Source organism: Moschus berezovskii, chromosome 10 (genome assembly GCF_049115385.1).
Source record: "Moschus berezovskii isolate FMDL1 chromosome 10, NW_MosBer_1.0, whole genome shotgun sequence".
In the NCBI taxonomy this organism is placed as follows: domain Eukaryota; kingdom Metazoa; phylum Chordata; class Mammalia; order Artiodactyla; family Moschidae; genus Moschus; species Moschus berezovskii.
The window spans coordinates 77,282,226-77,426,404 of record NC_142469.1 but is presented as its reverse complement, the minus strand read 5'-3'; the positions used below and the strand labels follow the sequence as shown (position 1 = coordinate 77,426,404).

At 38.4% G+C, this 144,179-nt stretch overlaps 1 long non-coding RNA gene and 1 pseudogene across 1 annotated transcript; both read right to left on the bottom strand.

Annotated features, from left to right (window-relative positions):
- Positions 1 to 34,072: 34,072 nt before the first annotated feature.
- LOC148776337 (uncharacterized) lies at positions 34,073 to 143,748 on the bottom strand. Its single transcript, XR_016038439.1, has 3 exons — positions 143,473 to 143,748; positions 117,214 to 117,354; positions 34,073 to 35,449 (listed from the first exon to the last, which is right to left on the bottom strand). It is a non-coding gene; the product is annotated as an uncharacterized LOC148776337 (long non-coding RNA).
- On the bottom strand, positions 140,612 to 141,655 carry LOC148776338 (uncharacterized; annotated as a pseudogene).
- Positions 143,749 to 144,179: the final 431 nt, after the last annotated feature.

Below are 144,179 nucleotides of genomic sequence, written 5' to 3'. Positions count from 1 at the left end.
GATGTTCTCAAACATGAAAGAAGCCAAAATATCCAGTTTGAAATATACATTATAAAAGAAGCATGAAGTCCTTAACTCTGCCATTGGACCGTTCTCATTTCATGAGCCACAGTTTTTAACTGTGCGCTTACAGATTACCCATAATCATTAAGACCTATTTAATAGTAAGTTCCTAGTGTTATTTTTTCATGTGATTTTTTTTTATTCTCTCTTCTTTCTTTTCAGTTAAAGTCTGTCCGATATTTGTAAATGGATCAGATAACCAAACTATCATTAAAGAGTATAAGTAGAAAATTGTAAAGGACTTCATTCTTTTATAAATTTTCAAGACAATCATAAAATAATCTTGTTTAGGATTTAAATACAACAAAAATAATGCTTCCTGTTTAATCATGAGTCTATAAAGTGGCAGGAACAACAGAAATCCTGTTTACTACAAAATACCAAGGACCTAGCACAGTGTCTGGCATGCAAGTATTGCTAAACAAATACTTGTTGATGGGTTGGAACATAAGGAATATGTTCCAACCAAAAAGTCAGTACAGGGATGTATGTTTAGCCAAAAGGTACGTCAAGCACAAGCCGTGCTAACTAGAAGTGCCCTTCAAGGAAATGACCAAAAACACATACATAATTCACAGAAGTAAACACCTTCAAAATTTTTAGTACAGTTTTCTATGCCCAGCACCATTTGAAGAATTTTACAAATTAGAAATTGGTGGTTTGAATAAATCCAGAGCCTGAATAGCTATTTCCAACTTTTCAAATGTGCAAAACACATTTTTCCTCTCCAGCTTCCAGGAAAGACCTGAAGAATCATCTTCGTTTCAGGGATTGTATTCATGGCTTTACTCTCAAGGAACAGACTGAGAATCACATAATCACAAAAACAACCAAAAGCCAAACACATAAATAGAGCTTTCAGGTACAAAAGGCCAGGGTTGTGTGTAAACCAGTCCAAACAGAACAGTATTGGGTCACCCACTTCTATTCTTAGTTTAAGCCTTTTTTAAAAACTGTTATGTAATAAAATCAGGCACAGGTGAAAAATAATACTGGTGAAGTAGTCAAGGGCTGGAAGAGACATATGATATGCTTAAAATGTTGACTTTAACTTTAGAACAATGGTGATCCCTAGGGGTGAATATGTTAAGGCATGTTTTAAGGATTTTGAGCACAGGTATGGAGAGAACACTCACAGGACCCCTCTCCCTCAGTTAAAAATAGAGATTACCCATTACCTCAGAAGGCCTCTGAGAGCCATTCCAGAGAACTCACTCACCTTTCCTCCTAATGAGAGGTAACTACTGACCTGTATTTGTGTCTGCTGTTACTTGAATACGCACTGGGCCTTCTGAAAGTCTCAATCAATGTAGTACTATGCAGAAATGACTTGCGGACAAAGGTCTACATGTGTGTGTGTTACTCGTTCAGTCATGTCTGACTCTTCGCTACCCCATGGACTGTATAGCCTGCCAGGCTCCCCTGTCCATAGAATTCTCCAAGCAGGAACATTGGAGTAGGTTGCCATTTCCTTCTCCAGGGGATCTTCCTGACCCAGGGATCCAACCTGGGTCTCCTGTATTGCAGGCAGATTCTTTACCATCAGAGCCACCAGGGAAGCCCTAAGGTCTGTATAGTCAAAGCCATGGTTTTCCCAGTAGTCATGGATGGATGTGAAAGTTGGACCATAAAAAGACTGAGCACCAAAAAGCTGATACTTTTGAATTGTGGAGCTGAAGAAGACTCTTGAGAGCCCCTTGGACAGCAAGGAGGTCAAACCAGTCAATCCTAAAGAAAATCAACCTTGAATATTCATTAGAAGGACTGATGCTGAAGTTCCAATATTTTGGCCATCTGATGTGAAGACTGATGCTGAAGTTCCAATATTTTGGCCATCTGATGTGAAGGATTCATTGGAAAAGATCTTGATGCTGGGAAAGATTGAGGGCAGGAGGAGAAGGGAGTTACAGAGGATGAGATGGTTGGATGACATCACTGACTCAATGGACATGTGTTTGAACAAACTCCAGAAGATGGTGAAGAACAGGGAAGCCTGGTGTGCTGCAGTCCAAGGGGTCGCAAAGAGTCAGACACGACTGAGTGACTAAATAAGAACAATGCAGAAATGATGCTACATGAGTACTGAGTTCAGTTCAGTTCAGTTGCTCAGCCGTGTCCGACTCTTTTCGACTCCATGAACCGCAGCACGGGCCAGGTCTCCCTGTCCATCACCGACTCCCAGAGTTCACACAAACCCAAGTCCATTGAGTCAGTGATGCCATCCAACCATCTCATCCTCAGTTGTCCCCTTCTCCTCCTGCCTTCAATCTTTGCCAGCATCAGGGTCTTTTCAAATGAGTCAGCTCTTCGCATCAGGTGGCCAAAGTATTGGAGTTTCAGCTTCAGCATCAGTCCTTCCAATGAATATTCATGAACAGTATGATGAGTACTGAGGCTAGGTCTTTAAAAGGGTGAGTTTTCTCTCTGACTTTTTCTCTCAGAGTGTTTGCCTTGGGAACCTTATCTTCATTTGTGAAAGAGGCCATACATAGATGTTCTGGTTGAAGCTTCAGCTAAGCTACTGGCAGATGCCAGCAACAAGGCTAGGACATCAGTGAAAGAAGGTTCAAATAATTTCACTTCCAACTTCCAGTCTTCCAGCTGAGGCTCCCAGCATCATGGAATGGAGACAAGCTGTCTCTACTTTTCCTGTTGAAACTTATGACTGAACTGACAGAGACTGTGGGAGATAATACATGATTAGTTTTAAGTCATTGTTTTGGGATAATTTCACACTCAGTAGTAATAGATAACTGATGCCACCAGTCTATAGGTCCCATAGATTTTAAAGGGTCAACACTTTTAGTTTCTGCCAACTCATTTGCAAGATGAGATACAGATTTATTCTGAAACTTGAAACCATCATTCACTATGAAAAATTTTGTTTCAGTAGCTAATTCCAAACAGAAAGGTATTTCATGCTTTTGTTTTTTGTATTTCATGTGTTTAAGTGAATACTTACATTTCAGAAAAATGCCAGTATATGCACATACTAAAAATAGATTTGTATGCTATTATATATGTATATATATGTGTGTGTGTACTATAAATGGATGTGCTGTGCTGTGTCACTCAGTAATGTCCAAGTCTTTGCGACCCCATGGACTGTAGCCTGCCAGGTTCCTATGTCAATTCTCCAGGCAAGAATACTGGAGTGGGTAGCCTATCCCTTCTCCAGGGGATCTTCCTGGCCCAGGAATCCAACTGGGGTCTCCTGCATTGCAGGCAGATTCTTTACCAGCTGAGTTAGCAGGGAAGCCCCCTGTAAATGGATACACACACATTTATTTATCCCTGGTTTCATTAAAGTACACATCTTTACATTTTATAGTGATGAATGAAATCTGCCTTTGAATATACTGCCCATAAGATGTATCTGAAATGAGTTTGAAACTTTGTCGGGTAGCACAGTGAACATGCTGACTTGTGCACGTAATTATGCATGTGTGGCAAAATTTTATAAATACTTTCATACAATGGAGTGGTCAATGATTTCCCTTGTACACTAAGCTCAGCTACTGAACAAACTTCAGTCAAGACCTTTTGTTCTCTGAATTTGCTTTTGTAGCTCCTGTTGTGACATCATCATTAAGTTGAAAAACTTTTTTTTTTTTAACTTGCTAACTACTGATAAGAGACTTAATATGGGAAAAACTGAAAAGTACACTCAGGATGGAGGGCTAAATCTCTGTGAAATACTGTAATTGAAGAAGTCGTATAATTTTTGCTTCCCTGTTGTGTCAGTGGTCCTATGCTCACATTTCTTTCCATCAGGTGTTATATTTAAACTTAGAAAACAGAACAGGTCAGTGAAACAGTACCAGTTAGGGCCAGAAGATCCAATCAATGATTAGTGGATGTGTGGTGAGTAAAACCCACATTATTCCCTTGCTGGCTAGTTGATTCAGTGAAATGGCCAAAATAGCTCTTTCATGCCAGTTCATGCTTCAGAGATTCTGTATGCTGGGGACCACGCTAAATGGAGTAAAAACAAAAGATTTCCCTTTGGAGCCATAGTCAAACTCAAATCGCATCTCTTCCGGAAGATTTTCCCCGATTATCCTTGATCTCTGCTTTCACTCAGAGTTCTGTTGATGGGCACTGTGAGATTTGGCGCCTCATCCTTCTTTCTCTTCTCTGATTCACAAATACGTTGTCATACTTTCACTTCTGCCAGATTTCTGTGAGCAAGAACTGTCTGTCACTTCTTTTCTGTGCTTCAGGGTCCCAAGGTTAAGGCTTAGGACATATCAGGCCGTGAGAAAAATATAAAAATTTGCTTTTGGCTTATTAGTTTGAAAACATGTCCAACTAGAAATGCTTTTAGAATCATATGATTGTAATAATGATACTTCTATTGCAGACATTTAATAATGGATTTTTCTTTTCCCAAATTCAAAGTATTTTCTCACTGGTCTCATAATTTGTGTGCATCAGAATTAACAGTTACTTAGGCTTTTCAAAAGAAATGTTTGCACAAAGGTTGGGGAGTGGTAGACAAATTTATGAAACGATTAGGAAAATTTCATATAGTAAGAATTTCTTTGATGCTTAATTATGAATTATTCAGCCACAGCAAGGCATCTTTTATGTGGGAAGAGGGTTGAATTAGTTCATTCTTGAGATCTTTTCCAGCTCTTAACATTCTGATACTTCTTACCGAATAGCCAGGGCAAATCTCAGATCCTATGTGAGTACCATTAGATTAAATACATTTGTTTGGATTTCCAGGTATATAGATGCCATGTTCAATGGCAAGGTGGCATTAGAAATGGCATCTTTCCTCACTTTCCTGAACCTATCCATAGCAGCACTGGCAAAGGGAGGCTCCGGTATGTCTTCATTTTTCACTGATGAAAGACTGTCTGAAAGATGCTGTTTACAAAAACATTCTTTAGCTGATTGTCTGCATCCCCTGCAGGGTTCAAGTGAGGGGTCTAAGAATTTGGGGAGGGCTAAGGCAGTGATGGGTGAATGACTGCCTTTCTCTCCATTCTAGAGGTCATCCTCAATAAAGCCACTCTTCTGTGGGAGGTGGAGAGGAATCTGATGGTGCCTGTTTGTCTTGGCAGCCTGTGCCCTGAAGATGCACATATCCAGAGAGTGGCAGAGAGCTATTTTTCCAAGCCAAACCTAACTTGTCTTTCCATAACACTCTGGGGAGCTGCAAAGGCAAGCCACACAGGCTTGTCCCCAACTTGTGAGAACAGCTCTCTGCTTCCAGAGATACCATCCCTGAATCACCTTTCATCCACTAAAAAAATTCATTTTAAAAATTAGGGAAAGAAAATTTGAAGAGATTTCTTTTTATCCCTATGATGAAAGTTATCCAGGAGATAAAGACTTTCTTCATCATTATCGTCAACATCCACAAAAGCAGATGCAGCAAATGGCAGCTAAATATCCAGGGAACTTATGTCTCTTCATTAGAGTCTTTGCAATCCTTAGAATATCAATTTATCACTGCCCCTCACTCTCATAAACTGATTGTTTTGGATCTCAAAATCGGTTCTTTAGCTAAAAATAAGTTTTATTATGCTTTGTTAACATAAATCTCATAGTTTAGGTTTTTCACAAATCACCCTTTCAAACTCCAGATTCTCCGAATATAAGGTATCACGCTAGCTTATATCCAGAAGGCACAAGAAGCAAAGATGTTAAGGGCCTCTATGCTAAAAAGTGTGTAAAAGTCTTTCATACAGAATGTACAGCTGCCTATGAACCATGAGCACCATACCTTAAAATCAAAAAATGTCTATCCTGGAATAATGTGTCAACAATCCTTTATATTGTTCAATCCTCTTTATTTCTTTTTTTCATAGCATACATCCGTTCCATTCCGTTCAATTGCTCAGTTGTGTCCGACTCTGCGACCCCATGAATCACAGCATACCAGGCCTCCCTGTCCATCACCAGTTCCCAGATTTCACCCAAACTCATGTCCATCGAGGTGGTGATGCCATCCAGCCATCATATTCTCTGTCGTCCCCATCTCCTCCCGCCCCCAATCACTCCCAGCATCAGAGTCTTTTCCAGTGAGTCAACTCGTCTCATGAGGTGGCCAAAGTATTGGAGTTTTATTTTTATTTTAGGTAACTATTACTACTTGATCTTTAATGCATATCACCTATGTATTCACTGTTTAAATTAAATGGTTGATGAACATTTCTGACCTTTTGTTAAAGAGAACTCTCTTTCAAACTCTATTCATACTCCCATTAGTTTCAAATTAGTGATTGTGTGTCCTTGAGCAGAGATGGTCCCATTTACAGAGAGCTATACTAGTCATACAAAAAAGTTTTTTTTTCCCCTGGATGTAAAGGCTTTTTATCAGCACATTGACTATCATACCATTTCATGTGCACTAACTCATTTATGCTGGACTACAAATGTACAGGATAGGCACTGTGTTTATCTTCACTTTAAATGAGACAAAGGTTAAGTAATTTGCCCCATTGCAAAGGGAATGTATTTTGGAGATGAGATATATTTATATATAAACATAGAATAGTGAAATAATTATACTTTTTTGTGATGTCATATTTAGTGTTTTTATTTTCTTAAAACCCATGAAACACAATTGTTGATTATAGCAGTATGATGGACTAGATTTCCTGGCCAACTTCCTGCTGAAACCATGACAATATTGAGTAAGACAAATGCATCTATGATCTGGCAGTGAAAGAAAGGATAATTAGAAGCCAAATACTAGCCAAAACAGAGACCCGATGGGTTACTTGAATTTTGCTTTTATCCTAAAGATACTGAGTAATACCTGCTGGGTTTGAGTTTATTAAATGAAAAGACATGTAATTTATTGAAGCCAGGGTTACTTATATATATATATTTATCCATTTATAATATACACACATATATGAACATATATATAATAGCATCTTTATATATAGTGTACATACATATACACACAATTTTTCCTGAAATGTAAGCATTGATCTAAACACACGAAAGACCTTTTTGTTATAGCATTTCCCATGAGAGCAAATATGTTTTCATAAGTAAATAATGGTGGGGGTAAAAAAAACCTACTTTATTTTATTTTGTAAATTAGTTGGACAGGATCTAGAAGTGTATGTGCATCTGTTAGATATTTTATGACCTATAGGCCAAGTCTATGTAAGATATGCAAGTATATATCAATTAGGAGAAACAAGCAAAAGTTTTTTCTAGCCCTCATAAGGGTTTTTCATTATAATTATCTCTGTTAGCATAAAGAAACTTCTGATTTTTCTAGAGAGTTGCTCTACAAATTTATATATAAACAAATGCCATAAACATTTTGTATCTCTGAGAAGAATTTTGTTATAGGGTGTTGTTTTCCTGGATAGATCATAAACATTACATCTCCATAAAGAGTTTATAGACTTGTTTCCACTTGATCAGTGAGTTGAGTAATTAAAAAATCTGTCTGTGAGACCAGCAATGTTACCCAGGTCCAATTTTGGAAAAATCTCTCTCATAGATGAACATTTCTCCTTCAGGGAATAGTTTAGTCACCTGGTTCTTGTACCTTATATTATTCATCATTAACTATTTTAAAAATGATTTACCATCACTGCAAGAATTATTATTCAACAATAATTTTTGCTTTACTAGTCAACAGACACAAACTTATTATGAGATGCTTTCTCAAATCTCTGAGTTTTAAAAGTTAGAATATTGCAGCATCTTATTGAGGTCTTGATGATTTGAACTTCATAAATATTTGAAAGAATGCTATGCAGAGTCAGTATTCAGCTCATATTACAGATATTAACTCAGTTTTTTTTTTCATCAAAGAATTGAGAATTGTGATTTTTTAATGCATATTTTAAAGGAATACTTAAATGACTCATGAAAACTTTACACTAATTTCAAATATTTTGTTTAAAAATATTAGCTGTGTAAAATATAAGTAGCTGAAGAATACTCCTGGGTAATTTAGTGCTGGGGACACAGCAATAAGAAAAGACAGACAAAAACCTGCCATTTGTGGCATTTCCATTCTAAGAGGGAAAAGTAAGAACATTTATTATGGGTATATTTATGTAATGAAAACCATGGTCCTGTAATGAAGTTCTATACTTCCTTATTTCCCCCAAAGATAAAGAAACATAGAATAGGCATGATTTTAAATTGTTTAGAATTTTTCCAGCCATTCCAGAGAACCTAGTCAAGGAAACTTAAGGTCAAAGTTTTTTTTCCCCCATTAAAAACAAGAAGTTAATAAAAGAAATTATAGTAACTTCCTGCCTAGAAAAGATCCACCTCTTCTCCTTTGACCCCACAGTGGGGTCTGCCTTTGCTCTTATTAGCCCTATTATCATTATCTATAGTCTTCATTGAGATTAATTGTTTTGATTGACTTAACCCAGAATTATGTTAAATTTTCAAACAATTTATTGGTGATTTCTGAAATTATCCAATTACTTTGACTACTCTGTGAACCAATTAATCTCTTGCTTGTCAATTAGTACTCCTTGATCAGAACTCATCAATCTGGTAGTCTATGAGCAACTGATGTAACTGAACTGTGAGGCGTCATGATAAGGTTAGTCTTCACCAAATTACAGTTATTGACTGCTGTCCCATCTGTTAACAGGAGTGAAAGACTGTGGTTGCAGAGCTGGTCGACAATTAGCAGTCCCAGACCTGTTAGAGGCCAGTGTTCACACAAAATGAAGCCCCTCAATAGAAATGAACTATGCCTATGAATCTCTCTTTTATATCTGGAGTTAGTTGGGTGCTATGATCACTCCAGCTGCTAAAAAGAAAACATTCCAAGCTATGATATCACCCACTCCACATTCCCAGAGTTGATCATAGGCTTGTATTACAGTCTGATGTTCCTTTTTTGATTAGTTCTTAGAATAAGTCACCCAGGACATGTATTCTCCTAAGCCCTAGAAAATCTAACTTTTATGCCAATGCCAATCTAGATAAAAATTTCAAACTGCTTTTTCCTGATGTGCAGCATCTATCACGTAGACAAAGGTCTAGTTGTTTGTCTGCCTGTTGAAGGACATTTATAATATGAAGACTGGTTGCAAAGGCTGTAAATATTCTAGAGCTATGGAGATCCTCCTAGAACCATGTAAGTTCTCTCAAATGTCTTCACTAATTTGAAGAGTCTGGGATCAACCAAATATTTCCAGGTCTAGGACATGACCTATGACTTAGCCTTCTGTTTAGGTGTTAATTTAGTAGCTAAGAACCTGGGTAGCCCTGGATTAGTATCAACGCTCTGTCACTAGCTAGTTTTGTAAAATTTGGCAAGAAATTTGCCCCTCTATGCTCTTCATCTATGAAGTGTCTATATGCTTGTGATGGAGATTTTTTAGGATAATGAATAAATGAAAGAAGTGTTTAGTTCAGTTCTCAGTAAGAGTTGGCTGTTACTAATGGTTTTAGGTTCAATTTTATTTTGGGAGAAATATCAATAACCTTAGATATGCAGATGACACCACCCTATGGCAAAAAGTGAAGAGGAACTAAAAAGCCTCTTGATGAAAGTGAAAGAGGAGAGTGAAAAGGTTGGCTTGAAGCTCAACATTCAGAAAACAAAGATCATGGCATCTAGTCCCATTACTTCATGGGAAATAGATGGGAAAACAGTGGAAACAGTGTCAGATTTTATTTTCTTGGGCTCCAAAATCACTGCAGATGCTGATTGCAGCCATGAAATTAAAAGACGCTTACTCTTTGGAAGGAAAGTTATGACCAACCTAGATAGCATATTAAAAAGCAGAGACATTACTTTGCCAACCAAGGTCCGTCCAGTCAAGGCTATGGTTTTTCCCGTTGTCATGTATGGATGTGAGAGTTGGACTGTGAGGAAAGCTGATCACCGAAGAATTGATGTTTTTGAACTGTGGTGCTGGAGAAGATTCTTGAGAGTCCCTTGGACTGCACGGAGATCCAACCAGTCCATTCTAAAGGAGATCAATCCTGGGTGTTCATTGGAAGGACTGATGCTAAAGCTGAAACTCCAATACTTTGGCCACCTCATGCGATGAGTTGACTCACTGGAAAACATTCTGATGCTGGGAAGGATTGGGGGAGGGAGGAGAAGGGGACGACAGAGAATGAGATGGCTGGATGGCATCACCGACTCTGTGGACATGAGTTTGAGTGAACCCCGGGAGTTGGTGATAGACACGGAGGCCTGGCGTGCTGTGATTCATGGGGTCGCAAAGAGTCGGACATGACTGAGTGACTGAACTGAACTGAACCAGACTTTCATTAGATAATTTATTTAAAGCTATGTATTACAGATTATTGCTCATGACACATACATGGGTAATGAAAACAAACAAATAATTCACATGAATAAAGTAGAATAAACAGATTATTTTGAAGAGCACCATATAAAATAAGAATAAGTATACTATACAACATGGTGGCCATATTTAACAATACCAAATTGTAGACTTTAAAAATGTGTTAAAAGGGTAAATCTCAAATTAAATATTCTTAGCACAATAGAGAGAAACAGTGAATATGACAAAATAAAAAAGAGATTTAAATAAGAATGAGTATTCTTTCATGAAAATTTGGGTCAGGTTACATGTGGGTTCTGGGGTGAGATATACTTCTTAATGTGAGTTGAAATCCAAAAGTTAGAAAAACACTGATCTAAGGCCCATTCTGTTAATTTAATTTGCTTTGTCTGATAAAAGTGAACCTCTCTTGTTGGTGGAAAGTAGGAGAAGTCCAACATGCAAAATATCAAGTAGCCCAGCCATTTTCATTTTGATGTATTGAATTATATTTGCCAGGAACAGAGTGATTAAAAAAGTGTAAGAGGTTGTGTGTAGAAATTATATTTTGTGACTTAACTTTCCATAAGCCAATGGTTTCACAGATTGGCTCAGGGTCTACGATTTCATTGTGCAAAACTGGGTATTTTATGCCAAATATATCCTGTCCAAGAAAAAAGTATTAAGACGTAAATCACAGATTCAATGAATTTGTAGCAAAGCTGTTTTGTTGAAATAATGGTGCTGATATATAGTTAGAGAATTTTAAATAATGAAGTCAATTCTTCTTCTTCTACATCTTTATCTTTCCTCACAAATGAATTTTATATAATAGTATGGCTTCTTAAAATTAGCTTCAACTGATTTGTGTTAACTGTACCAAGTGGGGATTTCTGATGAAGTGGTTAAAATCAATTGCATAAACATTCTTGGTAACTAATGAAAACAGTCCAAGAGTATAGGGACCTGATTCTTTCACCTTTCCCAGCTCCAGGGAATTAAAGTCTCACATAACATGGGTTTCTTCCAGTGTTTTTCACTTCAACAGAAGTTTTCTTTGTAAGACTCCTGCAAGTAGCATACCAATGGGGCTAAAGGAATGACTTGTTAAAAATCTGTTCTGTTTTTTCCCCAGATTTTTCAAATATATTAACTTTGGTTTCAGCTCATCTTTCCCACAGAAAAAGCGGGGGCAAATGTGCTTGTTTTCATCTGGCTTGGGCTGTGATGTTTTCCTTCAGGACAGAGAAAAGTTGAGAGGGCATGTGTCTGGGTCACAAAGACAGATCTCAGCTGTGTTTTTCAATGTGCAGGTAGGTGGTCTCAATCCTCCTGGCAGAACATGGTAGTCATGTAATGAAAATGACTCCAGGGACAAAGTACCTTTGTCAACCTTCCATCAAAGACAGGAATTCCTCTTCTCCTAATGCGACAAGGCTGTTCTCTTTAACACGGCAACCCTAAACCCTGCAAAGTGAGGCATTCCAAATGAGTCCCTCCTTAAAGAAAAGAAACCAACAACAAGTGAAAACAAAAATTCTTTAAGACACGTGCAGACCCCATCAGTGATACCTTGAATCTCATCCAAGTTGCAGAAATATCACGTAAACCACACAAGAGCCACATCCATGACCCATAACTATGGCACCACAGGCTGTTGAGAGAATCACACACCAGTTACTTAAAATATAAAAACATAAAAACAGCAGAACTACAGAAGTTAGGCTGTATTTGGCAACCGATAAGAAGTACAATTCTCCCAATCACTGCATTTGTAGGAATGAAGCCATAATAGCCTGTGACCAATAAAATTAGATGCACCATACTCTTTTACAGAAATATTTTACTTGACTTATATGTGTAGAGATTATGAGAACTGTGGTTTATAAACTGTTAATGGCTTGGTTAAGGTACTTAGCAGCCTTAACCAGTTTGAAATGGAATAACCAACTTATTAGTGTATTTGTACAATAATATGTTTCTTTCATCCTGTTTACTTCTGCTCCATTTTCATGCATTATTTTCATATACGGCAAAAAGAAGCAAATAAAACAGGTACTGAAATCTCAGCTGCTAAGACATTGCATGTATTAATGCTCATTAAAAGATTCAATAGAGCAAAGTTGGAATTTGGGAAAATTCCAAATATAATATAATATAATACATAAAGATAAAATATAAAAAGAAATGACCTTTCTCCACAATTTAGAGGGAAAAACAGATTTAAAAAATGACACAAATAACATTTTAAGGTGCTTATTTAGGGGTATGCCTAATGCATATATTTCTTATGGATGTCTCTATAGCCTACTTAAAAGAAATATACAAACAAAGTAGACATTTCCGAGTTAAATAACTCCAAGGGTATAAAATATTATCTGCTATTTAGAAGTGTGGGATCACTATTCAAATACGGCATAGTTATTGGACATTATGTCTGTATTTTTACCATCATATTTTTACTTGCACAAAATATGGTGATTTTAATCATTTTATGACTAAACTTTGCAATAACAATTATTCAAATTTAAGTACCACTCACGTGTCTTAAATACTACTTTTAATACTTACACTAGTTTATTAAAAGGTAATTAATTCCATATTGCAAGGCAGGAATAAAATGCAGTTTGAAGAATTTGTTGTTCAGTCATTCAGTCTTGTCCGACTCTTTGTGACTCCATGGACTGCAACACACCAGGCTTCCCTGTCAACACCATCTCCTGGAGTTTGCTCAAACTCATGTCCATTGAGTCAGTGATACCATCCGACTGTCTCGTCCTCTGTCATCTTCTTCTCTTCCTGCCTTCAATCTTTCCCAGGATCAGGGTTTTTTCCAATGAGTCGGTTTTTCACATCAGGTGGCCAAAGTATTGGAGCTTCATCCTCATCATTAGTTCTTCCACTGAATGTTCAGGATTGATTTCCTCTAGGATCAACTGGTTTGATTTCCTTGCAGTCCAATGGACTCTCAAAAGTCTTCTCCAAAACCACAGTTTGAAAGCACCAATTCTTCTGTGCTCAGGCTTCACTATGGCTTCTATTCTTTATGGACCATAAAGAAGACCACAAAGAATGAAGAATGGTGGCACTAGTGGTAAAGAACACACCTACCAATGCAGGAGACACAGGAGATGTGGATTTGACCCCTGAATTGGGAAGATCCCTTGAAGAAAGGCATGGCAACCCATTCCAATATTCTCACTTGGAGAATGCCATGGACAGAAGAGCTTGATGAGCTACAATCCATAGGGTCGCAAAGAGTCAGACACAACTGAAACGACTTATCATGAAAAGAATGAAGAATAGTTTTTGAGTTCAATCTTTGGTAACCTATTTTTTTTCCAAGGCCACAGAAACCAGCCTTATTCCAGCCAGTTCTCTGATAAATGAAGATTCTTAACCCACCTTGGTGGCTCAGACAGTAAAGAATCTGCCTGCAGCGCGGGAGACCAGGGTTCGATCCCTGGGTGGGGAAGATTTCCTGAAGAAGGGAATGGCAATCCACTCCAGTATTCTTGCCTGAAGAATTTCATGGACAGTTGAGCCTGACGCTGCAGTCCATGGGGTTGCAAAGAGTCATACATGATTGAGCAACTAACCAATTCATTTTTCATTTCACCCTGCTGCAGATTAGATAGAGACTCAAGATAGAGTTCCTCCACCAGTGAGAGCACACTATTGAAATCCTAGGATATGGAGACAGAGGGTTACAAATAAAAACCATTTCATCCTGTTATCAACAATCGAATAAAGCAGAAATACTGAACCAAAAACACACGGGCAAAGTATGCCTACATAACTTATAATTGAAGAAATGCCTTTAAATAGCCAACAAAAATGCAAGTATTACATGAATCTCCAAGAATTTTAGTATTTAGAGGTAAGAAGGAGGTTTGCTCTTCCTTCGTGTAATAATGCATGATTGCTATTTTTAGTGTTTGGTGTTTGTTCCAGTGTGTTTCTCAAAGGTGACAGTGATAAGCTTTTCTTTACGGGATTCCATGATCTGAGAGATTGCATCAATAGGAAGTTTATCCCAATGTGGTTCTGATGTTTTTAACCAGACATTTTTGAGGTCTTGATGTAGTTCAACTATTTCTGTGTGGACCACATAAATTTTATGGGAGTCATTCCATTTATTTTTATTTAGGGAGGAACCTGTCAGGAATGTCTTTTACCACAGAGCAGATACTTTTCTTGTGTGATTACTCTTTGTGCTTTGTAAAATGGTGATGGAGGTCTTGATGTGTGAAGTCCAACAAAGCTGACAATGTGAAGGTCACAGAAGAGAATGTGAAGTTTTATACAGAAGAGAAAACAAAGTCTAGTTTGGCAGTTGAAACAATAAAAATGATGAGTTTGGGTCTCATGAGTCAATGCTGTTTACACAGATACTTTGATTATTTCAACTCTGCTGATTGGCAAATATGGTAAAAAAAAAAAAAGGAATCAATTCAGTGAAAAATTATTCATACTGGTGGTTTAATCCCTCAGAATCAAACAGTCATTTGGTTGAAATTCTTTTAACGCTTTTCTATCATTTGTCTTGATATTTAGAGATAAGAATTAACCTACAGTGGTGAGGGGAAGTCAAGTCTAAATGGAAAGCAACTTAATTGCATTTTTATTAGTTTATTAAACATAGAGGCTAAAATATAAAGACTTTAGGGAAGGAAATATCATTGACAGCTCTCTGTTTAGAAGATAGTATAAAGGATATTACTCATATCATTTAATCCTAAGGGGTAAATGGCAAGGAGGGAAAGGAGAATTAAAAATTTTCTTTTATCAGGTTTAATCTTCAGTATTAAAGTTATATGAGTTTATCAGGATTAAACTCATATAACTTCTCTCTCATCATATTCATCTCCTCACTGACCTGCAAATGTCCTTTTTATGTTTCTTTATCCCTGGGTTTTTTGTTCTCTCTGTCAAATATGCTTTCCCTTTCCTCTCTGTTGGTCAACATCCAACCCACACTTCAAGTCCTCATCATTCATAATACCTTTCCTCAGTCTTTTATGCTATGAACCAAAATTCTCCCAAATAGAGGAATCAAATTAATTGCTTAAGACTTGAACAGATTGGAAGTATCCTGTGATCTAGGCTTTCGTTATCTCATAATACTCACTACTTCTAAGAGGTATTTAAAAAAAAGATTGATGTAATAAAAATGCAAGAAAAGACAATGACATGAAGGAAAAGACAAAGCGCAAAAAGGTGCTGGCAATGAAAAAAGAAATGAAACCCGTAGATCAAGTGAAAATATAAAAGAGACAGAAACACAGCATGTGAAGCAAACAAAAAAATTAGGAGACATGCAAAGGAACTGGAAGTAATGTAATACAAAATCAAAAGAAGAATTAGTCAATAAAAGAAGAGCCACAGTTATCATAGGTATTGGAATTATCAGACAGTTCAGTTCAGTTGCTCAGTCGTGTCCGACTCTTTGTGACCCCATGAACCGCACCACGCCAGGCCTCCCTGTCCATCACCAACTCCCGGAGTCCACCCAAACCCATGTCCATTGTGTTGCTGATGCCATCCAACCATCTCATCCTCTGTCATCCCCTTTTCCTCCTGCCCTCAATCTTTCCCAGCATCAGGGTCTTTTCAAATGAGTCAGTTCTCCGCATTAGGTGGCCAAAGTATTGGAGTTTCAGCTTCAACATCAGTGCCTCCAATGAATACCCAGGACTAATGGTCATGAATGGATGTGAGAGTTGGACTGTGAAGAAAGCTGATCACTGAAGAATTGGTGCTTTTGAATTGTGGTGTTGGAGAAGACTCTTGAGAGTCCCTTGGACTGCAAGGAGATCCAACCAGTCCATTCTAAAGGAGATCACTACTGGGTGTTCATTGGAAGGACTGATGCTAAAGCTGAAGCTCCAATACTTTGGCCACCTCATGCGAAGAGTTGACTCACTGGAAAAGACTCTGATGCTGGGAGGGATTGGGGGCAGGAGGAGAAGGGGACAACAGAGAATGAGATGGCTGGATGACATCACCAACTCGATGGAGGTGGGTTTGAGTGAACTCTGGGAGTTGGTGATAGACAGGAAGGCCTGGTGTGCTGTGATTCATGGGGTCGCAAAGAGTCGGACATGACTGAGTGACTGAACTGAACTGAACTGAATCTCCTTTAGGATGGACTGGTTGGATCTCCTTGCAGTCCAAAGGACTCTCAAGATCTTCTCCAGCACCATAGTTCAAAAGCATCAATTCTTCTGTGCTCAGCTTTCTTTATAGTTCAACTCTCACATCCATACATGACTACTGGAAAAACCATATCCTTGACTAGATGGACCTTTGTTGGCAAAGTAATGTCTGCTTTTTAATATGCTGCCTAGGTTGGTCGTAACTTTCCTTCCAAGGACCAAGCGTCTTTTAATTTCATGGCTCCAATCACAAACCGCAGTGATTTTGGAGCCCAGAAAAATAAAGTCAGACACTGTTTCCCCATCTATTTGCCATGAAGTGATGGGACCAGATGCCATGATCTTAGTTTTCTGAATGTTGAGCTCTAAGCCAACTTTTTCACTCTCTTCTTTCACTTTCATCAAGAGGCTCTTTAGTTCCTCTTCACTTTCTGCCATAAGGGTGGTGTCATCTGCATATCTGAGGTTATTGATATTTCTCCTGACAATCTTGATTCCAATTTGTGCTTCCTCTAGCCCAGCATTTCTCACGATGCACTCTGCATATAAGTTAAATAAGCAGGATGACAATATATAGCCTTGACATACTCCTTGGAATAATAATTGGAATTATCAGACAAGAGGGAAATAAATGGGAATTATAGAGCTAAAAATATAAGAAATACAGAAACACAAATATTTCTACATTCGTATATAGAAATACATTTATTTGTGGGCTTGATGGTGGACTGGACACTGCTGAGAAAGGATTAGTCACTTGAACTTAAAGACTGATCAATAAAATTTATCCAGAAGAAGTATAAAGGAAAAAGAAAGAGAAAAGAAAGGAAATAAAAAACAAACCAAGAATTGATCAGTGTCTGAAGATTTGTGGTACTTAACAGATTTGAGTTTATTAAATTCCAAGCAAGATTAATATAATGGGAAAGCAAATTAAACACATCATAGTCAAATGGCTGAATGCTAATGGTAAAGTGATTTTGACAGATTACATTCAAGGAAATATCAAAGCTTGTGGAGAATGCTTTTCCATGAATAACAGCACATAAGTAAGTTTTCAAATAAAAACCTCCTAGGTCCAACCATGAGAATTGGCTACATGAACTACTGGAAGGAGTTTCCAAGGATCCCATTTGAGAATGCAAAATCACTTATCTAGACATATTGGCTATTTTCAAATTGGTCCCCCATGAACCAATCTCAGCTTCCAAGCAGAATGATCTTTTAGTCTGACTCTCAATCAACTTCCACCTATGTTCCTCCATAAACTAATCTCAATGTATTAGCACCCAGAAAAAGCCTTGGAAAACTAGATGGTGATAATTCCATTAAAAAACCAAAGCCTTACCAAAGCTTACAAGGTTCTGTACATGTGACCCTCATCACCTCTCTTAAGCTCTCTCCATCCTCCCCACAGTTCAAATGCCTGAGTTTGTTGGCTGTTCCTCAAACAAACCAAGCGTTCCCCTGCATTAGAGCATTTATTCTAGCTGTTCTCTCTGAAATTTTCTTCTCGCACGTAATGTCAATGCTGGTGACTTCTCTGAAGTCATCTTTTTTTAAAAATTCGCCTTCTCAGTGAGGCCTTCCCTAACAAATTTTTTGTGTTGCTCTTGCACTCTGACACTCCATATTCCCCTTTCCTGCTTTTTTACTACCTAGCATTTAACGCTATCTACAGTGTACTGCAAGGAGATCCAACCAGTCCATTCTAAAGGAGATCAATCCTGGGTGTTCATTGGAAGGACTGATGCTCAAGCTGAAACTCCAATACTTTGGCCACCTCATGCGACGAGTTGACTCACTGGAAAAGACTCTAATGCTGGGAAAGGTTGGGGGCGGGAGGAGAAGGGGATGACAGAGAATGAGATGGCTGGATGGCATCACCGACTCTGTGGACATGAGTTTGAGTGAACTCCGGGAGTTGGTGATAGACAGGGAGGCCTGGCGTGCTGTGATTCATGGGGTCGCGGAGAGTCGGACAAGACTGAGCGACTGAACTGAACTGAACTGAACAGTGTGTAGACACAGTGTATATTGCACTTAATTGTTTCTTTACTGTCTGTCTCCCTTTATTAGATTGTACTCTATGCTTACTTTACTTCTGTATTCTCTGTGATATTCTGAATAGTACTTGGCATAAAATATGTAATCCATAAATATGTGTTGAACACATCAGTGAAATAAAAGATGGTATAATTGTTGCATAAGGAGAAGAGATTTTATGAACAGATTTGTGAGTGACTCAGTAGAAATTTCTGCTGGAGGAGAATTTTTAAAAATCTATCTTTCCCTTAAAATTCTTAAAAAAAAAAACTTTTATAAGTCTCAAATTCTCTATCCATAAATTAAGAGTTGTAAAATACACGTGTTATGGGGATGTTGTGAAGACCAAATAAGATAAAAGAATATGAAGCACCAAATACAATGCTTGTCTTGTCTTCACATGGAGAAAGGTGTCTTCAACACATCTTGTTCCCCATTCCACTTTTACTTACCACCATCCAAGGAAATCCTCCAATTATATCAAGAAACACACATGGGATGGTACTAACAGGAAAAAAAGCCCACTTAATCCACACATCAACAAGTCAAACAAAAAAATCATTAAGACAGAATCTGAGGCTTGCTTTATGCTTTTTATAAACTGTTTGTTTTCATTCTAATTTTGAGAAATCAGATGATTTTATCCAAATTCTAAAAAAATAATTTATGAAATTATTTACATGTATTGAACTTATACGTTAATATTTGTATTCCATTTCTAAACTTATCCCTACAATGTAACTATTTCCAGTTATGCACTAGAGATGCTCACCCAAAAGTAATTTGCTGGATTTCTTAAATACGAAGGCCAAATCGGTAACATAGTTACCCAAGATTTTGTGAAGTTTCTGATTATTTTGGAGAGTGGAAAAGAATTGCAGAAAGTGTAAATATTATGTTAACTATCCTAATAGGATCCTAGAGTCATACTCTGATGTCAACAAGGCAGGGATGAACTGGTTTGGATTCTTAACAGTCAACCTAAACGAATTAATCTTTGATTTGTAAGATTTGTGCTCTATTTCTATGTATGGAGATATTTTTTATCTTTTAGGGCCCTCTGAACCTTGACATTTTCAGTTCCATATTCAGATTTGGTCCTGGGAAGAGTTTTCAACAGAGTTATCATATTCTATGGAATAGGAGAGGTTCACTGTCATGAATTTTAAAGCAGATTTTAGCATTTCAGTCCCATTAAAAGCCCTAAACCAAGATTACAGAAGCATATGAGTCTTTCCCTCTTTTCTAAGTTCACATCTGAGGAAGAAACAAGCTTAATGTGATCATCTTCTTTTTCCCCTGAAGATGTTTTTTGATCAGCTTCTCTGAGCTCAATAAGAACATATCTTTAGTGGCTTGACAAAGGGGCTGAGGAAAACCAATGTTGTTCTCAAGCACATGGAATATTTGGTTTGTCCATAGATGCATACTTACTCTTTTGTGTAGGGCCTGCTGGCTACCATTTTGTTTATCTGATACTTGAGTTCAGAGAGCTGTTTAAAATGTTATATAGAGTGAACATAATAAAAACACAACCTTAGGAATGGGCTGCTGTTAATATTTGGCATAAGAAACCAATTAAAACTTTATTTTTAAAATCAATATTATGCCTTATACAAGTTATCTGTTGGCACTATAAAAAAAACTCCCTAATGGCTAAAACTTGACCAAATGGAGGAGGCATGATCAGTAGAGTAAGAGCAAGAGCAGGGAGATATGCTGAGTGAAGTTCAGACAGTTTTTCTTTGGTGTGACCTTTCTCAAATAATTGTTCATCTTATTCCCTTAAAGAGCTCTCTTCCTTTGCTTTTCATTGTCCCTTCCCACTTGGCCTTTTCCTCTATATTTATCTGGCTATCTAAAAGATTGCTTTGTCATTCTCATTTTATTTTCACTGAAAGAAGAGAATGAACAACTCTCTCCTAAATCAGTTCTCTAGAATAATTTTGTTTCAACTGAATTTTTTTCTCTTGTAGGAAGTCAGAATACTGTATTTGATCAAGAGAGATACAAATTGGGAAAATTCTGTCCATTCTTGGCTGTTTTTATTTGGAAATACATCTTATTTAATTCTGTGTCACTTAGAAAACAAATCAAATCTTTTGGGAAGTAGTTTGTCTCCATTCATTGTAGTTAGTTATTTGGGACACAGAATTTATAAAGCATTCTGCCTGCTTTTCAGGGGAATTTTACTTTCTATGAGTTCAGAAGTTTGAGAATCTGGGTCTCAGTGAGAAACAAGTTAAATGTCAAGTGAATATGGAATAAATTAGTAGGTAATTCCTTTTCTGTTATAATCCAAGCAATTTAGTTAAACTTTCTAGGCCTTTCCTTTAAAACAAGGAGTTTTGATTATACGTGTAAAGTCATGCTGAGATGTAATGTATGTAATTCTGATGTGGAGAAATAGAATTATAGAAGAAAAGGGCTTTGATTTATTACGTCATGCTTTTGTAATGCATTCTTTTCTAATTTGTGACATGTAACCACTCAAGTGTATCTCAGTTTTTTATCTTGGGAAAACCTAGAATACTAGTATTGACTTCAGAGAGATTTTCCCTCCAGTGTGTACTCTAAAGTTTAAATAATAAAACACGCAAATGACAATCAATACCTTAAAGGCAAATACAAAAGGAAACTATGATACAGAAATAACATACATTACATTTTACAGTATATCAGAAAAAAAACTATTGTCACATTGGTCCAATTCTTATACTGTACTGTTCTTTAATAGGAAATGCTTGGTAAGGAATCTATGGTAGAAAAAATTGAGCTCTAAGCGGGATGTCAGTGAACTGGAATTTCATTTTCTAAAGACTGCCTCAGAGAAAGCAGTGAGGGGGGCTGCCACCTGTGGCGAAGCTGTAACACCATTCATCCCTGAGTACCACTCAAACTCAAAATGATAGACGAGCACTGAGCGAGGTCTTAGAGGACCTTACAGGAACTTATAAACCACCACCAAAGGGTTGAGAGGAATTTTCAGAGCTCCTGTCTGTGACAGCCGGGGTCAAGCACTTGGGACTACCTTTGGCCTTTTTCTCAGTGATTCTTCAGTCAAGGTCAGATGCTTGGGGAACATGTTTCCCTTTTCAGATGGCTCTAGGAACTCGCCAAGTGATGTAATAGGGAGGGTCATCCTATTGTGTGTGTATGTGTGTTTCACCTTCTCCAATTTCTTACTCATTTCATAAAAATCCCTTCCCATTACATCTTTTGGGTCATTTGGCCTCAATTCACTGCCTTACATGACATCTGCATCTTGTAAAATTTTCCTAGGTGTATATTTTCAGTTTAAACATGTTCGTGACAGTTTTACTGTCACCAAATGGACTTGTTTGTGCTAGCGTTTGCCAGTTCACAGATGTCTAATTTATTGGATACAAGAGGACATTTTCTTCATTTAGAATACACAGATTATGAACCTTCACAGTCTTAATTCCTTATCTACAAAAAACTAAGAGAATACCATAATTCAAGATTAATCAAGCTGGATTGGTCAAAATCCAGAACAGTAGAGATCAGTGAATATTTCGAAAAGAAATTCTCACTGCCCAGATTTATATGTATTTTAATAATTTAGGTGGCTAAGTAACTTGTGCAATGCATGTTAAACTTTGTTGAGATATATTTACATGACTACCTTTATGGAAGCTTATTATCAAATAACGTAACAGGCAATGGGCTTCTTCTCAATCTAGCAAGAGGTTAGTATTTAGCCGCACAATAAATTCATTTATTGATCTAGTTGGTCATGATTATTTATTGCCTTCTATATTTATCGTGCACTGTGGTGTTCTGAAGGTATGATAATCAATTCAGACGTGATTTTTACTTTCCCTAATCACACACAATAAACAGATAATTATAACACATATGAAAATTGAATTATGGGACAGCACCTAGAAGGGGATGCCCTAAGCCCCCATCAGATTATGGGGCTTCCCAAAATGTGTGAAATCTATATTGAGATCTGGAAAGTGAATAGATGGAAACTAAGTTTTCTTGCTATCTACTGCCGTGTAGAAATCAGCCCCAAAGCTTAGTAGTGTAAAGCAACCATTTCATTACTTACTATATTATATTCTAACTTCAAGGGTTTGATTGGGAGATTATTGTGTTCCATGTGTTACGTTTTAAGTCCTATTAACTGGAGCATTATTATTTTCATAGTTGTTCAAGGCTCACAGAAAGTGCTCCAAGATGCTAAGATAAAAACAGTAGGACATTCTCTGATCAAAGCTCAGACATCATACAGCATCCTTTCTTCAGCATTCTGCTGTTTCCAAATGAATCATAGGGAATACCCAGATCCAAGGGAAAGAGATACACAAGGCTGTGAACAAAAGGAGGCAAAGACACTTGTGGATACTAGCTCTTTCAGTAAGTGATGGAAACAAGGAGGGAACTGACTCTCAAGCAAGGAGAAATCTTAGCTGATCAACAATCTGTGGCATGAAACACATTTCATCTGGTTCCTTTTCTCTCTCTCCTTTCATATGAACATATGAATTATACTTGTCCTTTGGGAGTTACTGTTTTTAACACTTTTCTCAATACACCTAGCCATTTTCCTCCTAAGAATCCTTCACAGCTTTCCCAGAGGAAGGAAGAAATCACAGAAATTTTAAGCCATAATCCATTGACATTTGACTCTTGTCCTGCTGCTGTTGCTGCTAAGACGCTTCAGTCGTGTCCGACTCTGCGCGACCCCATAGACGGCAGCCCTCCGGCCTCCCCCGTCCCTGGGATTCTCCAGGCAAGAACACTGGAGTGGGTTGCCACTTCCTTCTCCAATGCATGAAAGTGAAAAGTGAAAGTGAAGTAGCTCAGTCGTGTCCGACTCTTCGCGACCCCATGGACTGCAGCCTACCAGGCTCCTCCATCCATGGGATTTTTCAGGCAAGAGTACTGGAGTGGGGTGCCATTGCCTTCTCCCTGACTCTTGTCCTAGTGGCTCAGAAATCTTTATTTAAATCCAGTATGTCAAGTCAAATTTAGCCTATAGAACAAACACTTTCTCTTATGACATGAAAGGACTGTACTGTTTGTATATGACACCCTTCCCAAGATAATGAGCTAATATGACCTGGGCTCTGTTATCAGTCCATACTATATTATTTCTTTGTACACTGTGAAGTCCTTTCTTAATTAGAGGAAAGCCTCTCATCTTATCCCTTTATTCTCCTGATTAATCTCCTGTCTACTCCTCCTGGTAATCAGAGCCAGGAAAAACTGGCCAAAGATCCGAGGAGGCTGAGGGGGATATATTCCAAACACCACAATTTTTAGAAATAAGTCAAACCTAACCTGGAATAATTCATCTGAGATCACCTATTTTTATTGCTAAAGAAAGTGAAGGCAGGATGTTGCTTTCATTTCTAATATACTGAATTTTAAATTTAGCTATAAAAATCTCCTGTGCCACAGATTTTATGGCTTTTGGCAAGCAATTTCTAGGTTACAAAATAAGACTATATCCAATTTTGTTTGGTGCTATAAATGGCCTAATCAAAAACAAAGGCAATTTTTCTTCTCTTCCTGTTCTGGATAGACCTCTCTCCTGAGCTGTTTGTACATTAAATCTATAGTTCATATAAGAAATAACTTCTCACCTGATGAACCAAGCATTTTTATATTGGGGAGTCTTTGAAAGTATAAAGAGATTATATAGTTTTTCTCTCTAGAGACCATCCTTACTCTCCTGTGTGTCAACAATACAGTTTTCTTGTGAAACTGTGTATCTGAACATACATTTCTTTTTACCTATGTAAAAAAATATTGCTTGCATTTCTTTACTAAGGAAGGCAACCTATTAATTACCATAAGACTTGGTGTGAGTCTAAGGAGCAGGTAGAGAGAGGGGGCCATTGTAAATTTCCCATTGGAGGAGTGACCGAAGAACACCTTTGGAACTCAGTTACCTAATGTTCAAGTTGAAGTTTCAATGTGGTGTGGTTTAGTCGCCAAGTCATGTCCGACTCTTGCGATCCCATGGACTGTAGGCCTGCTAAGCTTCTCTGTCCATGGGGTTTTCCAGGCAGCAGTACTGGAGTGGTTTGCCATTTCCTTCTCCAAGAAGTTTGAATAGATATATCTAAATTTCTCCTTTTATTTTTCCTTTTCTTCAGCAACATTTATGACATTAACACAAGCTGGGGTTGAACGGGTAACGTTTTGGAATTGAGAATAGATCTAGGTTTTGTGTTTGGGTAGCCATATTACAGATCAGAAATGCATTTCACGAATGCAAGAGCTCAGAGATGGAGATTGTTTTCAGAATGTGGGCCCTTTGGACATTTGCATAAATCTTGGGGAAGGACTTTGAGCCTCGAAAGACATGAATTGACCTATTAGTTTGGTGAAAAAGTAATTGCGGTTTCAAACTGTGAATTTTAAATCATAATGCTGTTGCTCAGTCACTAAGTCCTGTCCAACTCTTTGCATCCCATGAACTGTAGCACGCCAGGCTTCCCTGTCCTTCACTATTAATCAAAATAAGAACCATTACAATCAACAAATTTTTGCCAACGAGAAATAAATTTGCTTATTCCTATAGCATAAAAATCCACAGGATTTGATTAATTTTTGGAAAGCATTTTCCTCCTCCTGTTGGTTGTGGAAGCATCTTCCCCGCAAAATGTTGTTGAGATGCCTGAAGAAGTGATAAATCGTTGGCAAGAGGTCAGGTGAATACGGTAGATGAGGCAAAAGTTTGTAGCCCAATTCGTTCAACTGTTGAAGCATGGTTGTGCCACATGCGGTCGGGCACTGTCATGAAGTAGGATTGGACCCTTTCTGTTGACCAATGCCAGCTGTAGGCTTTTCAGTTTTCAGGGCATCTCCTCAATTTGCTGAGCATACTTCTCAGATGTAATGGCTTTGCTGGGCTTCAGAAAGCTGCAGTGAGTCATGCCAACAGTGACTCTGACCTTTTTTTGGTGCAAGTTTGGCTTTGGGAAGTGCTTTGGAGCTTTTTCTTGGTCCAACCACTGAGCTGGTCATCACTGGTTGTCATAGAAAATCCACATTTTGTAGCACATCAACATCCAAGCCAGAAATGGTTCGTTTTGTTGCATAGAATAACAGAAGATGACACTTCAAAACAATGATATTTTTGATTTTCAGTCAGCTCATGAGGAACCCACTTATCAAGCTTTTTTCACCTTTCCAATTTACTTCAAATGCCAAATGACCATAGAATGGTTGACACTGAGTTCTTTGGCAACTTCTCATGCAGTTGTACAAGGGTCAGCTTTGACAATCCTCTCAATTGGTTGCTGTCAGTTTCGGATGGCATGCCTTTGTGCTTCTCATCTTGAAGGCTCTTGTCTCCTTTGCAAAATTTCCTGAACCACCACTGCGCTGTTTGTTCATTAGCAGTTCCTGGGCCAAATGTGTTGTTGATGTTGCTAGTTGTCTCTGCTGCTTTACCACCCACTTTGAACTTGAATAAGAAAATCACTCAAATTTACTTTTTGTCTAGTTTCATTTCCCTAGTCTAAAATAAACAGCAAGTAGTAAGTCATTAGCAAAAAAAAAAAAATAAAGTGAGAAATGTGCATTAAAATGATGTTTAACATAGCCACAATAAGAATGTATTCCAATATCAAAGAGCAAAAGTCAACAATTGAAAACCACAATTAATTTTGCACCAACCTAAAACAAAAACCAGTCTTACTAAGGTCTTAATGAGGCAGGAGATTCACCTAATATGTTTGTTAAATAAAAATGGGGGTAACAATACAAACTGTATGAGACCTTTTGTAAGTTGTGACATCCTCAAAAAAAGTGGTGCTACTTTTATAATACAATTTTAATAAATATGTTATTTTTATTCTTATCCCTAATCTTTTATCTCTAATGAGCTTACAGAAAAAGAGGTAAAAGAAAAAAAATTAAATCATTATAAAGAATAGCACATTGTTACAAAGAAAATGCTAGGTATGATGAAGATACCCATTAGGAATTAGTTTCTTTCTTTGGTGGGTAATATTTTAAAATTAAATAGATACACTTTTCTTTCTGTTAGTTAAAAGCAGCCCTAAACACTGTCATCTCCCTCTAGTATATATTGATGAGTATTACTTTACATGTAGGTATCAAAATTAAATGCCTGATATGAGAATGAAAGAAAAACTTTTAATTTATCTCTCTGTATCAAGGTGAGTAAGGTACCTTAGTGAATTATGAAATTATATTTTATAAGAAAAAATTCTTTTTTGGGGGGTAGCAGAGAAATAGCTTCATGGAATTTTGGACAATATAGTCAAGCCATATATTTCAATATACCTATTTTAAGATTATGTATCTTCTATCTGATTATTTACTTGTCAAGTTTGATAAATATGATTAGAAAATAACAGTAGTATCTTGGTTAGAGTCATTTTTCCCAACAATTAAGAAAACAAAATGCTTATAATGTTTTGATTTTGGAATCATAGTATTAGTACAATACACTGACCACTAGATGGAGACAAGTTCTCCTAGCTTCACCCATGATAATTTTTTTTACTGTGAGTAGAAACCCACAACAAAAGAGTTAGGTTAATGCAGTACTGGATGTTCAGAACCATAACAAATATGTGTGTAAGGTTTCATTTATCCTCAGCATCTCAGTTATTAGGATCTGTCTAATCTGAGGAATGCAGCAAGTGTTTACACAAAAAATCTTCCATTATCATTGAGGGTAATTTCCAAATTAAATAATGATGTAATAAAGGAAGGTCTTTTTTTTCCCTAAGTAATTTAGCAATATCTTCAGAATACCTAAATTTTGTTTGTTTTTTTGAAGTTTTGTTAAATAGTTTTCAATGAAACATCAGAAGGAGTTGCTCTATCACTATATCATTAAGAGGATATTTATTGTTCAAATGTCAAGCAAACCATTTGCTTTGACATAAGCATAAAGCAAATATCTAGGAAAAACCAAAGAATTCATCAGTGAGATGTAATTTTGGAGTTCTTGCAGGAGAAGATGAGTGCACATCCTTTTACTCTGCCATCTTAGTCTGGATTTAAGAAGAGGTGGCAAGAATACACAGAAGAACTATACAAAAAATATCTCCATAACCCAGATAACCACGATGGTGTGATCACTCACCTAGAGCCACCTGGAATGTGAAGTCAAGTGGACCACAGGAAACAGTGCTACGAACAAAGCTAGTGGAGGTGAATTCCAGTTGAGCTATTCCAAATCCTGACAGATGATGCTGTGAAAGTGCTACACTCAATATGTCAGCAAATTTGGACAACTCAGCAGTGGCCACGGGACTGGAAAAGGTCAGTTTTCATTCCAATCCCAAAGAAAAGCAATGTCAAAGAATGTTCAAACTACCACACAATTGCACTCATCTCATACTCTAGCAAAGTAATGCTCAAAATTCTCCAAGTTAGGCTTCAACGGTATGTGAACCATGAACTTCCAGATGTTCAAGCTGGTTTTAGAAAAGGCAGAGGAACCAGAGATCAAATTGCAAACATCCTTCAGATCATTGACAAAGCAAGAGAGTTCCAGAAAAAGATCTACTTCTTCTTTATTGACTACGCCAAAGCCTTTGACTATTTGGATCACGACAAACTGTGGAAAATTCTTAAAGAGACGGGAATACTAGATCACCTGACCTGCCTCCTGAGAAATCTGTGTGCAGGTCAAGAAGCAACAGTTAGAACTGGACATGGAACAGCAGACTGATTCCAAATCGGGAAAGGAATATGTCAAGGCTGTATATTGTCACCCTGCTTATTTAACTTATATGTAGAGTACATCATGCAAAATGCCGGATGGAGTACAAGCTGGAATCAAGATTGCGGGGAGAAATATCAATAACAGATATGCAGATGATACCACCCTTATGGCAGAAAGTGAAGAACTAAAGAGCCTCTTGATGACAGTGAAAGAGGAGAGTGAAAAAGTTGGCTTAAAGCTCAACATTCAGAAAACTAAGATCATGGCATTTAGTCCCATCACTTCAAGGCAAATAGATGGGTAAACAATGGAAACAGTGAGATACTTTATTTTTTAGCTCTAAAATCACTGCAGATGGTGAATTCAGCCATGAAATTAAAAGGCACTTGCTTCTTGGAAGAAAAGCTATGATCAACCTAGAAAGCATGTTAAAAAGCAGAGACATTACTTTGCCAACAAAGGTCCGTCTAGTCAAAGCTATGATTTTTTCCAGTGGTCATGTATGGATGTGAGAGTTGGACTATAAAGAAGGCTGAGTACTGAAGAATTGATGCTTTTGAACTGTGATGTTAGAGAAGACTCTTGAGAGTCCCTTGGACTGCAAGGAGATTCAACCAATCTATATACTAAAGGAAATCAGTCCTGAATATTCACTGGAAGGACTGATACTGAAGCTGAAACTCCAATACTTTGGCCACCTGATGGAAAGAACTGACTCATTTGAAAAGACCCTGATGCTGGGAAATATTGAAGGTGGGAGGAGAAGGGGACGACAGAGGATGAGATGATTGGATGGCATCACTAACTCGATGAACATGAGTTGGAGTAAGCTCCAGGAGTTAGTGATGGACAGGGAAGCCTGGTGTGCTGCAGTCCATGGGGTCACAGAGTCGCACACAACTTCGTGACAGAACTGAACTGAACTTCAATTCATACTCAGGTCCTTAAGTAATATTTCATCATATAACTTAATCAGATTTAATACCATTCAGATTCTAGGCACTAAGATTCAGAACTTGTGTGTTCTATCCAGTGTCCTCAAATCTGCTCACATGTGCTCTCTTGTAGATTTTAAAGAAGACATCTACATTTTTAATCATTTCTGAAGAGTGAGATTTCTAGTATATTGTAAAAAATTCATAAAATAAGATTTTAGAATTCTATCACTCTTTTTTAATATTCCAGTAGAATATAAGGTTGTAGCTATAGAATCCTTACCATCATCTATTTTAAAAAATGCTTAATCAAACTCTTTAATCTTCCTTTTTTTTTTCTTAAACTTGATTTTTCCATACAGAATATTGCTCTAATATATTTTATGCTTAAAACACCCTATCATAGTCTTCTGGCATAAAAATATGTATCTCTGTCATTTTATTTTATATGCACTTGCTGGTTGGTTTTTCTTCGAACTCTACCTACTAGAATACAAATTCCGTATGAGTAGAAATTTTTTTTCAGTTTGGTCACCTCTGAATTCCAAGGACTTGAGACAGGATCTGACATAAAGTAGATACTGGCTAAACATTTTTGGAATGAATAAAAGTGAAACTTAAAAGTTTTCAACTTTTCTATGACTACAAAGCTTTATGTATTAAATGTTTTGCTTTTATGATTGAGTTGTTATGACAATTATTATTAACAAATAATTAAAAAAATATAGAGTATATTAAAATGTTGCTAATTATTAAGACCAAAAGTAAAATATTAGGAATGTAGTTCTTAGTGAGATGATTGGGCTTTCCTTATTTTCATTGTCACATATCCCTGTGGGAATATTACTTAGTGCTACAATGAGATAGAACTCAGTATCAATTCTGTTTCATTTTTAAATATTCATATATGTAAACACTAAAAAAAACCATGTGAATAAAAATGTGAAGGTGATTTTACAGCACTAACACAGTTCTTTGACTTACTCTTGACTTAGTGCCAAATATCACAGAGTTGTCCATCAGTGAAGGAATTTTAATAATTCATCAGCTAATATATTGATTAGATTCTTTTGCAATGTTGTTGAAAGTTGAATATTAAAACTACCTGAGTGGAATATGACATTACCCCAAAACACCATTGTTTCAAAATGTTCTTTGGTTTGATATCCTTGAAGTATGTACCCCTCTGGATGTGTTTTTATAAGGGAGTGTGTTTTTCCCCTTTTATAAGGGGAAAGTGGGCAATCATAAAAAAAGGATAGTAGGGGGAGGACAAGAGGGAAAATGGGGGTCTTGCTTCCATAACGACCCTGTCATGGATCCTTAGCCAGATCATTTTGAGGAAAGAGCATAAATGGAAATAAAGACCTGGGAAAGTATTGTCTTAAAACAGTGTTTTAATAAATAAATAGTATCTTTTGCATATACATAGGTTATCCTAATCTTAGGGTCACTGTCCTAGGCAACCATTTAATTCTGCTGTGACAACCTGACTGCCACTACTTTAGGCTGATACAGCTTAAGCAGGATAACGCCCCATCTGACAGTATAGTTGTTTGCTCACTCAGTTGTGTCCAGCTCTTTGTGACACCATGGATTGTATTCCACCAGGCTCCTCTGTCCATGGAATTTTCCAGGCAAGATTACTGGAGAGGGTTGCCATTTCCTTCTTCAGACAATATAGTAGTCCTCCTTTATCCTCGGGGAATACGTTCCAAGACCCCCAGTGGATGACTGAAACCATGAACAGTACTAACCCTATATATACTCTTTTTTTCTATACCTATGATAAAGTTTAATTTATAAATTTATATAAATTTATAGATTAGGCACAATGAGGGACTAACAACAATAACTGATAATAAATTAGAATAATTATGGCAATATACTGTAATAAAAATTATGTGAATGTGGTCTCTGTCTCAAAATATCTTATTGTATAAACTTAATGCCTTTTCTGTCTTAATGAAGCTTGTATCATGCCCAGTGGGAATAACTTTAAGAATTTCTCATGGATAGAACTAGATGGCGGAGGAGTAGGTGGACGTGGAGTACATCTCTCTCCATGGATACATCAAGAATACACCCTCAGACACAGAATTGCATGCAGAATACCAGCTGAGAGCAGACAGGAGTACCTGACCAGCAGAAAAGAAAATATAGAACCATGCAAAACTCAGTAGGACAAAGGAACTATGGGGAAAAACAGGAGGGTTAGTAGGATTGCACCTGCCCTTGGTGGATGGGGGAACTGAAGCAGGGGTCTTATCCCCATAGCAGGGCAATTGTCTGAGTCAGAGGAGAAACATTTAAGGGTGAGAGTGAAACAGCTGATTTGTGGCAGCCTAAATGGGATGAGAATCAGACAGCCCTTCCCGCAGCCATACATGCCCTGGACAGGGTTGCAGATCCCCTGGAAGGCACAGTGGCTGGGAGCTGGAGTTCAGGGATTGTGGAGAAATCACTGGGTGAGGGCTGCTGTTGACTATGGAAAGCGGGATTAAGGGGATGTGAGAGAGGAGACTATGGCAGGAAATGCCTGTGGAGGAAAACCGGGCAGCCATGGAAGCAAGGCAATACTGATGAGTCATGCGTGCATAGGGGTGAAGCCATCACCATAGCCTCTTTCACCCCACACGCCAGCATGGAAGCTGAACAATGAGAAGCTGGCCCATCAAATGCCTGATGCACTGAACTACAGAGTAGGACCCCATTCAGGGTGCCCCTTTAAGTGCCTGACATGCCGATCTACAGAGTAGGACCCCAGCCAGGGGGGTGTCTCTATGTGCCTCATGTTCTGAACAACAGAGAAAGATCCCAGGCAGGGGAGCCCTCTAAATGCCTGAATGGGCGGAGCTATGGAGAAAGACTGGCCAAAGAGACCTTCTGATCGCCAGCTACGAGAGGCTTGGAAAAAGACTGATAGGGGCATAACTCCTGCAGCAGAGGCAGTCAGTGTCCCTGCACACTTGGCACTGCCAGGGTCCCCAGTGTGCCACCTTCACGCTCAACTCTCACTGGGGCAGAGCTGCCACAGGCAAAAAAAGTCTTGCATCTATGTGCACAGGGTCTCTTTGGTCATGTCCAACTCTTTGCAGCCCTGTAGACTATGGCCTGCCAGGCTTCTGTGTCAGGGGGGTTCTCCAGGCAAGAATAATGGAGTGTATTGGCCAATATTGGTTGCCATACCCTTCTAGAGCACTATAGTTCCTGCTGCCCTAGCTGCAAACTCCCCTGAGTACCTGGTGCTGCCAGAACCCCTGCAACCTAAGTCATTTTGAAAATGACTATACTACCAAATGCAATCTACAGATTCAATGCAATCCCTATCAAATTACCAATGACATTTTTCACAGAACTAGAACAAAAAATTTCACAATTCATATGGAAACACAAAAGACCCCGAATAGCCAAAGCAGTCTTGAGAAAGAAGAATGGAGCTGGAGGAATCAACACCCCTGAGTTCAGATTATGCTACAAAGCTACAGTCATCAAAACAGTATGGTACAGAAATACTGTAATATAAAAACAGAAATATAGACCAATGGAACAAGATAGAAAGCCTAGAAATAAATCCATGCACCTATGAGTACCTTATTTTTGACAAAGGAGGTAAGAATATACAATGGGGCAAAGACAGCCTCTTCAATAAATGGTACTGGGAAAACTGGACAGCTACATGTAAAAGCTACATGTTACTTCCTACAGCTACATGTTACTTCCTAACACCATACACAAAGATAAACTCAAAATGGATTAAAGACCTAAATGCAAGACCAGAAACTATAAAACTCTTAGAGGAAAACATAGGCAGAACACTCAGTGACATAAAACAAAGCAAGATCCTCCGTGACCCACCTCCTAGAGTGGTGGAAATAAAAACAAAAGTAAACAAGTGGGACCTGATTAAACTTAAAAGCTTTTGACAGCAAAGGAAACTATAGTAAGGTGAAAGACAACCCTCAGAATGAGAGAAAATAATAGCAAATGACACAACTGATAAAAGATTAATTATCAAATTATACAAGCAGCTCATACAATTCAATACCAGAAAAACAAACAACCCAATCAAAAAGTGGGAAAAAGACCTAAACAGACATTTCTCCGAACAATATATACAGATGGCTAACAAACACATAAAAAGATGCTCAACATCACTCATTATTAGAGAAATCCAAATCAAAACTACCATGAGATATCACCTCACACCAGTCAGAAAAGCCATCATCAAAAAGTCCACAAACAATAAATGCTGGAGAGGGTATGGAGAAAAGGGAAGGCTCTTGCACTGTTGGTGGGAATATAAATTGATACAGCCACTATTGAAGACAGTATGGAGATTCCTTAAAAAATAAGGAATAAAACCACCATATGACCCAGCAATCCCACTCCTAGGCATATTCCCTGAGGAAACCAAAATTGAAAAATATACATGTATCCCATTGTTCAATAAATAAATTTAAATTAAAGAAAATTCTCAATTAAAACAATAATGAGTTAAAATTTTTTCTTTTTTCTTTCTTCACAATTTCATGAACAGAAGATTTATTCTTACTGTAGATCACAGCAAATTTAGAATACTATTTTTTTCTTCCCTTGTTGAAAACTTTCACCTTTTCATCTAAAGGAAACATTTTATGTCTTCTCAAATTGCCAGCAGCACCATTCTTGCATCTGGGGGATGTTATTAAGTAAAATAAGGGTGACTTGAACACAGTACTGCAATAATGGAGACAACTAGATGACTAATGATTAGTACCCACTGGATAAAGGCCTAATTCATGTCCTGGGCAGGATGGAGCGAGATGGCAGAGATTTCAATATGCTACTCAGACAGTTTGCAGTTTAAAACATATGAAATGCTTATTTTTCTGGAAATGTTTATTTCCTTTTAATATTTTCAGACCACAATTGACCCATGAATTGATAACTGAAATGACAAAGAAAAAGCACAGATAAGGGAGAGACTTCTGTAATGGAAACTGTAGCAGTCTGAAATATTCCACAACAATAATATGCAAGCACTTCCTGTTGGGTCAATAAATGAACTATTACACTGAACATTAACTGATAATGTACTTATCTGACAGTACATTTTTCCACCTGGTAAGCCTGGCTGGCCACAAGCCAAGTCAAGGACAGTTGTGTTTTCCAAAAGATATTTTAGTCATTTGAGCCAAAACAGGATAATTATTAATGAAAAACCTTCATGATAGTGCAATTAAGCATATTATTACTAGTCTTCATGGCAATATAACTTGGTGATATAGGTATTGTTTTATCTCCATCTGCTAATGAGAAAAAGGAGGTTGAAAGCTGTTGAGTAACTTATCCAGGGTCACTGGGCACAAAGGCCACATAAAGAGCATAGGTGGCAATGTTCACTTAAATGGCAACAATAACAATAGTAATAACAAGTAAAGTTTATTAAGCATTATCCACAGCATTCCAGCTGGTGAGCATCAAGGATGCAGTACCAGAAAGCCTTGTTCTTTTACTATTTGAGGTCATATCAACAATATCAAAAACAAACCAGCTTTAACCTGGAACGTATCAGAATGCCAGGTATGTTAAAGCACTCTTGCTTGAATCTAGAAGCCATTCATAATTGTCTCCTATTTTTGATACAGTTCTTCAAAATCTTATGTGCTTGCCCAGAATGTATCGAACATTTTTTTCAGGTTTTGTTTGGAAAGGGTGTGTTTCTGACAATGGATCTTCCTTGCTTGGCAAGTTTAATAAAACTATATTTTAGAATCATACTACACTCTGAACCAAATATTGTTATTAGCATTTTAGATGCCAATATATTTAATCCTCATAGCAGCTTCATGGATCATTTTGATTTCCATCTTACATTTGAGGCAATTGAAGGACAGAGAGGTTAATAAACTTACTGAAGGCTACACAGGAGATGGTAGAGCCAAAATTCAACCCAGGTAGTCTGAATACAGAGCCCATACTCTTAAAATTTTTTTTGGCTGTGCCGGGTCTCCATTGCTTTGAGTGGGCTTTCTCTAGTTGTGGTGATCAGGGGTTACTCTTTGTTGCTGCATGCAGGCTTCTCAATGCAGTGGCTTCTCTTGTTGTGGAGCATAGGCACTAGGCATGTGGGTTTCAGAAGTTGCAGCCCTTGGGCTCAGTAGTTACGGTGCACAGGCTTAGGCTTTCTGCACTATGTGGAATCTTCCCAGACGAGGGATCAAACCAGGGCCCCTTGCATGGGCAGATTGATTCTTACTCACTGCACCATCAGGGAAGTCCTGGAGTCCACATTCTTAATCAAGTGTCATATGGTACCTACAAAATAAAAAATTAATTCAGAACTATACTAGAAAAATAGAAAGGAAACATTTCATTGACTGGAAACCATGGGAAATAATTGAATGATGAAAGGTACACAGTAGTAGAGCAACATGAGGCAGATAATGTGGGCGGAAGTTGGAGGGTGTAAATAGAGAGGAAACAGAGGCAGAGGTAACTCTTGGGGGAATTATTTGGTATAGTAGCAAGGTGTTCCCGGAGAAGGCAATGGCAAGCCACTCCAGTACTCTTGCCTAGAAAATCCCATGGATGGAGGAGCCTGGTAGGCTGCAGTCCATGGGGTCGCTACAAGTCAGACATGACTGAGCAACTTCACTTTCACTTTTCACTTTCACACATTGGAGAAGGAAATGGCAACCGACTCCAGTGTTCTTGCCTGGAGAATCCCAGGGACGGGGCAGCCTGGTGGGCTGCCATCTATGGGGTTGCACAGAGTCGGACACGACTGAAGTGACTTAGCAGCAGCAGCAGCAAAGTGTTCTGGGAGGTCAAACTCCTGGTTCATTATTTCTTAACTATTCAGAATATCTGCATCCTAGAGGCATCAGTATGTGGGAGCTTGGGTTTAAGAAAAAGAGGCAGAACTCCAGGTGGTTGGCAAGACCTAGAAGGATGTGTCCCCACACCCAGAAGACCAGCTACTAATGTACTTTGTCTCCCTGGACACATTCTGCTTCTTCTAGGACATCTCTTCAAACAGGCTGCTGCACAAATTCCAGCACCTTATTACAAACCTTAATTCTCTTTGGATTGTGCTAAATACATACAACAGATAATATAATCAAAATTTCAGCCACAAAATTGAGCACACAATCAGAATCATCAAAAATTTAAGAATACGGCAGACGCGAGAGACGCCCGGCTCCGGCGCAACCAACCACGTGCAGAGTCGTGGCTGAGAGGAGCTACCCCGCGCCCAGGGTTAGGGCGGTGGCCGAGAGGAACTGTGCCACGTCCAGGAGGCGGTGGCTGCTTGGGTACCGGAGGGCCGAGAGGAGCTGATCCACATTCGGAGCAGGAGGGGCGACCTTGAGGAGATACCCCTCGTCCAAGGTAAGGTACAGCGGCTGCACCTTGCTGGAGCAGCTGGGAAGAGATACTCCACGACCAAGTGAAATATAAGAATCCAGTGTTCTGGGGAGGAAGGAACAAGATGGCGGAGGGATAAGACGGCGAGACCACTTTCTTCCCTACAAATTCATCAAAAGAACACTTGAACACGGAGTAAAGTCCACAAAACAACTTCTGAATACTGGCAGAGGACATCAGGCTCCCAGAAAAGCAGCCCATTGCCTTCTAAAGGAGAGAGAAGAAATCCAGCTCCACCCACCAGAACACCGACACATGCTTCCCTAACCAGGGAACCCGGACAAGTCACCCGTCCAACCCTACACACAGTGAAGAAACTACATAATAAAGAGAACTCCACAAACTGCAAGAAGAGGGAAAGGCCACCCCAAGCAAAGCAATATAAGCAAGATGAAGAGGCAGAGAAATACCCAGCAAGTAAAGGAACAAGATAATTGCCCACCAACACAAACAAAAGAAGAAGATATAGGGAATTTACCTGATAAAGAATTTCAAATTTTGATGGTGAAAATGATTCAAAATCTTGAAAGCAAAATGGAGTTACAGATAAATAACCTGGAGAAAAGGATTGAGAAGATGGAAGAAAGATTTAATAAGGACTTAGAAGAAATAAAAAAGAGTCAATATACAATGAATAATGCGATAGACGAGATCAGAAACACTCTGGAGGGAACAAACAGTAGAATAACAGAGGCAGAAGACAGGATAAGCGAACTAGAAGATAGAATTGTAGAAATAAATGAAACAGAGAGGAAAAAAGAAAAACGAATTAAAAGAAATGAGGACAATATTAGAGACCTCTGGGACAATGTTAAACGCTCCAACATTCGAATCATAGGAGTCCCAGAAGAAGAAGACAAAAAGAAAGACCATGAGAGAATATTTGAGGGGATAATAGTTGAAAACTTCCCTAAAATAGGGAAAAATAATCACCCAAGTCCAAGAAACCCAGAGAGTCCCCAACAGGATAAACCCAAGGCGAAATACTCCAAGACACATATTAATCAAATTAACAAAGATCAAACACAAAGAACAAATATTAAAAGCAGCAAGGGAAAAGCAGCAAATAACACATAAGGGGATTCCCATAAGGATAACAGCTGATCTTTCAACAGAAACTCTTCAGGCCAGAAGGGAGTGGCAAGACATACTTAAAGTGATGAAAGAAAATACCCTACAGCCCAGATTACTATACCCAGCAAGGATCTCATTCAAATATGAAGGAGAAATCAAAAGCTTTACAGACAAGCAAAAGCTGAGGGAATTCAGCATCACCAAACCAGCTCTCCAACAAATGCTAAAGGATCTTCTCTAGACAGGAAACACAGAAAGAGTGTATAAACTTGAACCCAAAGCAATAAAGAAAATGGCTACAGGATCGTACTTATCAATAATTACCTTAAAAGTAAATGGGTTGAAATTTTCAAAAAGTCTAGGAAACAATTCTCATAGCCATCAATAGTTCAGTGTTGAGTTCATGAATAGTTTTTAAAGTTTGGGACAAACTGTAGTATTTGCTATTTGAAGTACTATTTGTAATTGGCATATTATGATGTAACATTGGTCTTCATTTCCAACTTAAAACACCTAAAAATGCCTAACAGGTTTTTAGATTTGTGAATTTTAGTTGAAATGTATTTTATGATGTTACTAAACCTGCAGAAATATTGAAATATTTCAGAGAACTTATTCACTGTACATTTAATTTATTTTATTTATAAAAGTTATGAACTGTAGAAAGTTTTACTTGTTGGGTCAAATGCTTGTTGCTTCAAATGCTTGTTGCATTTGAAGTGCTAGTTACAAGAAAATCAAATACCTTCAATGTATAAATGCTATTAAGTTTTTAAAGGACTCTGGAGTATAAGCAAGTTTGTTTAAAGAAATTTAGTCTGTTCAACTTGAATCAGCTCTGTCAAACATTAATTAAAAGCCTCATTTAAAAAAATAAATAAATAAATAATGGTGGTGGGAGGGAGGGTTGGGAAGCTGGCTGGAGGGGGAGGTGGTGAAATTTATAAATCTAATTAAAAATGAAGTTGCATTTCCATTTTCCAAAACCACCCATCCACCAGCGTACTGTGTCACTAGACATTATGTACGATTTTACTTTGCGACAGAAACCATTACATTTAAAAATTCATTACAGCAAGGTTAGTTAGACACATGATGGAGGCAGCTTTAATCCTGCCATATATTATTACAGTTAAAATGTAAATGATGAAAAATATTTGTGCTTATCAGCATTTATGTGGAAATGTGTTTTACAGTGATATATGGTGTTATATTTCTATTATTGTGATGAAAAAGAAAGCAATACAAAAAGACGAAGTGTTTATTAAAACATGAAAGAAAAAAAAAAGAAATAAATGGTTTTGCAGCACTGAAGAGATTATAGAAAGTAAATAAGCTGGATCAGACCTGTTTTATGTAGTAATTTTCTGGTTTATTTTAATTATTTCAGTTGTAAAATATTGTTATACTGTTAATTAGTTCTGATTGTTCATATTAAACAATTGAAATGTAAAAATAAATAAATAAATTTTGAAAAAAAAAAAATTTAAGAATACAACGAAAGGGAGACCATAGATTTAAGTAACCAAGTAAACTGTACCTGAAAACTCAGAATGATACAAGTAAAAACTTAACTTACTAAAAATAATTAAATATATCATGAAATTAAAAATCTTACCATAGAAATTAAAATTCAAGAGAATGCTGATAGATGAAACAAAGCTGGTTGTGTTTTAGTAACAGTTGGCACCCCACTCCAGTACTCTTGCCTGGAAAATCCCATGGACAGAGGAGCCTGGTAGGCTGCAGTCCATGGGGTCGCTAAGAGTTGGACATGACTGAATGACTTCCCTTTCACTTTTCACTTTCATACATTGGAGAAGGAAATGGCAACCCACTCCAGTGTTCTTGCCTGGAGAATCCCAGGGATGGCAGAGCCTGGTGGGTTGCCGTCTATGGGGTCGCACAGAGTCGAATACCTGGATAAATAAACTACCAGAAACACCAAAAATATCTTGTGTAGATACCACAAAGTGAAATTTATGACTACCTCAGTCAAGTGACAGAGACAGAATTCAAAAGTGGTCAAATTGCATCACACAAAAAGCTAGGTTTGTATTTTTTTCTTGTAAGGCTATTGCAAAAATTTATTCTGAAACATTGGTTCCAAACTTAGGAAAAGTACCATAAAAACCTGTAAATAAAAGAGACTAAAGTAATTTGAAGTTCAAGAATATGAAGCATTAAAATTTCTATGAAAAGTCAAAAAATCACTTGCATTTAAATTCTTCATAGTATGTTTTTTGTAATGTTTCTAAGTGAGTTTCAAAAATAAAATACATGCTATTTCTGACATTATTAACACAAACATCTTCTTCACGTCCGTTTTTCTGGTTATACATATTATTTTCTGTTTTTCTATAGGTCTCTTTTGAATAGATATAACCCAAAGAATTATGCTCAAATATAAACATTATTTGCTAAAATAAGCTTTATTTCCTCATTCATATGCATTATGACTGAAAGATTGTTATAGCTTAACTAGACAATGCATTCATTGTTAGAGACCATGGGTTTTTCTTTTTTTTCATTTTGCAGTGGCAAGTGTCTAGAGATAGTACCTGATTATTTTTTATTGCAGTAGATTCTAGCCCTAGGCTTTCTCTTCTCTGGCCAGCGATCCCAGCCAAGTGGTCAATTATCAACACATATATACAAAACATTGAAAAGCATAACAGCAATCATTAAGTTATTTTGTCATTTCCCCTCAAATTCTTTTTCTTACATGTGAAGGTTTTTGTGTATCAGTTTTTCATAAGACAGGAAATAAAGAGTAATTTTCTTAACCTTTTGAGTACTATTATTAGTGATTTGTCAGAAAGATAAATATGTGTAATTTAAAATTTTTACTCTAGGCTTGATCACCCTAGAATTGGACTATCCCTACCCCTGGGAAAAGAATCTAAAAAAAAAAAAGCAATGTGTCACCTGTAGAGGCAAACTGTCACTAAGAGACAAAAGTGAAAAAACAGGAAGGAGGAGGGAAAACAAAAGCAAAATCCTCCCCGCAAAATGAGTCTGAATAAAATTAAGGAGAGATCTTTAAAGGGAAAGTTAGATTTTCGAATGCATTTATCAGAAAATGAGTGCGTACAAAATAGATAAACATAGCTTTTACACAAAGCATAGAAAAAGAGTGGGGAAAAAACCTAAGAAAGAAGAAATGATGTTACATATAGAAAAGCAGGAACTCAAAATGAGAACAAAGAAACCTTTAGATCAACAATATGGTTTTTAAAATGGATAATGATAGGAAGAATATTTTACATAACAGATAAAGTGGAAAAAAGACATGCAAAAGTAACATAAATAGGACATTAATATTGGAGGAGGAAATGGCAACCCACTCCAGCATTCCTGCCTGGAAAATCCCATGGACAGAGGAGCCTGGTGGGCTAAAGTTTATAGGGTTACAAAGAGTTGAACACAACTGAGCATGCATGCACAGGACATTACTAAAGTCCAATGTAACTTTCTTTGCAGTGGCCACAGGACTGGAAAAGGTCAGTTTGCACTTCAATCCCAAAGAAAGGCAATGCCAAAGAATGCTCAGACTACCGCTCAATTGTACTCATCTCACATGCTGAGCGACTTCACTTTCACTTTTCACTTTCATGCATTGGAGAAGGAAATGGCAACCCACTCCAGTGTTCTTGCCCGGAGAATCCCAGGGACGGGGAAGCCTGGTGGGCTGCCATCTATGGGGTCACACAGAGTCGGACACAACTGAAGCAACTTAGCAGCAGCGGTAGCACACGCTGGCAAAGTAATACTCAAAATTCTCCAAGTTAGGCTTCAACAGCACATGAACCAAGAACTTCCAGATGTTCAAGCTGGGTTTAGAAAAGGCAGAGGAATCAGAGATCAAATTGCCAATATCCGCTGGATCATCAAAAAAACAAGAGAATACCAGAAAAACATCTACTTCTGCTTTATTGATTATGCTAAAGCCTTTGACTGTTTGGATCACAACAAACTGTGGAAAATTCTTCAAGAGATGGGAATACCAGACCACCTTGCCTGCCTCATGAGAAATCTGTATGCTGGTCAAGAAGCAACAGTTAAAATTGGACATGTAATAACAGACTGGTTCCAAATATGGAAAGGAGTACATCAAGGCTGTATATTGTCACCCTGCTTATTTAACTTATATGCAGAGTACATCATGCAAAATGCCAGGCTGGATGAAGCACTAGCTTGAATCAAGACTGCCGGGAGAAATATCAATAACCTCAGATATGCAGATGACACCACTGTTATGGCAGAAAGTGAAGAAGAACTAAAGAGCCTCTTGATGAAAGTGAACAAGGAGAGTGAAAAAGCTGGCTTAAAACTCATAAAACTAAGATCATGGCATCCGGTCCCATCACTTCAGGGCAAATAGATGGGGAAACAATGGAAACAGTGATAGACTTTATTTTGGGGGCTCCAAAATCACTGCAGCCATGGAATTAAAAGACTCTTGCTCCTTGGAAGAAAAGCTATGAAAAACCTAGATAGCTTATTAAAAAGCAGAGACATTACTTTGCCGAAGGTTTGTCTAGTCAAAGTTATGGTTTTTCCAGTAGTCATGTAAGGTGGTGAGAGTTGGACTATAAGGAAAGCTGAGTGCCAAAGAATTGATGCTTTTGAACTGTGGTGTTGGAGAAGACTCTTGAGAGTCCCTTGGACTGCAAGGAGATCCAACTAGTCTATACTAAAGGAAATCAATCCTGAATATTCATTGTAAAGACTGATGCTGAAGCTGAAACTCCAACACTTTGGCCACCTGATGCGAAGAACTGACTCCTTGGAAAAGACCTTGATGCTGGGTAAGATTGAAGGCAGGAGAAGAAGGAGATGACCGAGGATGAGACGGTTGGATGGCATCACTGACTCGATGGACGTGAGTTTTAGCAAGCTCCGGGAATTGGTGAAGGACAGGGAACCCTGGCATGCTGTAGTCCATGGGGTCGCAAAGAGTCAGACATAAGTGAACGACTGAACTCAACTGAATGCAACTTTAAAAATAATTCATGATTTTTAACAGTTTTATTCCTAAATTTTGTCTAAAGGTAAATATTTAGATAAAAACCATAATTTTTATAGAAGAATTTCCAATAATTGTATTGGAATAGAAAATAAAAAAGACAATAACTATTGAACCTTGACACAATCAAAACAACTATTTTAGTATTCTAGGGGGTTCCCAACCTCTCTCTCCAAAAAAGGCCTGGGAAATTTTTTATAAAACTTTCAGGGAACAAGCAATCTATGCTATGTGTCAACAGTAAAAGGAATGAAATTTGTCAACTAATTCTGTTAGATTAATATATGTTGATACAAAAGCCAAACAAATACAGTAAAAATAACATCAGTTATATAAACAAACTTTGTTGTGAATTTAAAGGTGAAAATTTCAATGAGGTACTAAGAAATTAATATAACATTTATTTAGGACATATCCTAGTAGGTTGAAAAAATGATGTTATATGATCAACAATATTATTAAAAGAAAATTTAAGAGAATATATTTATGACCTTCAAACAGGGAATAATTTCACTATGGATAAATTGAGATATATTAATTTAAAAATTTTTTGTTCATCCAGAAAAACGAACACCCATGAACAAATTTTTAAAAAAATCTACAATTTGGAATAGGTATTTATAACTGCTATATCTTACAAAAGATAATTATGCAGAAATAATAACTCCTATAAATACAGTAAACCCATGCAATGTATTAGAATAGACACTGAAATCTAATAAACATTATGGAAAGAGTGCTAATAAAAAGGCGAGTTTAAATTTGAAACATACACTTCAGATTAATAAAATTTACATTGTTGGCAATATCTAGTGTTGCTTAGGATTTGGAGTCTAGTGAAAATGTAAATCGCTGTATCATTCTGAAGAGTATTTTGACAATATTAAAGTTAAAAATCTAGAGACTGTGTTGTACATGTACTCAAAAAACCATGTACAAAAGTGTTCATAGCATCATGAGTAACAGTAAAAAAATTAAAACTTTGGATAGGTAAATTGTAAGGTATCTTGCAATAGATATGGTACAGCAGGGAAAATGAATGGACTACAACTGCACGTATCAACTTGATTAAATCTTGAATACAGTATTAAGAAAGAACTTTACTGAAGGATGCATACAGTATGATACCAGTTATGTAAAACTGAAAGGTATGCCAAGCAACTCCAGATACTATGTTGCAATAGTGTAAAAATGCATGAGAATGACAGCCAAATTTAGATTAATGATTTTCTCTGGAAAGGCTAAGAAGGAGGAGGAAACTCACATCAAATATAAGAGAGGCAGTCAAAAAATATCAGTTATATTTGCAATGAACTATTTCTTAAAAAAAAAATTTAAAGCTGAAGCAAGTATAGCCAACTTTTAGAACTTGAAGGAGCTTGGTAGCTGGATTTTGGCTTAAGACACTTGCTATGGTGAAGTTTTACTTCATTTGAAATATTTCATGATATCCAAGGTAAATTCATTTAAAATATAGAAGCTGAAAAACATTTATTTAAAAAAATGTTTTGATAAGGGCTGTAAATTGGAGTTGGATTAAAATATTCAACTTCCTACTCTAAAGTCTGGGACCCTCATTTGAAGGAAAGCACGTCCTTATCTTAACCTCAATCTTCTGGCCAGAAGTTTAGGCCTGTTTTCCCAACTTTCTGAATTTTTCCAAATGGGATCTTTCAACAGTAATGATTTAGAGTTCTTATGGTGGCACAGTCTTTAGACAATGTGATCACTAAGAGGTAAAACAAAAAAGTCAGAAGAAAAAGGTTTTGTGGGATTCAAATTGATGTTTGGATATATACTAAGGAATAAATAAGCCATCTTATGTATATTTTATGTGATGGAAGAGTTTTTAGTGTTTCCTTTTTTCAGTTGTTTCCAGAGAAAAAGATCTCTTTATAGTCTCTTTTGAGCATTTTGTTTTCTTCTTTTCTGGGCAGGTTAACAAATTAAAGAGCCTATTTCCTCTCTGCAGCTGTGCGTCATTGCCTTAGGGAGTATTATGGGAACACATTCTAAAGAAGTTTGTTCTGCTGTCTAACAGCAAGAGTTCTTAACATAAACAAGCTTGCAACCTCCCTGAGGACTGAGCAGATGTCTGTGATCATTCCTGCTGGCTACTTTAACTGTCCTGCCGGCTGACCAGTGTGATTCCCTGATAGCAGATCCCTGACCTATCAAGTAATGTTGCCCTGAAGATATTTGACCCAAAAGACAGGTCTGAAGTAAATTCAGTGAATTTGCTTCTTTATGTGATCCATAGAGGTCATGGCTACAACAGGAGTAACCAATGACTGTTCAAATAGACTGCATTTAAGTCTATAGATATTTGATAGTCTATAGGTTTTTATCATTTATCATTTTCATGAAAATGGGAAACTCTAAGGCCCTTTGGCAAGCAGGTATTTTCCTGTAGGGAAAAATGCATGCTTTAAAGTTATGAATTCTTAAATAGCTAAAATGGGCATGTTTCTACTGAAAATGCATCCATGAAATGAGAGTTTTATAAAGATTTTTCAAAATTAACAATATGATGATAAACCTGTTGCTTTCTTTAGTGTACTAAAAAAATGTAATGTACTTACTTTAATGTACTAAAGTAACAAGTTTGACTTCAAATATTTAAATCATTTTGTTTGCTAGACAACCTCACTTTATCAGAAAACAATTTACTTAACAAGACTTTTTTTGAGAATTGAGCAAGTGAGATTTTGGGAAATGGAATAAGGGTAGGGGCAATATAATTTTCTATAATGTTAACTATTTATCTCCTTCAAAACAAAGGAAATGATGTGGGTACTTCAATGTATCTGAGGTGATTCCAGCTTGCTGAGAATGAACTTGATTGTGTATAAAAATAATAAATCATAGACTCCTGTCTTAAAACAATAAAAGGATGTTGGTAAGTGGCTTTGGAATACGGTGATCTCAAACTGCGATCAGTGATCTCACAGTCTTGGACTTTCAGTTGGAAGAGTTTTTAATATCAATATGAAACTGTGGTTCAGGCAGGTTAATGGACTTGGATGAGGCCACACATCACGATGGTCTAGACATCTTTTTTTTAAAAAAAGACTTTATTTCTTTTTAGGGCAGTGTTAGAGTCACAGAAAAATTGAATTTCTTCTTCCCCTCTGCTCCCTGCCCCAATATGTGCATAGTCTCCCTCACTGTCAACATCTCCCTTCAGAGTGGTACATTCATTACAGTTGATCAACCTACATTGACACTTCATAATCATCCAAAGAGCATAGTTTACTTTAGGGTTCCTTCTTGGTTTAGACTAACGATAAGTTTTTAGTGACCCTTAAATGCTCTGTGTTGTGCCTGTTCATCCTTCCCTCACCCCAACCTCAGGCAACTATTGATCTCTCTTTTGTATTTACAGTTTTACCATTTCCAGAATGTCATTTAGTTTGAATTATTTATTAAGTAGCCTTTCCATATTGGCTTCTTTCACTTAGTCTTTTCATGGCTTGATAGCATAAAGAGTTAAATAGTACTCCATTGCCTGGACTGCTGCCGCTTATTTACACATTCACTTACTGAAGGACATCTTGGTTGCTTCCAAGTTTTGAAAATTAAGAATAAAATTGCTATAAATACCATGTGTAGGTTTTAGTGTGAATGTAAGTTTTCAACTATGGGTAAATGTCAAGGGGTGCAACTGCTTGATCGTATAGTAAGAGTAAGCTTTGTAAAACCTGTTAAGCTGTCTTCTGTACATTTTGTATTCCTACCAGCAATGAATGAGAGTTTTTGTTGCCCTCCATCCTCTCCAGTGAGTGGTGTTAGTGTTCTGGATTTTGGCTATTGGATGTGTAGTGATGTCTCTCTGTAGTTTTATTTTTCATTTCCCCAATGACATAGGATGTGGAGTGTCTTTTCCTATGCTTATTTGCCACCTTATATTTCCCTTGGTGAAGTGCCTGTTAAGGTTTTGGGCCCATTTTAGAATTAGGTTGTTTGTTTTCTTATTGTTGAATTTTAAGAGTTCTTTGTACCTTTAGGATACCAGTTCTTTATCACATGTGTCTTTTGCAAATATTTTCTCCCAGTCTGTGATTTGTCTTTTACATTCTCTTGACGTTGTCCTGTACAGAGAAGAAATGTTTAATTTTAATGATGCCCAGTTTATCAATACTTTCTTTCATGGATCATGCCTTTGGTGTTAAATCTAAAATGTCCTCACCATGTCCCAGGTCATCTAGGTTTTCTGCTATGTTATTTTCTAGAGGTTTAGTTTTGCATTTTACATTTGTATGATCCATTTCAACTTAACTTTTGTGAAAGGTGTGAGGTTTGTAGATTTTTTTCTTTGCATGTGATGTCCAGTTGTTGCAGTACCATCTGTTGAAAAGACTATCTTTGCTTCATTGTATTGTCTTTGTTCCTTTGTCAAAGATCAGTTAACTATATTAATATGGGTCTATTTCTGAGTTCTCTATTCTATTACATTGATTGTGCCTATCTTTTTTTAATGTGCCTATTATTTCTCCAAACCACACTGTCTTGATTACAATAAGTCTCAAAATCAAGTAGTGTCAGTTCTCTACAGGTATTCATCTACTGCAAATCTGTATTGAATATTTTGAGTCTTCTGCCTTTCCATATAAACTACAGATTCAGTATGTCTATATCCACAGAATAACTTGCTAGGATTTTGCTAGGGGTTACATTGAATTTCTTGATCAAGTTGGGAGGAACTGACAATTTGACAATATTTAGTCTTCCTATGTGAGCATGGGCTCCCTGTCCTTTCTTTAGTTCCTCTTTGATTCTGTTCATCAGAGTTTTGTAGTTTTTCTCATATAGATTTTGCTCATATTTTATTATATTTATACCTAAGTATTTAATTGTGGGAGATACTAGTGTTAAAGTTATTGTGTTTTTAATTTCAAATTCCACTAGTTCATAACTGGTATGTTGGTGGTGTTGTTCAGTCTCTAAGATGTGTCCGACTGTTTGCAACCCCATGGACTACAGCATGCCAGGCTTCCCTGTCCTTCACCATCTCCTGGAGTCTGCTCAAACTCATGTCCATTGAGTCGGTGATGCCATCCAGTCATCTCATCCTCTCTGTTGCCCCCTACTCCTCCTGCCCTCAATCTTTCCCAGCATCAGGGTCTTTTCAGTGAGTCAACTCATTGCATCAGGTGGCCAAAGTGTTGAAACCTCAGCTTCAGTACCAGTCCTTCCAATGAGTGTTCAGAGTTGATTACCTTTAGGATTGACTGGAGGCTGAAAATGCTTTCCAAGTGTTCATTAAATATCAAAGTGCAGATTTTTATGTTACAAGGGTAAACAAACTTATTTCTCATTGGTAAAAATGTGTTGATTATAATGGTTCCTATTTTGATTAATAAATATGTGTTCAAGCCTAGTTTTAATGATCTAAAATTCATGGTCTGAAACCACAATTACATTTGCATTAACCTAAATCTTGGATCCGGCAGCCTTGCTATAATCACTTACTAGTTCCTGGAATTTAGATAACATTTGAAAAATTACTTAATCATATGTTTAATTTTTGAGTTCTAAAGATGCTTAATTTTAATAAAAATCTGATATACTGTTTTTTAAAAATATATGTATATTTAGCAATCATCCATATCTGTTAATCTTGACAAAAAGAATGAAAAAAAAATGAATCTGAATAAGACTCTAGGTCTTACTAACAGTTTATAAGAAATTTAAAAGAAAACAGGATATGTTAGATGACATTTTGGGCATGCAATTAGTTAATTCCAGAGAGGGAAATTCTACTGATCTTGTTTCCTCAACACACGCACATATATACACGTGCATTATGAAGAGGAAAACCTAAATTAAAAGAAATTTAATAGACATACCACTCTAACATGGAACTTACAAAAAGTTGTGTGTTTTGGTGTGAAATAAACAAGAACAATGATTCTTTCTTTATGGCATTAAATAACTATTATATTAACATCTATTTATGTGTAATAATGGGTATTATAGCTTTCTTAGAGAATTACTGTCTTTAACAGATACAAACTAAAATATTTTAAGATAAAACAACTGATGTCTGAGGTCTACTTCAGAATAATCAGGCTAGTGTGGGATACAGAGTCCATGTGGAGATAACCACTGAGAGCAAGTAATAGGTATCTTGGGTTCCATAAAGTGTTCTCTGCACATGTGTGTATGTTTGAAAGTTTCCATAACAAAAAACAGGAAGTTTTGTTGAACACTAAACTACAATTTTCATGAAAAGTAGAATTATGTCTCCTCTCATTTACCCTTGCATCCCTAGAACGTGTCTCAATAAGTACTGGCATAATCATTACCTAATGATTAATAATAACTAATTATTGTTATTAACTAATATGCAGAGTACATCATGAAGAACACTGGGCTGGAAGAAGCACAAGCTGGAATCAAGATTGCTGGGAGAAATATCAATAACCTCAGATATGCAGATGACACCACCCTTATGGCAGAAAGGGAAGAACTCAAAAGCCTCTTGATGAAAGTGAAAGAGGAGAGTGAAAAGGCTGGCTTGAAGTTCAACATTCAGAAAGCAAAGATCATGGCATCTGGTCCCATCACTTCATGGGAAATAGATGGGAAAACAGTGGAAACAGTGTCAGACTTTATTTTGGGGGGCTCCAAAATCACTGTGGATGCTGATTGCAGCAATGAAATTAAAAGACGCTTATTCCTTGGAAGGAAAGTGATGACCAACCTACATAGCATATTAAAAAGCAGAGACATTACTTTGCCAACCAAGGGCCGTCTAGTCAAGGCTATGGTTTTTCCTGTGGTCATGTATGGATATGAGAGTTGGACTGTGAAGAAAGCTGATCACTGAAGAATTGATGCTTTTGAACTGTGGTGCTGGAGAAGACTCTTGAGAGTCCCTTGGACTGCATGGAGATCCAACCAGTCCATTCTAAAGGAGATCAATCCTGGGTGTTCATTGGAAGGACTGATGCTAAAGCTGAAACTGCAATACTTTGGCCACCTCATGCGACGAGTTGACTCACTGGAAAAGACACTGATGCTGGGAAGGATTGGGGGCTGGAGGAGAAGGGGACGACGGAGAATGAGATGGCTGGATGGCATCACCGACTCGATGGACATGAGTTTGAGTGAACTCTGGGAGTTGGTGATGGACAGGGAGGCCTGGTGTGCTGTGATTCATGGGGTCGCAAAGAGTCGGACACGACTGAGTGACTGAACTGAACTGAATTGTATTTTAACTAATAATATTTGATAATTTATGCCTGAATATGAACTTTTATACAGGAAAATGCCTTCATGTGGTCTCCGAAAAGTGAAGTTTACTACATGTTAAGAAAGTATGGCGGAAAAGGACTCTAAAATAAACTCAGTCTACTTAATGTGTTAATTTCTTTTATGTTTCAGTCATGCCTTGATTTAAATGATCTTTCCAATTGAGGCTATGAATAATTCACTGACTTAAAGAGGTCTCCTAAAACCTCTTATAGTTATCCAGAGAGTTACTTTATCTAAACTTCCAAAATTCTTAGTATGTTAATTGAATAAACTTTTGTTTAGAAACTCAAAATGAAAGGCACTCTGCTAGGCGCCGGTGATAAAACAAATACATCTTTGCTCTTCAAGAAGCTAAGCTCAGTGGTATCGATGAGAACCTTACTCTCTGTACAGAAAACTATCCAAACATTTTAGGGGTCATCGTGCTCATAAGATACTGGGGACTTGATTTTTTTCCCTCTCATTTTACAGCCTTAAAACAGTTATTGAAGTTGATCTATACTGGAATTATTGGTTATTTGAATCAGCTACTGTGTTCAGATCACATTATCCCAAGCCATATCACCTGATATATATGAGGCACAGTGGTGCTCAGTCACATCCATCTCTTGGAAACCCTTTGGACTGTACCAGTCCTCTGTCCATGGGGTATTTTTTCAGGCAAGAATACTGGAGTGGGTTGCCATTTCCTCCTCCAGGGGATCTTCCTGACCTAGGGATTGAACTCGCATCTCCTGTGTCTCCTGCACTGCAAATGGATTCTTTACTACTGAGCCATCAGGGAACCCCTGAAGAGAGGGCTTTATTACAGATGACATCCTGGCTTTGGCTGTGCTGCTTTCCTTACTATCTAGCCTCACTTGACAGGCATAGTTAGTTCCTATATTAAATGGCTTATCCTACTCAAAAATAGACATAAATAGTGCTAGATATACATTATCATTGGGCTTTTTTTGGGGGGGGAGTTGTTTGTTTGTTGGTATGTGTGGTTGTTCTGAGGTTTTTTGTTTTGTTTTGCCATTGTTTTAGATAGAAATCTATTCCAAATTAAAATAGACTCCTGACTAACGATTTGGAAAATAGTCTTCTGCTTTCCAAAGGTTAATTCAGATTTTTGTATTACAATATTATCATTTCCACTTTTTACTCTATAATCCATATTTACAGTATCAGAGGTTATCCTTGAGCTATTAAAAAGGGTAAAAAAGATCCCAAAGCCAGGAATTATAACTTGGTCTAGCCGTGAGAGTTCATACCTCCAACCCACACACAAGACAAAATTTTATTAGTGTACAGTTTGTACTGTATGCTCTTACATTTCAGCCTGTCTTGCCCTAAAAATGTGCATTTTTACTTGGATAGGTAATAAAAGTCACCCAAAGGCTAAGCTGTTTTATGTGCAACTTCCACTGTGTGGCTGTACAACTTAGGAGAATATCCGACCCGTGCCAAACAAGGGCAGAAATTTACCACCTGTATGTCCTTTAGCAGGGTGTTTGGTGTTTGGGTTCTGTCTCCCACTGAGAATTTTATCCTTACATGTGATATGTCTACTTTTTTTTTTTAAATTTTACAAGTCCAAGTAACAATTTTATTCTAGTCTACAGCACAGTTTTGTTTTACTTACATTTGGTGCTTTTAAGAGTGCTCCTTTTGAACAGACTTCTAATAAACCCACAAAAAGTTATATTAAAAATAAAATATGCACAATAAAACAATAAGCATCCCGATGTTCAGAGCTTAGTGGAGGTAATCTGATTGGTTCTATCAATGAGTAGCTCACCTGTTTAAGAATTCACCAGCCAATGTGAGTTCTTCTACTCTGAATTCCCCTGAATTAACAACTCACTAAAATCAGAGAGTCCTAAACATATACACACAAAATAAACCCCCTTTTAAAGCCACATCAGGACAAAAATTCAATTATAAAGCCTAAATATGTCATCATACAGACAATTGCATTGATGAAGTTCATTACTAGAAAATACGCATTATCTTTCCATGTCTATTTCAAACTTCTTAGAAATACAAATTCCCTTGAAAGTACTAAAGTATAATATCTTAGATGATGTAAAGATTAGGCAGGGTATAGTTTGTACATGCATCTGACTGTGTGCGTGTGTGCTAAGTCACTTCAGTCATGTCTGATTTTTTGCAACCCTCTAGATTGTACCTCATCAGGCTCCTTTGTCTATGGAATTCTCCAGGCAAGAACACTGGAGTGGGTTGCCATTCCCTTCTCTAGGGGATCTTCCCTTCCCAGGGATCAAATCTTCAACTCTTACGTCTCCTGCATTGCCAGGCAAGTTAACACCAATCTTCTCAGGGGCTGCTGTGAGAGAGGGCATCCTAGCTACAGACTGTCAGCCTGAAATCTCCTTCTCCATGGACTCTATATAATGCAAGTGCATGGCCTGCATATTGCCAACTAATGAGACAAATCTGAAGCATACAAATAAGAACATCTTCTCCAGAGCCAGCACTAGGCTCCTCTGACAAGAACAGAGCAGTCTGTTGAGTATCCAAATCTCCACTTCTACTTATGTTGGAAATAAATTTTGATCCCTATTTAGGATCAGCTGATACTTCTAAGGACCTTTTTTCTAGCAAATAGATAAGCGTGCTCTTTTAAAACAATATTATATTTCACTTTTTCAACTTGCTTTTCTGTTTATAAAATTATAGGATTTTGTAAAAAGGTTTAAATGGGGATCTTCTAGTTTCAGTGGCAGGCTTAAGAAAAAAGCAAAAACTATGTCATAAGGGAATGTATAATTGTGAACAAAAGCTGAATGAGTGCTTAATGTTGATGACAAAGTTTACTAACATAAATGTACAAAGTTGACTGTTTAGTTAACAATATAGTATGCAAAATTTAAAGATGGAGGGTAGCAAACTGTGACATAAACAAAACATTACAGTAACTGTCAGGTTTTAGACTCATGTTTTAGCTTAACTAGAGGTAGACAGTCTTTGACCAATCATACTGATACTTCAGGGAAAAAAAGGCATCAGAGCTCTGCCTTGGCAGCCACAAAGCCTGGACTCAATTCATTGCCATTAAGAACACCATGAATGTTCTAACAATCCATGGCCATTGAAAATCCAACAATCCCTTGGGGCTATTAATGCAGATAATCTTGGCTCTGCTAATCCTTCGACCATAACTGTCTGACTCTGTATGTCTCTTTCCATGAGAGAATCTGAATGGTCAAGAAAGACTACCCATGGCAGGGAATATTTAATAAGCAGAACTTCAGTATCAGGCAATCTCTTTGACCTCTGGAAAGCTTACAGAGATTTGCTTTCAGGTCAGATACAAATCCTGAGTTGACTCAACCATCCCAGGAAGATAGAGTTACATGGGTGAAAGCTTGACAGACCAAGAGTAAATCCACCACTGGGGGGTAAACAGGCACAACTGAACTTCTAGGACTTTTTGGGAAAATGTAGTATAACAGACTCTGTAGGGGTATAGAGGACTGTTTGGTATAAGAAAAATATTTTATTATAAAGATACCCATAAATGCCATCATCATATATTTGCTGATAAAACCTATTATATTTTGATATATTTAAAGATTGTATAATAAGCATTTGCTATTCAATATCAAAATTATTACTTCTTCCCCTTTCAGCAACTAGAGCATTCAGTTCAGTTCAGTGGCTCAGTCGTGTCTGACTCTTTGCGACCCCATGAATCACAGCAAGCCAGGCCTCCCTGTCCATTACCAACTCCTGGAGTTCACTCAAACTCATGTCCATCGAGTCGGTGATGCCATCCAGCCATCTCATTCTCTGTCGTCCCCGTCTCCTCCCACCCCCAATCCCTCCCAGCATCAGACTCTTTTCTAGTGAGTCAACTCATCGCATGAGGTGACCAAAGTATTGGAGTTTCAGCTTTAGCATCAGTCCTTCCAATGAACACCCAGGATTGATCTCCTTTAGAATGGACTGGTTGGATCTTAGATGATTATTTATTTAACAGATATTTCTTGAGTACACACTACATGGCAGACACGGCAATGTATGAAGAGTACAAGAGAGAAAACATAGGCATAAAGCTATGGATCTCGTGGATATAGATATGCAAATTGACAAATTTAGTTGTGTTAGTGAGGCTATGATAGAGGAAACAGGAATACTCTTGGGTCACATAGGACAGGCATTTAATTGCAACCTGTACAATCTTAGAGGGTTACCTAAAAATAATTATACATGGACCAAACCACCAAAAATTAGAATACAGAGAGGAAAATAATGCAGAATAGTGTCAAAGTTCCTGCCTTAAGGGACTAGATGATTGATAGTGCCATTCACTGGAAAGAAACGAAAGAACGGGGGGAAAAGCAAGATTGGGATGAAGAACACGCATTTAACTCTGTACATGTTGAGTTTCAAGTACTTCAGGAATCTCTAAATGGAGAGGAGTAGTAGGTAGATGGATATACATTTCTGAATCTAAAGAGATCTATGCCAGATATGAAGCTCTGGGATTCATCGCCTTATAAAAGATACTTAAAATCATGGGAGTAAGTGAGATCACTCAGGAAGAGTGGGTAGAATGATAAGAGATAAGACAAAAGGCATAATCCCAAGGAACATCCTTATGCAGAGGATAAAAGCAGGAAAACACGAAGAGATAGAAAAAGATTGGCCAGAGATGACATGTAAAAGGAAAATTAAGTTTTGACAACAGCTATGGAATGACAGAAGTAGAAGCCATATACAAGTGACTTGTGGTGTGATTAGACAATGAAGGTCAGTATGAAAACATGTTTGGTCACTCATTCATGTTTGATTCTTTGTGACCCTATGGACTGTAGTCCACTAGGCTCCTCTGCCCATACTGTTTTCCAGGCAAGAATACAGGAGTGGGTTGCCATTTCCTACTCCAGGGGATCTTCCCAACACAGGGATTGAAGTCACCTCTCTTGCTTCTCCTGCATTGTCAGGAGGATTCTTTAACCCTAGTGCCACCTGGGAAACCATGCAGATATTTTTTAAAATACTTGCCTGTCAAAGTGAGGGAAAACAAGTTAATAACTAGAGGAAAGGCAGAGACTGAGAAAAATCTTAAAAAATAGTGGAGGCTCATACACCTTTAAAATATTGATGAGAAATTCCAGGAGAAGAGAGGAACTTTAGATCAGAGAGGCAGTAAACAGAGGAGCAAAATCCCTGAAAGCAGGGAAGAGTTGGGAGCGAGACAAGAAACAAGGAATTTCTTTCAGAAAGAAGGAAAAGTAAAACTTTCATTGTAAAGAAAAGAAAAAATGAACATGATATGGTTTGTAAGTGCAGCTACATAGGTAATTTTGATAGTGGGAAGCTCATCATACTGGCAATTTTTATTTTTGCTGTTGTTCAGTCGTTCCTTGCAACCCCATAAACTGCAGCATACCAGGCTTCTTTGTCCTTCTCCATCTCCTGGAGCTTGCTCAAACTCATATCCATTGAATTGATGATGACATCCAGTCATCTCGTTCTCTGTCACCCCTTTCTCCTCCTGCCCTCAATCTTTCCCAGCATCAGGGTCTTTTCCAGTGAGTTGGCTCCCTGCATCAGCTGGCCAAAATACTGGAGCTTCAGCTTCAACATCAGTCCTTCCAATGAATATTCAGGACTGATTTCCTTTAGGATTGACTGGTTTGATCTCCTCGCAGTCCAAGTGACTCTCAAGAGTCTTCTCCAACACCACACTTCAAAAGCATCAATTCTTCAGTGCTCAGCCTTCTTTATGATCCACGTTCCATACATGACTACTGGAAAAACCATAGCTTTGACTAGACAGACTTTTGTCGGCAAAGTAATGTCTCTGCTTTTTAATATGCTGTCTAGGTTGGTCATAGCTTTTCTTCCAAGGAGCAAATGTCTTTTAATTTCATGGCTGCAGTCACCATCTGCAGTGATTTTTGAGCCCAGAAAATAGTATGTCACTCTTTCTATTGTATCCCTGTCTATTTGCCAGGAAGTGATGGAACTGGATGCCATGATCTTAGTTTTCTGAATATTGAAAGCCAGCTTTTCCACTACCCTCTGTCACTTTAATCAAGAGGCTCTTCATTTTCTGTCATAAAAGTGGTGCAATCTGTATATCTGAGGTTATTGATATTTCTCCTGGCAATCTTGATTCCAGCTTGTGCTTCATCCAGCCCAGTATTTTGCTTGATGTACTCTGCACATAAGCTAAGTAAGCAGCATGACAATATACAGCCTTGATATAATCCTTTCCGAATTTTGAACTAGTCCATTGTTCCGTGTCTGATTCTAACTGTTGCTTCTTGACCTGCATACAGGTCTCACAGGAGAAGGTAAAGTGGTCTGTTATACCCATCTCTTGGAGAATTTTCCACAGTTTTTTGTTATCCACACAATCAAAGGCTTTAGCATAGTCAATGAAGCAGAAGTAGATGTTTTTCTGGAATTCTCTTGCTTTTTCCAAATGATGTTGGCAATTTGTTTTAGAATGTTTAAAAATGTGTCCACAGCCAAGTCATCATACGGTTGTCCTTTATAAACCTTGCTTTACATTAATATTTTTATCTAATGTAATTCATGTGGACATGACTTCTTTTTCTGGATAGCTTTTAAAATTTAGCATATTCAAATATTGACTTGAAATATAAAGTACACGAGTATATGAACACTTTGTATCACATTGTTGTTGTTGCTCAGTTACTCAGCCATGCCTGACTCTTTGTGACCCCATGCCTGACTCTTTGTGACCCCGTGAACTGCAGCATGCCTGGCTTCTCTGTCCTTCACTATTTCCTGGTGTTTGCTCAGATTCATGTCCATTGAGTCAGTGATGCTGTCTAACCATCTCATCCTCTGCTGCTATCTTCTCCTTTTGCCTTCAAATCTTTCCCAGCATCAGGGTCTTTTCCAGTGAGCCCGCTCTTTGCATCAGGTGGCCAAAGTATTGGAGCTTCAGCTTCAGCATCAGTCCCTAAAATGAAAATTCAGGGTTGATTTCCATTAGGATTAACTTGTTGGATCTCCTTGCAGTCCAAGGGACTTTCAAGAGTCTTCTATAGCGCCATAATTTGAAAGCATCAGTTCTTTGGCGTGCACTCTTTATGGTCCAACTCTCACATCCGTACATGACAACTGGAAAAACCATAGCTTTGACTATAGGGGTTTCCCTCTAGTGGATGGAAAATAATCTTAAATTTAACATTTTAGCTCCAGATTTTGTATTTATTTGGCAGTCTAAAGCTGAAACTGCAATACTTTGGCCACCTCATGCGACGAGTTGACTCACTGGAAAAGACTCTGATGCTGGGAAAGGTTGGGGGCGGGAGGAGAAGGGGATGACAGAGAATGAGATGGCTGGATGGCATCACCGACTCTGTGGACATGAGTTTGAGTGAACTCCAGGAGTTGGTGATGGACAGGGAGGCCTGGCGTGCTGTGATTCATGGGGTCGCGGAGAGTCGGACACGACTGAGTGACTGAACTGAACTGATAAATAGTTTAAGAAATGTAGCTTAAGCTGTATTAAAACTTAAAGAATAAACAATAAGAAATTCAAGGAAAAATGTTTGCAAAAAGATGTTTATTGCATCAATCTTCATAAAATAATACATAATAAAAAATTGTTTACAATATGAAATTTAAACACTTGAAGTGAATGTGCATATTATGAGTAACAAAACGCATATCCATTTACAATATTATTCACAAAGATCTAAAATATAGGTAACTGCTTATATGACAGTGACCGTTAACAAAATCAGTATAAAAAATTGCACATGTAATATTTTTATGTTACTATAATGTGGATTGATAAAGTACACAAGATTAATTGATAAGTTGTTATTTGTTTTGTTTTCTAAAATAGAAATGTAAAGATTTTATAAGCAGAAAAATTAACTGCTTTGAGAAATATATTCTTGGATTGTTCTATTTTGAGGGACACATATTTAGATTGTTTGTAATAAGTAAACTTTTGTATGATATTCACACCTTGAAATAAATATTTTATCTTAAGTGTCAGACTGATATTTACCTAGCAATCCAGTTCTATTTTGTGGTGTTACTTTTATTCTAAATTTTCCACTAATTTTTGTTTTCCGGAGAGTTAAAACAGTTATATGTAATAAAGGGAGTATATGCTAAATTCAAAGAAAAAAAAAGTATCAGTTCCATTCGATTGAAGATTTGTTGTAGTTAAATCATCTTTCTCTGCCTTTTCTCTAGATCTTTTCAGCTGGAGCTGCTTACTTGGTCTGTGCCTTAGAAGATGGTATGTCCTGTACCTGCACTGGAGGCATTTTATTGTTTGTTAGAATTTTTCCTAGTGCTAGGTAATTTTAGGCAGAAAGTCATTGCCAGTCAGAAAGAGGCAGGAAAAAAAGCAAAAATAATGTACTCCAAAAAGGATGTTGCTTGCAAAGTTGCACATAATTGTGCTATTTCAAGCCAGTAAGAGCTGGGTTTGGTGGTGTCAGCCACATATACCCTGGAGTGTGTCATTGAAGAGAACCAGGTATTACAGGAGCCACAAGCAGACTGTACAATTAGGGTTAGGTGAAAGGATTGGGTAATCCTGCAATAGTCACTGTTACATAACATGCCAGTTGCTGCCCAGGGATATGAGCGGTAACTGAATATTATAGCGGGAACTGTTAGTTTGACTGCAGCCAAGGGTCACTTGCTGTTTCCATTACAAACTTTGTTTTGTAGTTGGTTTATAACCCAGACAGTTTAATTCACATCAGGCTAAAGCCTGGCATTCAAATTAGAAGCCTAGAGGCACTTCTTTTTCTTTTTTTCCCCAAAAGAGAATTTTGAGCTACAAAGGACCAGAGAGATCTAGTCCAACTTCTGTTTTACAGATTAGAAGATGGAGATACACAGAGAGAGTCAGATGTGCACAGTGTCATTCAATGTGATCAGGACGTATACCTAGACTAGACCTAGGACACAGGTTTCTCTGTCTTTTCGATTAAAACAAACCAAACCAAAGCCAAACCCAAACACAATAAACCTCTAGTAAGCTATATTCATTTAATTTCTTTTTACTGTACAGAAGTCAGAGGAAACAGATGTTGACTCTCTTTCATTCACCAGGGATCCCCCCTTGGACTTGCTGAAGTGACTAGATCAGGGAAATACAGATTGTTACGTGGTAGAACAGGACAGACAGCAGATCTGTTTTGTGACTATTTTGCATTTTGGTATCACTTTTTATTCCAATCTTACCAATTCAATTGATTTATTCAATATCCAGAAAGAAATGACTGCTAAACCACTGATAAATGGGGCACTGGTTTACTACACTCTCATGGTTATGAAATGAATCATAAATTGATTTGGAAAAGAAGAAAGTTATGAAGCCAGGATCATGTTTCTATAAAACCACAAATGGCTGAGTTCAATCGATCAATCATTTTATCTCCATAATATTAAGAAAATGGCTGTGATAGATTGTTTCTCTTTGATAAATTTCAACAATTATTTTGTCAGTATTATAGTCATAATTTTTTATGGAAATAGAAAAAATGAATTTTTTTGGAATTATGTATTACATCCAGTTGGCTGGAGCTAGAAATTATTATATGTCTTGACTTCATGTAGAGCTGGCTTTCCTGAAATCCTACCCAAGAGAGCATCCTATAGCATCCATTATACCATGGCTCAGAAATTAAAAGTGACCTGCTCTGTCAGATATAGAATATCAGTCTATTATGGCAGTGGAAAAAGTGAAAGTGAAAGTGTTAGTCACTCAGTCATGTCCAACTCTTTGTGAACCCATGGACTATAGCCTGTCAGGCTTCTCTGTCTATGGAATTCTCCAGGCAAGAATACTGGAGTGGGTTGTATTCCCTTCTCCAGGGAATCTTCCTGACCCAGGGATTGAAACCAGGACTGTGCATTGCAGGTAGGTTCTTTCCTGTCTGAGCTACCAGAGAAGCCCTGGCAATGGAGTGGGACTTTTTAAAAGTTCATGCCATAAAATCAACATTCAAATGTCAAAACCTAGTTCTATACTCAGCATGACAGTACTCTCCCTCTCTCTACCTTCAACTATTTTTACAGCCAAGACTTCTGCAACTTTTTTTTTGAATGTGTCCTTTTCCTCTAGTAAACAGTCCTTTGAGAACAAGGGTCATACCTTGCTTTATCTATTTTTTTTTTTTTCTTTGTTGGTTGTGCCTCGCAGCATGTGGAATCTTAGTTCTCCCACCAGGGATTGAACCCAAGTCGCCTGCATTGTGGATGGCCAGGGAAGGCCCACTTTTCCTACTTCTATTCCTTCTTCTGTATACCATAACCTGCCCTCAGCCATTGTGTTTTTCACTGGGCATATACATAGTCAAAATTTCTATTATTTATGATGTTATTTACCTGGAGATATACTTGGGCAGAGTATAGGAATATTGTATTAACAATTGTCATTTCCTGTAGAATATGATGATAAAGTGAATGAAACCTAATTTAAAGAAGAGAAAGAGAAAATTGCTGAGGAACCCCAGACCTTTGTTTACAAGAAGTCAGAAATGAGTTGGAAGATAGGAATTAGAATTTCCAGAGTGGAATTTGATAAACGTAACCCAACCAACAGACTTCTTCTCAACATATTTCAGTAATTTTGCACTCATTTTTGCTTTAATTTCCCAAAACAGGATGTCACATTATGAATATATTTTGTTTATATTTTCTGTTGGTAGTCATTATTCTTTAAGTTTACGACATCAACAGCTTGGAGTTCCTATAACCTAAGAAACCATACTGAGGAAGTGGTTGGTAATTGGCAAAAGGAAAGCATAATATGGAGAGAATTAGTTGAAGGCTGTTGTAATAATCTGGCACAGTTAGAAGATTCATTTGTTTTGTGTTTCTTGTCCAATGTATTATAACATTATTGGAGATGACTTCATAGGTCAGTGCCACTAAGAAACCTCATATTTTTATTTAGCATGAAGAGATCCAAACTTGCCAGAAAGTCAATATTTATCAGAGTCACTTTATTTAATATTTTAATTTTCTCCATAACCTAATCCTCATTTCTGGAGCTGACAACTTTAGTTGGTGGTTTTAGGTATTCTCCTTTTGTCAGAAATGGTGTGTGCCATCAACCTAAGTTCTTGTTGCTAAGAGTGAGAGTAGCCTAAAGGTTCTTTTTTACTGAACAGCATGTCTCTGTGGTTGAAAAGCATGAGTATTAGTGGACTTCTTGGTATTTCTGTTAGGTTTCAGTGGTGTTTGGGGTCTTATTTTGGAAGACTGGGGCCATCAAGTTGACCATTTATATATTGGAGGAAGCACAAGTCTTTATGAAAAATCCTTGTGCAGACACTCAGATTGCATAATAATAAAAACCAAAGTGGATTACAGGGAGCTTGACATGCAAATGAAATTCTCTGTGCTCTTTGGTTCCCAAGTCCCTAAAAGGAGACTTAGTTTGGAATGAAATTAAAACTATGTAGAATCTTTGTAAATCTTAACCATTGAAGAAGTTGAAAAACTGACCATCTTCCCAATGACCTAAGCACTGCCTTTCTGTAATCACAGAGATATCAGAAGATGCCTGAAACTCCATGCTACCCATATTTTCAGCCTGTATAAAACTGCATCTTGTGATTTCTAGGAACCTATGTGATTCCCATGATGAGAAATAACTCTATAATAAACTGTTTTCTGAAAGTAAAAGTGATTTAGCCATATTACACAACTTAACTGTTAAACTAGATACACACATGGATACCCTCATATATATATATATATATATATATATATTTATATATAGTGAATATATTTGTCCCTATTTTCTGTCCACATGCTTAAAATTCTTCCATTGTATACTGCATTCCACTATCCGTTACTAATGCTATGTATATATATATATATATAATAGTTTAATACCTCTATCATCTAATCTTTATTTCTCTCATTTTGCTTTTCATTTTGAGAAATTTTCCTTGATGTGACTAGATCTTCTACCAGGACTGTTCTTTCATTCAGTCTCTTTATGAGTGATTTCATTTTCACAATCAAGTTTTTACTTCTAGAAGCAGAAATTTGAATTCCAAGAAAACTTATGGTGATCTGGATTTTCCTTTTTCATAGCAGCATATTTTGGTTTTATTGATATGATGGTCCATGGAACCTGTCGAGGATGATTATTTTAAATTTCCCTTTTAGAAGGCTTCTTTCTTTTCCCTAGGGTATTGGTTTCTTTTTTTATTCTTGTTGATTTTTCCCCAATACTTGATGACCTGTAGTGGTTTATTTATATATACGAATGGAACACAGAAAGGAAGAAGGGAGAAAGATGAGAAAACGGTATGTTGATTTCTCCATTGACTAGGTTTATTATTCATCCCAGAATCTACATTGTGGTATTTAATACCACAGTATGTGGGAGAGGGAAAACTGTGACTCATACTCAAGGGTGCAGTCTAAAATAAAGGTCACTTTGACCTCCTAAATCTGTATACTTTGATTTAGCAATTCTACATCTAGAAATTTACAGTAAGGAATAATCCAAGTTGTACATACAAAGGGCAAATACAAGAATGTGCATCCCAGTCACAACAACACAAGAATAAAATAATATAATTCAATGTCAAAATTGATGTGCTGAATATATAAGCTATGATGATTCAGATAATGGGAAATAGTATAGCCCTAAGACACTTACTCCTTGGAAGGAAAGTTATGACCAACCTAGACAGCATATTAAAAAGCAGAGACATTACTTTGCCAACAAAGGTCGTCTAGTCAAGGCTATGGTTTTTCCCGTGGTCATGTATGGATGTGAGAGTTGGACTGTGAAGAAAGCTGATCGCCAAAGAATTGATGCTTTTGAACTATGGTGCTGGAGAAGACTCTTGAGAGTCCCTTGGACTGCAAGGAGATCCAACTAATCCATTCTAAAGGAGATCAATCCTGGGTGTTCATTGGAAGGACTGATGCTAAAACTGAAACTCCAATACTTTGGCCACCTCATGCGACGAGTTGACTCACTGGAAAACACTCTGATGCTGGGAGGGATTGGGGGTGGGAGGAGAAGGGGACGACAGAGAATGAGATGGCTGGATGGCATCACCGACTCGATGGACATGAGTTTGAGTGAACTCCGGGAGTTGGTAATGGACAGGGAGGCCTGGCGTGCTGTGATTCATGGGGTCGCAAAGAATCGGACACGACTGAGTGACTGAACTAAGATTATGTCTTAAAGCAAGGTCCGTCTAGTCAAGGCAATGGTTTTTCCCGTGCTCATGTATGGATGTGAGAGCTGGACTGTGAAGAAAGCTGATCGCCGAAGAATAGATGCTTTTGAACTGTGGTGTTGGAGAAGACTCTTGAGAGTCCCTTATACTGCAAGGAGATCCAACCAGTCCATTCTAAAGGAGATCAATCCTGGATGTTCATTGGAGGGACTGATGCTAAAGCTGAAGCTGCAATACTTTGGCCACCTCATGCGACGAGTTGACTCACTGGAAAAGACTCCGATGCTGGGAAAGGTTGGGGGCGGGAGGAGAAGGGGACGACGGAGAATGAGATGGCTGGATGGCATCACCGACTCTGTGGACATGAGTTTGAGTGTACTCCGGGAGTTGGTGATGGACAGGGAGGCCTGGTGTGCTGTGATTCATGGGGTCGCGGAGAGTCGGACACGACTGAGCGACTGAACTGAACTGAACTGAAGGAAAGAAGAAAAATTTCACAATAGTATTAATAAAAAGAGAAAATATCTAATTGTTTAAACAATATGACCCTATTTACAAAATAAATGAGAAATATGTGTGTGAGCATGTGTGTACTTGAAGAAAATACAGGAAAATATTAACCAAGTTTATCACTGATGGTGAGAACATTGTGGTTGTTTTTGTGTTTTATTGTAATAATTTTGTTGCTTTTAGTTGTAATACTGTATAAAATTTTTATATTTAATCTATATAAAATGTATGTAATATATGTAAGTTCAGAAACATAATAATAAACTAAAAACAGTAAATTCATATTCAGATATATGAACTAGAGTATTATCAATAGCTTTGGAACTGCCTATGTATCTTTGTGTATTTCTTCAAATTTCATCTTTCTATCCCTAAAGGTAACTATTCTAATGAATTTTGAGTTTATTGTTAACTTCTTACAATTCCCAAAATATCTCTCTTAACAGGTGTATTGTTTTTCTTGCTTTGAATCTTACAAAATTGAATATTATATGACTCAATTCATATCATGAAACCCCAAGTGTATTTTATCACTTTTCTTCTATATGTGTTTCAAAGCTTCATTGTTCCCATTCCTATATCCTAGTCCACTGTGTCACTATATATTCCTATTTATTTATAATATCTTCTGTTCATTGTCACTTAAGATTCATGTATTTTTTGTTAAATGAGTAATGCTGTTAGAAGATTATTGTGACTGTCTCAAGATAAGGACATTTATGAAAAGATTTCTATAAATAATAACTTGTAGAATAGCTGGGGATATTGACGTTTTATGATAGGAAGTCTTTGATGGCTCCCATGTCACACTCGTGTAGAAATATGAGAGGTCAAGGAGTATGAGATAAGTGTAGTGAACTAGGAAAATAGTACAGCTGGTTCAAATTCTTGTTATCTCTTTGTCTTCGGAGATAAGGATGTTTATTTCCTCTGGGTAGCGAAAGCACTTCCCACATGAGGGTTTTATGACCTCACAGGAGGGAAAAGCAAAGGAAAAGTCAGAGGGACCTTGCAGCTTTGGGCATTTTCTCAAGGTGTTGTTTTTGTTCAGTTGCTAAGTCGGGTCTGACTCTCTGTGACCCCATGGACTGCAGCACACCAGACCTCCCCTTCCCTCACTATCTCCCAAAGCTTGCCCAAGTTCATGTTCATCGACTCATGATGCTATCCAACCGTCTCATCCTCTGTCACCCTATTCTCTGTTTGCCTCAATCTTCCCAGAAGACAGCTCAGTTGGTACAGAATCCATCTGCAATGCAGGAGACCCTGGTTCAATTCCTGGGTCAGGAAGATCTGCTGGAGAAGGGATAGGCTACACACTCCAAGTATTCTTGGGCTTCCCTTGTGGCTCAACTGGTAAAGAATCAGCCTGCAATATGGGAGACCTGGGTTCACTCCCTGGGTTGGGAAGATCCCCTGGAGAAGGGAAAGGCTACTCACTCCAGTATTCTGGCCTGGAGAATTCCACGGACTGTATAGTCCATGGGGTCACAAAGAGTTGGACATGACTGAGTGACTCTCACTCACTTTCCCAGCATCAGGGTCTTTTCCCATGAGTCAGCTGTTTGCAACAGATGGCCAAAGTATTTCTCAAGATCCCTCAGCTTCAAGGGATGGTGGAGGGGCCCAATGGAGTATCTTCTCTGTAGGGTAAGGGAATTAGAGAAAGCGAGGTTCAGAGAAAGAAACAGACTGGCACTTTACAAGAACAGATCACCTTTAATGAGGCGAGAAGGGGCAGCAGATTAGTGAGCTGCTGCACTAACCCAAGAAAAGAGTAAGTATATATAGGCATATATGTGGAAATCTACTGCCTTAAGGGGGCCTGTTCTTCTCCAGGGTTGTTCAGATTAGTTATCTTTTAAACATCTGGGGCAAGGAATTTTGGAAATCGGCCAGAGGCTGGGACTGGCTGGGAGCTGGTCATAATCAACCTTAATGTCCATTCTTTTCTTCGGGTGAGAGAGTTCTTTGTTTTGTATAGAATGGTGGGGAGGATCTGGAGGGGAGTTTTAATTCCAGTCTATTTTGAGACATGTAACTTTCCTTCATTCTCCTTCCTGTCTTCTGCCTGCATTGGATGAACCTTGTAAAGTGCATGCTAGGTGCTGCCTAGAGTTACCTGATCATGGAGAACTTCATCTCCCCTGAGGAGAAGAACAAGATTATGAACCGGCTTTTCCTAGACTGCCAAGAGGAGCAGTGGAATTTCCAACCCCTCCTTCCTAGTGGAGCCAATAGCAGCCAAATGAAGCGACCAACATCTGCGGTGGCCTCCAAGAGGCTTGGGTTGCCATGGCAATGGGTGTCCTGCCCCAGGTACAGGGCTGAGAACATCTTGTTTCTGGCGTTGGATGTGTCCCCGCCAGTGGTCTTTGAGATGGAATTCTCTCATGACCAAGAACAAGACCCCCGTGCACTACACATGGAGAGGTTCATGCAGTTGAACAGCCTTCTGGAAAGACCTTCCATATCTAAAGTCTGGAAGTCCAGATCTTGGTGCCAGAGTCCGCAGCGGCCTCCACCTCCCACCGCACACACCTCGCTGGCCACCTCCACTGCTTTGCTCCTCACAACAGTGTTCGACCATGAATGACAACCTTTATCAGGCTGCCTGTGCCCCAGACCCCAAGGACCGGGCTGCCAACCCAGGCTCATCTCACTGAAGCTTGGTCTGTTTGCATGTGTGTGTGTATGTTGGGCTGGGGGGGACCCCCGGCAGGCATGCCTCTGCTGGCTCTTAGCCTTCTTTATTTAATTAATGTTATTTATTCATGGAGCTCAGTTCCTGTGGGAAAGGAGCCCTCGCCTGACCCTGCCATGTGTACTGCCCAGCCTCCTCTTCTGACTTTAGACCCCCCTGCCATAGTCAGACCTCACTCTCCTTCCAGTCAGTTGCCCGCAGAAGGGAAGACGCAGGTACATATGGCTATTTTTTCTATCTGGCTTGCCCCGCAATCTCCATCTCCTCCTATGCTGCCGGTGTGCAGCTCCTGAGCACTTCCTGGGACCTAGAGAAATACAAGGTGTGCGCTAAGGACAGGCTCACCATCCTAATGATGGTGAGCCTGTGCTCCCCATGCAGGGAGCCCTGCTCTCAGTTTTCTGGGCCTCAGCCTCTTTCGACTTCTCGGGCTCCTTATCAAGGACTCCAGTGTCTTCATCTGCACAGCCCATGCTCTTCAGCTTTGGCAAGAACTGATGGCTTCCCAAACTGCTTCCTGTCCACCCTCCCAACTCGTGGAAGGGAACTGTGAACCGACCAGTTGCTGCCTCTTTGGGACCTACAGGACATGGAATAGTAATGGAGAAGTGTGGACAGTCATCAAGGGATGTCCATTTGGTTTTGTCCCCTCTGAGAAGTCACTTTGGCTGACAAGCAATCAGGCCAACTCTCCATTTTTGAGATGTTGTTCCTTCCTGCTTTCATTATTCCTTGCAGCTGCCTGGATCTCCGCTACTAGTGGGAGGATCAGTGTTCCTCTCCCCTGGCTAAACAAAGGTACCAGAATCTGTTGCTTCTCCCCATCATGGAGCACAGGAGATGGAGAGCCAGGCACAACCTTCCAACTCTGCCCAGTCCCCGTGTATCTGAATCACATTTGTTGGGCCCTGTTTCATTAACAAGACTGACCTGTCAGCATTGCGCAGATTGATCCTCAGGGAAATCCTCTCACTCCTCTTTGTGACATCCCAAGATATCTCCAGGTATCTCCAGTAAATTTCTACCAAAAAGAGAGATTCGTTTTCATTGACTTACCTTTTAAGTGTATATTTTGGAAGGGTGAAGAAGTAGTCATGAATGGAACCACATAGTTTGGGATTGCAAAACGACCTAATATGGAGTCTCCAGTTACTAGAATATGAGGAGTTTAGTCACTGGGGAAAGGCATGAAACTGACAGGTCTGCCTGAAATTTGGTGTGTGGGAGCTGGCGGTGGGGGGTGACTACCTGGTTATTCTCTTTCCATCAAGAAATGAACCCTTCTAGCACACAGTTCAGTTTCCGCTCTGAGGAACAAGCTGTAGTTTGGTTTACTTCAATGATGTTGTCATGGTTGCTCTAACAATGACACCAGGTGGTTGGGCCATTCATTTGCCACTGGCTCCTGTCCTTCAAGGAAACAACATTTTTCATCAGAGCCCAGAAGATGGTTTGAGACTCGGGATTCAGATCAGAGATTCGGCTGTGGCTAGGACAGGAGTGTCGTATAGAAATTTCCCAGGTGGCCTGGGCACAGAGGGACCTCCAGGCCTGTGTTGAGCAGCCTCTCCCACGTGGCCTCTTTCTTGTTTATGGATGAAGCCTCACGTGTTACCCTCATTCATCACTTGGACACATCGAGTCTGCATTGTCTGCTCACTTGACCCTCACAGTCTTATAGCACAATGTACCCAACTTCCCCCTCCGCCAGTTTGAGGGCTGGGCCCTAGTGTGGTCAGGGGAGGAGCTCCTGCCTGCATTTTCGTGTATATGTGTGAGTGTTTCTGTATGTGTGTTTACCTCCAGAGGGGACACTTTACACTCGGTATAAGATATGCTGGGAACAGGGCCACCGGGGTGGCTGGATATCAGTCTCTCTCTCTTCTTTTCCTTTTGATGTATCCAACTCTTGGCTGACAAAGTAAAGGCCTTGATTAGGACCAAATTTCCATGTCTGTTGCTATGGTCGTTATTTAGGACAGTGGTTAACAATGCAGTGGTCTGTTCTTTTCACTCTATACAGATGACGATACGGGACATATGCAACATTAATATATATATAAAACATTACCCTCTGTCTTCTTGGCTTAGGATGAAATCTGTCTAGCTGAAATGCACCTGTAGCTCAGTGCTGCCAGCAGCCTGCAGGCCCAAGCCCTGTTCAAATTAACACAGTTGATAATAAAGGAATGAGTATCATTACAAAAAAATAAAAGATCCCTCAACTTAAAATAGTCAGTATGCCAAGGTGCCACATTTCAGGTAGCCTTCCTGAACTCCATCATATAATTTTTAATCTTATTGTAAAACTAATATTATTATAAGGTTATTCTTTTATTTTTTCTAGGAATTATATTTTTTCCAGGAATTGAAAAATTTTCCAGTATCTCAATTTAAAGGTTCATAGTATTCTAATATTTTTAATCTCTGCTCTATCTTTGGTTGTGTTCTATCTTCCATTATTACAACTATTTCTTTGCCTCTACTTCCTCTTTATTTTTCTTAAATAATTCACCATTGTTTTGTGCATTTTATACATAACTTTTAAAAACTTTCTCTTCTTTTATGCATCTTTGGTCTTCCTTTCATGCTGAGGAATATAATTTGGAAGTTAGTTTACTGAAATTCTGCTGATGGTGAAAACTTTCAGTTCTCATTTATGGAAATATGTCTTATTTTGCCCTTGTTACTGAGAAATTGGCTGGTTGCACAACTGGGAATTTTATCATTTCACTGTGATCTGGCTTCTGTTATTGCTGTTTGGACATTTACTATTTCTTCATTTTTTTTTTTTTTTTGTTGTTGTTGTCATTTTGGAGGAGATTTATTTGCTCAAGTTGCTGCTTTTATGAGTTTCTCTTCCTTCATCTCTGAAGTTATAAAATTTTAGTGGAAGGTGCATAATTATAGATTCATTTTTTAAAATCTATCCCATTTGGTATACATTGTGCTTCCTCTGTAAATTCTTGTCTTTCATCATTTCTGGAAAATTCTTTATCATGACCTTTTCAAAAGTTGACTCTGCTCCATAATCTCTATTCTCGTCTCACTCTGATAAGACAAGGTTTAATTCGCTATCTTTCCTATCTCCAAACACTATTTAGTAATTTCATTTTCTTTTGTCTTTGTGCTGCATTTTTAATTACTTTTTTATGCTGAAACATTCCTTACTGACTTTTCATCTGTGATAACTGTAATCATCTCATTAATTTTTAATTTAAAGGTTATATTTTCATCCTTAACAGTTGTATTTTGTTAAAAATCCACCTGCTAGCTCAAGAAACATATTACCTTGCATTCTTAAAAAGTAATTAGCTATTTATCTGGCTGTGCTGAATCTTCGTTGGTGCTCCGGTTTTTCTCTGGTTTTGGTGAGCAGAGGCTATGCTCTAGTTGTGATATGGGGGAACCCATTGTGGTGGCTTCTCCTTTAGCAGAGCACAGTTGCTAGAGAGCTTGCGCTTCATCAGTTGTGGCATGTGGGTTAAGTAGTTTCGGCTCTCGGGCTCTAGAGCACATACTCAGTAGTTGTGGCCCACCCGCTTAGTTGCCCCGAGGCATGCAGGATCTTCGTGGATCAGGGATTGAACCCATGTCTCCTGCATTGGCAGGCAGATTCTTTACCACTGAGCCACCAGGAAAGTCCTACTCTTCATTTTTAAAGTATTTTATACGTGTCTTAGATCTAATCATGTCAATACCTGCAGTTTGTGAGATCTGCATCTATTGTTTGTTGATTCTCCTGACTCTTACCAGTGACAGCGTTTCACTTTTGCTGTGATCTTTGATCAGAGATAATATTTCACTGACAAAATAAGTAAAAATCCTGAGGACCTGAATTTCATCTGGAGTGGGTTAATGCAACAATGAGGTCTTATTTTTACTCTATGGATTGAACAGAAATTGCAAGTGATAATATCCATTGTCAACAGAGATTTTTCTAAAGAGAAAACTTGAATTGTTATTGCCTGTCAGAGTTGAATAGGTTAAATCACAAGGTTTGTTATAAACAAGGTTATATAGCAATAGAAAGCTTAACAAATGTTCTCATTGTGTTGTTAACACTACCAAGTAAGTTTAAATCATAACCAAGGCAGTTACAGAATAAATCAGTGATATCTCAGAATGAGTTAATTATTATGAGACAAGTGGGTGACCACAATCTCATTCAAGAAACATAATTTAAAACAAGTGAATATAGTGTTTTATAAGAAACAGTATATTAACAAATTAACTTTTTATTAAAAAAACCCATACATTTGGAATTATAAGTGAAAAGTTCTTAGAATCTTTTAGTAATACAGAAAAATCTTTTGTTTTTCTTTTAAAATAAATTTAGACAAAAATTCAGTTTTCATGATGACAAGATATAGGCTAAATGTAGATTTATATTACATTTTATGAAAACTAGCATGAAAATATTTCCCAGCTTTTTCTTATCCTTCTGATTAAATATAATGGCTATATGAGAGCTTTGTCCTTTCAAAGCGGCCATATCAATTGTCTAACCATTATGTTTAAAGTTTCTTATTGAACTTTGCTTGTATCCCTCCAAATTTACATGCTGAAATCTAATCACCAATGTGATGGTATTTAAAAGTAAGGACTTTGGGACGTGTTAGGTCATGAGGGTGGAATGCTCATGAATGGGATTAGTGTCCTTATAAACAGACAGTAGTAGGAGAACTGCCTCATCTTTCCTGTCATATGGGGGCATAGTGAAAAGACGGCTATGAACCAGGAAGTGTCTATGAACCAGGAAGTGGGTGCTCACTAGACACTGAATCTGTCAGTGCCTTGATCATGGACACCCCGGCCTCCACAACTGTGAGGAATAAATCACCCAGCCTCCAGAACTGTAAGAACTAGATTCCCATCACTTATAAGACACCCAGTCTATTTTTGTATAGCAGTCCATTTTATTAGGAATAAGAAGTTTTAATTAAATTCTATGGTCTCTGCATTAATTTTCTGTTCTAGGAAAGATTAAATTTAAGAATATGAAACATTTATTTTTTCCACATTAAGGAGTAAGTTTTTCTTCGACACAGCTGTTTGAAATGTTAATTTTAACTGCCTTTTGGTAGAGAAAATCTGCAAAATATATTAAAATTAAATGTATTCATTTCTACCTAATCACTTTACCTGGGAAATTATCCAAAAGGAATAAATAAGCAATGCATAAGGGTTATTACAGCAGCTGGTACTGATTTTTAATAAAAGTATTGCCACCAGGAGGAATAGAGAGCGGGTAGTTGAATATATCTAACTACATTCAAGTGATTGAATGTGTTGGGAAACAATTTTAATAAGTCTTTCACTGTTTGGCACATCTTGGGAACATAGGCACTGACAGTTTTTCCTTCTGGACTATTTTTTTAAGGATGTTTTCCATAGTGAAAAACCGTGATAGAGATAGGATCTTCCCCAGGGACAAAGAGCCAGCATGCTTACCGTCTGCTATAATAAAGATATTATTTCTCTTGCTTAAAGAGTAGACATGCTTATTACTCATTGTAAGATACTGACCTGTATGCTAATAGTTCGTCTCTTGAAATGCAAACCACTGAACGTGTAGACTACATCTAGGTATCTTCTCTGTAAGATTTTGGAGCAGAAGGAACCCTCAAAAGTAAGCTGATGTTCATGCTGTTTACCATGCTCTGTAATAAATTCTTTTGTCTCTGACTTAGGAGTCCTGTGTCATTTTTTAGCATCCATAAGACTGTGGCTGATTAACTTGTCAGCTTGCAAGTAAGATGATATATCAGGCTTCCTCGATGGCTCACCAGGTAAAGAATCCGTCTACACTGTAGGAGACACAGGAGACGAGGGTTTGATCTCTGGGTCAGGAAGATTCCCTGGACAAGGAAATGGCAACCCACTGCATTATTCTCGCTTGAAAAATCTGATGGACAGAAGAGCCTGGTGGGCTACAGTCCAAAGGGTCGCAAAGGGTCAGACACAACTAAGCGACTAAGTACACACACACAAGACAGATCAGACCCATCACAATTCTCAGCAGTTTTGGTGACAAGGATGGGATGCTGATTGAAACGTGCCTTTCTGAAGGAAAAGGAATATGGGTCCTGCAGGCCAGGTCTGGGAATATGACAAGACTCTGAGATCTGACAGCAAATGTTAGGCAAGGGGGCTGGGTATTACATAATGATTCTCTGCAGTCCCACCTGTTAATAAATGTTTGGAGCAATGAGAGCTAGGATCGAACCAAACTGCTCAAATGATGCCCTGGTTATTGCGCACTCTCCTCTGGGAGGGTGGATAAGCAAATGTTACCATGACAACAGGGCATAGAGCTGAAGCTCTACAGCTTCAGCCAAAAAGTAATGAGGCTGCAACTGATGAACCAAAGAGTCCTCAAAGCCAAAAAAACTGCTGTCAACAATGAGGACCTTGCTATTCAACACAGAACTTTGGGCAGACCAAAATAGCTAGAAGTTCTTTTTGTGAGTCTTGAGCTAGCCCCTATTCAAAACCTGCTCAAACTGGATACAGTATCTTGTTTATTGGCAAGAAGCTTCTCTCTCCACTAATGCCCTCTACTTATTCTCTTCCACTCTACCCTGATATCAGCTGCTTTACAGAGATCTCTCTGTCCCCAAAAGAGACCAAATATCATTCCCACCAGTCTTATTATCTTGGAGAACTCTGTTGGATACAACTGCCAAAGTGTCATCTTACCTACTTCTGTCTGGGGACTTGGCACCCAGATTTGATGAATGGATTTGGGGCAAGGTTTACAGTGGGAAAAGGAAGCTAATGTGACCTTGGAGGCTGAGGGATTTGGGCCAATTTAATTGATGAACTCTGGACGGAGGTTCGTGACATTGTACAGGAGACAGGGACCAAGACCATCCCCATGGAAAAGAAATGCAAAAAAGCAAAATGGCTGTCTGAGGAGACCTTACAAATAGCTGTGAAAAGAAGAGAAGCGAAAAGCAAAGGAGAAAAGGAAAGATAAAAGCATCTGAATGCAGAGTTCCAAAGAATAGCAAGGAGAGATAAGAAAGCCTTCCTCAGTGATCAATGCAAAGAAATAGAGGAAAACAACAGAATGGGAAAAACAAGACATCTCTTCAAGAAAATTAGAGATTCCAAGGGAATATTTCATGCAAAGATGGGCTCGATAAAGGACAGAAATGGTATGGACCTAACAGAAGCAGAAGATATTAAGAAGAGGTGGCAAGAATTACACAGAAGAACTGTACAAAAAACATCTTCACGACCAAGATAGTCATGATAACGTGATCACTAACCTAGAGCCAGACATCTTGGAATGTGAAGTCATGTGGGCCTTAGAAAGCATCACTATGAACAAAGCTAGTGGAGGTGATGGAATTCCAGTGGAGCTATTTCAAATCTTTTTTTTTTTTATTTTAAAAAAGAATTTTATTAAAAAAGCACAAATGCAAAGAAATGAACAGAGGAAAATTTATGCGTCGAACCTGGACTGGTCACTTATGATAATATACATGCTACAATTCCATTCTCCCCAATCATTCCACCTTCACCCTCTCCCACAGAGTCCCAAAGACTGTTCTAAATGCCTATGTCTCTTTTGCAGTCTCTTATACAGGGTTCAGGTTACCATTTTTCTAAATTCCATATATATGCGTTAATATACGGTATTGATGTTCTTCTTTCTGGCTTACTTCACTCTGTATAATTGGCTCCAATTTCATCCACCTCATTAAAACTGATTCAAATGCATTCTTTTTGATGGCTGAGAAATACTCCATTGTGTATATGTACCAAAGCTTTCTTATCCATTCATCTGCAGATGGACATCTAGGTTGCTTCCATGTCCTGGCTATTATAAACAGTGCTGCAGTGAACATTGGAGTACATGTGTCTCTTTCAATTCTGGTGTCCTCGGTGTGTATGCCCAGGAGTGCGATCGCTGGATCATATGGCAGTTCTATTTCCAGTTTTCTGAGGAATCTCCACACTGTTCTCCATAGTGGCTGTACTAGTTTGCATTCCCACCAACAGTGTAAGAGGGTTCCCTTCTCTCCACACCCTCTCCAGCACTTATTGCATGTAGACTTTTGGATAGCAGCCATTCTGACTGGTGTGAAATGGTATCTCATTGTGGTTTTGATTTGCATTTCTCTGATGATGAGGGATGTTTTGCATTTTTTCATGTGTTTATTAGCCATCTTTATGTCTTCTTTGGAGAAATGTCTGTTTAGTTCTTTGGCCCATTTTTTGATTGGGTCACTTAGTTTTCTGGAATTAAGCTGCAGGAGCTGCTTGTATAATTTGGAGATTAATCCTTTATCAGTTGCTTCATTTGCTATTATTTTCTCCCATTCTGAAGGCTGTCTTCTCACCTTGCTTAGAGTTTCCTTTGCTGTGCAGAAGCTTTTGATTTTAATTAGGTCCCATTTGTTTATTTTTGCTTTTATTTCCAATATTCTGGGAGGTGGGTCTTGGAGGATCCTGCTGTGATTTATGTTGGAGAGTGTTTTGCCTACATTCTCCTCTAGGAGTTTTATAGTTTCTGGTCTTACATTTAGATCTTTAATCCATTTTGAGTTTATTTTGGTGTATGGTGTTAGGAAGTGTTCTAGTTTCATTCTTTGACAAGTGGCTGACCAGTTTTCCCAGCACCACTTGTTAAAGAGACTGTCTTTTCTCCATTTTATATTCTTGCCTCCTTTGTCGAAGATAAGGTGTCCATAGGAGCGTGGGTTTATCTCTGGGCTTTCTATTTTGTTCCATTGATCTATATTTCTGTCTTTATGCCAGTACCATACTGTCTTGATGACTGTGGCTTTGTAATAGAGCCTGAAGTCCGGCAGGTTAATTCCCCCAGTTCCATTCTTCTTCCTCAAGATTGCTTTGGCTATTCGAGGTTTTTTGTATTTCCATACAAATTGTGAGATTATTTGTTCTAGTTCTGTAAAAAATATTGTTGGTAGCTTGATAGGGATTGCATTGAATGTATAAATTACTTTGGGTAGTATACTCATTTTTACAATATTTATTCTTCCAATCCACGAACACGGTATATTTCTCCATCTATTCGTGTCCTCTTTGATTGTTTTCAGTAGTGTTTTATAGTTTTCTATGTACAAGTCTTTTGTTTCCTTAGGTAGATATATTCCTAAGTATTTAATTCTTTTCGTTGCAACAGTGAATGGAATAGTTTCCTTAATTTCTCTTTCTATTTTCTCATTATTAGTGTATAGGAATGCAAGGGATTTCTGTGTGTTGATTTTATATCCTGCAACTTTGCTGTAATCATTGATTAGCTCTAGTAGTTTTCTGGTAGAGTCTTTAGGGTTTTCTGTGTAGAGGATCATGTCATCAGCGAACAGTGAAAGCTTTACTTCTTCTTTTCCAATTTGTATTCCTTTTATGTCTTTTTCTGCTCTGATTGCTGTGGCCAAAACTTCCAGAACTATGTTGAATAGTAGTGGTGAGAGTGGGCACCCTTGTCTTGTTCCTGACTTTAGGGGAAATGCTTTCAGTTTTTCACCATTGAGGATAATGTTTGCTGTGGGTTTGTCATATATAGCTTTTATTATGTTGAGGTATGTCCCTTCAATTCCCACTTTCTGGAGAGTTTTTATCAAAAATGGATGTTGAATTTTGTCGAAGGCTTTCTCTGCATCTATTGAGATAATCATATGATTTTTATTTTTCAGTTTGTTAATATGGTGTATTACGTTGATTGATTTGCGTATATTGAAGAATCCTTGCATTCCTGGGATAAAGCCCACTTGGTCATGATGTATGATCTTCTTAATGTGTTGTTGGATTCTGATTGCTAGAATTTTGTTAAGGATTTTTGCATCTATGTTCATCAGTGATATTGGCCTGTAGTTTTCTTTTTTTGTGGGGTCTTTACCAGGTTTTGGGATTAGGGTGATGGTAGCCTCATAGAATGAGTTTGGAAGTTTCCCTTCCTCAGCAATTTTCTGGAAGAGTTTGAGTAGAATAGGTGTTAGCTCTTCTCTAAATTTTTGGTAGAATTCGGCTGTGAAGCCGTCTGGACCTGGGCTTTTGTTTGCTGGGAGATTTTTGATTACAGTTTCAATTTCCGTGCTTGTGATGGGTTTGTTCAGATTTTCTATTTCTTCCTGGTTCAGTTTTGGAAAGTTGTACTTTTCTAGGAATTTGTCCATTTCTTCCAGGTTATTCATTTTATTGCCATATAATTGCTGATAGTATTCTCTAATAATCCTTTGTATTTCTGTGTTGTCAGTTGTGATCTCTCCATTTTCATTTCTAATTTTATTGATTTGGTTCTTCTCCCTTTGTTTCTTGATGAGTCTGGCTAGTGGTTTGTCAATTTTATTCACCTTCTCAAAGAACCAGCTTTTGGCTTTGTTGATTTTTGCTATGGTCTCTTTTGTTTCTTTTGCATTTATCTCTGCCCTAATTTTTATGATTTCTTTCCTTCTACTGACCCTGGGGTTCTTCATTTCTTCCTTTTCTAGTTGCTTTAGATGTAGAGTTAGGTTATTTAGTTGACTTTTTTCTTGTTTCTTGAGGTATGCCTGTATTGTTATGAACTTCCCCCTTAGCACTGCTTTTACAGTGTCCCAGAGGTTTTGGGTTGTTGTGTTTTCATTTTCATTCATTTCTATGCATATTTTGATGTCTCTTTTGATTTCTTCTATGATTAGTTCATTATTCAGCAGCGTGTTGTTCAGTCTCCATATGTTGGCACTTTTAACAGTTATTCTCCTGTAATTGAGATCTAATCTTACTGCATTGTGGTCAGAAAAGATGCTTGGATGAAGAGGCAGAGAAATACCCAGCAAGTAAAGGAACAAGATAATTGCCCACCAACACAAACAAAAGAAGAAGATATAGGGAATCTACCTGATAAAGAATTTCGAATTTTGATGGTGAAAATGATTCAAAATCTTGAAAGTAAAATGGAGTTACAGATAAATAACCTGGAGAAAAGGATTGAGAAGATGGAAGAAAGATTTAATAAGGACTTAGAGGAAATAAAAAAGAGTCAATATACAATGAATAATGCAATAGATGAGATCAGAAACACTCTGGAGGGAACAAACAGTAGAATAACAGAGGCAGAAGACAGGATAAGCGAACTAGAAGATAGAATTGTAGAAATAAATGAAACAGAGAGGAAAAAAGAAAAACGAATTAAAATAAATGAGGACAATATTAGAGACCTCTGGGACAATGTTAAACGCTCCAACATTCGAATCATAGGAGTCCCAGAAGAAGAAGACAAAAAGAAAGACCATGAGAGAATACTTGAGGAGATAATAGTTGAAAACTTCCCTAAAATAGGGAAAGAAATAATCACCCAAGTCCAAGAAATCCAGAGAGTCCCCAACAGGATAAACCCAAGGCGAAATACTCCAAGACACATATTAATCAAATTAACAAAGATCAAACACAAAGAACAAATATTAAAAGCAGCAAGGGAAAAGCAGCAAATAACACTCAAGGGGATTCCCATAAGGATAACAGCTGATCTTTCAACAGAAACTCTTCAGGCCAGAAGGGAGTGGCAAGATATACTTAAAGTGATGAAAGAAAATAACCTACAGCCCAGATTACTATACCCAGCAAGGATCTCATTCAAATATGAAGGAGAAATCAAAAGCTTTACAGACAAGCAAAAGCTGAGGGAATTCAGCATCACCAAACCAGCTCTCCAACAAATGCTAAAGGATCTTCTATAGACAGGAATCACAGAAAGAGTGTATAAACTTGAACCCAAAGCAATAAAGAAAATGGCTACGGGATCCTACTTTTCAATAATTACCTTAAACGTAAATGGGTTGAATGCCCCAACCAAAAGACAAAGGCTGGCTGAATGGATACAAAAACAAAACCCCCATATATGTTGTCTACAAGAGACCCACCTCAAAACGAGGGACGCATACAGACTGAAAGTGAAGGGCTGGAAAAAGATAGTCCATGCAAATAGAGACCAAAAGAAAGCAGGAGTAGCAATACTCATATCAGATAAAATAGACTTTAAAACAAAGGCTGTGAAATGAGACAAAGAAGGAAACTACATAATGATCAAAGGATCAATCCAAGAAGAAGATATAACAATTATAAATATTTATGCACCTAACATAGGAGCACCGCAATATGTAAGACAATTACTAACAAGTATGAAAGGGGAAATTAACAATAACACAATAATAGTGGGAGATTTTAACACCCCACTTACATCTATGGATAGATCAACTAAACAGAAAATTAACAAGGAAACACAATCTTTAAATGATATAATAGAAGAGTTAGACCTAATAGATATCTATAGGACATTTCACCCCAAAACAATGAATTTCACCTTTTTCTCAAGTGCACACGGAACCTTTTCCAGGATAGATCACATCCTGGGACATAAATCTAGCCTTGGTAAATTCAAAAAAATATTTCAAATCTTGAAAGATGATGCTGTGAAAGTGCGGCACTCAATATGCCAGCAGATTTGGAAAACTCAGCAGTGGCCACAGGACTGGAAGAGGTCAGTCTTCATTCCAATCCCAAAGAAAGGCAATGCCAAAGGATGCTCAAACTACTGCACAATTGCACTCATCTCACACCCTAGCAAAGTCATGCTCAAAATCCTCCAAGCCAGGCTTCAGCAATATGTGAACCGTGAACTCCTAGATGTTCAAGCAGGTTTTAGAAAAGGCAGAGGCACCAGAGATCAAATTGCCAACATCCGCTGGATCATGGAGAAAGCAAGAGAGTTCCAGAAGAGCATCTATTTCTGCTTCATTGACTATGCCAAAGCCTTTGACTGTGTGGATCACAATAAACTGTGGAAAATTCTGAAAGAGATGGGAATCCCAGACCACCTGACCTGCCTCTTGAGAAACCTGTATGCAGGTCAGGAAGCAACAGTCAGAACTGTACATGGAACAACAGACTGGTTCCAAATAGGAAAAGGAGTGAGTCAAGGCTGTATATTGTCACCTTGCTTATTTAACTTATATGCAGAGTACATCATGAGGAACGCTGGGCTGGAAGAAGCACAAGCTGGAATCAAGATTGCTGGGAGAAATATCAATAAGCTCAGATATGCAGATGACACTACCCTTATGGCAGAAAGTGAAGAGGAACTCAAAAGCCTCTTGATGAAAGTGAAAGAGGAGAGTGAAAAGGTTGGCTTGAAGCTCAACATTCAGAAAACAAAGATCATGGCATCTGGTCCCATCATTTCATGGGAAATAGATGGAAAAACAGTGGAAACAGTGTCAGACTTTATTTTTTTGGGCTCCAAAATCACTGCAGATGCTGATTGCAGCCATGAAATTAAAAGACGCTTACTCCTTGGAAGGAAAGTTATGACCAACCTTGATAATATATTAAAAAGCAGAGACATTACTTTGCCAACAAACGTCCGTCTAGTCAAGGCTATGTTTTTTCCCATGGTCATGTATGGATGTGAGAGTTGGACTGTGAAGAAAGCTGATCACCGAAGAATTTATGCTTTTGAACTGTGGTGCTGGAGAAGACTCTTTAGAGTCCCTTGTACTGCAAGGAGATCAAACCAGTCCATTCTAAAGGCGATCAATCCTGGGTGTTCATTGGAAGGCCTGATGCTAAAGCTGAAACTGCAATACTTTGGCCACCTCATGAGACGCGTTGACTCACTGGAAAAGACTTTGATGTTAGGAAAGGTTGGGGGCGGGAGGAGAAGGGGACGACAGAGAATGAGATGGCTGGATGGCATCACCGACTCTGTGGACATGAGTTTGAGTGAACTGCGGGAGTTGGTGATGGACAGGGAGGCCTGGCGTGCTGTGATTCATGGGGTCGCGGAGAGTCGGACACGACTGAGCGACAGAACTGAATGTACTATTGCTATTTCTACATTTGAATGTACTTCCTCATCCCAGGAGTGCCAAGGATACTCTCCCAGTTCTAGAAGAGCTGTAGGTAAAGAAGTGCTAATAGAACTCACAACACTAATGACACCTTTGAGCTCAAGTGTTGCTGACAACTTTCAGTCAATTAGGGTCCTCGGCAGAGGGAGGCAGCCTCTATCCTGAGTGGTCCTTTGGGGTTTCAGACTCATTCCCTCTCTGGTATTGCCTAGCCCAGTAGGGTTAGGCTATTAAAAAAAATTTATTGAGGTATAGTTGATTTATAATGTTGTGCTAGTTTCAGGTCTACAGCAAAGTTAATCTGTTATACTCAGCCATAAAAAAGAACAACATAATGCCATTTGCAGCAACATGGGTAGAGATAGAGATTGTCACACTGAGTGAAGTAAATCAGAGGAAGACAAATATTTCATGATATTGCTTATATACAGAATCATTTTTTTTTTAAAAAAAAGGCTCCAAATGAGCTTATCTACAAGACAGAAATAGAATTACAGATGTAGAAAATAAACTTATGGTTACATGGTGGGGGAAGGGGGAGGGATAAATTGGGAGATTGGGATTGATATATACACACTTCTGTATATAAAATGGGGCTTCCCTGGTGGCTCAGGAGGTAAAGAATCTGATTGCAATGCAGGAGACCTAGGTTCGATTCCTGGGTTGGGAAGATCCCCCTGGAGGAGGGCACAGCAATCCACTCCAGTATTCTTGCTGGAGAATCCCCATGGATAGAGGAAACTGGCAGGCTACAGTCCATAGTGTCAAAAAGAGTCAGACATGACTGAGCGACTAATACACACACACATGAAATAGATAACTCACAGGGACCTACTGTGTAGCACAGAATTCTACTCAATACTCAGTAATGACCTATATGGGTAAGGTTTTTTTTAAACCAGTTAATAGCTTGCTACTAGGCTCTTGGCTCTTGGGGCTTCCCTGGTAGCTCAGACAGTAAGGAATCCACCTGCAATGTGGGAGACCTGGATTCCATCCCTGGGTTGGGAAGATCCCCTGGAGAAAGGAATGGCTACCCATTCCAGTATTCTGGCCTGGAGAATTCCGTGAACAGAGAAGCCTGGCAGGCTACAGTCCGTGGGGTCACAACAAGTCGGATATGAGTGAGCAACTTTTACTTTTACTTTTCACTTTCCAGCTCTTGGCAAGGGTGATGCTAGTGGTAAAGAACCTACTTGCCAGTGCAGGAGATGTAAGAGACGCAGGTTTGATCCCCTAGTCGGAAGATCTCCTGGAGGAGGGAACAGGAACCCTCTCCAGTATTCTTGCCTGAAGAATTCCATGGACAGTGAAGCCTGGCAGGCTACAGTCCATATATATGGTCGCACAGAGTCAGACACAACTGAAGCAACTTGGTATAGCATAGCACAGGCTCTTGGCAAAGCTAAACACCTGATCCATAGAAACCTTGTGACTCTATGACCTGATATTTCCATTTTTGCAGGTGGGTCTACAGGGACTCAGTGACCTACATGGTGGGAAAGGCCTAAGGAACCTGACTTGTCAGGTGGAAAATGATATATTTAAGAGCACAGTCAGTCTGGTCCCAGGAACATCTCAGCTTGACATGAAAATTGGAAGTTGCCCATCTGCGGCAGCTCTCAGTGTGGTTCCTGAAGTGCTATTGTTCCTTAATTTATAGAGGTACTTTTAAATACCTGGTCACTATGGTAAAAGTCTCTGTATATTATGCTTTGATCTAAGTAATTCATATTCTAGCGATTTAGAGTATGAGCAGACTGATAACGTGGGTCTACAATCCTGTTTGCAAGGATGTTTATTGCAACACCGTTTTTGCTAGCACTACAGAAAAAAAGAACTACAAGAATCTCTCATTTAGGGACTAGATGTTAGACAGATGAGTTGTTCCAGACAAACCATATCAAAGTAACCCAAAACGTGACAAATAAAAATAATGTTAACTTTTTTGTTGTTTTTTATGGACAGTATTTTCTTAGTGTTATGTAAAGCAAAATTAAAAGCATGTTTCATTACCCTTTTAATTTATTGACCAGGTCCATACAACTTAAAAAACAGAGCAAAGGGCTTGCTTAGCAAAGCCAACTTTAAAACCATGTTCTTAGTTTTCTCCTTCAAACCCCCAACCTTCTGGTCCCACAAGAATATCACCCTTGTGTTCTCACATAAAAATTCTGGTTTCAAGATTTACTATTATGTGGAAAAGCTATATGTGGAAGGCTAGGAGATAAAAACTTTAATGTGTATCATTTTCTTATAAAAGTCTCCTCTATAAATAAATCTGCATGGACCACCCCTGAATGGAAACAAAAGACATTGGTAATAGAATTGCCTTTGACAAAGAGACAGACAGCTCTGAAAGTATTTGGTGAAAATAAGATTTACTTTCATTGCCATAAGTAAAGAATCCCACTTAGGTTAAGAGGTATTATCTCTGGGTAGTAAAAAAAATCCAAATGGCTATTTATTTACTTACAGCCTATTGCTAAGTCACTAAGGCACTTCAGTCGTTTCTGACTCTGTGCGACCCCATAGACAGCAGCCCACCAGGCTCCCCCATCCCTGGGATTCTCCAAGTAAGAGTACTGGAGTAGGCTGCCATTTCCTTCTCCAATGTGTGAAAGTGAAAAGCGAAAGTGAAGTCGCTCAGTCTTGTCAGACTCAGCGACCCCATGGACTGCAGCCTACCAGGCTCCTCCGCCCGTGGGATTTTTCAGGCAAGAGTACTGGAGTGGGTTGCCATTGCCTTCTCCGTACAGCCTATTACTCATCTTTTATTATTTCTACCATGAACTTGAATTTATTCCAAAGACAAAAAAAAATTGTGAAGTATTTTCCAGCAAGAATACAAAGAAAAGCAAGGATTATTCATATTTTGGTAACTTAGAGAGCAACAAAAATATGGAGATATCCCTGCTTTTCTTTGTATTCTTGCTAGAAAATGCCTTCAAAATAATTGTATCAGGATTATAGTACAATCCTGAATATAAATCTGGATGCTGACAATGGAACAGGGAAGAGGTTAAAAATGACACACAACTAGAAAGGCAAATAAATGCCTGGCAGAGAAAATAAATCTAGTTACAAATTTACCTATGAGAAAATTTCTCAGAATATATACTCAAATGGAAATTCAAAGACAATCTTACAATATCTTGCTTTTATTGTTTATTTTGATGTCTTCTTAGATACAAGGATATGACCAAGCAAATAAATAGTATTGTAACAAGAAATTCTCAGTTCCATTCATTAGATTTCAATAGCTGGGGTTCTCCCAGAAGCCTCTCTGGACTAGCCTCAGTCATTACCATACTATACAGACAGACAGATCTCTCTGGGCCTTTTGGCAGGAATTCTTTTATTTCCCCCAGCACTTTGAAGGATTTGGGATGGAGAACACTGTGCCATTGCCTTTGCACATTTTCCAGACGGTGGAGAATGTGTTTGGGAGCAGCAGATTGAAGTTCATCTTCTGGGGGCCTGTGAAAATATCGTTTCTTTGCAGATTGGTGAACTAATACAAAAAAGTCCTTCAATTATTGGATTATATAATACCATTATATACCACCAGCCCTCTTCTCATGTTAACAATAACCTGCATAGACCAGTTTATAAAGCTCCAAGAATGTGAGGTAGATCCTTCATCTTTTAAGAAAATAGTACCTCTTAAAACAACTAATTTATTTCATCCTTCAGTTGTTGCTAATGGCAACAGAAAGAACGCACTGGAGTGTCATAATAATCCTCCATTAAATCCCTAGTGTTTAAATTTTAATGCTATAATTCAAGAGCTGACAAAAGCCCATTGAGTGCGTCTATAGGGAGGAAAACAGGCAGGCCCATTTTCTCAGGGGTGATACTATAGCAACATGAAATGAATTTGGGGTCAGGGAACAAGCAGTCTCCAGGCTTTGTTTGCATTTCCTGGCTAAAAGTAGAATCTAACATTATAAATTTTACCCAACTAAATAGTTATTTTGAGCAGCAGGAAGATAGCTCCCTTTGTACGCTGTTTATATTGAAAACAGAGAGAAGGTAACAAAACCAGTATTGGAAGAAAGATATGCCGACAAATATATTATGAAGTGACTCTCAAAGTGATCACTTTAGAAACCCCTAAATCCCTCCTATGCTTGACACCCAAACCCTCTCCCCTGGACAAATGATACTTTAGAGCATGGAGAAGTATTACAATTCCCAAAATGCCCTTTAAAAAGAAAGAAACAAAGTCTGGTCCACAGTCCTTGGAAGTGACCCTGTTACAGGCATAGAAAACATGACGTAGTCCAGTGTTGTTGATTACCTCTAGCTCTTTATTTTTTTTTATTGTTTTTTTTTAATTGGAGGCTAATTACCTTACAATATTGTATTGGTTTTGCCATACACTGACATGAATCCACCCCGGGTGTACATGTGTTCCCCATCTTGAACCCCCCTCCCACCTCCCTCTCCATATCATCCCTCTGGGTCATCCCAGTGCACCAGCCCCGAGCATCCTGTATCATGCATTGAACCTGGACTGGCGATTCGTTTCACATATGACAACATACATGTTTCAATGCCATTCTCCCAAATCATCCCACCCTCACCCTCTCCCACAGAGTCCAAAAGACTGTTCTATACATCTGTGTCTCTTTTGCTGTCTCACATACAGGGTTATCGTTACCATCTTTCTAAATTCCATATATATGCGTTAGTATATTGTATTGGTGTTTTTCTTTCTGACTTACTTCACTCTGTATAATAGGCTCCAGTTTCATCCACCTCATTAGAACTGATTCAGTGGTCCTTTTGTTTTAGGGGGAGGGTTTTTTCCTACCAGAATAAGCAAATGCAACCGAATCACATTTGCCTAGGAGGAAAAAAAAACAAAGTCCCCCCAAATACCCTACTTAATTCTCAGAAGTTTCTGTTATCAACCTTCTCCTAGATATCTGTGTTTTCAGTTTCAGTTTTTGTGTTGAATATTAGTACACTGAGTGTCCTGACTCAGTAACATAAAATACTAACATAAACTCAGTAACATAAAATATGAGGTGGATATCCAATAAGGTGTATCCAGTTACAAACTCTATTTATATGACTTGCAATATACAAAAGTGAAGAATGTTAGGTTTTTAAAGGTCTAGTCATAGATGGATATGCAGACAGCTCAATAAAACTCAAAGCTGTTCCTTCTTTTCCATCCCCTCTTCTAGGCCCTCAATATCTCACAGCAACAACTAAAAATCCTTGCCCCAGAAATTCCCTGGCAGTCCAATGGTTAGGACTTCAAGCTCTCACTGCTGAGGACCTGAGTTTGATCCTTGGTCTAGGAACTAAGATCCCACAAGCAGTGCAGTGCGTGATCAAAAATAAATAAAAAAATAAAAATCCTTGCCCCTCCCAACCTTTCAAGATCTCTAGAATACAAATCTATATTTGCATTTCATCCTAAATATAGTGGCAATATTTTTAATCACTTTCCTAAACTAAAGACAAAGTTTCTCCCCTGTTAAAAAATCTTCATTGCCTATGAGTGAATCAAATGCATACTCCTAAAATTTAATTGCTATCATAAGTAAGCCATGTTGTATAGTTTGCTCTTCCTTATTGTATCTTTATACCTTCCTCATAGTATAGTTACAGGAAGTATACTCCTCCTAGAAAATTATTTATTTTCTTTCTTTTTTTCTTAAGCTCATGTGGCATATCTAGAATTGTCTTTAGGAATTTAATTAATTTCTTCTAATAAATTGTGTATTATTGCCAAGTACAGGGCCTACATACCCAATTATTTTCTTCTACCCACTTCACACTTGGAAAGAAGTGTTTTTTAATGAAAATATTCTCTAAGCTGCATTGCTTATCTGGCTCTTCCTATTATGCATATCAAACATATGATAATATCAACAAAAAGAAACTATGGAATAAAATATATTAATAAGTAATATACTATGATCAGTTGTAAGTGCCTTCTGCTTATTATCATTATTGAGGAATCCAGGTTGCTGGGTGCTTCTTCGCTATACATGTTTACATGATTGCTGAGTCAGGAGAGGAGAACGAGGTGAACTATACCATGCCAACTTTGAAAACGTCTCTCCAAAAATGACACATCACTTCTGCTCATATTGCATAAAGGCAAAGGAAGTCACAATGCCAACTTGACTTCCAGAGGACAAAATAAATGTAATCCTACACATGTGACAGAGATGGAGACATTCTGAAATGGCTGGAAATGGCACTATAATTACTGCCCCATATTTTCCCAAGAGTTAGAAGAAAACAAAAGCAATAAATTTCAAAATTTACTTAAAAATGGCAAAATAATTAGTGAGAAAATTTCCTCAGGTTGATTGATGATACTGCTCAAAAACCTTAGCAAACACCTTCCTCATAATGAAATTTTAAATATTTTACCATTAAGATTAAAGGTCAGTTCTGTTCAGTTGCTCATTCGTGTCTGACTCTTTGTGACCCCATGGACTGCAGTACGCCAGGCTTCCCTGTCCATCACCAATTCCCGGAGTTTGCTCAAACCCATGTCCATTGAGTTGGTGATGCCATCCAACCATCCCATCCTCTGTCGTCCCCTTCTCCTCCTCCCTTCAATCTTTCCCAACATCAGGGTCTTTTCCAATGAGTCAGTTATTCACATTAGTTGGCCAAAGTATTGGAGTTTCAGCTGCAACATCAGTCCTTCCAAGGAATATTCAGGACTGGTTTCCTTTAGAATGGACTGGTTGGATCTCCTTGCAGTCCAAGGGACTCTCAAGAATTTTCTCCAATACCACACTTCAAAAGCATCAATTCTTCAGCACTCAGTTTTCTGTATAGTCCAACTTTCACATCCATATATGACTATTGGAAAAACCATAGCTTTGACTAGATGGACCTTTGTTTGCAAAGTAATGTCTCTGCTTTTTAATATGCTGTCTAGGTTGGTCATAGCTTTTCTTCCAAGGAGCAAGTGTCTTTTAATTTCATGGCTGCAGCCACCATCTGCAGTGATTTTGGAGCCCAGAAAATAAAGTCTCTCACTGTCTCCATTGTTTGTTTCTCCATCTATTTGTCATAAAGTGATGGGACTGGATGCCATGATCTTAGCTTTTTGCATATTGAGTTTTAAGCCAGCTTTTAAGCCAAGATTAAAGATAAGAATGTTTATTACCATTGCTATGATCAATACAAACTGCAACTCCTGGCTAAGACAGTAATACAAAAAAGAAAATGAGATATAAGATTTAAAAGAGAAAAATAATTGCTATTTCTAAAGGTATGATATGAATTGTTGATATTGTTTATTTTTTGAATTATCCATCAGAATTATTAATAATTATGAGCAAATTAGCCATAAAATTACTTTAAAAATCAAAAGCAGAAGAATATCAGTGACCTGTGGAACAATAGCAAAGGAACTAACACTTGTATAACTGAAGTCTAAGAGAGAAGAAAAAGTATGGGGCAAAAAAATTAAGAAAGTATTGTTTAAAATTTGTTAACTTTATTTTAAAAATATACCCATAATTATAAAAATTTAAGCAAACACCAAGCAGAAAGGAAAACAAGACTTAGGCCTATTATATTAAACTGCTGAAAGCCAAAGTTAAACAGAACATAAAAAGAGCAAGAGGAAAAATACACATGAACAGGGAATAAAATAAGAAGGCTGTTTTCTTACCAGAAACATTAAAAATCAGAAGGCAATGGAAAAATATCTTTTAAATTTATTAAGAATATATAAAATCTATCAATCTAGAAAAAGCATTGTTCAGCAAATGTGTGCAAGACATATTTGAGGAAGTTCTTTTGGCTAAGAGTAAGTGATACATGCGGAGAAGGCAATGGCAAGCCACTCCAGTACTATTGCCTAGAAAATCCCATGGATGGAGGAGCCTGGTAGGCTGCAGTCCGTGGGGTCGCTAAGGGTCAGACATGACTGAGTGACTTCACTTTCACTTTTCACTTTCACACATTAGAGAAGGAAATGGCAACCCACTCCAGTGTTCTTGCCTGGAGAATCCCAGGGACGGGGGAGCCTGGTGGGCTTCCGTCTATGGGGTCACACAGAGTCGGACACAACTGAAGTGACTTAGCAGCAGCAGCAGCAGCAAGTGATACCTGATGAAAATTTGATAATGAAGAGTGAAACATTAAATATTGTGATACATTTTATGAAAATAAATTAGATGAAAAAGATACACTTTTTTGGAGAAAAACAACAAACCAAAGTGACAAAATTGAAAAAAATAATTGTATCATCCTATTATGTAAATAAAAGTCATAATTAAAAAGACAGTCAAAAGGTACAAACTTCTAGTTATAAAATAAGTAAGTTTTGGGGATGTAAAGTACTGCATGGTGACAGTTAATAATCCTGTATTGTACTGAAAGTTGATGAGAGTAGATCTTAACAGTTTTTATCACAGGGAAAAAATTATAACTGTGTCTGGTGATTGATGTTAACGAAACGTATTGTGGTCATCATTTCATATATATACATATACTGAATCATTATATTATACACTTGAAACTGTTCAATAAAATAATGTTATATGTCTATAATATATAAATAAAAGTAAAAATCCTTCCTTCAAAGAAAATGCTGGGCTCGGATGGCTTCATTGGTGAATTTTATAAAGCATTTAAACAAGAAATTATACCAATAATTGTCTTCTGATCTGTTTTTCCAGGGAAATTGGCATTTAAGGGAACAGTCTGAGTTTATTTGCTGAATAGACATATTTAGATTTGGGTCTGGCCAATAAGAAATTTCACTATAATTTCAGCTGGGCTATAATACTGTTGAAGTTATTCATTTATCATTCAGTGAGCATTTGACATTGGTGCTTAACTTCAGCTGGCTTCTCCCTTGCTACAGGCTGAGGTACAAAAAAAGAAATTAAAAACATAGGAACAGGGCACTGCTGTTGGGCAAAAAAATCCAAGTTATAATCTCTTGAAGATGACTAATGTCAACATTGATATAAACAAAGTCTGGGTGTTGGAAAGAAAGAAAAGGAACTCTGGTAAATCTGAGCCTAGATTAAGGTGAGTTTTGCATTTCATAAACACATGCTTTAGGCCAAATATTTAATGGACTAAAACTAATCACAGGGTTCTTGTTGCAGGTAAAAGAGAAGTAAGAAAAGATAGTCTTTTACATACATTTCTTTCTAGTTTTAAAAATTAGTATTCTAGCAAAAAATTTCCCAAAGTGAAGGAGAATAGGCATTACTGAGGAAGAGGAAGAAAATTGTACATCTGTCAGTAGCCATCTGAAAGACAAGCTTTCAAGGAAGAAGGAAGTTCTGGCAAGCTAAAGCAGCAGCCTTTCACTGAATCTTCATATGCATGGGCCGCAGTGTATGTAAATATTAATGGTGTGGGTCAGATTCCCCACAAATTGACTCTGAGATGTGTGAGATGTGAGGGAAGCAGAGTCAGGCCAAGGGAGAAGTTGGGCTGCAATGTAGTAGCAACAAAAACCAAGGCAAGCCCAAGGGGAGCCATGAGTCTGGAATGGCTCTCTAGGTATATTTTGATTTGGGGAAGGGAGGCCAGCTCTTCATATGGCATATCAACAAGTCTTGGGATGTATCTTGTCCTCTGCAGGAGGAAGGATGATGGGCAATATGGCTGTTTTCACTGGATGGCAAATCCCAGGGAGAACTGACGGGTGACAGCTAACAGCCAGCAGCACACTCAGCAGTTGAGGGAATGAGCACTTTCCTTCCTGGAAAGGGAACCTGGGCAATGTTTACTACAGTCCACTTTTGCACAGCTTGGATCCTCTTGCTTCATCTAAACCCTGAAGGTCTTCCTGCAGGAGGGGTGGGTCTCTTTCCTAGGGTAAACTTATTAGACGAACATCAATGAAGAAAGCTATAGCCTTCCTGGATGCAGGTAGGCTTGAGGCTACAATGTGATACGTCTTAGTTTCCTTCCTCCATGATTTATCCTAGATTTTCTTCTCCCACAGCTTATACCTATGCTGCCTTTGGCGCTGAGCTGGTGGGGTGATCTAAAGTTGTATCTCTGATTATCTAAATCCCTGATAGAGTCCTTCTAAGACCTTGGCTACTGTATTTGTCTATTTATCATCACAACTGAGCAAAGAAGTATTGAGATAACCAAGCGCCAAACATATTCCTCCCTGGCCTCAATGTTCCATAACAGCCTTCCTCCTGATGATTACATCAATTGCTTCTTTCAATATTGTATTCCTCTCCTTGCCCCCAGCCCCTTGTCATGAGAAGTATGAAGTATATAGGCATAAATCATAGCTTGTATTTCCAAGGTGGAAGTTCCCCACATATAGGAACTAACACCAGTAAACACAGAGAGGCCAGAATCCAGAAAAGGAAGAAGAAACTTCCTATGGATCATTCCTACCTTCATCCCTTGGTCCCTGGCACTATGTATTCTATTTAACTAATGGGGCACAGCACTATATATTAGTTGTTAATCTGAGTACATATCACATCCTGGAAGATGACTACCTATCCTTGCATGGTATCATTTTTGAACTTGTGCCTTTTCTATGCCATCTGTAAGCTATTCTATTGCTCTTCAATGCCAGCTGTTTTGGATGCTGTGTACATGACAAGACCAGCTGATCTCATGACTGTGGGTCCATGGTTACACCTCGTTTGCTATAAAGTGAATGTCTTAGTCAATGGTTTCTGAACAGTGACATCTTCACACTGCCTGCTGCTACTGCTAAGTCACTTCAGTTGTGTCCGACTCTGTGTGACCCCATAGATGGAAGCCCACCAGGCTCCCCTGTCCCTGGGATTCTCCAGGCAAGAACACTGGAGTGGGTTGCCATTTCCTTCTCCAATGTGTAAAAGTGGAAAGTGAAAAGTGAAAGTGAAGTCGCTCAGCCACGTCCGACCCCTAGCGACCCCACGGACTGCAGCCTACCAGGCTCCTCCACCCATGGGATTTTCTAGGCAAGAGTACTGGAGTGGCTTGCCATTGCCTTCTTCGTCACACTGCCTGAGATAACTCTTTGTTACAGGCAATTGTCCTGTGTATTGATGTTTAGCAGCAACCCTGGCTGCTAGCCACTAGATGTCAGTAGCATCCTCCTAGTTGTAAGAACCAAATATGTCAGCCGACACGGTCAAATATCCCCTTGGGTGGGGGGAAATATCGCCCCTCCTTAAGAACCATTGCCTCAGCCTGAAGCAATGTCATATGGGGTTCCACGTGGGTGGATTCAACTTTCTGTAATCACACGGAAAATGGTACTGCCTGAGATTCTTCAGACAGGAAAGGCAAATCCAAACCTAGAATACATAGAGATGCAAAAAGTGTTCAAAATAAATTGCAGTTTTTTCCAGGTTGGAAACAGTTCAATGTAGTTAACTTGCCACCAGGTGGCTGGTTAGCCTCCAGAGGGGTGGTGCTGTACGTGGGAGTCAGCATTGGTCTCTCTTGCCAGCCTCAGCAAATGGGAGCTCATGTAGCCAGACCCATGCATAGCCTCTATTCTCTGGACACTACGGTGACTCTGTTCATTGTGCCTAGGGTTCAAACACTGTGATCTCTGATGACAGAGAGATGGTTGACATGGACCTGCTGATATCTTGTCTACTGTCATTACTTGGTTGTTTAATGTCTATTCCAGAGTAGATGCCCTCCACATGCAATGCCAAGATCCTCACACTTTGTGCCCTCTCCCATTGGTCCATCCATGTACCATGACTGATCTCTCCATCTTTCTCCCCTCAAGCTACTTGCCACCCATGAATTTGCAAAGATTTTAATCTTGGGTCATTCTTTTTTCACCAAAAGGTGATCAGTTGTACCCACCTGGAGCTCTGGCTATCAGAAAGATTCGTCCCACCACTGTCTTTAAAGGCCACCATGTAGTGAAGTTCTGATCCATTTTTAGCTTACATGCAAGTACTAGGATGACAGTTCATAAATCAACTTTGCTCTTTGCCTCCTTTATCAGCTGTCCTAAGGCATCCCCTACACAATATAAATAAATGTTGGTTAAGAAACTGGTGAATGAAATGGAAGTCTGGACCAGATTGTGCTGCTTACTTGAGTCTTCTGGTGTTGCTGTTGTTCAGTCGCTTTGTGTCCGACCCTTTGTGACCCTGAGGACTGTAGCACACACCAGGCTTCCTTGTCCCTCACTATCTCCCAGACTTTACTCAAACTCATGTCCATTGTGTCAATGATGCCATCCAGCCATCTCATCCTCTGTCGCCCCCTTCTCCTCCTGCCCTCAATCTCTCCCAGCATCAGGGTCTTTTCCAATGAGTCAGCTCTTTGCATCAGGTGGCCAAAATACTGGGGCTTCAGCTTCAGCATCAGTACTTCCAATGAATATTCAGGGTTGATTTCCTTTAGGATGACTGGTTGGATCTCCTTGCAGTCCAAGGGACTCTCAACAGTCTTATCCAGCACCACAACTTGAAAGCTTCAATTCTTCAGTGCTAAGCCTTGTTCCCTGGTGGCTCAGTGGCAAAGAATCTGCCTACAGTGCAGGAACCATAGGAGATGTGGATTCGATCCCAAGGTAGGGAAGATCCCCTGGAGGAGGGCATGACAACCCACTCCAGTATCCTTGCCTGGAGAATCCCACAGACAGAGGAATCTGGCAGCCTACAGTCCCTAGGATTGCAAAGAGTCAGACATGACTAAAGTGACTTAGCACACACAAACCTTCTTAATGGTCCTACTCTCACATCCATATATGACTACCAGAAAAAGTATAGCTTTGACTATTTGGACCTTTGTTCGTAAAGTGATGTCTCTGTTTTTTTTAATACGCTGTCTAGGTTTGTCATAGCTTTTCTTCCAAGGAGCAAGCGTCTTAATTTCATGGCTGCAGTCATTGTCCGCAGTGATTCTGGAGCCCAAGAAAATAAAATCTGTCACTTTTTCCCCATTTGCTATTAAGCAATGTGCTTGTGCCTTATCCTTGTACCTTAAGATCATTTTCATCTTAAGAGTGGGTGGGTCTTATAAAGTATATAATTTGAACTATTTGACTCCTTTCTTTAGTTCTAAAATGGAGGGTTGAATTAAATTATAACATCTCTTCCAATTCTAGAATTTTACTAGAAGTATAATTTTGTGTTTAGAATGATGGTTGATGTTGGCAGCTAGTGTGATTTATGACCATAAGTTCATCGTGTGGCCTCATCTATGAACTCTTCCATGTTCCTATTTATCATCATCCCAGGTGGTACTAGTGGTAAAAATCTGCCTGCCAATGCAGGAGACAAAAGAGATGTGGGTTCTAACCCTGGGTTGGGTTAGATCCTCTGGAGAAGGAAATGGCATCCTATTTCAGTATTCGCGCCTGGAAAATTCCATGGGCAGAAGAGCCTGGTGGGTTACTGTTCATGGGGCTGCAAAGAGTCAGACACAACTGAGTGACTGAGCAGACATACCAATTAAATCATAACAAGGAGAAAACCAACATTCTCAAAGCCAATAAAAATTCCCTGTGTCCACGACAACATTGTTTCAAGTAATCACCAATTAGTTTCTTGTACCAAGTTGCCCAGTCACCTACACACCAAGTTTACAGTAAATGTTATTTTTAAGATTATAGAATAAAGCATTTCCTTTGGAGAAAGCTTAAAAATGAGAGCTGACGGAGTCAGAGATAGACTGAGATGGAGGCTATGAGGCATGAGGATTGCTACTAACTTATTTGCAATGGACAAACTATTTTAAAGTTGACTGACAGCATTATGAGAAAAGTAATATTGTAGTTATACCTACTGTATTAGCAAGGGTTATCCAGAGAAACAGAACCAATAGGGTATATGTATGTAATATAAGCATATTGAGTTGCTTCAGTTGTGTCTGACTCTGCTGCTTTTCTATCCATGGGATTCTCCAGGTAAGAATACCAAAATAGGTTTCCATGCTCTCCTCTGGGGGATCTTCCAGACCCAGGGATTGAACCTGTATCTCTTACATCTCCTGCATTGGCATGTGGGCTCTTTACCACTAGCACCACCTGGGAAGCCCGTGTGTGTGTGTGTGTGTGTATGTGTGTGTGTGGTGTGTGTGTATGTGTGTGTGTGGTGTGTGTGTGTGTGGGGGGTGTGTGTGTGTGTATGTGTGTGTGTGTGGTGTGTGTGTGTGTATGTGTGTGGGGTGTGTGTGGGGGGGTGTGTGTGGGGGGGTGTGTGTGGGTGTGTGTGTGTGGGGGGGTGCATGTGTGTGGGGTGTGTGTATGTGTATGTGTGTGTGGTGTATGTGTGTGGTGTATGTGTATTGGTAATTCCAAGAAGTTTGCAAGGTGTTTGCTAAGGCTTATATAAATTGCCCAATGAAATGAATGTCTTGATTACTGGAGATTGTGGAAAATATACCCCAAGTGGGAAACACATTTTCTAACAGTTTCTTTCTGACTGTGAGGGTATCAGCCTTCTGGCAACAGAAGTCTTCAACCTATCTGGAAAATATTTACAATAACAAGAAGATACTGACAACCCACATTAAGTGGTGGGTGAATGAAGCCCAACTTCAGCTGTTGAAAGGGTCCAGAAAGAGGAGATCTGAGGCCCCTGCCAGGTTAGATGTTTCTGGCAGACTATTTTTGAAATTCTATAGATTTCTCCCCACCAGTGTCTTCAGATGTCATGTGATTCCGTTTATTGTGATATTAACTTTATTATGGTAGTCTAAAATTGAATCCTCAGTATCTCTGAGGAATACCTGTATTTATCTATCACCACACTCTCTTGATTACTGTAGGTTACGGTAAATCTTGAAGTTGTATAGTGTCAGTTCTCTGATTTATCATTCTCCTTCAATACTGTGTGTCTCTTTCACGTCTTTTACCTCTTTTTAGAATCACAAAATAATTTGCTGAAATTCGGATTGGAGTGGCAATGAATATATAGATCAATTTGGGAAGAACTGGCATCTTGGCAATATTGTCTTCCTATCTGTGCACATGGACTATCTCTCCACTTATTTAGTTCTTTAAAAAAAAAAATTCATTCATCAGAATTTTGTAGTTTCCCCCATATAGATCTTATACATATTTTGTTAGGCTTATACCTAAGTTCTTCACCTTTTTTTGGGTGTTATGTTATGTATGGTTTTTATTTCCTTTCTTGCTGTATTGCATTGAGTAGAACTTCCAAGCACTGTTTGAATAAAAGCAGTCAGAGCAGACATCCTGGATTGTTCCTGATCTCAGGTGGAAAGCATTTCGTCTTTTTATCACTAAGGGTATCTTTGCTGTAGGGTTTTTTGCTTTTGTAGATGCTCTTTATAAAGTTGAGGAAACTCCCCTTTGTTTCTCATTTTCTGACAGCTTTTATCATGAATGAATACAGAATTTTTGTCAAATGCATGTTCTGCCTCAACTGATATTATCCTGTGAATTTTTTTTGTCATTCAGCCTATTAACATGGTGGATTACACTATTGATTTTCAAATAGTGAACTAGTATTGTAGCCCTGAAATAAACCATGTTTTGTCGTGATCTATAATTCTTTTTTATATATTGCTGCATTCTACTTTCTAATATTTTGTTAAGAATTTTTGCATCCATATTCACAAAGGTTATTAGTCTTCACTTTTTAAATTATATCACTGCAGATGCTGATTGCAGCCAGGAAATTAAAAGACGCTTACTCCTTGGAAGGAAAGTTATGACCAACCTAGATAGCATATTAAAAAGCAGAGACATTACTTTGCCAACCAAGGGCCATCTAGTCAAGGCTATGGTTTTTCCAGTGGTCATGTATGGATGTGAGAGTTGGACTGTGAAGAAAGCTGATCGCTGAAGAATGGATGCTTTTGAACTGTGGTGCTGGAGAAGACTCTTGAGAGTCCCTTGTCCTGCAAGGAGATCAAACCAGTCCATCCTAAAGGAGATCAATCCTGGGTGTTCATTGGAAGGACTGATGCTAAAGCTGAAACTCCAGTACTTTGGCCACCTCATGCGACGAGTTGACTCACTGGAAAAAGAGTCTGATGCTGGGAGGGATTGGGGGTGGGAGAAGACAGGGACGACAGAGAATGAGATGGCTGGATGGCATCACCAACTCGATGGACATGTGTTTGAGTGAGCTCCGGGAGTTGGTGATGGACAGGGAGGCCTGGCGTGCTGTGATTCATGGGGTCGAAAAGAGTCGGACACGACTGAGCGACTGAACTGAACTGAATATTGCTTTGGTATCAGGACAATATTAGCTTATAAAACTAAATGGAAAATGTTTTCTCCTATTCAATTTTCAGAAAAATATTGGGTATAATGAACTGTTCTTTCAATATCTGTATAATTAGTTTTAAAATCATGAATTCAATTTCCTTACTAGATTTTGGACTATTCTAATTCTATATTTAATATTGAGTGAATTGTGGTAGCTTGTGCTTTTTGAGAATCTGGTCCATTTAGTGTAAGTTATTCAATTTATATATGTAGATTATTGATTTGAGATATTTGCTTCTTGGAGGAGACTCTTGAGAGTCCCTTGGACTGCAAGGAGATCCAACCAGTCCATTCTAAAGGAGATAAATCCTGGGTGTTCATTGGAAGGACTGATGCTAAAGCTGAAACTCCAATACTTTGGCCACCTCATGCGACGAGTTGACCCACTGGAAAAGACTCTGATGCTGGGAAGGATTGGGGGCGGGTGGAGAAGGGGACAACAGAGAATGAGATGGCTGGATGGCATCACCGACTCTATGGACATGAGTTTGAGTGAACTCCGGGAGCTGATGATGGAAAGAGAGGCCTGGCGTGCTGCGATTCATGGGGTCGCAAAGAGTCGGACACGACTGAACGACTGAACTGAACTGTACATAAACATTTAGTGTTAATAAAATTTCCCCTCAGAACTGTATTTGTTATGTCCCACAGATTTTATGTTGTGTTTTAATTTTCATTCGGTTCAATGTACTTTTTATTTTCCTTGAGACTTCCTCTTTGACTCATGTTTTCAAATGTGCTGTTTAGTTTCCAAGTGGTTGGAGGTTTTCCTGTTATCTTTTTGCTATTTGTATCTAGTTTGACTCCAGTGTGGCAAGAGATCACACTTTGTGTATCATTTTCATTATTTCAAATTTGCTATAGTTTGTTTTATTGCCCAGGATGTGGTCTAGCTCAGTATATGTCCTATGGTTCCTTGAGAAAAGTGCATATTCTGCTGCTGGTGGTGGAGTATTCTATAAACATTAATTTGAGCTTGTGGGTTAACAGTGTTTTTAAGTTCTTTTATATCCTTTCTGATTTCCTATCTAGTTGTCTTATCAATTGCTGACAGAAGGATATTGAAATCTTCAACTATAATGGTGGGCTTGTTTATTTCTCTTTATATTAAGTTCTACCAGCTTTTGTTTCACATATTTTGTTGTGCTGTTCTTTGGTACACGAGCATTTAGAATTGCTATATCTTCTTGGGGAATTGGTCTTTTAACATAATGCAAGGTCCCTGGTAATTTCATTTGCTTCAGTTAGCTTCTTCTGACACTACTCTGGCAGGTGAAGTGCACACAACACTTCATTATTGCTAGAAGTCTTTTGTTTTCTGCTCAGCCTCTGTTGACTCCTGAAAAGAGGAGACGCTCCTCATCACTGATAGACATGGATGAGAATTCAGCCTGTCCACTAGCACCATCCTATACCACCTGGCTGGTAGAGACATGAGTGTTTCCTATTGCTCTCTCATGGGATATTGGAGGGTGCAGTCTCATCACTACTGGGCAATGGTGAAGGTCACGATGCTCCACTAGACTTCCTCTGACAACACCTCAGTGTTAGAGGGCACTCCTCACATCCTGGTGACAGTGGAAGTCTAGACTCCCCTGTCAGCCTTCACCAAGGGCGGGAAGTGGACCAAAGTTACTCTTTTTTCTCCTGTGATATTTAGCTAAAATAGCCCAATGGTAGAAAATTGGCCTGCCAAGCAGGAGATACAGCTTTAATCCCTGGGTTGAGAAGATCCCCTGGAGAAGGAAATGGCAACTCACTCCAGTATTCTTGCCTAGAAAATCCCAGGGACAGAGGAGCCTTGTGTTGTTACAGTCCATAGGGTTGCAAAAGAGTCGGACTAAGCAGCAGCAGCAAGTAGCTAAATTTGAGCCTCTTCTGTTTAAAAACTTTCTGTCTTGCTAGACTGCCCATTCCTGGTCCTTTAGCTAAACAGAGCAGGCCTCTGCTATGACTTTTTCAGTTTGAATCCGTTTGTTTCATAGTTGGCAGTTTCTTTGGCTCCAAGTCTGGGGTGTATAAGCAAAAGTGGAAACACAGAGAACTCATCAATGTGTTGTTTCTTAGGTCCTGACTTCCTTAGTCAGTCTAACTTCTCTCAACTCCCCTTTCAGAGTCTTCTTATGTTTTGTTTTGTACATAGTGACCAGAACTTTTAATTGTTCATAGTGAGAAGAATAAGGAAAAGTATGTCTACTATATTTGCATAAGTGGAAATCTCCTCTGACAATTTTGACTGATACTGTATAATGATTTGGGAGAATGGCATTGAAACATGTATGTTGTCATATGTGAAACGAATCACCAGGTCAGGGTCAATGCATGTTACAGGATGCTCGGGGCTGGTGTGCGGGGATGACCCAGAGGGAGGATAAAGGTAGGAGGGAGGTGGGAGAGGGGTTCGGGAGGGGGAACTCATGTACACCCGGGGTGGATTCATGTCAATGTATGGCAAAACCAACCAATATAATATTGTAAAATAATTAGCCTCCAATAAAAAATAAATAAAATAAAATACAACAAAACTAAAAAAATAAAAATAAAAAAATAAAGAGATAGTTTGAAATCAGCTCCATTTACTTTATTACTTGAGTATAAAATGACCTCTTTCCATATATGCTTGGATGTAAAGGATGTGAATTATCTTACGTGTAGTCAAGTTTAGCCTGTTCTCTTTGGAAAGATTCTACTGGGTCAGTGACACATGTATCATATATGGGGACCCCAGCGTCATGTATATATAGCATCTTCTGATCTAATGACAATATAACAAATTCAGTCAATATGTAAGAAATGCACAATATAAACTGGCCTTTCAGGCAATAAGTTTGAGAAGGAAATGAAAAACAAAAAAGATTTTATTCATGAAATTTCTAACACTGACTATAACAATAGCCTCTGGAAAAGGTACAGTGCCATGTTACAAAAGTTCTCTAGCTTATTTATCTGAGCAACATAAAAGTTCTAGTGTTTTTTAGGATACCATTTAGAAATACATATAATTAATGTCATTATATAAATTTAGATCAATTTTAATAGCAGGAAATATGTTTTTATTCAATAAAAAAGCAACTCCAAGCACAATATACAAACTAAAAGTCCTAGACCATTTTCACAATTTTTTTGTTTTAAAAGTCTCTAATTGTTAGAAAAATCTTCTAACTCTATAATTGTCTTTAGAGAAGCATAGTACAAAGTTTTAAGAAATAAATTTGGGAAAATACTTGAAACTGAAAAACTACGTTTTTAAATTTTGAAAGAGCAAGTACTACTTTGTTATAAGAAAAGATAGCTTGACTCTTCACAGGTATTTAATGACTTTGTAGAAAGCACAAAACTGAAAAAGCTCTGATAAATGAATTGTTTGATTTGAGTCTGAGTCTCCGTTGTTCACTTGAACTGTATCTCTACATTCAATATTGTGCTTTGAAATTTCAGTGTGGCCTGGATAGAAGGAAGAGGTGAAGGAAGGGAAAAAGGAAAGAATGAAGAAAGAGAAGGACGGAAGAAGGGAAGGGAGGGAGGAAAAGAAGATTCAAATATTTCAAATAAATCAGCACTTGTGAGAAAAGGCCACTGTTTTTCATGTACATGCTTGACTTAAGAAAAAGGCAAAACACATTTAGAAGACTGTACAATTTTTGTTTTTGCCTTCTCAGCTTTCATTTCCATTCACCTGGTAATAGCACCCAAAGCGTATGGGTCAAGTTGTAAGCCCATTACCCAAATTGGGTCAATAAGCAACTTACAATACATGGGCTTCCCTGGTGGCCCAATGGTAAAGAATCTGCTGCCAATGCAGGGGACACTGGTTCAATCTATGGGTGGGGAATATCCCACTTGTGGTGGAACATGCTCCAGCTATTGAGCCTGTGCTCTAGAGCCTGGGAGCCACAACTACTGAAGCTCTCATGCTGTACAGCCCATGCTCCACAGATGGAAAAGCCACCAATATGAGAAGTCTGCATGCTATAACTAGAGAGTATCTCCCACTTGCCACAACTAGAGAAAAGCCCCCACAGCAACGAAGACCCAACACAGCCCAAAATAAATAAATATGAATAAATAAACTTTAAAAAAGAATATCTTAAAAAAATTTTTAAGTTACTTACAATACAGAATATTAAAAAAAACTTTAGTAAGATGCAATAAAACAACAATACTTTTCACCAAAATTTTATTCATTAGCCTCATTCAACCAAAATATAAAGTCTAAAATCATTTTGAATAAAATCCATCTGAATCTCTAGATTGAGTGATGTCCAATAGTCTTTCAGAGTATTTACCAGTATTTACCTAAAAACGCCCCGGTTTCCATAGGTGACTATGATTCCAATTCCATATTAACTCCAATATCCATAAGGATGTTTACTCTTGAGAAATGTCTTTCTCCTTGAAAAAATTCAGCCAGAGTGCTAAAGACAAATGTCTTCTGAAAAAATTAAGGTAATTGGTCTGCCTTAAATGGCACAGGCTAGAATTCCACAGACAAACCACTGTCATAACCCTCCAATGGATCATCTAAACAGGTAGGCTGTTCATGAGACTTGCGTAGAATTTGCACTATGTTTCAGGGGAATGTTTGTGGTCTCCTGTAGACTATTTTATAACTTTTTTTTTTAAAAAAAAAAACTTCTAAGAAATCATATTCACTGTAGGTATTACTTGAAGGTACCAGAAGGCATCAGCCTTTGGTTAGAGGGAAATATTTCTGCTGAAAGAGAGCAAAGAAGAGAAAAATATGCAACTTCTAAAGGATTAAAGTCACATTCTACAGTTCATATTTTTTTCTTGACTGGACTTTTTATTTTATTTTTTTTCATGCTATCTTTTTTTTAACAGTCTTTTTTAAAAACTGTATTACCATGGTTGAAAATCAGAACCAGTCAGTACACTAGAGTTGAAAATTCTGGACAATTTCATCATTTTATTTTAGAATTACATTGACTAAATATGGAAATATAAAATATTAGGTTGAGAGAAAATTTATTCAGTTATTGGGTAAATAATTCCACAAGAGGCACTGGTTATGATGAATTAATGCCGCCACAGCATGGGAATTTAAAGCAATATTCAACATTTAGAAAAATGTGTCTTTAAATGGGAAAACCTAACAGATAGAAAGCTATGAAAGTGATGGTTCATAAGCCACCTTTGCTTTCATTGTTCTGTACTACATATAGGTACTTATTCTCCACATCAAGAAGGGCAATCACCTTACTCTCTGTCAGACCCAGTCTTTTTTGAGTCATCAAGGCAAGGCAAACATTTTCATTTGAAATGTCACTACAAAGTAAAACACATAATTTGTGACATTTCTCAATAAAATATATTTCTAAATAGTTATCCAGTTTCCTATATAGAGGAAGAGAAAAAGTACATTTTCTATAGATCACCAGAATAAGGTATGGAATGAGATAAGTTTCAAGAAAATAGTATCTTTTGGAAAGATTCCAGTATGGAACCCTTGTTAGTAGATGGTTAAGAACAGAATCTGAACTCAGGTCCCTGAAAACTTATTCTGCCTTGACACATTGCCCCTTCAAAATAAGTATATTAATCAATAATACAGAAATGAAATCAGAAGAATACCTATTAAATTTTTTATTTATTTATTTATTTTGGCTGCACTGTGTGGCATGAGGAATCTCTATTCCCTGACCAGAGATTGAACCTTGCACCTTGTGCTGGGAATGTGGAGTCTTAACGTCTGGACTGCCAGGGAAATCCTTAACTATTAAACTTTTTAAATTAAAAAACGTTTCTCTTTTTAAAAAATTCTCATATTCTACAAGCAAAAGATAATGACTCTTACAGTTTTATGGTGTCTTTTTACCTGATTTATTTTTCTATCTTAGCTTTAAAAAAAACTGTAGATGTACTAATGTAACATCATGTAATTTTAGATCCTACTTTCTCACTGAACTTTATAATAATCACATACTACAGTTTCAAAAATTTTGTATTAAAACATATACCTGGGTGATGTTTCCTTGAATTGGATGGTCTATAGTTTTAGAAAATGGTTTCTATTTTTGGTCTAATTTTGGAGTGAAGTCCTCCTGCCTTAAATATTTTGCACTGATGCTTGAACATAAAATCATTTTGACTTGCATCTCTTGTGACTTTGGGAGAGTAGTGTTCATTTTACTTAAAGTCAAACTTTCTCAAGAAGAATCCTGAGAAGAAAACCTCAGTGGCAAAGTGTGAACAGGCAGAAGAATTGCCAATAATAGGAAAAAAGCTACTCCTATGATGTTGCAATTTTCAGAGCCAAGGAATAAGTCTTGAATATTTTGAGATTAGTTTGCCCAAATATCAGATTTGAGGAAATCTTTAGGTTCACATTTTTCCTGGATTAGCCTGCCTTTGACTCTTTATCCTTATATAGAAATAGCTAGACTGGTCACATTTTACAAAGAAATGGAGAAAAGATTTTTCAGGCCAAATCAAATTTTCTGTTTCTGTTTCTCCCAAATTATTTTCAGATGCAAGAAAAAGCAAACCACACAGAAGAACTGCACACTGCAATGAAGCTGGAATGCAAGTCTTCATCGAAGGGAGGGAACAAACTTTGAATAATTCAACCACAAAATATGTGAACCGCAAACAAGTATAAACACACAGGTAGACACAACACACAAATGCGTGCACATACACACACACACACACTGACACAGGTCTACCCTTTTCCCAGGAATTTTCATCAATGTATTTTTTTTTAAGCTTATAACATCCAAGTAAAAGTATATAAAAGTTTCAAAAAATATATAAAAATCTTTCCATATTTAAATGCTTGCTTTTACAAATATTGTGAATATTATAAAAAATAAACTCTAAAAATATAAAAATAAAAACCATACAGGCAAAGTTTTTTATGATCAGGCCACACATAGTCAATTAAAGTTGAAAATATGCCTCAAATCTTACTTTAGGATACAGCTCCAAAATTTTCCCTAAAGTGAAAGAGCTTCTAGCATAAATTGTGTTTTCCTCCTCTATCATATGGGTTCATTTGTGTAGAGGACAGAAAATTTCTACCAAATACAGGACAGATAGGGATAAAGATATCCACCAGATTGTCTTTTTCTTGGGTGCAAACAATTAAATCAAAGCTAGGCAATTAAAGCATCATGGTTTAATATCAAATTGTAGTCTTTCTGCCAGTTGTCATAAAATTTTAAAGATACCTAGTTATGCAAAATTATAGATTTTTAGCAATTTTTTGACTTTTTGATTTTCTCAGATAAAATTTACATTTTCACTGGACTATACAATTTCTTTTAGACACTTTCAGAGTAAATTGAGAAACTCAATATGACTTTCAAATCTCTTGGGAAAATAGTAATGTCATATTTCTTGAATCATTTGTAGCACTCAAAGACCTGGTACTATACAGTTATGATTGGCACCATTCATTTCTTCCTTATTCCTTCACTGCCTTATATGTGTCAAGTAAGGGCTTTGGTGTCACGGATTTCTACATGCATATGATAGCATACATCTGTGAAGGGCTTTCATCTTTCTGGAGGTAAGCAAATAATTTAAAATATGATTAAGCACTTTTATTTTTGAGAATATTGTAGGTTAGTTGTCCAGAAAAACTCCTCCAGAAAATAATACCAATAAATATGGAATAAATTTTTAAAAATAATATATTTTTCTATTACTTGTCTGAGATCATGAGAAAGTAAAGGAGATCTTGAAAAGCAGATGGCAAAAAGGTGTGAATACAGAGAAGTAGACAATTTACAAAATTATTGTAGCCATGAGTGCATCTGCTGTACCTGGTGACTCACAGTTGCATGGTAGAGCAGACAAAAAGCCAGAAGTCTTTTCAAGTGGATATATAAAAACAAAGAGACAGTCCAAAACCAAAAGCTTTCAAAAATGATATACTAGTAGATGGACTAGGAAAGAACAGTTTCACAAGGAGACTAAAGACATACAAGAAAGTATGAATGAAAGTCACCAGAAAAATCCAACTCGATGTATTTTAGATTTGGGAAAGACACATTCAGACTGTGAAATGAATAGCAGGCATATGTTTCAAGAAGTAAGAAAATATCAAGATTATGAAGCAGGAAAAGAGTTTTTTTTTTTTTAAAAAAAAACAACATCACCAAGAAGTTAATGAATCTGAAAATAAAGTCATCACTGAGACTATAGAATAGGGCAGAAAGAGTAAACATCTGGAAGATAATTAAGCAAAAATAAAGCAGGGAATGTAACTGAAATTTCAGGTGGAGAGACAGAGAATGAGAACAAGGAAATATTCAGTTAATTATTTAGGATTTTCTAGTATTATTGTTAGATAGCAGTCATATATGGCCCTTACTTTATATGACTCTGTCCATACTCTTTTGATTAACTGTTCAGTCAGAAACAGAGAGGCCAAGTTAACTGAGTGAAATACACAGATCAGTTTCATCCTTCACTAGCAAAGTTTGCCTGTAATTAAAGCTAACAGATCACTTCTAAAATTTAATATACATTTAAGCACAGAGCCCATACTTTTGAGCATGTACACACATGGTGATGACACACGATGGAATGGAATGTGAAATGACAGAGGGGAACACAAAATCCTGGAAGCTAAAGGAAGACAGAGTCATTATCTAGTTAGATCCTTCAGAGAAATTTTAGCATATCTTTTTAGTTGTCTGAAAGGAGAAGTACAGAGAAGTATTGAGACTGGGCTGTGGGGCAGCAGTGAACGAAGAATAAAGGTAAGATGGAAGGAAATAAACTTAGATAACATCCAGAATTCTGAGAGAGTTAGGAGAGTTAATATAGCAAAGGTAGACAGAATGTCCATGGTATATGATTATATACATACATACATATATATATATATATACATGAGTGTCCGGGAGTCTCCAGCTGAGGTGTGGGTCGGTGGTGGCCTGCCGCAGGGTTGGGGGCACTGAGAGTAGCAGTACATGGGTGGGACCTTTTGAAGGAGGTCGCCATTATCTTCATTACCTTCACCATAGTTTGGCCCCAGGTAAATAGCAGGGAGGGAACACATCTCCAACCATCAACAGAAAATTGGATTAAAGATTTACTGAGCATGGCCTCGCTCATCAGAACAAGACCCAGTTTCCCCCTCAGTCAGTCTCTCCCATCAGAAAGCTACCATAAGCCTCTTATCCTTCTCCATCAAAGGGCTGACACACTGAAAACCACAATAACAGAAAACTAACCAATCTAATCACATGGACCACAGCCTTCTCTAACTCAATGAAACAACGAGCCATGCCATGTAGAGCCACCCAAGATGGATGGGTCATGGTGGAGAGTTCTGACAAATTGTGGTCCACTGGAGATAGGAATGGCAAACCACTTCAGTATTCTTACCTAGAGGACACTATGAACAGTATGAAAAGGCAAAACGATAGGACACTGAAAGATGAATTCCCCCGGTCAGTAGGCCCAATATGCTACTGGAGATCAGTGGAGAAATAACTCCAGAAAGAAAGAAGAAACAGAGCCAAAGCAAAAACAACACCCAGCTGTGGATGTGATTGGTGATGGAAGCAAGGTCTGATGCTGTAAAGAGCAATATATCATAGGAACCTGGAATGTTAGGTCCTTGAATCAAGGCAAATTGGAATAGGTCAAACAGGAGATGGCAAGAGTGAACGTCAACAATTTAGGAATCAGCAAACTAAAATGGACTGGAATGGGTGAACTTAACTCATATGACCATCATATTTTGTGGGCAAGAATACCTTAGAAGAAATGGAGTAGCCATTATAGTCAACAAATGAATCCAAAATGCAGTACTTAAATGCAATCTCAAAAATGACAGAATGATCTCTGTTTCCAAGGCAAACCATTCAGTATCATGGTAATCCAAGTCTACGCCCTGACCAGTAATGCTGAAGAAGCTGAAGTTGAATGGTTCTATGAAGCCCTCAGGAAGTTCTAGAACTAACATACAAAAAAGATGTCCTTTTCATTATAGGGGACTGGAATGCAAAAGTAGGAAGTCAAGAAACACCTGGAGTAACAGGGAAGTTTGGCCTTGGAGCACGGAATGAAGCAGGGCAAAGGCTAATAGAGTTTTGCCAAGAGAACGCCCTGGTCATAGCAAGCACCCTCTTCCAACGACACAAGAGAAGACTCTACACATGGACATCACCAGATGGTCGACACCGAAATCAGATTGATTATATTCTTTGCAGCCAAAGATGGAGAAGCTCTATACAGTCAGCAAAAACAAGACCAGGAGCTGACTGTGGCTCAGATCATGAACTCCTTATTGCCAAATTCAGACTTAAATTGAAGAAAGTTGAAAAACCATTAGACCATTCAGGTATGACCTAAATCAAATCACCAATGATTATACAGTGGAAGTGAGAAATAGATTTAAGGGACTATCTGATAGACTGCCTGATGAACTATGGATGGAGGTTTGTTACATTGTACAGGAGACAGGGATCAAGACCATCCCAAGAAAAAGAAATGGAAAAAAGCAAAATGGCTGTCTGAGGAGGCCTTACAAATAGCTGTGAAAAGAAGAGAAGCAAAAAGTAAAGATGGAAAGGAAAGATATACCCATTTGAATCTAGAGTTCCAAAGAATAGCAAGGAGAGATAAGAAAGCCTTCCTCAGCAATCAATGCAAATAAATTGAGGAAAACAATAGAATGGGAAAGACTAGAGCTCTCTTCAAGAAAATTAGAGATACCAAGGGAACATTTCATGCAAAAATGGGCTTGATAAAGGACAGAAATGGTATGGACCTAACAGAAGCAGAAGATACGAAGAAGAAGTGGCAAGAATACACAGAAGAACTGTACAAAAAAGATCTTCACGATGAAGATAATCACGATGGTGTGGTCACTCACCTAGAGCCAGACATCCTGGAATGTGAAGTCAGGTGGCTTTAGGAAGCATCACTACAAACAAAGGTGGTGGAGGTGATAGAATTCCAGTTAAGCTATTTCAAATCCTGAAAGATGAGGCTGTGAAAGTGCTGCACTCACTATGCCAGCAGATTTGAAAAACTCAGCAGTGGCCACAGGACAGGAAAAGGTCAGTTTTCATTCCAATCCCAAAGAAAGGCAATCCCAATGAATGCTCAAACTACTGCACATGTGCACTCATCTCACATGCTAATAAAGTAATGCTTAAAATTCTCCAAGTCAGGTTTCAGCAATACGTCAACCATGAACTTCCAGATGTTCAAGCTGGTTTTAGAAAAGGCAGAGGAACCAGATATCAAAATGCCAACATCCGCTGGATCATCGAAAAGGTAAGAGAGTTCCAGTAAAACATCTATTTCTGCTTTATTACCTATGCCAAAGCCTTTGACTGTGTGGATCACAATAAACTGTGGAAAACTGTGAAAGAGATGGGAATACCAGATCACCGGACCTGCCTCTTGAGAAATCTGTATGTAGGTCAAGAAGCAACAGTTAGAACTAGACATGGAAAAACAGACTGGTTCTAAATAGGAAAAGGAGTACATCAAGGCTGTATATTGTCACCCTGCTTATTTAACTTATATGCAGAGTACATCATGAGAAATGCTAGGCTGCTTGAAGTACATGCTGGAATCAAGATTGTTGGGAGAAATATCAATAACCTCAGATATGCAGATGACACCAACCTTATGGCAGAAAGGAAGAGGAACTAAAAAGCCTCTTGATGAAAGTGAAAAAGGAGAGTGAAAAAGTTGGCTTAAAGCTCAACATTCAGAAAACTAAGATCATGGCATGTGGTCCCATCACTTCATGGTATGGGGAAACAGTGGCAGACTTTATTTTTTTGGACTCCAAAATCACTTCAGGTGGTGACTGCAGCCATGAAATTAAAAGACGCATACTCCTTGGAAGAAAAGTTATGACCAATCTATACAGCATATTAAAAAGCAGAGACATTACTTTGCCAACAAAGGTCCATCGAGTCAAGGCTATTGTTTTTCCAGTGGTCATATATGGATGTGAGAGTTGGACTATAAAGAAAGCTGAGCACTGAAGAATTGATGCTTTTGAACTGTGGTGTTGGAGAAGACTCTTGAGAGTCCCTTGGACTGCAAAGAGATCCAACCAGTCCATCCTAAAGGAAATAAGTCCTGAATATTCATTGTTAGGACTGATGTTGAAGCTGAAACTCAATACTTTGGTCACCTGATGCAAAGAGCTGACTCATCTGAAAAGGGCCTGATGCTGGGAAAGATTGAAGGTGGGAGGAGAAGGGGATGACAGAGGATGAGATGGTTGGGTGGTATCACCGACTCAACGGACATGAGTTTGAGTAAACTCCAAGAGATGGTGATAGACAGGGGGGCCTGGCATGCTGCAGTCCATGGGGTCGCAAACAGTCAGACACGACTGAGCGACTGAACTGAACTGATATATATACACATACGTGTGTGTGTGTGCATGCACGTGTGCACTCATATGCTTAGTTATTCAGTCATATCTGACTCTTCACAACCCCATGGGCTGTAGCCTGCCAGGCTCCTCTGTCCATGGGATTTCCCAGGCAAGAATAGTGGGGTACGTTGTCATTTCCTCCTCCAGAGCATCTTCCCAACCAGGGGTCAAACCTGCATCTCCTTCACTGGCAGGCAGATTCTTTACCAGGAGCCACTACTAAGATAAAAAGTGCATCTTTCTATACAATGCTTAAAATATTGCAATCGTGAAGGTTTATGCATTAAAACATAAGAATTTTTGAAATTTACTATTATTTTTCAGAGCAAGATTGGATTCATGCCTCATGCATGCCAGTCTTATGCCAGGGTATTAATTGGCAATACTGAAATTGGGCATCGGTGTGTTAGCCTTCTGGCACCTTACACAAACACTCTCCTTTAAAGAGTTTAATTCAAGAACATCTTCTGCCATACTAATCTCACTTGCTTTAAGTTATTAGGGACATGTGGGGCCAGTGTGAGGGTTGCAGATGTATCCAACCCTCCCTGAGAAAGCTCAGGCTGAAGGGTGTAGGCTTGGGTCATGACCAACTATTTCTCAGGCCCAAGAAACTGCTGAAAGACCATAGTTTATTCACTGAGCATCCAAGACCATGGATGTCTGTGGAATTTCCCTTCGCCCCAGGGATTCTCAGATCTTCTTGGCCCACAAATTGTCATCCACATAATGATGTCATAATGAATGTATTGATGAAGCCCTGTCAGCTGATGCTCACAAAGACAGAACAAAGCCACAGTCCTGTTAAAGGCTTCCCTGCATTTCCAGAATCATTTTTGGATAGTCTCAACTAGCCAGATGTGAACTTAATCCACTGTAGTCAGCTAACTTGGGATGACTTTACTGCCACATTGCTGACCATAATTATTTCCTGCTGTAGGAATACTACTCTCACTGCATGTGAATCTTTCTTTAATTTTCCTGTAGTGAATACCATGTTAGTTGTGAGACAGTATGTTTTCAAGGGATGAAATCTAATAGACCCATATTAATGTAAAGTATTAATTGGCATCCCCAAATTCCAGCTCTAACATTTATTTGGAAAGAGACTTCTTTTGCAGTGTTTATAAAATGGTATTTAAGGCCTCAGTTATAGACCAAAGGAGCTGATTCCCATGGACAATCTAATTTAGCAAAAAACCACATGACTAACCACATCCAATTTCATTTTGCACATACATGGAGGGGCAAAAAGGGTCCACTCTAAGCAACAGTAAGCACACAGTGCTCACATTTAAAATCTCATCTTATTTGAAAATCTCCCCACTTCCTCTTTACTCAATGATCGCACAGTGTGGGGGTGTATAACAAACATGGGTTTCCTCTTCAGCAGTTTTGATGGCTCAAAAATAAATCCTTTACCCTGTCAAGACATTTAACTATGGTAAAACACGTTTTGACACTATGGGAATTCTACTGAAAGCTCCATTTAAATTTCACTTGAGTAAAGGAATTTGGTATATCCTGTCAATCTAGGTCAAAGAGAAACGTGATGCTATCTACATTTCTGATGGCCAGTGGCTAAATAAGCCAATTTGGGCTGAAACTGAATTCTTCTGTGCTTTTTTTTTTTTAATTCCAAAACAGTGGCTCACACACTCTTCTTCCCAGTGCTACACTTACACAACAACATTTACAAACTTGGGATACTCTCCTGGGTATACGTGGATTTTCACTTGATCCACGAACTCTCTTTTGTCAAGTGCTTCAATGATTCAGAATCTCCACAACTGTTAATGGTCTATCAGTAGCAGTCTCTCTCACTTGTGGTCAGAGGACGCTGGTGATGGGTAATTTCAGAACGGCATCCTGCTATTCTATTCTCCCCTGCAAAGCTCATCAAAATGCAAGCAAATGAGAGACACTACCACCAGATTGAACTTGAAAGTGTTCTGATATTATAAAAATTAACTCATTCACAAACTCAGTACTCTAAGACTTACTCAAACCAAATTATTTTATGGCAATCGATCCATTCAACTTAGAGCCAGAACAGGAAGTTGGAAAGTGCCACTCTCAAAGAGTACACCAACCTGTTCTTGGGCAGCCTGTGCACTCTAAGGATAGTAGTGTTGGGCTTGCAATGCAATTCTAGTTGCTAAAATGTTCAGGCACTGCTGTAAAAATAATGGTCTCACTGCCACCTCCACTTAATCTTTACAGAAAAATCTCTGTGTGAGATGGAGAAGAAGAAGTCAAGAGATACAGGAGATGACAGAAGTCCACTCAGGTCTGATAACGGCATGAAACAACCACAGCCACAAAGACTGAGGGCAATTGGAATTGATTCAGCTTAAGATGAAAATACCACATATGGTTTCTTAGCCAGTTCCTCTCAGACCTGAGCATCAAAATTGCTGGTGGAAAGTTGAGAGAACCTGTTGGTTGTAGAAAAAAATGAGTCACTAACCAGGAAGGGAAGAAATGCTTGATGGTCCCTGAAGACCTGTAGGCTTTGGGGCTCCTGAGATTCTTCTGGCTAAACATAATTTTGGCTTGTAATGTTTTGCTTGTGAGCTTTTTGGCTTGGACATGAAGAATGGTGAAGGTTGGAGGAAGAAGGTAAAGAAGACAGAGGAACAAACAGACAGAGAGGAAATGAAGGAACTTGGTTTAATCACCTTAAGTATGAAGACATCTTTCCACATCTTTATGACACCACAGAGTAGATTCTAAAAGAAGACATTGCTCCAAGCAGCCATAGCAAAACTTCCGGCTACAACTGTACAGTCCTTGAGATCCTGAAGTACATAAATGGGTCTAATAATCTTAGCAATGGAAACTTCGAAGGAATGAATGGATGGTATTTTAACAAACTGCTAAAACACCATATAAAAGATCCAGTTCTATCCTATGTTTAGATCTACTGATAAATACTCCAGCAAATACTGTGACATTCACAGTATTTTTGATAGAGACACTAAACAGATATACCCACTTGCTTCCATTATTAGATAAATGAGATAATTTAAACCTGTGCTCCTCAAATCTTAATGCCTGTGTAAGTCATCCGACAATCTCGTTCAACTGCAGATTTTGATCCAGTTGCCTGAATGAGGCCTGAGATTATGCATTGGTAGCAAGCTCTCATAGTTTCTGCTGCTGCTCTGGAGCCCATACTGTAAGCAGTGAGGCTATGAAGAATGGGTAATGTGTATTGCAGAGGTCATCCCTGAATACATAATCATGGATTTTTAATGGCATGCTCCTTCATGGTGGCCTTGTCCTAACATATGAAACAAATGTTAGCAGCCTTTTATTTCGTTTGAATTTTATAATTTCAATATAGTGCCAGACAACCCAAATTTATCGAGGAGACTAGTCAAGGGTACAAACCCAACTGGTTATCATAGCCACCATATTATTTTGTGCCTTTTCTGAAGTCTATTTGTGGAAACTGACTACACATAACTATTTAAAAATAATGTGCACAGTAGTTCTTTTTCCACTTGAATGAGAACATACTGAAAATGGCAACCTGAAGATGTCATAACCTCATCTTAATAGCAATCTTTTCAAGACTCAGTTCAAACAACCAAACAAATGAGAAAAGCCTTTTCCTGCCTCTAAACCCACAAGTCTGATAAGCAGCTGGGGCTATTTCTGAGTGTAATCTTCATAAAACCCACATCCCAAGATGCTTTCATGAAACCATTCGAATAATTGCAACCGTTATCCTCCTTATGCTGTGTTGCTTAATACACACAGAGTCATGCACAATCATGCACACACATATACACACATATGTCTTCACATTACTTAGAGTCATTTATTTTACAAATATCTCAATATCATCAGTTTTCTTTATCTTGGATTCAGGCATACAGCATTTTTCAGACTTCTCAATAATATTCTGAGAGTGAATTAGGCTTTTATATGATCTATGGATTATATTCTTCCAGGAATTGTCTGTTTTACTCTAATATTGTTCCAGTATGCTGAGAGAAAGTTATTTCAACTAGAATACACTGAAGGGATGAATGTGGCTTCCATGCAGGGCATATTTCAAGTTTTCCCAAATAACATTCTTGCAGAGATTAGAGGATAATCTGGTAGCTGGATCCAGCCAATTAAAACAGTAATTGAAATGGTTGAAAATGTTTTCCTTGGCAAAATTTGGTTATTTTGCTTCATTTTGGGTTTCCTTGAAAAACAGAAAAATAAGGTCAATCATAAGACTCCTAATTTATTTTCTTGGTTATCTTTTCTCATCACACAAAAAAGCACTGCTGTGCAGCTTAAATGAAAAACTAAAAACTGTGGGATGGGATGGTATGAAGACAGGCATGAGAAAACATAAAATGTTTCTTAAGCTAACACAAATCAATCTCCTCTCAGCATTGAATATGTGGGAATGTCTGCTTTGGGTGGTAAGGGTAAAATGAGAAGGGAGACTCAAGGGAAATAAAAAGACAGAAAGGCATTCTTGTAAAATGCAAGTTCAATTTTCCCTAGATTAATAGGTACTTCAACATTAAGACACAATTGAAGATAGCTGGGGTGAAGAACCAAAAAAAATTTAGGTGCCTTAGATCTCTTCCAGTGGCGTCAGTTAAATGCTATCAAATGTTTAATAATCATTTTGGAGATGACAGAGTATCTGATTTTTAGCATCTGCCAATGTCTGTGGTGTAAACACTTCACTATGGCTAGTTTCAATCTACTAGCCTGACATTCCTGAACATAGGGCTGGAAAGACACATGCACAATTGACTTTTGCAGGCCTCTTGCTTATTTAACTTACATGCAGAGTACATCATGAGGAACGCTGGGCTGGAAGAAGCACAAGCTGGAATCAAGACTGATGGGAGAAATATCAATAACCTCAGATATGCAGATGACACCACCCTTATGGCAGAAAGTGAAGAGGAACTCAAAAGCCTCTTAATGAAAGTGAAAGAGGAGAGTGAAAAGGTTGGCTTGAAGCTCAACATTCAGAAAACAAAGATCATGGCACCTGGTCCCATCACTTCATGGGAAATAGATGGGGAAACAGTGGAAACAGTGTCAGACGTTAGTTTTTTGGGCTCCAAAATCACTGCGGATGCTGATTGCAGCCATGAAATTAAAAGACGCTTACTCCTTGGAAGGAAAGTTATGACCAACCTAGATAGTATATTAAAAAGCAGAGACATTACTTTGCCAACCAAGGTCCGTCTAGTTAAGGCTATGGTTTTTCCCGTGGTCATGTATGGATGTGAGAGTTGGACTGTGAAGAAGGCTGATCGCCGAAGAATAGATGCTTTTGAACTGTGGTGTTGGAGAAGACTCTTGAGAGTCCCTTGGACTGCAAGGAGATCCAACCAGTCCATTCTAAAGGAGATCAGTCCTGGGTGTTCATTGGAAAGACTGATGCTAAAGCTGAAACTCCAATACTTTGGCCACCTCATGCGACGAGTTGACTCACTGGAAAAGACTCTGATGCTGGGAAGGATTGGGGGCAGGAGGAGAAGGGAACGACAGAGAATGAGATGGCTGGATGGCATCACCGACTCGATGGACATGAGTTTGAGTGAACTCCGGGAGTTGATGATGGACAGGGAGGCCTGGCGTGCTGTGATTCATGGGGTCACAAAGAGTCGGACACGACTGAGCGACTGAACTGAACTGATGAGCTCCTCCATCACATCACTGACTAAAGACACAGTTCTACCAAAAATGAAATTGAGATTGACGTCAGGTAAAATTATAGATAGAGGAAATGAGAAGTCAAAGATGATTATCTCTCAAATTAATTTTTGCCAGTTGAAAATGTAAAGCTTTGTTAGTTGAAATGGTTTGTTGTTTAGTTGTTTATGTTCAGTCATACTCAACTCTTTTGTGACCACAGGGCTCCTCTGTTTATAGGATTTCTCAGGCAAGAATACTGAAGTAGGTTGCCATTACCTTCTCCAGTGGATTCTCCCAACCCAGGGATCGAATCTGTATCTCCTGCATTGGCAGGAGGATTCTTTACCACTGGGCCAACAGGAAACCTGGTTGAAATGGTAAATCTTGAAAGTGTTAGTCACTTAGTCATGTCTGACTTTTTGTGACCCTGTGGACAGTAGCTCATCAGGTTCCTCTGTCCATGGTCTTCTCCAGGCAAGAATACTGGAGTGGGTTGCCATTTCCTTCTCCAGGGAATCTTCCTGACCCAGGGATTGAACCCGGGTCTCTTGCACTGTAGGCAGATTCTTTACCGTCTGAACTACTAGGGAAGCCCACAAAACAGAGACGCCACTTGACAAAAGCCAAATCAAAGAACTGATGTTAAAAGAAAAACACTTGTCTATGTCAATCCATGCTCTTTCCTTTAAAACTCTTCTTATAAGCTAAGATTCTCTAAAGAAAGACAGCACTAAGTGGTGTCTGACTCTGCAATCACATGGACTGTAGCCCACCAGGCTCCTCTGTCCATGGGATTCTCCAGGCAAGAATACTGGAATGGGTTGCCATTTCCTTCTCCATGGGAATTTCCCAACCCAGGAATTGAACCCAGGTCTCCTGCATTGCAGACAGATGCTTTATCGACTGAACAACAAGGGAAGCCTTCAAATCCTCTAAAGAAGTCTGAAATTAGTCACTGTACCTACTTTAGCATCCCCTTGGAATGAAGGCATTTTCAAAATACCATATAATAGTGAGGCTAACCCTACACATTAGAATCATGTGGGGAGCTTCCATAAAGGACTGATTCCTTGGTCCCACCCAGGGCCAACTAAATTTGAAAGTTTTGTGTGGGACTTGGCATTGATAGTTTTAAAAAACTCCCCAAGTGTTTAATTTGCAACCAGTGTTGAAAGCAACTATGTTATGTATTTATTTGCCTATATTTTCACTGAGAGAATTCTGAAAGTTGCTATGTTTTATCCTGTTAAATTATAAAATTTGAGTATCTATGAAATTTGTTTTTTTCCTCTGTTTATATCTTCTCTCATCTCCATAGTACTGACAAATGTTGTCAATAATAAAGCATCCACTTTTGATTAAGTTTTCAACAGGCTAGAAATAGATATATTCTATGGACTATAAGGGACTTTCCTGGTGGCTCAGCGGTATGGAATCTGCCTGCAATGTAGGAGACATGGGTTGGATCCCTGGGTTGAGAAGATTCCCTTGAGAAGGAAATGGCAACCCCCTCCAGTGTTCTTGCCTCGAAAATCCCCTGGACAGAGGAGCTTGGTAGGCTACAGTCTACGGGGTTGCAAGAATCAGACATGACTTAGTGACTAAACCACCACTACCACATGGACAATAAATGTGACACACATTTATTCATATTCTCTTATTTTTAGATTTCAAAACAAGCTCAGAAATTTTTAAGATGGATTACATTCACCAGCCACATGTACTAATCAGTAATGGTTTTCAATTATTCCAGGCAGCACATGCAGAACAAATTACCCTTTTACTATGTGGAAACTAATTATAAATTTGATTTATTGAATGACTAACTCATGGTATTTATCTACATAAATGCCACAAATGTTATTATGCAAAGCAAAGAATAAATATTTCCTCCTTTTAAAAACAAAAAACATATTAACAAAATAGGTAAGGTTTTAATTTTTTCTTGGAAGGACAATCTATTTGATTTTATATTTTCTTTTTATGTAATTGATTTGCACGAGTTTCACTTTGAGTTTCACTTTTCACTATTGAACTATTGAAAAGAATATTGAACTTTATTTACAGTGTTGTGTTTGTTTCAGGTCTATAGCAAAGTGATACAGTCATATATATATATATATGAATTAACGAAAGCAGTTCCTGTCTTTTGATGGGGTGCTCATGGTTTATAACATAAATGGCATTATTTTGAGAGAGGGATAACTTAGGTAAGGCATTAGGTTTTTTTTTTCTTTTTGCAGCTTGAAGCAGTTGTAAAATAACTTAATGTAGCTTTTTACAACTGTGTATTCTATAGTATTTTTTTTCATTTGGTGATATTTTAACTGTTAATGTTTTTGGCATTGTGCTTTGTACCATTTATTAAATAAAAGTTTAAAAATAAATAAATAAAATAAAATTTAAAAAATATATTAAAAAAATAAATTGCAGCAAAAAGAAAAAAAAAAAATATTGAACTATTCAACATGATCCTGGCTTATTTTCCAAATATATAGTCATCATCATTAGCGGTTGCATTGATCAGACCTCTATCTATGAATCTTGGAAAGCTCCATGGCGTGTGTAGAAATCTATGCCACCCCAGGCACTGCAGTAGAGCCAAGAACAGCAAGAAGCACAACAAATAGCAGCTGTGGCTCTTTGCATGTGTGGTACCATTTAGGCTAATGCCCAGGATATCATATTGTTTGGCCAAAGGGTGCAGCTGTACCAGCTGGCAAAGAATTGAAGGTGGCAAAAACACAGAAGGCAGAAGTTGGCACCAATTCTTACCTCTCCCCGTATTCACTGAGTCTCCACAGCACTCCTCTCCGTAATGTTCATAGGGAGCCAAGCCAACATTTGGGCAAAACATGTAATATAAATCTGTCAGGGAGCAGGTGTCATCATTTGATTCTGTCACTGTTGGGTCATCTATGTAGGTACAAATGAAATGAAGCATATTAATTTGCTATTGCTGGGTAACTAACCCTCTCCAAATTCAGGGACTTTCAACAGCAATCATGTATTATTGCTTACCCCTCTGTAGGTGGGATGGGGCTCATATAATCTAGCTTAGGCTTGGCTGGATGGCTTTGTTTCTTACTGCAGTTCTGTGGATTGACCAATGCAGCTCTGGCCCCTGTGTATTCATTCTGGGGCTCAGGTTGAAGTTGGTAGGAACAATGTGGGAGGAAACTCTCCTCAAGCAATGGCAGAAATTCAAGGGAGCAAGTGAAAATACGGGGCTCTTAATGCCTAGGCCTAAAGCTGGCAGATTGTTGCTTCTGCTCATATGCCATGACCAAAACAAGTCACATGGTCAAGTCCAAATTCAACCAGGGGAGAACCACATTCAGCTCATGAAGAGATCATGGCAAAAGATGCAGTGAGGGATGAAGAATTAAGCCCAGCACATCCATCCACGATATCAACCTGTCAGTTTTTTCTGGGAAAGAGATAAGATAATGATAATGACGATGGTGGTGAGGATGAAAGCAGCTATCTTTTATTATGCACTTATAAAAGGCCAAGCACTGTTTCTAGGACTATCTCCTTCTCTTGCTGTCTGTTTCTCTGTCTCTCTCTAATCTCATTAAGCCCTCAATCCTCTGAAATGAGTACTACTGTATTCTCATCTTCCAGACATTGATAGGGGAAGTCTTTATAAGCAAATAATGGGCAATTATCAATATCTAATATTTGCTAGTTTTGATAAACTCTTGTATAGGCATACTGTGTGGATTATGTACAGTTCCTTTGTGATTTCCCACCTTCACTTTCCTGTCTTGGAAGAAGATATATAGGGTCTGGCATTCATGTCATGTTTATCAAAGGACATGAGAAGAACTTGTTTGTTCATCACTGAGGTTTACCTACAGAATGTGCCCATGAGTAGAACTTAGCAGCAATGAACTTCATAAACTAGCAAACACCATCAGCTCAAAAGTTAAAAAATTATAATGGGCTTAAGAAATACCAGGATGAAATTCTGATGAAGAATTCAGTATTCTTTCCCTTTCTGTTTCTTTTAGGTGCAAGGCTTATAGAAATCTGTATATCGAGGGACCTCTGCAGATGGATAAGGGTAAACCTTTGTCCATTTATATCTCAGAGCATGTTGGGAAATATTAATTCCACAGAAAGGGGAGAAGTAGAGCTATTACTGTTTCTGTAGCAGAAGTGGCTAAGATGGGGACTGGAGCAGACCAAAGATGTGGGGTTTCAAGGCAGTGTCTGGGAAATCTCCTGCATGTGGCTTGCCTCAGTGTTGGCAGCTGCGGCTGAGACTGGGGGAAACGGGATGGTGTTTCATAACTTGCAACTCCCTGGGTTCCCCAAAGTTCACAAAGACTTGCTCTGACCCTTGCTTCTCCAATGAATTTTTTCAGTGCTTAATTCCCTATGTTAAGTCTTTTCCTGGTTGAAGTAACTAGTTAACTACTCTAGTTGCTTCAATCTATTTGAGGTAATGAGTGTTGAAAGTTTGTAATCATAGGTAAGTCTAAATAATTATGGTAAACTTGTTCAGAACAGAATGATTATGTCTAAAATATTCTCAGAAGTTAAAATTCTATAAACAAAAGTATAGTATCTTAATGACAATAATCTAGATTGTAAAGTATTGTTCATAAAGATGAGGAAAATGGCTAGGCAGAAGAGTTGTGAAGTGACAGAAGAAAAATTACATTTTTCCTTGCAGTAAGAGTTTTTTTATTTTCAAAGTACACATCAAAAAATGTTTTCAAAAAATTTAGCAGTAAACATTAACAGAATTCAAAACTAGTCTCAAATCACTTAATATTCAATCAAGAGTACCAAACTAAAAAGCAAACTCATTCATTTTCTGTCCCATTTGTTTGGCCATTATTTCCTGACAATCTATAAGTGCCAGGCAATATTTAGATGCTGGGGGAGAGCAGTGAACAAAATGGAGAAACCCCAGGCCTCATCAAATTTAGTTCTACTGTTGGGATATATACAATAAAGATGTTAAATATATTATACAGTACTTTAAGAGAAATAGTTACTATGAAAAATAAGTGCATGGGGGAATTCTGGGGTTTAAGCTTGCAATTTTAAAATAAGGTGGTCAGGGAAGGCCCTACTGAAAATAAGTGAGCCATACTGATAATGAAGAGAAGATATTTCCAACATTGGAAATTGTTTTTGCTAAGAATCAGAAGCAGGAATGTGCCTGGTATGTTTGAGAAAGAACAAGGAGGTCAGTGTTACTTAGGTACAGAGTCTCTCTGACCAAAAAAAAAAAAAAAGAGGAAATAAATGATCTAAGAGTTAAACTGAGCTAAATAGTAATAGAGGAAGATCCAAGTGTTTCCAGTTATTTAACTTTTCTTTTTGTATTATGTTTTATTAATTTAGTTAGCTAATTACAGTTAGGTAGGTAGCTAATTATAAGGAGGTAATTTTTGTACATGGTAAATTTTTGGATTTTCAACAGCACAAAGTGTACATTGAGAAGCAAACCTCTGCCCTGACTTTACCCAGAGTTCCCAGCTTTCCATCCCAGAGAAAACAATGTTACCAGGCCTTCCATGGAGCTTTCCAGAGACATCCTATGACTGTTTCTAATATGCTCCCTCCATTGAGAAAGTTTGGAAAAGTAGAGTATGTCTTTGGAAAAGCTTGGGACAAAGTTTGCTTTCATAGATTCACCTCCATCTTCATACTGTAATTATAGGCCCCTAAAGTGGATGGCAGCTGGGTCAGGCACATCCCAGATGGGTGGGGAAGGGCCTATCTTGTGAAGTCACCAAGTGGCCTCATGAAGAAGCAACCTGTGTGTGGCCACTATTTATTTTGAGCGTTATTTTTACTCTTGTATCCAGAGGAAGATTCCACGACTGTCATTTCTTTCATTTTCTCCTGAGGATAAGGAGTGATTTCACTTAGCACTTGCAAACAGGTGTGACAAAGTGAAAAAAAAAACAAAAAACTGTAGGCAAATAAATAAATAAATAAAATAATAATAAAATGAAAAATAAATGGAAAGTTTCTGTACTTCACCAATGGATACGGGAAGAAATGGGACAGTATGCTCTTTGTTTGATAAAAGTTACAAGGTTCAGGCAATCCAAGATTTTCCTCTAACTGCAGCCAAACTGTGTGTAATATATACTTCAGGCTCTCAGACATTTCCCTTACAGGTGAACACACTGCGAGTCATAAAATCTCCTGTATATCTTCGATATCACAGCAGGTCCACTATTTTTTATCATGGGTCTCACCGTCTTATTCTGCTCAGAGAGATGTCCTGCATAATTTTCTAATAGTATCAGGAAAAGTGTTATTTGATCATTGACTCTACTTCTCCAATCTAAGTAAGATAAAGAAATGGAAGCTTTACTCTTCAGAAAGATTCTATGACTCTAGGATTGCCATCATTCAACAAACCTACCTTTACAATGACTAGTCTGCATAAGGTCTGGATAGTCCCAGGAAGATGAAAAATCACCATCATCATCATCACTACCACCAGAGGACGAGAATAAGAATACTTCCAACTGATTTAACTTTGGGTATTCTTTTTGTGAAAAGTCTGTGGCAACGTGTCTCAAACTCTGAAAACCGTGAGAATGTAGACTCCATGAGATAATGGTTAATTCCATAGTTCTGAGAACTGTGCCTTGGGATTCCCTGATGGCTCAGCAGGAAAAAAATCTGAATTCAGTGCAGGAGACACAGGAAATGCAAGTTTGATCCCTCCGACAGGAAGATCCCCTGGAGGAGGAAATGGCAACCCACTCCAGTATTCTTGCCTGGAAAACTGCATGGACAGAGGAGCCTGGCGGGATACAGTCCAAAGTATTGCAAAGAGTCAGTAACTACTGAGCACAATACAATACCATAGAACTGTGCCTTAGTCCTTATGAGACCGTTAATTTTGTGTGTCAGCTTGACTAACCCATGGTGCCCAGATAAATGGGTAAACATCAATCCAGCTGTATCTGTGAAAGTATTTAAAAAATGAGATTAACTTTTAAAAAAGCAGACTTTGAGTGAACCAAATTAGCCTTCATAATTAGATGGGGCCCATCTAATCAACTGAAGGTCTTTGTAGTAAAAGACTGACCTTCCTAAACAAGAAATAATTCTACCAGCAGACTGCCTTTGGACTGGAACTATGACTCTTCCTTGGGTCTCCAGCTTGCTGGCCTGCCCTGAAAATTTAAGACTTACTGAGGTTCCATAATTATGTGTGAGTCAATTCCTTAAAACCAATCAATCTCTTGATGGGTAGATATATGTGTGTGTGTGTGTATATATATATATATATATAATATTTACAGATGTACAGACACTGATAGATATATAGAAATATAGAGAATGAACTACTAATACATGAGCAATGTAAATATATGTCTTCAGTGGATATAACTTGCATGTGTTCAAATTTTTATTTCAAAACAAATCATTAAAGCTCTTCCTGTACAAACTCAATAAATAAAATTAAAATTTAACTGTTCAGACTCTTGCTACTATTTTTCCTGATGACTTTATCTAGGTAGCATCCAACCTCCTATGGAGAAAGGCAAGAAGTAATAGTTTCATTTTCAATTTCACCAACCTACCACTTTGGTTTTGTCTCTACTCCACAGTAAAATTGCCAGACTTTAACCAATTTTCAAAATCAAACCTTTAGAAGAATTTCAGTGCCTAGAAAGAAGCCTTCTACGCTACCTTCCAGATTCCATTTCTGGAAAAAAGCGTTTGTATATCACTAGAGTTCCTTGATATATTTATATTGCTGGATATAAATAGCCAATTCTAGGTGTCAGTGATCATTTTCATCAAGTGAATGTTAGAAATATAGTACATAGTTCAGGTGTTTCCAAGGCAAATCATTCAATATCACGGTAATCCAGTCCATGCCCCAGCCACTACTGCTGAAGAAGCTAGAGTTGAATGGTTCTATGAAGATCTACAAGACCTTCTAGAACTAACAACAAAAAACGGTATTCTTTTTATCATGGGGGACTAGAATAAAAAAGTACGAAGTCAAGAAATACCTGGTATAATGGGAAAGTTTGGCATTGGAGTACAAAATGAAGCAGGGCAAAGGCTAACAGACTTTTGCCAAGAGAACACATTGGTCATAGCAAACACCCTCTTTCAACAACACAAGAGATGATTCTATACATGGATATCACCAGATGGTCAATACCGAAATCAGATTGATTATATTCTTTGCAGCTGAAGATAGAGAAGTTCTATACAGTCAGTAAAAACAAGACTGGGAGCTGACTGTGGCTCAGATCATGAACTCCTTATTGCCAAATTCAGACTTAAATTGAAGTACGTGGAGAAAACCACCAGACCATTCAGGCATGACCTAAATCAAATCCCTTAACAATTATACAGTGAAAGTGACAAATAGATTCAAGGGATTAGATCTGATAGACAGAGTGAATGAACTACGGACAGAGGTTCATGACTTTGTACAGGAGACAGGGATCAAGACCATCCCTAAGAAAAAGAAATGCAAAAAGGCAAAATGGTTGTCTGAGTAGCCCTTAAAAATAGCTGAGTAAAGAAGAGAAGTGAAAGGCAAAGGAGAAAAGGAAAGATATACCCATCTGGATACAGAGTTTCAAAGAATAGCAAGGAGAGATAAGAAAGCCTTCCTCAGTGATCAATGCAAAGAAACAGAGGAAAAAGATTAGGAAAGACTAGAGATCTCTTCAAGAAAATCAGAGATACCAAGGGAACATTTCATGCAAAGATGGGCTCAATAAAGGACAGAAATGGTAGGGACCTAACAGAAGCCGAAAATATTAAGAAGACGTGGCAAGAAAGAATACACAGAAGAACTATACAAAAAAGATATTCATAACCCATATAACCATGATGGTGTGATCACTTGCCTAGAGCCAGACATCCTGGAATGTGAAGTCAAGTGGGCCTTAGGAACATCACTACAAACAATGTTAGTGAAGGTGATGGAATTCCAGCTGAGCTACTTCACAATAGCTAAAGATGATCCTATGAAAGTGCTGAACTCAGTATGCCAGCAAATGTGGAAAACTAAGCAGTGGCCGCAGGACTGGAAAAGATTTTCATTCCAATCCCAAAGAAAGGTAATGCCAAGGAATGTTCAAACTACCACACAATTACACTCATCTCACATGCTAGCGAAGTAATGTTCAAAATTCTTCAAGCAAGGCTTCAACAGTACATGAACTGTGAAGTTCCAGATGTTCAAGCTGGATTTAGAAAAGGCAGAGGAACCAGAGAGCAAATTGCCAACATCCGCTGGATCATTGAAAAAGCTCTAAGAGAGTTCAAAAAAAAAAAAAAAAAATCTGCTTTATTGACTATGCCAAAGTCTTTGACTGTGTGGATAACAATAAACTGTGGAAAATTCTTCAAGAGATGGGAATATCAGACCACCTGACCTGCCTCCTGAGAAACCTGTATGTATGTCAGGAAGCAACAGAAGCGGACATGGAACAGCAGACTGGTTCCAAATTGGGAAAGGATTACACCAAGGCTGTATATTGTCACCTTGCTTATTTAACATATATGCAGAGCACATTATGCAAAATGCCAGGCTGGATGAAGCAAAGCTGGAATCAAGATTGCTGGGAGAAATATCAATAACCTCAGATATGCAGATGACACCACTCTTATGGCAGGAAGTGAGGAGGAACTAAAGAGCCTCTTGATGAAAGTAAAAGAGGAGAGTGAAAAAGCTGGCTTAAAACTCAACATTCAAAAAACCAAGATCATGGCATCCTGTCTCATCACTTCATGGCAAATAGATGGGGAGACAGTGGAAATAGTGACAGACTTTATATTTTTGGGCTCCAAAATCACTGCAGATGGTGACTGCAGCCATGACATTAAAAGACACATGCTCCTTGGAAGGAAAGCTATGATAAACCTAAACAGCATATTAAAAAGCAGAGACATTATTTTGCCAACAAAGGTCCATCTAGTCAAAGCTATGGTTTTTCCAGTAGTCATATATGGATGTGAGAGTTGGACCATAAAGAAAGCTGAGTGCCAAAGAATTGATATTTTTTTTTTGGTAATTAATTTATTTTTTATTGGAGGCAAATTATTTTACAATATTATATTGGTTGGTTTTGCCATACATTGATATGAATTTGCCCCGGGTTTACATAAGTTCCCCCTCCTGAACCCCCCCTCCCACCTCCCTCCTCCCTTTATCCTCCCTCTGGGTCATCCCCGCATGCCAGCCCCGAGCATCCTATAACATGCATTGACCCTGAACTAGTGATTCGTTTCACATATGACAACATACGTGTTTCAATGCCATTCTCCCAAATCATCCCACCCTCACCCTCTCCCATAGAGTCCCAAAGACTGTTCTATACATCTGTGTCTCTTTTGCTGTCTCGTATACAGGGTTATCATTTGCATCTTTCTAAATTCCATATATATGTGTTAGTATACTATATTGGTGTTTTTCTTTCTGGCTTACTTCACTCTGTATAATAGGCTCCAGTTTCATCTACCTCATTAGAACTGATTCAAATGTATTCTTTTTAATGGCTGAATAATACTCCATTGTGTATATGTACCAAAGCTTTCTTATCCATTCGTCTGCAGATGGACATCTAGGTTGCTTCCATGTCCTGGCTATTATAAACAGTGCTGCAATGAACACTGGAGTACACGTGTCTCTTTAAATTCTGGTTTCCTCGGTGTGTATGCCCAGGAGTGCGATTGCTGGATCATATGGCAGTTCTATTTCCAATTTTTTGAGGAATCTCCACACTGTTCTCCATAGTGGCTGTACTAGTTTGCATTCCCACCAACAGTATAAGAGGGTTCCTTTCTCTCCACATCCTCTCCAGCATTTATTGCATGTAGACTTTTGGATAAAATCAAAAGCTTCTGCACAGCAAAGGAAACTATAAGTAAGGTGAAAAGACAGCCTTCAGAATGGGAGAAAATAATAGCAAATGAAGCAACTGATAAAGGATTCATCTCCAAATTATACAAGCAGCTCCTGCAGCTCAATTCCAGAAAAATAAATGACCCAATCAAAAAATGGGCCAAAGAACTAAACAGACATTTCTCCAAAGAAGACATAAAGATGGCTAACAAACACATGAAAAAATGCTCAACATCCCTCATAATCAGAGAGATGCAAATCAAAACCACAATGAGATACCATTTCACACCAGTCAGAATTGATATTTTTGAACTATGGTGTTGGAGAAGTCTTGAGAGTCCCTTGGACTGCAAGGAGATCAAACCAGTCAATCCTAAAGGAAATAAGTCCTGAATATTCATTGGAAGGACTGATGCTGAAGCTGAAACTCTAATACTATGGCCACCTGATGAGAACAAATGACTCATTGAAAAAGATCCGGGTGCTGGGAAAGATTGAAGGCAGGAGGAGAAGGGGATGACAGAGGATGAGATGGTTGGATGGCATCACTTACTAGATGGACACAAGTTTGAGAAAGCTCCAAGAGTTGGTGATGGACAGGGAGACCTGGCATGCTGCGATTCATGGGGTCGCAAAGAGTCGGACACGACTGAGGGACTGAACTGATTGACTGACTTAGTTCAGGATTTATCTGCATCTTCCACAATCAACTGTAACATACACACATACACACAAGAATAAAAGTGCTGATATAAAAAGTGCATTCTGTTGCTTTGTCTGAAAAGAATAGCAGTGAAAGCAAGGTCACGATGGTCTGTTGACTGAGTTGAGTTGGGACTTACTTTCCAGGAGATCATCTCTGGAATGAAAGTGTATTTCTAGTTTGTATTAGTCTTGCCATACCTCTCATTCTCTGAACTTGTTTTTCCTTAGCCCAAAGAATGACTTAAATTCCCTTTTCTTTTACATTCTACCTCTTGCCTATTTTCCCTAATCCATGTAAACCACTGTAAAATTTGATTACCAGTTTTCTTGTTTTGCCTTTTAAAATGTTTAATTACTCTAATGCATATATATTCCAGAACAATGGAATACAAGCATATATATTCCAAACTCTCACTAAATGCCTTTTAAGTTATACTTCTGACTCAGTCTGAAGATTCAAATTGATTAATGGCAATGCAGACCTTTGCAACAGAAGTAAATAAACGTACTAAGGATGTTGAGATACATGGAATATAGACACAGCCCCCTCCTCAAATGGATAAAGAGACTGATGATGGTTTTTTGGCACTCTCTCTTACTCTAATTTGCAACTTGTAAGGATTCTCACCTAATCTTCCATGGTTACTGCCCAACTTGGGCTTCCTTTCCAACATAATCTAGGCCATTTATACTTACTATCAAAATATAATTCATGTTACTCTTCTTTGTTCCATAGTGACATCCAGGATATAAAGCTAAGGTATTATGGATAATAATGGATTAGTATTTCGACACTCCCAGATGCCAACTGGCACAGTTTTTTGGAGGTGATATCTTAACCTGAACAGTGGAATACAATAATTGGGATTTCAGTTGCTGATTGATCAACAGAAAAACTATTTGATAAAAGAACGGCTTTTCAGTTCAATTCAGTTGCTCAGTCATGTCTGACTCTTTGCGACCCCATGAATTGCAGCATGCCAGGTCTCCCTGTCCATCACCAACTCCCAGAGCTCACTCAAACTCATGTCCATCGAGTCGGTGATGCCATCCAGCCATCTCATCCTCTGTCATCCCCTTCTCCTCCTGCCCCCAATCCCTCACAGCATCAGAGTCTTTTCCAGTGAGTCAACTTTTTGCATGACGTAGCCAAAGTATTGGAGTTTCAGCTTTAGAATCAGTCCTTCCAATGAACACTCAGGACTGATCTCCTTTAGAACGGACTGGTTGGAGCTCCTTGCAGTCCAAGGGACTCTAACACCACAGTTCAAAAGCATCAATTCTTCGGCGATCAGCTTTCTTCACAGTCCAACTCTCACATCCATACATGACCACAAAAACCATAGCCTTGACTAGACGGACCTTGGTTGGCAAAGTAATGTCTCTGCTTTTTAATATACTATCTAGGTTGGTCATAACTTTCCTTCCAAGGAGCAAGTGTCTTTGAATTTCATGGCTGCAATCAGCATCTGCAGTGATTTTGGAGCCCAGAAAAATAAAGTCTGACACTGTTTCCCCATCAATTTGCCATGAAGTGATGGGACCAGATGCCATGATCTTTGTTTTCTGAATGTTGAGCTTCAAGCCAACCTTTTCACTCTCCTCTTTCACTCTCATCAAGAGGCTTTTTAGTTCCTCTTCACTTTCTGGCATAACAGTGGTGTCATCTGCATATCTGAGGTTATTGATATTTCTCCTGGCAATCTTGATTCCAGCTTGTGCTTCCTCCAGACCGTTTCTCATGATGTACTCTGCATATAAGTTAAATAAGCAGGGTGACAATATACAGCCTTGACGTACTCCTTTTCCTCTTTGGAACCAGTCTGTTGTTCTATGTCCAGTTCTAATTGTTGCTTCCCGACCTGCATACAGGTTTCTCAAGAGGCACGTCAGGTGGTCTGATATTCCCATCTCAGAATTTTCCACAGTTTATTGTGATCCACACAGTCAACGGCTTTGGCATAGTCAATAAAACAGAAGTAGATGTTTTTCTGGAACTTTCTTGCTTTTTCCATGATCCAGCGGATGTTGGCAGTTTGATCTCTGGTGCCTCTGCCTTTTCTAAAACCTTCTTGAACATCTGGAAGTTCATGGTTAGTTGTCTTTAAATCAAACCAACTAAGAAATTGCCTATTATGGGGAGTCCACTGAAAGTATGATTTCTTAAGATGCTGAACAAAGAATCTAGAAAGTCCAAAATACAAATGAGAAGAGATATTATAATATTAATATCAGCTTTAAGTGAGAAATTTATCATTTAATGCAGTTATTTTTATTCCCATTAACCAGTATTAAAAATGCTGATTCCTAGAGTCATTCATAAGTACATGAATCTGAGAAGCATGACTTCTGATTGATAATGGGAACAAGGAAGGCCTACAAATACAGCTTCTATGGAAAAAACAAGAGGAGTAATTCAACCAGATTTCTATGTGAAATGGACAAATTACCCTCAAAGATAAAAAATAAACGTGAGATTAGATATCAAAGAAATTCCTGAGTTTGAGGAGAAGAAATATATGAAACAGATTTGTTTGGGGAGTTGCTCTGATGTTGGGCTAAGTGAAAGAAGAAGTTGTTCATCTTAAGTTTAATTTTTTAATTTTTTTAGTGAGTAGAAATGAGCTCATCTAAATAGCATTTCCTCTTTTGTACTTTGCCTAAGCTATTCTTCTAAACTATAATATTTAGCCTTGCCAATTCCCAGAGATTCTCATATTTCTGTCTCAGTACTGCTCATGAAATAAACAAAATCCTTATAAAATCTTAAATAGATTTATGTGATTCGTAAAAATATGGTATAGGAAAGAACCCCAGCACAGGGAGCCCAAGGGGTCTGCCCTGATCTTCTGCTGGCTGAGAGTGATTTCCCAGCACCCAGTTTTTCTCAACAGTGAAACAAGTGGGATGGAATGAACTACTACTCCTTAGTTATCTTCCAATGGGAGAATATGACTTTGTTATGTAAAAGTAGCCTGATCAAGAATAACAATCTTAATAGCCGTGAGTCATGCACGGAGTCACTTTTCAACAATGTTGAAAATCTTGTGTCTTGAAGAAAACCTTGGAAATCATAGAACCTTGTCCCCATCTCCAGTCAGAACCACATCATAATCATTCCAATATGTTCTTCCAGACTGTTAAAGGTTTTCCCCAGGAGGCAAACTCCACAACTTCTTCTGTATCCTTAATGCAGAAGTTCTTCCTATGTCTGGTCTGAGCTTACTGGCAGATTTTGTAACTAATTTTCATTTATTTAAGACTTAGCAGAGAGGGAGCACAATTGGGGCAGACCATTCAAGTGCTATCTGTTATTAATCTGAGCCATGGTAAATTTGTTTGTACTAGAGTTTCTGTGGTCTTACTTTGCATTCCAATGAAATGATAGAACCTGATCCCCTGATGGAATGTTCTCTTTCAGGTCTAAAATGACTGGGTGATAAAGCATTACAGGCTGGCAGGAATACTGAGCAGTTCTTGATAGTGAACACAGGGAAAGGCATTGTTTCTCTTGCTGATCAGTCTCCTAGTAGTCTGGTGCACAATGGATCCTGACCTGTGCTCTCAGAACTCTGTGGGAGATGGTGAGGGTGGGATGATTTGGCAGAATGACATTGAAACATGTATATTATCATATGTGAAATGAATCACCAGTCCAGGTTCAACGCATGATACAGGATGCTCGGGGCTGGTACACGGGGATGACCCAGAGGGAGGATAAGGGGAGGACGGAGGTGGGAGGGGGGTTCAGGAAGGAGAATGTACGTACACCGGGGTGGATTCATGTCAATGTATGGCAAAACCAACCAATATAATATTGTAAAATGAAAAAAAAATGAAAAAAAAAGAAATAAATAAAGTTAAAGTCTAAGAATAAAAAAACAAATTTAGAAATATTGAGGGAATTCTTCTAAAATGAAATATAGGTTCAAGAAATCTATTCAAAATATATGGCAACAGGGGAATCTTTCTAGCAGTACCCAGTGCTTCAAAGAAATAGGGAAAATTGATGGACAAAAGCCTAATGATATTGTCTAGTCCAACTTCCTGCTTTCTATAAAGGTGAGCTCTTATGATGCCCATTAATGGCATTTATGATGATCAGGTAGGTAACACAGAACAGTAACCTTACCAAAAATGGATGCAATGCTAACAATATAAGCTGTTTAAGAAGGAACTCTTTCTCTGTTCACCTGTAACTGCCACAACATTGTTAATTGGCTCTAGTGCAATACAAAATAAAAAGTTTAAAGTTAAAAACAAAAAGGAACCTTATAGGATTTTTAAAAGAAAAAGAAGGCTGGTTTACTTTGCTGACTCTCAAAAGGAAACCAGAAAGAGCTCCATTGTTCACTTCCCCCCTCCTTTTAGTGGTGTGGGTGTCCTGTGAGAGCACTGGAGGAGGAAAAAGTGGGATTCCCTGAGGATGGGCTTTCCCAGCCTCCTCCAGAGTCATCCAGGTTTGTGAGTCAATGCCAGGGGTGGGCCAGGCAAGGCTTTCCCTCACCCACACAGGCCATGATTAAGAAGGCCTCCATCTGTCAACAGACACTTTCAGCTGCATTTCCAGACCAGCTTCCTCCCAACTGAGTCACACGGTGATGCCACAATCTGATGTTTATGACCTAACAGTTGATCACCATGGAAGTAGCACAAACCTTAAACTGTTGAGGAGCAAAACCAGAGTTGAGATGCTGGACAGTTTAGGAAAAGAAAAAAAGAAGACCCTTATTCATGGAGACCACAGGTCAAGACTGAACACCCCATGCCTCATGTGGGCCCTTCCACTGGTTGCTAAAACTGATGTTTGGATGCTTTCGTGCCTATTGGAGAACCCAAATAAGGATTTAGGGTAACCAAGTACAAACAGATGCCATGGCATTTAGAAACGAAGGGCAAAAAGTCAAAGGGAAAAATGTGTATGTAGCTATTTAATGAGGTTTGGATGACAAGTTCTCTTTCCTTACCTTTTTGCCAGCATGTGGCAATGGTTTTTACAAGAGAAAGAAAGCATGCTGAATGCCAAGAAGAGACTAAGATCCTGTAAAACTCAACCTTACAAATATCCCTAATAGTATATTCAGAAAGTGGGAGTGTCAGGATTAACTTTCTGGTTGTTCCATGCCCTGTGATGAAAATAAAAGCTAAAATGAAAAAGCCAATGGAACAAAATACTGCTTTTTAGTAAAAATGATCATATCAAATGCTGTGAATGGCAGGAGTCTTGACACAGATGTCAGAAGTAGATGAGGATTGTGGTGTGGTCAAGGTGAAGTGAGTCTGACTTCCTGGCTTGCCCTCCCCAGACTAATATTCAGAAAGGGCTGCCCTTCCCCAGCCCTAAACAGCCTTGTAGGAACAGTGTCTCCCAGTAGTGCTGTGGCTTACAAGTAATGTGAGAGTCTTTTTATAACTGCTGAGGTTTAATTTAAAAGGAAGCTCAGAATCAGCGGTAAAGGGAGGGGAACGATGTGAACTACAGACCATCTGAAATGGGAAAAATCATAAATACCAGAGTGTCTGATTATTTGAGCGTCTCTTGAAGCCGAATAATGAACCTTCTTCATGTTCTGCCTTTCTGGACTTGGCTCCCTCTGACAAATTTGCAGGCATCAGGGTCTGTCTGGAATTCATTCCAAGTTGGAGGGATATTTTTTCCCTTGACATTTTGCAGCTGAGACAGCCCCGAGCAGGAAGCTGAGGAGCGTAACATTACCAAATATGTCCTTTCTCCTGCCCTTAATATTTTATTTCCACAGGAAAAGAAGGCAGATGCTGGCCAATGAGACCTGGCCAATGAGAATGTCGCAAGGGCAGGCGGCCTCCACTGGCAGAGGAGAAATTGATCAGATGCCATTTTTTACACACAAAAAAGAACTATTCTAGGTACCACTGGTTGAAATTTGTGCTACGCTGGAGGAAGAAGTCTGACAGTTTCCTACCAGTTATTTCAGGGGATTTATTTATCACTACGCTGGTCTCATTTCCTCAAGCAGGCCTCCGTTAAGAAAGCAGTCAGTGTGGAGTCGAGGAAAGTGTGTAGGAATGGGAGTCAAGAGAAAGCTGGCCTCAGTCACCTGCTTACATGCTCATGTCTCTGACCAGATCATCCCACCTCTGGGGGCTTCACATGCTTTATGTGTAAAATGAAGGTCTAGATGCAATGTTTTGGATTCCTTCTGGGTTCCTAAAACTAAAGGCTCCAAGCTAGTTTGATCACATGCCTCAATCACTAAAGTCAACTGGAATATCTATCCAGACATGCCTGTGTGTGTGTGTACATGTGATGCTTTATATATTATAGAAAATACAAATTAAAAAGGAGATACATGTAAATTCTAATCTTTTCTCTCCAAACTGTAAAGTTTATCTTAAATACAGATGAGGCAAGCTCATTCCTTTTTGAAAATCACTGCTTTAAGGCACAATTTCAAGTCTACTTTTGTTATGGGTGTAAGATATTAGCCCTAAATTGTCATTTCTACACCCACTAGGGAAGAGCAAAAGTCTTTCAAGTGTCTGCAGATTGCATACCTTTTGATTGCATATTTAAAATGTGAGATAATTAATATACTACCTCCTTAGTTTCCTGTTATAACAATTTTTTAAAAAACTAGTTACAGAGAATTTCTTTACTGAAGGAAATCACAGTGGAAGCTAGTTATAAACAGCAACTGACTTTTCATCTCGAGTCAGGGAAATGTTTGGGAGCAGCAGAGGATGGGAAGGTCTGGAGTATCTATGCCCTGTCCAAAGATAGAAGCCACCTTTCAGATCCAGTGGGCTGTTGTCATACAAGACTGCAGGCCACTTGCTGCCAAATGTTATTTCTCAAGAGGATCAGGAGACCTAGATTTTAATGTGAAATTAAGTTAATTTCTCGAACGTTGCTCAAAATTTTAGAGCCAAGCATACAATGATGATGAGCCACACCCAGCTAGTAGGAGGCCATTGGCGATTCCTGAGCTCATATTCAGCTCATTTAGCTTTGTCATTTTTTTGTGAGTGTATTGGGATTTTGCAATCAGACACCCAGGCTCTTGGCAGGGTGATTATGGATGTGTAAGACTGAAAAACACGAGATGTCATTTCATTGAGATCATAATGTTTTGCTCTCACCAAATTTTCAAAAAGAGCCACTTCTTGAATTCTCTTAAGGTAGTACCATCAGACCAGTGATGTACATAGTCATCATGTTTCATTATTGTTTCATCATTAAAATAAGGACAATATTGTATTATATTTGCTGGATCTGTCACTTTTCTATATGGAAATCTCATAGAAAAAGATACTGTTTTAAACAAATTAATGTCCCACTAGATTGGCAAGCTCTTTCAAAGATATTTTCCAGTAAATACTTAGGCATTGTGGGGTCTATGGTCTCTGGTGCAACTCCTGAACTCTGTGCGGCTGCACAAAAGCAGCTGCAGACAATACAGATGAATGCGCCTAGCTGATTTCCAATAAAACTTTATTTATACAAAAAAGCTGTAGGACATATTTGGCCCATGGGCTATAGTTTGATGTAGTTACGGCATTAAATCATAAGGTCGTCCTCAAAGGGGTAATCTGTGTTTGATTCAATTCTGTCTTCAGTCCACATAATCCTGGCCCAGAAGAGGTACTCCATGAACATTTGCTCAAATAACTGGAAGGTTATGGAACTTAGCCATTTATGTCAATAACAGTCAACTGCCCATTTGGGTGACTGAAGATCCATAGTAGAGGTTATAGGTATGCTCACCCTGAAGATTACATCAGTATATAAGTTCCCTCAGGGAGCCTGTGGTTAATCCAAATGTTCTGAGCAAGGGAAGGGGATGCTCAACTAGGCTCCTGAAGCCAAATGACTTTAGGAAATGCTTAGACCCCACTCTTAGACTGATGGGCCAGACAACAAGAACCACGAGAAGATCCTCATAGCTTCACAGACAGGCTTCTCCCAAATCTTTCCTTAACTCTTTCAGTGACTTAAATGTCCAAACACCAAGCATCTATTGTTTCCTTATGCAGAAGTGCAGGGTACACAGACTGAAACATTTCCCCCAAACATTTCTCTCCTGCTCTGAGAAGTTCACTGGGATATTTTTGTCTTCGCTTATATATTATTTATTTCTAGGGCTGGTGACAACTCTCTAAATTGATTTTATTACTCACCAGGTGTGGCATTTGATTTGACTATCAAAGAAATAGACTCTGCTTCTCCTAAGGATTTACAAGCTAACTGAAGAGATAAGACATGCATATACCAACATGTATGGAAGAGGCTGATGAGATAAGGTGCAGCACTGGTGGCATTTGGGTCTTTTCATGGTAGTAGTTGGAGTTTTGAGATCACAGATGAGTGGTACTACTGGTTGGGGCTGGAGCCCTGACACACAGACAATCTGCTTGAAAGGGAGAAAGGGGATGGAGTGGGAAAATGTATAAATTGGGAATAAGGCCCCACTTTAGGAACATAAATAAATATTCCAAGTAAAAAAGCCACACAAGACATTTCCATTCCCAGGGTGAAGGAGAAACTGAATAAAAATTGGTCAAGGATTTGTTGACTGGAACTATGTACGAGAGGATTAGAGAGGAATGAAATGTCCTCATTTGGTTCATTTACAAATGGAACTATCAGAAGGAATAGTCTGGAGATGAATATGACTTTTTAAGTGAAGGTAACTCTTTAGAAGAAAAAGGAGATAAAATGTGAATATTGATGAAGTCAATCTAGACATGCAGTTATAAAAAAAATTTTTTAAGTGAATTTTGCTTAAGATTTTTAAGTTACAAAAATATAGAAGCACAGCATCCTTTACCTGAGGGACCTTAGTCTGCCACATCTTGAATGGTTTGAGGTAGATAATGGGAAAAATAACCATTCTAGAGGCTTTAGGTAGTCAAATAGTCAAGGAGATTAATTAGCTTTGATAGACACATTCAAGTTATGGGTAAAAACACATTGATTGGAGGAGTTAAGGGGCAAGAAATGGAAGGGGTAGAACTGGCAGAAAGGGCTCAGTGTTGGTGACAACCACACTAAAAGTAGTCACATGAATTTTCATCAACATAAAGAAATTAGAAAGCAGAGAACCCTTATAGAAAAGTCCTGGAAGTGAGAACCAAGCCAAGGTGGAAAAAAGTAAATAGAAATGCCCATGAAATAGCGTGGGATGGATAAATTAATGCTGACATATATACTTGAGAATCAGAAAGCTAACGAATGTACAAAATGGCTTAAGCAGGGAGACAACACAGAGAGAATAAGAGGCTCAGTATTGAAACCCAGAAGAGGAGGAAATAACATTATTACTGATTTTCTTTATTATATATGACTCCAGTTTTATAATATCAGACAGCAACACATATCTTATTTGAAGATAATTTTCACCTTGACAATTCTATAATGGGGTTTTCAGTCTAAAAAAAAAGAACAAATAAAAAATGGAAAACAATAACCAAGCAAAGCTGATGGCATTCTCTACTACACAGAAGATGGCATCATGGAAGTCAGTAGTCTGGTTTAGGGAGCATGTTTATAATTATGGACCAATGATGTAAACTTCTGCCAAATTTTAAACCTTCTTTGAAAAATCTTGGGTGTTATGAGTACATCAAATACTGCTAAGTCCACCAGAAACCAAGTCTTGGTGATTTTATTACCATTGTGTTTCAAGAAACACTTTTGGAAAGAACCATGCCTACTTTTAAAGCCAAATGTTATATTTTCTCTTAAAGCTTAGATGCAATTATCCAAGTGGTTTATCCTAAATTTCCAAAGCATGTTGGGAATAAACACAGAATCTTTAGTGGTGATGTTTTCAAAGTTATGGTTTTAAGAGCAAAGCTTACTGAAGTTGGTTTCAAAGAGCTGTTCAAGAGTTCTTAACTTATTGGAAGAACAGGCATGAGGCTTTAACTCAAGATGAGTTAAAAGATAACTGAAAACAAAAATCAAGCAGCATGACAGGTCCAAGTAGTCCTGGCCTTATAGGAAGAGAAGGGGCACTTAGCCTTGAACCTTGAATCTTAGGGAAATCTCTCAGTTGAGACTCATCTTGTTGGATGGCTCACTCAAAGGTCTGACCATCTCATTAGTAAAATGAAAAGGAGTAGTAGGAGGTATGGACTACCTCATCTTAGCTATTGGACTCTCCCTCAGTTTGGGGTCCTTTCTCTGTCCTTTGCCCTTGAAAACAATCACTGTATTCCCTTTGTTCTGGGCAAGTCAACCTAATAGATGGCTTTTAGTATTGTGGAAAATTTTTTCCTGGACACTCCATCTGCTCCCAAGGTAGAATTAACATTTTTATTACTTCTCTCCTTTCTCATTAACTTGGTTGATTTATTGAGGTAAACTTATTATAAATATGTATATGCAATTTGGGGCTTCCCAGGTGGCTCAATGGTAAAGAATCCACCTGGCGAGCAGGAGATGCGGGTTCTATCCCTGGCTTGGGAGTATCCCCTTGAGAAAGAAATGACAACCCATTTACCCCACAGACAGAAGAGCCTGGTGGGCTACAGTGCATAAGATTGCAGAGTCAGACATGACTTAGCGACTATTACATAACAGCAATATGTAATTTGACATTTGATTTTATTATCCCTACACCTAACCCATAAAACAATATTTCTAGAGTCCCGCTTAATGAGAGGTGGAGTTAATACAAAATGTTGTGGATGGTAAGGAGTGACCTTTGAAATATGATCATTTCCCTAAGCCTTTCTTTACACAGGAACTGAATGTACTCTGCACATATAATGTATTGCAATTTGCAGCATGAAATTTCAGCAATAAAACTCTGTAAGAGACAGAGAATAAAAATGACTGATTTTTCTAGAAAAGAAAATCTTTAGAAAGGAAATAACATCACCAGAGTCCAAGGCAACTAAAAGTATTTCCTGAGTGCATAGAAAGGTATATTTAGATTTAAAGGACAATACTTCCTTTCCCTCTTGAAATGTCAGTATGAGTAAATCAAGTCACCTAACTGTGGTAGCTTGGAAAGTGCTGGGTCAAGTGTGGTCAGGCTGGGGTGTAAGTGTGGTCAGGGCTCAAGTTAAGAGTGAAATTGGAGGTCAACCTATCATATGTCCTAATATTTAATTTTTATAAATAATGCAAATGTAAAGCAATGTAAAATATGCCTTATTCTCTTATGTTGATGTATGTAACTGTCATAATGACAAAAAATAAATGTATGATTTTTATATGACTTAGAAGTTAGCAAATTATCAAAGACAAGGTATTAATTTTTATTGGACATGTCTGAGTGTCTGTTATGGTCCAGTGATACTTGGATGACTGATAAAATAGGTATAGAACTGTTAAAACATTACAAATTTTTTAATATTTCAAAATGTTCCACAGTTACCACAGCCAACTGTTATGAATACCACATTAGTTTGTGAGTATCTCTGGAACTGTAAACTGGAAAAGGAAGAATAGCAAGAAATAATGGTTGCTCAGCACCATAGGAAACAGCACATTGTGATGAAAGAATGGATATACATTCACATTATCTGAGAGGATGGATTTGATACATTATTTAATATATTTTCTTTCACCTAAGGGCTTCTGCTTTTCAAATCCTACCACCACTCCAAAGCAGTTTCTCTCTTCAATGGTGATAGCGACCCAGATACGATTACTTTTTCTAGGACATGGGGCACAAGGCAGGCAGAAGCATTCCCCTGGAGCCTGAACAATATCAGTCACAAGTACAGACGCTTAGGGTTACAGGGTGCTATTCAGTGCTGATACTGGATCCATGGTAAAGGCACCACGTTTCTTTATCACTCTTATTTATCACATGTCTGTAATGTGCAGGGCTTGAAGTGCAGGGCCAAAGACAGAGGCCCTTTTACGTGTATGTAAAGGCAGTATTATATGAAGGTTATTTCTCAAGTGTTTTCATAGATGTGTAAAATTCTAAAAGGTTTATGGCATAAACAAACTTCCCTGGAAGGATATTATGGGGTTCCTTGCCAAGCTAGAATTTGGTAAGTCTGGGCTCTACATTGTATTATCAAGGTGGTCATTACCACAAAGAAATAGAGGTATAGATTCACTTCGAGCCAAAGAGCTTCAGCAATTATTTTTCTTCTTATGGACCTGGTTAAATCTGTTGCAGAGGAAACCAGGTTTCTGCCAGTGCTTTGTTTTCTTATGCGAATTCCTGATCCAATTGAACCTGGCAACTTCATGTTAGCCCCAGTTTTCTTGCTCTCGTGCCATTATATCTCTGTATCTTTTTACCAAAAAAACCCTCTGTCATCACCGGTTTAATTTCAGTTTAATTACAATCATTTTCAAATTCTGATCTGTCAAAAGGCTGGTCTTCCCTAAGCATGCATTCTCCATTTCAGTCTCTTAACACCTTACAGGCTCTGAACAATGACTTTCTGTTCTCTCCTGCTAGGTTTCCAGAAACAGGCTTGAGAGAGCCGCCACGTGTTTATCTTTCTTAACACTCCAACAAGAACCCCTCCGTGACTCACAGGCACAGACAGCCAAAAGCCCTGAATGGCTGTTTATCCTCACCACTTGAATGATCCTGCACGTGGCACACAGCACGGGCAAGAATAAGAGGAACCTTGGGGAGGTGCGTCACGTAAATTTAAGGACAAACAAGACTGCATCAATTTGTGCTTTGCTTCACTCCTTTAAGGAAGTTCAGAGTTAAACATGAAACTCAAGCCAGCTTGCCATATTTGCCTGTCTTCATTAATGCTTAAATGGGTGACAAAGACTTGGGGATGTAGGTCAGAGAAACATAAAAACAGTGTGGGCTTGTCATTTTTAAGAGCTTACCACACAATATTCAGTCTTTAGAACTGACACTTTGTGGGTATAGAGCACATGACTCTTGATGGCCTGATTAGATCAACTTGCTATAAAAATTAAGAAGATAAGGAGAGAAAATGAAGAGTTCACTTCAGCACATGTTGAGTTTGAGTTACTTAAAGATTATCCAATGAGATGTCTGATGGCATCCTGAAGATGAGAACACAGAGCTTTGGAGGACATTAGTGTATGTTCTTTGAAGCTATGGTTATGGAGAATACTGCTCTGGAGAAGAGGTAAGGATGGAAGTGTCAGTCTTATTTAGGTGAGTAATGAAAAATAGGCAATGAAGGAGCCAAAAAGGACACAGAGAAGAGCAGGAAATCAAGAAGAAACTGGTCTCACAGATGTCACTTTGTTTAGAGATATCCATCAACTCTGGTCTTAAGGAGAGTAGACTGCTCTCATCTTAGGGGTAACTTAATTTTATCTTGCCTTTCCTCTCAGACATCTGAAGAAGGTTGCAATAGGACAGAGATAAGTCATGAGGCCTGGTCTGGGAAAGAAGTCAATTACTCACTGGATGAAAATGGAGGAACTCATGGAAACAGAGACGAATCTTAAAGTTTTAATGGAACTAGGTCATGCTCACTTTTGTTCATTTTGGTTACGTAACATGTTGTTTACCTATTTCTTTCAAAGTGGTATGTAGAAGAATCCAAAACAAACCCATAAAGATTAAAGCTTTTTATAATTTTAAAAATGTAAACTGCAATCTATATAGTTAGCCAGTAGTACTCATAATTCTTAAATGTACTTTTCTGAGTTTGAAGTTATGCAATAAATCAAAAGTGGAAGTTTTTCCTCCTAGGAACTAATCTCCTAGTTAACAGATTCCAAAACTTCCTATTACTAAAAAAAAGTAACCTGAAATTACTATTGTAATAATATCGATATGGTGATTCCTTAATGATTTTTATTTATAGTAATCATGAATGTCTTAAAAACTGCAAGGCTCTGAACACCTTAATGCCATAGCACAAAATTTTTAAAAGTTTTGGGTTGGGTTCAAATAGATTTAGGAGAATACTATTTTCCTAAACTAAAGGGAAATTTATCTCCCTTGACTGTCAATCAAAAACGAAAGTCTTAAGCTTTAATGTATAAGTTAGCCATTGTAGAGAGATACAACCAACCATTTTAAAGCCTAGAAAAATTCAGTATTTATTAATTACACATACATGTAAGGAGAAATAACATTGGAAATAAATGTATTTAAATATGTAAGCTTAGAGACTATTTTCTTTGGAAGTAAAGATTATGTGTATGGTTGTAAAGATTTCATAAGAGAGTATACGTACAGTACTTGCCTCAGGGTCTGGCACATAGAAGCACTCAAATGAGAACTATCACTTATTATGATATCATCATTCCAGCAAGACCAATCTCATGATGTTATCATTGTTATAAACACTGTGAGGTTTTATTTTTGCTTTTCATTTAAGACTGGTACAGTCTAATTATTTGTTTAAAAAGAAAAGTCATACCGGTAGCCCATTTAAGTTTACAAAATGGTAGTTAAAGTTTATCAAACAAAAATCCTCTCCCTGAATAGTCCCAGTTTGAGAATGACTCAAGAAATGTGGAGGCTTGGGAGCACCTGTTTAAGCTGTTAGAATGACTATAGCAAAGGGCTTCCCCATCTGCACAGCCTCACCTTGGCCAAACCATTGGGCCCATCCCATCCCCTCCTGGATTAAGATGGATCCCAGGAAGTGCCAGAGGAGCCAGTTCTACTTGACAGCTCATTAACCAGCCTCATCTAGCTGTCTCTTTCCAAAGTGTGAAATAATTTATCTTCTTTTCAGGCTAATTATTATTTCTCTTTAGGATCCCTTATACTGCTATTAAATAACTCCATACTCCTCTCTCTCTCTTTTTTTTTTTTGATGATCCAACAGATGTTGGCAATTTGATCTCTGGTTCCTCTGCCTTTTCTAAATCCAGCTTGAACATCCAGAAGTTCATGGTTCATGTACTGCTGAAGCCTGGCTTGGGGAATTTTGAGAATTACTTTGCTAGCATATGAGATGATTGCAATTGTGTGGTAGTTTGAGCATTCTTTGGCATTGCCTTTCTTGGGATTGGAATGAAAACTGTTCTTTTCCTGTCCTGTGGCCACTGCTAAGTTTTTCACATTTGCTGGCATATTGAGTGCAGCACTTTCACAGCATCATCATTTAGGATTTGAAATATCTCAACTGGAATTCCATCACCTCCACTAGCTTTCTTCATAATGATGCTTCCTAAGGTCCACTTGACTTCGCATTCCAGGATGTCTGGCTCTAGGTGAGTGACCACATCATCGTGGTTATCTGAGTCATGAAGATCTTTTTTGTATAGTTCTGTGTATTCTTGCTACCTCTTCTTAATATCTTCTGCTTCTGTTAGGTCCATACCATTTCTGTCCTTTATCGAGCCCATCTTTGCATGAAATGTTCCCTTGGTATCTCTAATTTTCTTGAAGAGAGCTCTAGTCTTTCTCATTCTATTATTTTCCTCTATTTCTTTGCATTGATCACTGAGGAAAGCTTTCTTATCTCTTCTTGCTATTCTTTGGAACTCTGCATTAAAATGGGTATATGTTTCCTTTTCTCATTTGGCTTTAGCTTCTCTTCTTTTCTCAGCTATTTGTAAGGCCTCCTCAGACAACCATTTTGCATTTCTTCTTCTTGGGTATGGTCTTGATCACTGCCTCTTGTACAATGTCTCAAACCTCCTTCCATAGTTCTTCAGGTACTCTGTCTATCAGATCTAATCCCTTGATACTATTTGTCACTTCCATTGTATAATCATAGGGATTTGATTTAGGTCATTCCTGAATGGTCTAGTGGTTTTCCCTACTTTCTTCAATTTAAGTCTGAATCTGGCAATAAGAAGCTCATGATCTGAGCCACAGTCAGCTCCCAGTCTTGTTTTTGCTGACTGGAGAACTTCTCCATCTTTGGCTGCAAAGAATATAATCAGTCTGATTTCACTATTGACCATCTGGTGATGTCCATGTGTACAGTCTTCAAAATCATCAAAAAAGCAAAAGAGTTCCAGAAAAACATCTACTTCTAGTTTACTGACTACACCAAAGGCTTTGACTATGTGGCTCACAACAAACTGTGGAAAATTCTTCAAGAGATGGGAATACCAGACTATCTGACCTGTCTCCTGAGAAATATGCAGGTCAAGAAGTAACAGTCAGAACTGGACATGGACAACAGACTAGTTCCAATTTGGGAAAGGAGTACATCAAAGCTGTATATTGTCACCCTGCTTATTTAACTTATATGCAGAGTACATTACACAAAATGCTGGGATGGATGAAGTGAAGCTGGAATCAACATTTCTAGAAGTATCAACAACTTCAGATATGCAGATGACACCACCCTCATGGCAGAAAGTGAAGAAGAACTAAAGAGCCTCTTGATGAAAGTGAAAGAGGAGAGTGAAAAGCTGACTTGAAACTCAACATTCAGAAAACCAAGATCATGGCATCCGGTCAAATCACTTCATGGCAAATAGATGGGGAAACAATGGAAACAGTGACAGACTTTATTTTCTTGGGCTCCAAAATCACTGCAGATGGTGACTGCAGGCATGAAATTAAAAGACACTTGCTCCTTGGAAGAAAAGCTATGACCAACCTGCTGCTGCTGCTGCTGCTAAGTCACTTCAGTCGTGTCCGACCCTTAGCGACCCCACAGACTGCAGCCTACTAGGCTCCTCCATCCATGGGATTTTCCAAGCAAGAGTACTGGAGTGGCTTACCATTGCCTTCTCTGATGACCAACCTAGACAGCATTAAAAAGCAGAGACATTACTCTGCCAAAGAAGGTCCATCTAGTCAAAGCTATGGTTTTTCCAGTATTCATGTATGGATGTGAGAGTTGGACTATAAAGAAAGTTGAGCACCTAAGAACTGATGCTTTTGAACTGTGGTGTTGGAGAAGACTCTTGAGAGTCCCTTGGACTGCAAGGAGATCAAACCAGTCCAGCCTAAAGGAAATCAGTCCTGAATATTCATTGGAAGCACTGATGCTGAAGCTGAAACTCTAGTACTTTGGCCACCTGATGCAAAGAACTGGTTCATTGAGAAAGACCCTGATGCTGGGAAGTATTGAAGGCAGGAGGAGAAGGGGATGGCAAAGGATGAGACAGTTTGATAGAATCACCGACTCGATGGACATGAGTTTGAGTAAGCTCAGGTAGTTGGTGATGGACAGGGAAACCTGGTGTGTTGTAGTCCATGGGGTCACAAACAATCGGGCATGACTGAGTGACTGAACTGAACTAATAGTCCTCTCTTTATCCTTTCCCAGTGAATTTCAATTCTAAGTGAGAATTGTTTTCTGATACAAGTCTGAAAATACTGAAATGGCTTCAGAGTATGCATCAAGTTGGGTCACATTCTTTAATTACCTCTCTTTTTAATTTTCAGAGTTCCTCATCCCCCTGCTGCCTTGAGAGTCTATAATGAAGTTTGATAAAGGTTGACTAATGCTTAGTGATTGATCAGTAACATTTATTGGAAGAGTCTTGGCCATGCTACCTCAGTCTTTGCGGGCCCAATGTTTCTGAATGTACATTAAATTTGGTGTTCTTCTGTACTTAAGTCTAGGTTCCCTTAACTTACCCAGTATGTTTTCTCTCTTCACAGTCTTATCCTTCCACAGGTTTCAGTTATTATTTATATGCTGAGGCCTTCATCTATATTTTTCCAGTCTAGTCCTGCATCTAGAACACAAAGTGTACATATCCAACTATACAACTGCTCTTAGATATCCCACAGATACCTAGACCTCATCATTTTCCCCCAAAAGCCTGCTGAAGCACAGGATATATTTCTTGAAAGTTCACTGCACAAAAGACACTCTGGTGTCTTAACATGTGCCAGGTCCTGGGGTAAGTATTGTACTTTACATGCATCTTCTCATTAAATTCTGACAACCTTAAATGTAACCTTTACTTCCATGACTCTTTTAAGTTTTTCATCAACCAAGTAGATGGACAAAACTGATTTCAAGTAACATGGCATCTAAAAAAATGACTAGCAATAAGGTTGAGTGCCAACATAAGTGGAAGGAAATGTAAAAAATACAATCACATCAAAAGATACCTTTAGGCATCACTTTTCAAAATGTGGTTCCAAGACACATAAGCTTCTGGAAACCCTTGTAGGAACCCACAATATAAGAATTATTTTCATTATAATATTAATATTACTTGTGTTTTACATCGTGTTGACACACTTATAGGGCAAAAACAACAGGGTGAAAACCTCTTATACTTCAGCATGACTCCAAAGCAGTGACCTCAAACTATACTAATGGCGATCCTATT